The 144,179-nt window shown below is 42.1% G+C and overlaps 2 protein-coding genes and 1 long non-coding RNA gene across 6 annotated transcripts; 1 reads left to right on the top strand and 2 right to left on the bottom strand.

Annotated features, from left to right (window-relative positions):
• Nucleotides 1–37,633: 37,633 nt before the first annotated feature.
• LOC142736542 (uncharacterized) lies at nucleotides 37,634–43,257 on the bottom strand. Of its 2 annotated transcripts, none has more exons than XR_012880557.1 (2): nucleotides 43,178–43,257; nucleotides 37,634–37,911 (listed from the first exon to the last, which is right to left on the bottom strand). It is a non-coding gene; the product is annotated as an uncharacterized LOC142736542 (long non-coding RNA). The 2 variants fall into 2 exon arrangements; XR_012880558.1 differs by having other exon boundaries at nucleotides 37,634–37,999; nucleotides 43,178–43,224.
• Nucleotides 43,258–43,944: 687 nt separating this feature from the next.
• Nucleotides 43,945–97,194, top strand: NEIL3 (nei like DNA glycosylase 3). Of its 3 annotated transcripts, none has more exons than XM_075860229.1 (10): nucleotides 43,945–44,245; nucleotides 56,616–56,740; nucleotides 58,494–58,628; nucleotides 61,717–61,930; nucleotides 62,151–62,225; nucleotides 62,311–62,477; nucleotides 66,310–66,473; nucleotides 68,763–69,168; nucleotides 91,062–91,236; nucleotides 96,218–97,194. In XM_075860229.1, exons 1-10 carry the CDS (start codon nucleotides 44,141–44,143, stop codon nucleotides 96,374–96,376), a joined length of 1,725 nt encoding a protein of 574 aa, XP_075716344.1. In that variant the 5' UTR covers nucleotides 43,945–44,140; the 3' UTR covers nucleotides 96,377–97,194. The 3 variants fall into 3 exon arrangements, with proteins under 3 accessions (XP_075716344.1, XP_075716345.1, XP_075716343.1); XM_075860228.1 differs by having other exon boundaries at nucleotides 43,946–44,245; nucleotides 56,613–56,740; XM_075860230.1 differs by lacking the exons at nucleotides 91,062–91,236; nucleotides 96,218–97,194 and adding an exon at nucleotides 72,834–72,982 and having other exon boundaries at nucleotides 56,613–56,740.
• A 10,641-nt stretch (nucleotides 97,195–107,835) lies between these two features.
• On the bottom strand, nucleotides 107,836–138,466 carry AGA (aspartylglucosaminidase). Its single transcript, XM_075860227.1, has 9 exons — nucleotides 138,264–138,466; nucleotides 133,695–133,848; nucleotides 131,467–131,579; nucleotides 127,452–127,564; nucleotides 122,673–122,790; nucleotides 122,510–122,585; nucleotides 122,063–122,170; nucleotides 117,706–117,839; nucleotides 107,836–108,197 (listed from the first exon to the last, which is right to left on the bottom strand). Exons 1-9 carry the CDS (start codon nucleotides 138,382–138,384, stop codon nucleotides 108,097–108,099), a joined length of 1,038 nt encoding a protein of 345 aa, XP_075716342.1. The 5' UTR covers nucleotides 138,385–138,466; the 3' UTR covers nucleotides 107,836–108,096.
• Between the last annotated feature and the right edge of the window lie 5,713 nt (nucleotides 138,467–144,179).

Below are 144,179 nucleotides of genomic sequence, written 5' to 3'. Positions count from 1 at the left end.
ATGGACCACCCCTGCTCTAAAATGTAACCACTATGCTCTCTGGTAGGTCTGGTGTTACCACCACGCCCAAACTTGTGACACCAACACCCGTTCTGGGCCCTAAAAGGTACCATTCAATATCAGTGACAGGGCCCATTATGACCAACCCCGTGATGTCATCACCCGTTACATTATTAGCAATGTGTTGTCATCACACACATTGGTGCCAGCCCATGCCCCTGATGACATCAGTGACATGTGTCATTGACATGTCACAGCCATGGTATCTTTATCCAGAATGGAGTTTTAAGGTCGACATAGCGTGCCTCCGTCATAAGCTGCCCTCTCCCTGATACAGCAGTCTGGTTCCTGCAGCTTTCAGCGTCAATTTGTAGGGTTAGTACCCTCTGTGAAATCATTAGAACACCCTGTGGCAACATCCGTTCTGAAGTCTTGAAATCAAGCAATGTCACAGACTGCAACCATTATAACATCACAACCCATGGGCAGTCACCACATGCACTGGTGCCCTACAATTAAACTTGGCACTGAGATAAATTAAAAGTTTAGAGTAGCTGCTTAAAGGTGCCCAGGGTAACTGGAGCAGCACCACCATTGATTATCTGGCCCTGGTGGAGAGTGTATACCTTTAAGGTATTCATTGCCAAGCTGACCATAATGGCTCATGGTCTCCCCTAAATATATTTATAATGCACTTACAATTACAATTTTCAACCATTTTCCACAGTTAGGATATTTCTATACTGCATCGGAAATTTTTGAATAAAATGTTATTAGACATTTTAGTGAACTGCCCAAGTGTGCTGCCTCGGTGATTCTGTGCATCTTCTGCATTTTATGAAGTACGGGCCACTTTCATAACTACAGCCTCCAGGTAAGAATTAGAGTATAACATTTTGACATAATATTCATATAATACTCATTAACATGTCTGTTGCTAATATTTCTATTAACAAAGCTCAATGGTGTTACATAGACACTACTTATCACTTCCATGTATGACTTTTGTAGGATGTTCCTATCCTGTGCTAGTCGACTGACATATAGTGATCACTCTTTTTTTTTTTTTTTTTAAAGTGGTTCTTCAGTAGCTGCAGTGTATTTTATACAGTTCTGCATCTCAGCTGCTAAAGGACATCATAACACACAAGTAATGTGCCACAGACCTTCATTTGTAAATGGATTAGGGCATTTAGTAACAGTCAACGAATGGTGGACAAGAAGCTCCCCTTTTTGTCTTCAAAAATAGATTCTGCAGCAGTTGAAGTGTGTAATAAAGCAATAATGTACTTTACTATAAATAAAAGAACATTAGCAGTCACCCCAGAATGCAATGACCTTCATTAATACACTTTATTTTATATAGTCATAGTACTCCTCGTTGATTTCTATTATTCTTTAATTTACAGTAGACGTTAATTTAATCAAACAGATAGGACACAATGCTACTGTCAATAACGCTACAATGATATGAGTTGTAGTGCTGCAATAGTCAAGATAGAATATACAGTAGCTACTTCTTCAAAACAACGGCTTGGAGGGAAATTAAACCTTCTCTATTATCAGTGCATTACTATGTGATTAAATGTATTTTAATGTTTTAAAAATACATTACATCGTTTAGGAATATGCCAGTTTGGAATATTAATGTAAAATAAATGGAGTTTAAATATCATTTTGAAATAGAAACATTACCATGCCTACACAAAATTAACTTGACAATGAACACTTGTACATTAGTCTTCAAATATATTTCCCAAAAAGATGTTAATCCCATGTGAATCTGTATTAGTGCACTCATCTAATTTAATGATTTTCGCTGCTAAACCTCTGCATATGAGACACACACAATGTAAGTGAAAAGCAACTTATTTAACAGCGTTGTCTCTCTGGGATGCAAAAATGTCAATGTTTGAAAAGTAATTTGATGTATTACTGATTTAATATGCCAAAGGTTGTCATACAAAAACCTAACAAGCTTATTCAAACTAGCAGCTCCACAAATTGCCAAATTCAATATTGCTTTTGTCTTCTGGAAAGAGAAAAAGAGGTTGAGTGGGAGGAAGAATTTTTATTAGAAAATTAACACTGTATTTTCTCAGTTCTACTGTGCTTCTAAAAAAGTCACCTTGTAAAATATCACATATGTTGCCAAAATCATATATTTCACATTTATGTATAACCAGTACCAGACATACAACTTAGGAGCCTATAGGTACAAAATGCCCGTCACCTTACCCACTTCCTGACCAGAGGCTTTACCCTCTTCCTGACAAGGCCCATTTTCAAGTTTTAGCCATGTGCCAATTTAAAAGCAGGTTGTTGCTCTATTACTCATCCAACCTATATGTATTTGGTCTTGTTTGTCTCAGAACATATTGGGCTTTCATATTGTGTAAAAAAAAGAATAGATTTATTTAACTTTTTTAAAATATGGTAGGAAAATTAAAAAAAAGGGAAAAAAATGGGAATATGTGATTTTAATTGAGGTTCTTGACATCTGGTGCATGCCACTGGGTAAACATACCTAAATACATATTTTGCAACTTCTGCTAACTTCAGTGATACTAAATATGTGTGCATTTCTTACACGCTGGGCGCAAGGCGGAGCTTACAATGAATGGTGCGCAAACTGGAATTTATAGAGCAGATTTTCCAAAGCCGGTTTTCGGACATCATCTGGACATTACAAATGTTGTGAAGTTCCAAAACATTGTTAAATTGATGGCCTATTCTCAGGATAGGCCATTAATATCTGATCGGTTAGGGTCCGCTGTTTTGAAGGGGTCGCAGCACTCTTATGAGCGCTGCTTCCCCTTCATTTCTGTAACGAAAGGTCTGTGGACCCACTGGACCGTACCGCCTTGGCGGTAAGGCAGCTGACCAACAGGGCGCAGGTCAATGTCTATCGTTTGTATAGGTACCTGTTGCAGCTCGGAAAGCAGCAGGGCAGGTTCGGCTTGGACTAGGCAGCAGGTAGACGTCAGGCGAGGTGAAGCAGGTCAGACATGGGACACAGCACGACACGAATTTGGCCCAGCACAGTGCTCGACCAGGATAGTATGGAGCTTGGAGAAATATCCACATACCCTTGACTTGCCCTTGGGACCTCTCTGGAACAGGAGTGCACCAGCACCGACAGGGGATGCGTCCATCTCCAACGAGAACTGCAAAGAGACATCCGGATGATGGAGGATAGAGGCCGACGTGAAGGCACTCTTCAGGCTATTGAATGCGGACTCTGCCTCAGGAGTCCACACCTTGGCGTTCATACCCTTCTTAGTAAGGTTAGAGATGGGAGAAGTCAGTGAGGAGAAGTTCGGAATAAACTGTCTGTGAAAATTGGCGAATCCCCAAAAGCGCTGTATCGCCCTTGAGGGCGTGGCCATTCCAGGGCAGACTTTACCTTCTCAGGATCCATCTCGAGACCTCAATTCTAGACAATGTAGCCCAGGAAGGGTAGAGCATCTCTGTCAAACACGCACTTCTCCAAGTTGGCGTACAGACGATTCTCCCTTAACCCCTTCGCGCTCAGCGACGTAATAATCCATCGCGCTAACTGTATCGTTAGCGCTCAGCGACGGACTATTACGTCGCGGGGATAACGGCCATTTCGGCCGTCCTCCCGACACATGCAGGAGCTGTGACAGCTGCTGTCTTGTTTTCATAAGCTGCCGCAGCTCCTACAGCGGGAACCGATCGCTGTGTCCCCGCTGATTAACCCCTTAAAAGCTGTGTTCAATAGTGATCACGGCCTTCTAGGGATTAAGCTACAATCGCCAGCCTGCTACGCGATAGCGGCTGGCGATAGTGGCTATGGCAACCGGACACCAAACAATTCCGTCCGGCTCTGCCATCGACGGAAGCCTAGTGGGTCCTGACGAAGTCAGGACCCACTATGCTTGCTGTCAGTGAGTAGCTGACAGTTCTAATACACTGCACTACGCATGTAGTGCAGTGTATTAGAATTGCGATCAGGGACTCCTGCTCTCAAGTCCCCTAGTGGGACAAAGTAATAAAGTAAAAAAAAAGTAAAAATAAGATGTGTAAAAATAAGAAAATAAAAGTTTTAAAAGTAATAAAAGTAAAAATCCCCCCTTTTCCCTTATCAGTCATTTATTATTAATAAAAATATATAAACAAACAAATAAACTATATATAATTGGTATTGCCGTGTCCGTAACGGCCTGAACTACAAAACTATTTTGTTATTTATCCCGCGCGGTGAACGCCGTAAAAAAAAATAATAATAAACCGTACCACAATCACAATTGTTTGGTCACTTCACCTCCCAAAAAATGGAATAAAAAGAGATCAAAAAGTCGCATGTATCTAAAAATGGTACTGATCGAAACTACAGTTCGTTACGCAAAAAATAAGTCCTCGCACGGCTTTCTTGATGGAAAAATAAAAACGTTATGGCTCTTAGAATAAGGTAACACAAAAAGTGAATGATTGTTTACAAAACGTATTTTATTGTGCAAACGCCATAAGACATAAAAAAAACTATAAACATAGGGTATCGCCGTAATCGTATCGCCCCGCAGAATAAAGTGAATATGTCATTTATAGCGCACGGTGAACGCTGTAAAAAAAATAGATTAAAAAACAATAGTAGAATATCTGTTTTTTAGTCACCACCCCACCTAAAAATAGAATAAAAACTGATCAAAAAGTCACATGCACCCCATGAAAACTGCAATGAACTCCTCAAGGGGTCTAGTTTTCAAAATGGGGTCACTTTTGGGGGGTTTAAAATGTTTTGGCACCACAAGACCTCTTCAAACCGGACATGGTGCCTAATAAAAAGGAGGCCTCAAAATCCACTAGGTGCTCCTTTGCTTCGGAGGTCGGTGCTTCAGTCCATTACCGCACTAGGGCCACATGTGGGATATTTCTCAAAACTGCAGAATCTGGGCAATACGTATTAAGTTGTGTTTCTCTGGTAAAACCTTTTGTGTTATAAAAAAAATGGTATAAAGAGGATTTTCTGACAAAAAAAAATGTACATTTCACCTCTACTTTGCTCTAAATTCCTGTGAAACACCTAAAGGGTTCATAAACTTTCTAAATGCTGTTGTGAATACTTTGAGGGGTCTAGTTTCTAAAATGGGGTGTTTGATGGGGGTTTCTAATATATAGGCCCCTCAAAGCAACTTCAGAACTGAACTGTAACCTAAAAAAATAAATAAATCAGGCAATACTTCGCTTCTTACATTATACTGATAATGAGCAGTGCCCACCCCGAGATGACCCCAGTTTTGACCGTTTGTATAAACGGAGACCCCTATTAGACCGTTTCAGTGCCCGGTTTTGCCAAGCATTCACCCCCGAAAAGTGTATTTCTATTGATGAGTCCTTGGTGGATTTTAAAGGGAGGGTTCAATTCCACGAGTACCTGCCGGGTAAGAGGGCAAGGTATGGCGTGAAGATGTATGAGCTGTGCGAGAGTGCATCAGGGTATACCTACAGGTTTAGGATATATGAAGGGAAGGACACCAGTGCTCAGCTACCAGAATGCCCCCCCCTTACTGGGAGTTAATGCAAAAATTGTGTGGGATTTGGTGCACCCACTGCTGGACCAGGGTTACCACCTCTACCTGGATAATTTTTATACCAGCGTCCCACTCTTCAACTGCCTCGCTTCCAGTCCTGTGGCATGCGGCACTGCTAGAAGAAATCTGAGAGGCCTCCCTAAGACTCTGCAGGGCAAACAAGAAGGGGTGTGCGCAGGGCACATTCTAGCAGCAACATATTGTGTGTCAAGTACAAGGACAAGAGAGATGTCACACCAGTACCCATGTACCTGTACGAGGTGCCAGTACAGAGACCCCTAAACCAGACTGCATCCTGGACTACAATAGGTACATGGGAGGGGTGGACTTGTCAGATCAAGTCCTGAAGCCCTACAGCGCCATGCGGTGTGGTGTAAGAAGCTGGCCGAGCACATCATACAGATGGCATTGTACAATGTGTACGTGCTACGTCGATGTACAGGCCAGAGGGGAACTTTCCTCGAATTTCAAGAGGTGATTATCAAGAACCTAATCTTTAGGGACCAGGAAGGGGGGGGGGCACCCAGTACTTCTGGAAGCGGGGCCACACGCATCGTACCAGGGCGGCAACACTTTCCAGGAGAAGTTCCCCAAACTGGCAAGAAGGGAAAAAGTCAAAAGAGGTGCAAAGTCTGCTATAAGAGGGGGATAAGGGAGGACACAATATATCAATGTAACACGTGTCCCGAAAAAACCAGAGCTCTGTATGAAAAAGTGTTTTAAAATTTATCATACATCCCTTGATTTATAATTTACCCCAATTCTACTTACCCTGATGCACTCTGCACAGCTTATCCCCCCTCGTCTTTCCCCTCTGAGCCCTGCTGTGTGCCCAGGCAGCTGATAACAGCCACATGTAGGGTATTGCCATACCCGGGAGAACCCACATTACAGTTTATGGGGTTTATCTCTGCGGTAAAAATGCTCACTACACCTCTAGATGAATGCCTTAAGGGTGTAGTTTTTAAAACGGGGTCACTTCTTGCGGGTTTCAACTGTACTGGGGCTTCTGCACACATGACTTCGCACGAGAAAATCCCCAGTAGGCCAAATGGTGGTCCTTTCGTTCTGAGCCCTCCCATGGGCCCAAACGGCAGTTTATCACCACAAATGGGGTATTGCTGCACTCAGGACAAATTGCGCAACAGAATGGGGTATTTTATTTCTTGTGAAAATAAGAACTTTTCAGCCAAAACGACATATTATTGGAAAAAATTAATTTTGTTTTAATTCCCAGCCCAATTCAAATAAGTTCTGTGAAAAATCTATGGGGTCAAAATGATCACAACACCCATAAATGAATTCCTTGAGGGGTGTAGTTTCCAAAATGGGGTCACTTCTGATGGGTTTCCATTGCTTTGATACCTCTGGGGCTCCGCAAATGCGACATGGCACCCGAAAACCAATCCAGCAAAATCTGGACTCCAAAGAACAAATAGCGCTCTTTTCCTTCTGAGCCCTCCCATGAGCCCAAACGGCAGTTTATCATCACAAATGGGGTATTGCCGCACTCAGGACAAATTGGGCAATAAAATGTAGCATTTTATTTCTTGTGAAAATAAGATTTTTTTAGCTAAAACGACATATTATTGGAAAAAATATTATTATTTTTTAATTCCCAGCCCAATTCAAATAAGTTCTGTGAAGAAACTATGGTGTCTAAATGGTCACATTACCCATAAATGAATTCCTTGAGGGGTGTAGTTTCCAAAATTGGGTCAGATCTGGTGGGTTTCCATTGCTTTGATACCTCTGGGGCTCTGCAAATGTGAGATGGCACCCGAAAACCAAACCAGCAAAATCCGCACTCCAAAGAACACACAGCGCTACTTCACTTCTGAGGCCTCCCATGGGCCCAAACTGCAGGTTATCGCCACAAATGGGGTATTGCTGCACTCAGGAGAAATTGGGCAACAAAATGGGGTATTTTGTTCCCTGTGAAAATAAGAAATTTTGATAAAAAATGACATCTTATTGGAAAAAATTTAATTTTTTTCATTTCACAGCCCAATTCAAATAGGTGCTGTGAAAAAACTGTGTGGTCAAAATTGTAACAACAACCATATTTGAATTCCTTGAGGGGTTCAGTTTCCAAAATGGGGTCACTTCTGATGGGTTTCCATTGCTTTGATACCTCTGGGGCTCTGCAAATGCAACATGGCACCCGAAAACCAATCAAGCAAAATCTGGACTCCAACAAACACATAGCGCTCCTTTCATTCTGAGCCCTCCCATGGGCCCAAACGGCAGTTTATCACCACAAATAGGGTATTGCCGCACTAAGGACAAATTGGGCAACAAAATGGGGTATTTTGTTCCCTGTGAAAATAAGAAATTTTGATCACAAATGACATCTTATTGGAAAAAATGACATTTTTTTAATTTCACAGCCCAATTCAAATAGGTGCTGTGAAAAAACTGTGCGGTCAAAATGGTAACAACAACCATAAATGAATTCCTTGAGGGGTGTAGTTTCCAAAATAGGGTCACTATTCGGGGATTCCTACTGTTTTGGCACCTCAACACCTCTTCAAACCTGGTATGCTGCCTAAAATGTATTCTAATAAAAAAGAGGCCTCAAAATGCACTAGGTGCTTCTTTGCTTCTGGGGCTTGTGTTTTAGTCCATGAGTGCACTAGAGCCACATGTGGGACATTTCCAAAAACTGCAGAATCTGGACAATATATATTTAGTAGTGTTTCTCTGTTAAAACCTTCTGTGTTACAGAAAAAAATTGAATTAAATTGAAATTCAGCAAGAAAAATTAAATTTGCAAATTTCACCTCCACTTTGCTTTAATTCTTGTGAAATGCCTGAAGGGTTAAAAAACTTTCTAAATGCTGTTTTGAATACTTTGAGGGGTCTAGTTTTTAAAATGGGGTGTTTTATCAGGGTTTCTAATACATAGGCCCCTCAAAGCCTCTTCAGAACTGAAGTAGTACCTTAAAAAAAAGGCTTTTGAAATTTTCTTAAAAATATGAGAAATTGCTGTTTAGGTTCTAAACCTTGCAACGTCCAAGAAAAATAAAAGAATGTTCAAAAAACTATGCCAATCTAAAGTAGACATATGGGAAATGTGAATTAGTAACTATTTTGGGTGGTATAACCGTCTGTTTTACAAGAAGATGCATTAAAATTCTGAAAAATGCTATTTTTTCCAAATTTTCTCTACATTTTGCAATTTTTCACCAATAAACACTGAATATATCGACCAAATTTTACCACGAACATGAAGCCCATTGTGTTACGAGAAAACAGTCTCAGAATCGCTTAGATAGGTTTAAGCATTCCGACGTTATTACCACATAAAGTGAAATATGTCAGATTTGAAAAATGGGCTCTGAGCCTTAAGGCCAAAACTAGGCTGCATCCTTAAGGGGTTAACCGTAGCAGAACTTGACGGACATGTCTCTGATGCGTCATAGGATCTGGAGAAAAAATCAAGACGTCATCAAGATAGACCACAACACCAACATAGAGGAGGTCACGGAGAATGTAATTAACAAACTCCTGGAAGACAGCGGGAGCATTACACAGGCCGAAGGGCATTACTAGACACTCATAGTCTCCATCACAGGTGTTAAATGCAGTCTTCCATTCATCACCCTGGCGAATCCGGACTAGGTTGTAAGCCCCACGCAGGTCTAGTTTAGAAAAAATCTTGGCACCACGTATACAATCAAACAATTCAGAGATCAGTGGCAACAGATATTTATTCTTCACCGTAATCTGGTTGAGACCTCGGTAGTCGATACAAGGACGAAGAGAGACATCTTTCTTTTTGACAAAGAAGAACCCGGGTCCTGCCGGGGAGGAAGACTTTTGTATGAAGCCCCTCTCTGGCAAGGAGAGAGGATATACCCTACCACGAGGAAGGGATGCACCAGGAATCAGTTCAATAGGGCAGTCATACGCCCGATGTGGAGGCAATGTCTCCGCCTCCCTCTTGCTGAAGACGTCCAAAAATGCAGCATAATGACTCAGCAATCCTGCCAATGACCGAGGCAGAGAAGGCTGAACCGAACGAATCTGCACCAGGCAACGGCTTTGACACTCAGGGCCCCACTGGAGAACCTCTCCATAATTCCTGTCCAGGACTGGGGCATGCAGTTGGAGCCATGACAGGCCCAGCAACACAGGGTTAACAGCTTTGGATAGGACATAGAATGATAGAAGCTCGGAGTGGAGAGCCCCTACTTGGAGCCTCAGCGGCTTGGTCACAGCTATAACTGGGTCTGGCAGAGATAGTCCATTTACGGAAGCAACTGTCAACAGGCTCTTCAGAGGGGTGGTGGGTAATTGCAGAAGGTCCACCAGGTCTCTACGGATGAAATTAGCAGCGGATCCAGAGTCCAGATACGAACAGACCTGATGCGTTCTCTCACCGGACACTATGGTCACAGGTATGGACAATTTAGACGAAAGTCCATTCTTACCCAAGGTTGTCAATCCTAGCAACCCTAGGCTTTGGGACTTTTGGGGACACAAACGCACAAGATGGCCACCGAGGCCACAATAAAGACAGAGTCCAAAAGTGCGTCTGCGTTGTCTCGCCTGGGTGGATAACTTACACTGGTCCATTATCACAGACTCCTTGGGAGGATCGACATCTGAGCACAGCAGGGGTTGCTACAAAGTAGGAGCCAGACTGGGGAGGAGTCCCTCCCGTCAAACCTCTTGGAGGCGTTCTCGGATCCGTATATCAATCCGGACGGACAGAAGGATAAGGTCATCCAGGGTAGTTGGCAGATCCCGAGCGCCAAGTTCGTCCTTAATTTTAGGAGCCAGTCCATGCCAGAATGCAGCCACCAGGGCCTCATTGTTCAATAACAGCTCTCCCGCCAGGGTGCGGAAGTGGATGGCGTACTCACTCACAGAGGTGTCTCCTTGGCGTAGGTTAATCAAAGAAGCCGCTGCAAATGAGACCCGACCAAGCTCCTCAAACACCATATGAAAAGTCCGGAGGAAGGCTTGGAAGTCACGGGTCTCTGGTCCTTGTCTCTCCCGGATAGGGTTCGCCCATGCAAGAGCCTTGCCAGTGAGGAGAGAGATGATGAAAGCGACCCTTGCACCATCAGACGAAAATGTCCTATTATACAGGCTGAAGTGGATCTGGCACTGATTTAGAAATCCACGACAGGTACTTGCTTCTCCATCATAGCGGTCAGTAAGTGGCAAAGAAACACGCGACTCAACACTGCCAATAGGTGTAGTCTGAGGATCAACACTGCCAGGAGGTGTAGTAAGGTGGAACGGTAGCTTGTGCCTCCTGCCGACGTGCAAGATTGTTCAACGCCTGGAGGAGTCAAAACCGGAGGTCTAACATATCCGCCCGCATTTCTTGAGACGTCGTCATAGTCTTGAATCAACCAGCGGGGTCCATGGCCTGAGCGTACTGTCATGAAGGGTCTGTGGACCCACTGGGCCGTACCGCCTTGGCGGTAAGGCAGCTGGCCAACAAGGCGCAGGTCAATGTCTATAGTTCGTATAGGTACTTGTGGCAGCTCGGACAGCAGCAGGGCAGGCTCGGCTGGGACAAGGCAGCAGGTAAACGTCAGGCGAGGTGAAGCAGGTCAGACGTGGGATACAGCACGACACGACTTTGGCACAGCACAGTGCTCGACCAGGATAGTATGGAATGCTGGGAACAGGAACACACTAGGAGGCCATCATATAGACAAACTAAGGAAACATCAACAACGCTCAGGCATAGAAGCAGGGGGCTGGACCCCTCTTATAGCCCAGGGTACTCACGGGTTCAAAGTTCATCAAAGGTCTGGTGCGCACGCTGCCCCTTTAAGAGCGGGCATGAGCGTGCGCGCGCACCCAACGGGATCCGGCTGAGGTGAGTGGAAGCGAGCGCTGGCGTCTCCTAAAGAGGAGGATGGGGCCAGCGCTTGTCGACTCGTGGCTGCGGCTGACAGGAGGGGATTGGAGCTGACGGCCCGCAGCCACGGACATTACAATTTCCATTACTGCTCATACTCTGAATCACGGACACATTTGCAGCGGCGGTTCACAGTATTACAGTCTTCTTCAATTGAAGTAAACAGACTGTAAGGCCTTATTCACAGCAGCATGGAATACGTCCAAGTGATAGCCGTTAAAACAACGGCCGTCACACGGACGCATGTATTTTAATGGGCCGTTCACACAGCCGTTGCTTCAACGGACCGTGTGAAGGGTCTGTTGAAAAATAGAACCTGTCTTATTATCTTCCGTTTTCACGGATCCCTCCATAGGCTGATGTCTGTAGGGATCCATGAAAACGGGACCCGCATGAGTTTCCCTACGCTCATGTGAATCTAGCCTAATACTGCAAACCGCAAAAGTGTGTCGGCGATTCAGTGTGAGCATTGACAGAAATGAAGGAAAAGCAGCACTCGTACGAGTACTGCAGCCCTTCAATACAGTTGATCGGTGCCAGGAGTCGGACCCCGACCAATCAGGAAAGGCCATCAATTTTTGAGGCTGGAAAACCCTTTTAACACTCCCAAAATTAGACTTTTATGGAAATTAGACCACCCCAAGGTATTGATTTAACGACATATCTAAGATTTGAAAATCTGCCTTGTAAAATGTCTGCAGCAAGTAGATGAGATTTGTAAAATCTCATCTACTTGCCTTGTACTGTAATCCCCTGAAGGCTTTACCTGCACAAATCAACAGGTAAAATCTGCAGCGTATCCGACATGTGTAACATCACTGTAAGGCCGAATTCAGACGACCGTAGCATACGTCCGTGTGATGGCATGAACGCATGCATTTCAATGGGCCCATTCACACGGCTGTTGTTTCAACGGACCGTGTGAAGGGTCCCTTGAAAAAAAAGAACATGTTCTATTTTCTTCCGTTTTCACGGATCCCTCAATAGACTCAAGTCTATGGAGATCCGTGAAAACGGGACCCGCACGGGTGCAACTCGGACTTGCAATGTAGGCTACGGGCCATAGCGATCTTTGTCCCGGCGACTTGTGTCGCGGCCATAGTCGCCATGAGGCAAATAAATAGATAGACAGACAGATATACAGTTATGTCCACAATTATTTGGACAGTGACACAATCTTTACTATTTGGGCTCTGCATGCCACCACATTGGATTTGAAATGAAATAACTGAGATGCAATTGAAGTGTAGACTTTAAGGTTTAATTCAAGGGATGGAACAAAAATATCCTGTGAAACGTTTAGGAATTGCAATAATTTTTCTACACAGCCTCCTCATTTCAGGGGCTCAAAAGTGATTTGACAAATTAACATTACCAGAAATAAAATGTTTTTAATACTTTGTAGAGAATACTTTGCATGCAATGACTGCCTGAAGTCTGGAACCCATGGACATCACCAAACGCTGGGTTTCCTCCTTTGTGATGCTTTGCCCGGCCTTTACTACAGCGGTCTTCAGTTGTTGCTTGTTTGTGGGTCTTTCTGCCTTAAGTTTTGTCTTAAGCAAGTGAAATGCATGCTCGATCGGGTTAAGATCCGGTGATTGACTTGGCAATTGCAGAATATTCCACTTCTTTGCCTTAAAAAGTCCTGGGTTGCTTTCGCAGTGTGTTTTGGGTCATTGTCCATCTGTACTGTGAAGCGACGTCCAATCAACCTTGCTGCATTTGTGAATCTGAGCAGAGAGTATATCCCTGAACACTTCAGAATTCATCCGGCTGCTTCTGTCTTCAGTCACATTATCAATAAACACTAATGACGCAGTGCCTTTGGCAGCCATGCATGCCCATGCCATCACACTGCTTCCACCATGTGTTACAGAGGATGTGGTGTGCTTTGGATCATGAACCGTCTCAAGCCTTCTCCATACTTTCTTCCTCCCATCATTCTGGTACAGGTTGATCTTAGTTTCACCTATCCAAAGAATGCTGTTCCAGAACTGGGCCGCTGCTTTACATGTTGTTTGGCAAAGTCTAATCTGGCCTTTCTATTTTTGAGGCTGATTAATGGTTTCGCCTTGTGGTGAACCCTCTGTATTTGCTCTCATGAAGTCTTCTCTTTATGGTAGACTTAGATACTGATACACCTACTTCCAGGAGAGTGTTCTTCACTTGGGTAAATGTTGTGAAGGGGTTTTTCTTTACCATGAAAAGGATTGGGTGATCATCCACCACTGTTGTCTTCCATGAACATCCAGGCCTTTTGGAGTTCACGAGATCACCAGAGCGCTCTTGTAATGTCGGGGTAAGGAAACAGACAAGTGAGCCCTAATCTACCCGCCACTCAGTCCCTGCCTACTTGCAACGACCCGCCCTAGGCGATGGGGTACAACTGGGCGACGGTCCCTACACTCAATAGGTGCACGACGGACAAACAGACAAGGGTACAAAGAAGCCAGGGAAATGGGGAAGTTGCCCACGGGAACACCGTGAGCAACAAGCGAGGTGAACGAGCCGAGTCAAACCAGGAGATGAGCGAGGTACAAAAACGCAGAGCAGAAGAGTGGTCAGAAAAGCCAAGGTCAATCACAAGCAGAGGATCAGTAGTTCAAGAAGCTGCAGCAGGGCAAGGAAACAAACAGAGAAGAATCACAAGCAAAGGAGGAACAGGAAAGGCAGGAATAAATAGACAGAGGGCGGGAGCTAGCTCCGTCTGGCCAGGCTGTGATAGGCTCTCCCACTCCTAAGCCTGCCATCCTGGGTGGTGGAAGATGGAGTCAGTCTCACAGACATAGAAGCAGGTGCAGACTGATTACCTATGGGCGTCGACACAGAAGTTGTGTCTGGCAGATCCTTTACAGTACCCCCCATTTTATGAGGGGCCACCGGACCCTTTCTAGGTGGACCTGGTTTATTGGGGAAACGAAGGTGGAACCTCCTGAGCAATACCCCAGCGTGAACATCCCGGGCAGGTACCCAAGTCCTCTCCTCAGGCCCGTATCCCCTCCAATGGACCAGGTACTGGAGGGAGCCTTGGGCCATCCTGCTGTCCACAATCTTGGCCACCTCGAATTCTACCCCCTCAGGGGTGAGAACAGGGACCGGAGGTTTCCTCGAGGGAGCCAAGGACGGGGAGCAGCGTTTAAGGAGGGAGGCATGAAACACGTCGTGTACTCGAAAAGACGGGGGCAACTCCAGTCGGAAGGAGACAGGGTTAAGGACTTCAATGACCTTGTATGGCCCTATAAACCGGGGAGCAAACTTCTTGGAGGGGACTTTAAGGCGCAAATTCTTTGACGATAGCCACATCAGATCCCCGACCACAAACAAAGGGTTAGCAGAACGTCTTCTATCTGCCTGAGTTTTTTGTATGCTCTGGGACTCCTCTAGGTTCTTCTGAACCTGGGCCCAGACTGTGCACAGTTCCCGATGAACGACATCTACCTCGGGATTGTTGGAACTACCAGGTGAAACGGAGGAGAACCGTGGATTAAACCCAAAATTACAGAAAAAGGGGGAGACCCCTGACGAGTTACTGACCCGGTTATTAAGGGAAAATTCGGCGAGGGGAATGAATGAGACCCAATCATATTGACAGTCAGAGATAAAACACCTTAAATATTGTTCTAGAGACTGATTAGTCCTCTCAGTTTGGCCATTAGTTTCAGGATGGAAGGCAGAGGAGAAGGACAGATCAATCTCCAACTTTTTACAGAGATATGGGTCCAAGGTCTCTGGGGAACGGGCAAAGAACATAGTAAGCCCGCTGGTCGGGACCTGGGAGTCTTGGACCTAGCACAAACTTCACAAGCGGCGAAGTAGGCCTTATCGTCTTTGAGCAACCCAGGCCATCAATAGTTTCTGGCAATGAGGTGCTTGGTACCCAGGATGCCTGGATGGCCAGATAGTGCAGAGTCATGATTTTCCCTAAGTACCCTTAGCCGGAATTGCAGGGGAACAAACAGCTTGTTCTCAGGAAGGTTCCCGGGAGCTGAACCTTGATCAGCCGCAATTTCAGAGACTAAATCAGAATCAATAGAGGAAATGATTATACCTGGAGGCAAAACACAAGCAGGATCCTCCTCCGAAGGAGGGCTGGCCATGAAGCTACGCGACAGTGCATCAGCCTTAATATTTTTAGACCCAGCCCTATAGGTGACCAAAAAGTTGAATCTGGTAAAAAATAACGCCCATCGAGCTTGTCTCGGGTTTAGCCTCCGGGCAGATTCTAGGAAAACCAGATTCTTGTGGTCGGTAAGGACCGTAACCTGGTGCCTAGCCCCCTCCAGGAAGTGGCGCCACTCTTCAAATGCCCATTTAATGGCTAAGAGTTCGCGGTTGCCAATATCATAGTTACTCTCAGTGGGTCGAAAACTTCCTGGAGAGGTAGGCACAGGGGCGGAGATGGGTGAGGAACCTGGTACCCTGGGACAAGACAGCCCACACTCCCACCTCGGACGCGTCAACCTCCACGATAAATGGCTCCATTTGGTTGGGCTGAACCAGCACTGGGGCCGAGATAAAGCACTTCTTAAGGACCTCAAAAGCCTGGACAGCCTCAGGAGGCCAGTGGAGGAGATCAGCACCTTTGCGAGTGAGATCCGTAAGAGGCTTAGCGATGTCCGAGAAGTTAGCAATAAATCTCCTGTAATAATTAGCGAACCCCAGGAAGCACTGTACTGCCCTCAGGGAGGCAGGTTGGACCCATTCCGCCACAGCCTGGACCTTGGCGGGGTCCTTGCGGAATTCATGAGGAGTGAGGATTTGACCCAAAAACGGTATCTCCTGCACCCCAAACACACATTTTTCGGTCTTAGCAAACAGTTTGTTTTCCCGAAGGGCCTGGAGCACCTTCCTCACATGCTCAATGTGGGAGGACCAGTCCTTGGAAAGCACAAGTATGTCATCAAGGTACACTACAAGAAATACCCCCAGGTAGTCTCTTAAAACCTCATTTATGAAATTCTGGAAGACCGCGGGAGCATTACACAACCCAAAGGGCATGACGAGGTATTCGAAATGACCTTCGGGCGTGTTAAACCCAGTCTTCCACTCATCCCCCTCTTTGATGCGGATAAGGTTATAAGCCCCCCGTAGATCAAACTTAGAGAACCATTGGGCCCCCTGAACCTGATTGAAGAGATCAGGAATCAAAGGAAGGGGATACTGGTTCCTTACAGTGACCTGATTCAAGTTTCGGTAGTCAATGCATGCCTTAAGACCACCATCCTTCTTCCCTACGAAGAAGAAGCCAGCACCTACCAGAGAAGTAGAGGGGCGAATGTAACCCTTGGTCAGGCATACCTGGATATACTCTCTCATGGCTTCACGTTCGGGACAAGAGAGATTAAATATCCTACCCTTAGGGAGCTTAGCTCCTGGTACCAATTCAATTGCGCAATCATATTCTCTATGAGGTGGTAACACTTCGGAGGCCTCATTAGAGAAAACACCAGCGAAGTCCTGAACAAACTCAGGTAGAGCGTTCACCTCCTCAGGGAGATAAATAGAATTAACAGGAAAACATGACGTCATGCATTCATTACCCCATTTGGTAAGATCCCCAGTATTCCAGTCAAAAGTGGGATTATGCAACTGCAATCAGGGAAGGCCTAAAACCAAATCGGACGATAATCCCTGCATCACCAGTACAGAGCACTGCTCCAAATGCATGGAGCCCACAAGGAGTTCAAAAACAGGGGTATGCTGTGTAAAATAACCATTAGCAAGAGGAGTGGAGTCGATACCCACTACCGGGACAGGTTTAGGCAAATCAATCAATGGCATAGCTAGAGACATAGCAAATTCCACAGACATAATATTATCAGAAGACCCTGAATCCACGAAGGCACTGCCGGTAGCAGACCTACCACCAAAAGAGACCTGAAAGAGAAGCAAGATTTTATTACGTTTCATATTTACGGGAAATACCTGTGCGCCCAAGTGACCTCCCCGATGGTCACTTGGGCGCTGAAGTTCTTCCGGCTGCTTATTCTTACGCCTAGGACAGTTGTTCACTCGATGCTTGTCATCCCCACAGTAGAAGCAGAGACCATTCTTCCTGCGGAACTCTCTACGCTGTTGGGGGACTCGGAGGCCCCGAGTTGCATAGGTACCTCCGAGTCTTCCATGGAAGAACGAAGCAACGGAACCTCGGGAGGCATCATGGGGGAGTCAGAGGAGAAAACACAAACACGTTCAAGTCGTCGTTCCCGAGACGTCGGTCAAGTCGTACTGCTAAAGCCATAACCTGATCTAGGGAGTCAGAAGAGGGATAGCTAACTAGCAGGTCTTTCAGGGCGTTCGACGGACCCAATCTAAACTGGCACCTTAAGGCAGGGTCATTCCACCGAGAAGCTGTACACCAATTCCTAAAGTCAGAACAATATTCCTCAACAGGTCTCTTACCCTGACGTAAGGTCACCAGCTGACTCTCGGCAAAGGCAGTCTTGTCAGTCTCGTCATAAATGAGCCCGAGAGCAGACAAGAAAAGATAAGCGGAGGAAAGTTCAGGGGCGTCAGGAGCCAAGGAGAAGGCCCATTCTTGGGGCCTGTCCTGGAGCCGGGACATAATTATACCTACCCGCTGGCTCTCAGAACCAGAGGAGTGGGGCTTTAAGTGAAAATAGAGCCTACAACTCTCCCGAAAGGAGAAAAAAGTCTTCCGGTCCCCTGAGAACCGGTCAGGCAACTTGAGGTGGGGTTCAAGAGGTGAGGTGAGGGGCACTACCAGGGTAGCATCAGGCTGGTTGTCCCTCTGAGCCAGGGCCTGGACCTGTAGGGAGAGGCCCTGCATTTGCTGAGCTAAGGTCAGGGACCAGGGTAGACTAGGTATATGGGCTTGTGATTATGTAATGTCGGGGTAGGGAAACAGACAAGTGAGCCCTAATCTACCCGCCACTCAGTCCCTGCCTACTTGCAACGACCCGCGCTAGGCGACGGGGTACAATTGGGCGACGGTCCCTACACTCAATAGGTGCATGACAGACAAACAGACAAGGGTACAAAGAAGCCAGGGAAATGGGGAAGTTGCCCACGGGAACACCGTGAGCAAAAAGCGAGGTGAACGAGCCGAGTCAAACCAGGAGATGAGCGAGGTACAAAAACGCAGAGCAGAAGAGTGGTCAGAAAAGCCAAGGTCAATCACAAGCAGAGGATCAGTAGTTCAAGAAGCTGCAGCAGGGCCAGGAAACAAACAGAGAAGAATCACAAGCGGAACAGGAAAGGCAGGTATAAATAGACAGAGGGCGGGAGCTAGCTCCGTCTGGCCAGGCTGTGATAGGCTCTCCCACTCCTAAGCCTGCCATCCTGGGTGGTGGATGATGGAGTCAGTCTCACAGACATAGAAGCAGGTGCAGACTGATTACCTATGGGCGTCGACACAGAAGTTGTGTCTGGCAGATCCTTTACAGCTCTTTTCTTTTTTTCAAGAATGTACCAAACTGTTGATTTGGCCACTCCTAACATTTGTGCTATCTCTCTGATGGATTTCGTCATTTTTTTCAGCCTAACAATGGTCTGTTTCACTTGCATTGAGATCTCCTTTGACCTCATGTTGTGGGTTCACAGCAACAGCTTCCAAATGCAAATGCCACACCTGAATACACTCCAGACTTTTTACCTGCTTAATTGATGAGGGATTAATGAGGGAATAGCCCATGCAGCCCATTAAATAGCTTTTGAGATAATTGTCCAATTATCTTTGGTCCCTTGAAAAAGAGGCAGCTACATATTAAAGAGCTGTAATTCCTAAACCCTTCATCAAATTAGGATGCGAATACACTCCAAATTAAGCTGAGAGTCTGCACTTTAAGCTTATATTGATTATATAACTGTATATTCCATATGTTTGGGAAAACAGCTAAAATGCCAAAACTTGTGTCACTGTCCAAATAATTCTGGACCAAACTGTATATATAATGAAAAATAAATATTTATTGAAAAAGTGCGTCTGTGCGTTTTTTTTAACATTTTTCTTCTCTCCCTCTGGCAGCCTGCTATTTGCTACAAAAATTTGCTAACAAACTTTTCTGTGATCGCTGTGACAGGCTGTGGTCTCTGGATGAAGCTCCGTGATACAGCTGTCTCTAGACAGCTGTACCACAGAGCTCCTCACAGTAGTCACGTCAGCGCTGCTGGGAGGAGTAATGTGATTGTTGTGACAGGTTGTGGTCTCCGGTTGAAGCTCCATTGTACAGCAGTCTAGAGACAGCTGTATCACGGAGCAAAGTGCCGCCGGGGAGCGGCAAACTAGGTAACTGCAGGATGTTCTGGATCATCCTAGTGCAGATCGCGTGGATGTTTAGGCCCTGTTCACACGGAGGAATTTGCAGGCATTAAAAAATCTGCCTCAAAATTCTTTCAGGAATTTGAAGTCAGATTTTGACCTGCCTGCACTTTCTTTGGCAGTTTTTGCAGCGTTTTTCGCTGCGCTTTTCTCCTGCAACCATGGAGTGCCACGGACAAAAAACTCTTTCTCTGGGAGGTCAAAAGCGGAATCGCGGCAAGAAAGAACATGCTGCTTTTTTCCCCGCGAGCAGCTAAAAGCAGCCTCGGGAAAAAAACGCCCCGACTTCCCATTGAAATCAATAGGAGGCAGTTTCGGCGTTTTTTTGGTGCTGATTCCGTGTCAAAATCAACACCAAAAAACTATGTGTGGACTGGCCTTATAGTCTATGGGCAGTCCGCAACTGGTTAAACTTGTTCTGTCTATGTTTCATCTTGACAGGATTCCTTAACCCGTTAGTGACCGCCAATATGCCTTTTCACGGTGGCCACTAATGGGCTTTATTCCGATGCATCCGCTTTTTCACTGCGCTGCATCGGAATAAATAAACAGAGTAGGGAGCAAAGCAGTCAGCTCGTTTAACCCCTCAGATGCGGCGCTCAATAGCGAGCGCCGCATTGGAGTGGTTAAAGAAAAATGTGATAGAAAGTGATCAAAAAGTCGCATGTACTCCAAAATGGTACCAATAAAAACTAAAAGTCGTCCCGCAAAAAAAAAAAGCCACGTACAGCTGAATCGAAAGAAAAATCAAAAAGTTATGGCTCTTCAAATATGGAGACACAAAAACAAATAATTTTGAAAAAAAAAAAAGTTTTAAAAAAAAGGTAGTAGAACACAATGTTACAATCGTAAGGAGCCGCTGAATAAAATGATTGTGCTACTTGTACCACACAGTAAATGGCGTAAATTTAGGATGCAAAAAAGATTGGCGAAATTGCTGTTTTTTTCTATCCCCCCCAAAAAAAGTTAATAAAACTTAGCAGTAAATTATATGTACCCCAAAATGGTGCTATTAAAATATACAACTTGTCCTGCAAAAAAACAGACCTTATACAGCTATGTCGATGCAAAAATAAGAAAAAGTTATAGCTCTTTGAATGAGACGATGGAAAAAACGTAAACAATAGCTTGGTCATTAACCCCCTTCCGACATTTGTCGTAAGTATACGTCATGGAAAGCCAGTGCTTCCCGCAAAATGTTGTTTACTTACGACAAATGCATGGCACCGGCTCAGAAGCTCAGAGTCGGTGCCATCATCCCCGGATGTCAGCTGTATCTTACAGCTGACATCCTGCTGTAACGGCGGGGACCAAAGTTAGCTTTGATCTCCGCCATTAACCTCTTAAATGCAGCCGTCAAAACCGATCGCTACATTTAAGGTGTTTGCAGCTCATCGACACCCCAGCAATAAAATCACCTGGGTGTCGGTGGCTGCAATGGCAACCGGAGGCCTAATACTGGCCTCCCGGTGTGCCTAGCACGGAAAACTTCCAGCCCCCGCCAAGAGGCAGGGCCTTAAAGGCTTCCGTAACCGCCGGCAAGATGGTGCCGTCTCAGGAGATGAGCCGGCGTCATCAGCGGTGGATATCAGCTGTATGTTACAGCTGACATCCACCTGTAATGGCAGGAACCAGAGCTAGCTCCGATCCCTGTCATTAACCCCTCAGATGCAGTGATTTCGCTGCATCTTTGTGTTTGCTAGTAGATCGGCAGCTGTGGCCTGCAATCACATGACTGCCGACTGCTATTATGACACCAGGAGACCTAACAATGGCCTCCTGTTTGCCATTACGGAAGCCGATTAGGCCCCGCTCGGAGGCGAAGCCTAATCGGCTTGCTGTCAGTGAATGACTGACAGATCTAATACATTGCACTACATAGGTAGTGCAATGTATTAGAAAAAAAATCTGACAGTTGGACCTTCAAGTCCCCTAGTGGGACTAAAGTAAAGTGTAAAAAAAATGTGAAAAAAAGTTGTCAAAAATATAATAAAAGTTTTAAGTAATAAAATAAAACAAAACATAACCGCCCTTTTTCCCTTATCAAGTCCTTTATTATTGAAAAAACATAAATAAACTATACATATTTGGTATCGCCGCAACCGTAACGGCCTAAACTATAAAAATATTATGTTATTTATTCCACGCGGTGAACGGCGTAAAAAAAACCCGTAAAAAATAATGGCAGAATCTGTTTTTTTGGTCACTTTGCCCTACAAAAATTGAAATAAAAAGTGATCAAAAAGTCGCATGCATCCAAAAATGGTGCCTATAAAAACTATAGCTCGTCTCACAAAAAACAAGCCCTCATACAGCTCCGTCGATGAAAAAAATAAAAAGTTATGGTTCTCACAACATGGCGAAAAATAAATTATTTTTACAAAAGTAATTTTATTGTGTAAAAAGTTGTAAAACATAAAAATGTGCTATAAATTAGGCATCGCCGGAATCATACTGACCCGCAGAATAAAGTTAACATGTCATTTATAACGCGTGGTGAACGTTGTATAAAAAACCTGGGGAAAAATGTACATTTTTACTTTGCACCATACGCAGCGCAATTCTTTATGGAAAAGACCTGTGGGGTGAAAATGCTCACTACGCCCCTTAATAAATGCCTTGAGGGGTGTAGTTTCTAAAATGGGGTCACTTCTGGGGGGGTTTCTTTTATTATTTCCCATCTGAGTCTCTGCAATTGTGAACCAATTCTGTATAAATCGCCAAATTAGGCCTCAATTTTGCATGGTATTCTCTCACTCCTGAGCCCTGTCAAATGTCCAGGCAAAAGATTAGAGTCCCATGTAGGGTCATTCTAAAACCGGGAAACACGGCATAATAATTAGAGAGCTGTCTTGTTACGGTGGCACAAGCTGGGCACCACATATTGGCATATCTATTGAAAAATCCAATTTTTACTCTGCAATATCGAGTGCACACTAATTTATGCAAAACACCTGTGGGGTTAACATGCCCACTACACCCCTAGGTGAATACCTTGAGGGGTGTAGTTTCCAAAATGGGGGTCACTTTTGGGGGTTTTCCACTGTTTTGGTCCCACAGGGGTTTTGCAAATGCTACATAGCGACCAGAAAACAATCCAGCAAAATCTGTAGTCCGAAAGCCAAATGGCACTCCTTCCCTTCTGAGCCCTTCCGTGTGCCCAAAAATTAGTTTATAACCACATATGGGGTATTGCCATACTCAGGAGAAGTTGCTTAACAAATATTAGGGTTCTTTTTCTGCTTTATTTTTTGAGAAAATGAAAAATTTTGCACTAAAGCTACGTCTTATTGGAAAAAAAAAATTATTTTTACTTTCACTGCCCTATTCAAATAAAATCTATGAAACAGCTGTGGGGTCAAAATGCTCACTACACCCCTAGATTAATACCTCAAGGGGTATAGTATCACAAATGGAGTCCCTTTTGGGTAGTTTACAGTGTACTGATACCTTAGGGGCTTTGCAAAAGCGACATGGTGTCAAGAAACCAATCCAGCAAAATCTGTGCTCCAAAAGCCAAATGCCGCTCCTTCTATTCTGAGCCCTGCCGTGTGCCCAAACAGCAGTTTATGACCACATATGGGATATTGCCGTACTCGGGAGAAGTTTCTTTACAAATGTTGGGGTTCTTTTTTTCCTTTATTTGTTGAGAAAATGAAAAATTTTGAGCTAAAGCTACATCTTATTGAAGAAAAAGGATTGTTTTTATTTTCACTGCCCAATTCTAATAAATTCTAAATTCTTCTGTAGGGTCAAAATGATCACTACACCCGTCAATGAATTCTTCATGGGGTGTAGTATCCAAAATGGGGGTCACATTTTTGGTGTTTTCATTGTTTTGTCCCCTCAGGGGCTCTGCAAATGTTACATGGTGTAGCGCCCATGACCGCGGGCCGTCGGGTTCACTCACCTCCCGACGCCCGCAGCCATGGATCTGTGAGCGCTGGCCTCCGTCTCCCTCCTAGGCGATGCTAGCGCTCACTTCCGCTCCGTCCGGCCGGGTCCCGTAGGGTGCGCGCGCACACTCGCGCCCGCTCTTAAAAGGGCCAGCGCGCGCACATGAAAACAATGATCATTAACCCACGTGATTCCCTGCTCTATAAGAATGCCCCAGCCCTTCTGATCCTTGCCTGAGCGTTGTTAGTCTTTCCCTGTCTGTCTCGCAAATGGTCCCTTAGTGTCTCCCGTTCCAGCTGTTACCCGTGCCCTGTTACCGTTCCTGTATTCCGCATTGTTCCTGTGCCTACCCGTGTTCAAGTGTCATCTGCCACATCAAGTGTCATCTGCCACGTCAAGTGCCATCTGCCACGTCAAGTGCCATCTGCCACGTCAAGTGCCATCTGCTCATCAGATACTGCCCGCCACGTCTGGCGCCACTTTCCGCACCTGCCTCCATCCGTGCTGAAGCCACAGTCACCGTCCGGACTATTTCAGGTACCTAAGCATTACTGTCTGCTATCTTACTTTCACATAGACTGTGACCTGGTCAGCTGCCTCCCCGCTACGGCGGAGCGGCCTAGTGGGTCCACAAACCCAGTGTCCGTGACACATGGCCTCCACAAACCATTCCTGCTAAATTTGAGCTCCAAAAGCCAAATGGCACTCTTTCCCTTCTAAGCCCTGCCGTGTGTCCAAACAGCCGTTTATTACCACATATGGGGTACTATTTTACTCTCGAGAAATTGCTTTACAAATTTTTCTCATTTAGTCCTTTTGGAAATTAGAAAAAATTAGCTAAACCTACATTTTCTTTGAAAGAATGTAGATTTTCATTTTCATGGCCTACTTCCAAAAATTTCTGCAAAAAATCTGTTCGGTCAAAATGCTCACTACATCCCTTAATAAATGCCTTGAGGGGTGGGGTTTTCCAAATGGGGTCACTTTTGGGGGGTTTCCACTGTTTTGGTACCACAAGAGCTCTTCAAAGCGGACATGGTGCCTAAAATATATTCTAATAGAAAGGAGTGTCCAAAATCAAGTAGGTGCTCCTTTACTTCAGAGGCCTGTGTTTCAGTCCATAAGCACACTAGAGCCACATGTGGGATATTTCCTAAAACTGAAGAACCTGGGCAATAAATATTGATTTGCATTTCTCTGGTAAAACTTTGTGTTACAAAAAAAATGGATTAAAAATTAATTTCTGCAACAACAAAAAATTAAATTTGTAAATTTCACCTCTAGTTTGAATTCCTGTGAAACGTCTAAAGGGTTAAGAAACTTTCTAAATGCTGTTTTGAATACTTTGAGGGGTGAAGTTTTTAAAACGGGGTGACTTATCGGGAGTTTCTAATATATAAGGCCCTAAAATCCGCTTCACAACTGAACTGGCCCCCTTAAAAATAGACTTTTGAAATTTTCTTGAAAATGTGAGAAATTGCTTTTCTAAGCCTCGTAACGTCCTAGAAAAATAAAAATGATGTTCAAAAAAATGATGCCAATCTAAAGTAGACATGTGGGGGATGTTAATTAGCGACTATTTTGTGTGGTATAACTGCCTGTCTTACAAGCAGATACATTTAAATTTAGAAAAATGCTCATTTTTGCAATTTTTCGCTAAATTTTGGTGTTTTTCACATTTAAATACTGAATGTATTGAGCAAATTTTGCCAGTAACATAAAGTCCAATGTGTCACGAGAAAACAATCTCAGAATCGCTTGGATAGGTGAAAGCATTCTGAAGTTATTACCACATAAATTGAAACATGTCAGATTTGAAAAATGAGGCTCTGTCAGGAAAGTCAAAAGTGGCTAAAGAGGGAAGGGTAAACTCCTTCCCGACATATGACATACAGTTACGTCAAAGCTGGGTAGGGGAAGTATGGAGCGTCAATAGTGACCGCAGCATTTAAATCGTTAGAAAGAGGGGGCGACCCCCTCTAACAGCACATCGCGCCCCCAGGTCCGCCAACTTTGTGCAGCTATTAAGCCCTGCCTCTGGCAGGGCTTAATAGATGCCTGTCAGAAGCACAATATACTGCAATACATTAGTATTGCAGTATATTGTACAAGCGATCTAACGATCGCTGGTTGAAGTCCCCTAGGGGGACTAATAAAAAAGTAAAAATTTGTTAAATAAAGTTTTTTTTTGTGTAAAAAAATAAAATAAAAAATTAAGTTAAAAAAAAAAAACCTTTTCCCATTTTCCCCCTAGAGCATAGTAAAAAAATAAATAAATAAACATAATTGTTATCGCCGCGTCCGTAAAAGTCTGAACTATTACAATATATCATTATTTAACCCGCACGGTGAACGCCGTAAAAAATAAATTGTAAACGCCAGAATCTCTATTATTTGGTCAGCTAATCTCCCACAAAAAATTTAATAAAAAGTGATCAAACCGTCGCATGTACACCAAAATAGTATTATTAAAAACTACAGCTTATCCCGCAAAAAATAAGCCCTCATATCACTTAATCGACGGAAAAATAAAAAAGTTATGGCTCTCGGAATTGGCGATATAAAATAAATGTTCTTTTTTACACTTAGGTTTTTACTTGTAAAAGTAGTAAAATATAGAAAAAAAACTATATATATTTGTTATCGCCGTAATCGTATTGACCCACAGAATAAAGTTTACATATTGTTTTAATTGCAAAGTGAATTCCGTAAAAACGGTGAGCAAAAAAACCATGGAGGAATCACAGTTTTTTTCATTTTCTACCCCACAAATATTTTTTTTCCCGTTTCCTAGTACATTATATGGCAAAATAAATGGTGCTACAAAAAACGACTGCAAAAATCAAGCCCTCATAGGACTATATCGAAGGAAAAATAAAGAAGTTATAGTTTTTGGAAGGTGGGGAGGAAAATACGAAAATTAAAATCTGAAAGTTGTTTACAACTGGAAGGGGTTAAGGCCTAAAATAGGCTGGTCATTAAGGGGTTAAATAAAAAAAAATGACATCAAATGTTTACTTAGCCTTTACCCCCTTCCCTCCCGCTGCCATTTTAAGGATTTTAAGCTTATCAACACATCCATTACCATCCACAGTGAGGGATCTCCATCCTCATCTCTGGACTATCTCCACTGGACATGATCATATCTACCAGAGATCTGTGGCAGACTTGACCTGGTGACAGGGGTCGTGAGTAGCAACATATAAATGACCCAGACAACACTGTGACTACTGAAGTTGTTTATTTTTTTCTCTGTTCACCTGTCAAGTATATTATAACAGCTCCTCGATCCAGCTTTCCCGTCAGGTTGCACCTGTTATCCTGGTGGCAATCAGTTTTTTTGATTGTGTGCTTCCCCGATGAACCCGTCATTTTACCAGGGGAAACGCGTTGGAACTGTGTTTATTATCTGTACTTATTTTTTTTTTCTGTTTTATGTGCAGTACCTCCTTCAATTTGAGAAACATAAGACCAATGAGATCTGGAATGTAGCACATGTACATATTATTACTTCTTACAATACACCTTTCCCATCCGTGAGGAATAAAGACAAGTATGTTATTTATCTGAATACTGCACTGCTGTGTTTTCTTCTTTTTTTGACCAATTGGTATCACACCAAATCTCACTGTGTTTACATCACACCCATTCTCTAGACTATCAAATCGGATAAGCCATTAAAAGGGTGTCTAGGGTATAGGTTGGAGATCGGGGTCGTTCCTTTAGTAGGGGCGTTGCTCTGTTTAGGCAGGGTGACCTGGTAGGGTTTAACAGGGTCAGTTTGATTTTCCCTATAGCATTTTTTGACCAGCCCTCTTTTTTTAAAGGACAACCTCCTTTTTTATCAATATGATGTAAACGTTACGTTTTATTGTGTCGTTTTTTAATCAGTCGGTTTTTTTTGTTACTAAAAGGGATTAAAGAAAGCTCTAAAGAGCACCTGAAGACATTAGATTGGATCTTCTAACAAGTGGAAGCTTTAGTTGTAATTATCACCTACAGCATAAAACATGAATGAAGCTTTGAATATATCTCATTTGTCTTGGTCTCGAAGTGAACATGATTCAATGTAAACCCAGAAACATCCAGATGCAAAAAATTCATTGTCAGAGGCGTAACTAGAAAGTAACCAAAGCATTTACAGATCTGTGTGAAACTTGCTGGATGAGCCGCTGTAAAAGAAAAATAAAAAAACAAAATTTCTTCGAAAACTCCCAGCATGACCTGATAAAATTATCAGAGCATGCCAGGACAATAATGCCACACACACTATTAGCCACATAAGTAGAAAATGCATGATGGTGGCATGGGAGACATCAAACCCCAGACCAGAGCACAAAATTCATTCAGCCCCAAATTTAATTCAGCTTCAAGATCTCAAATATGATTTAGACTCCAAATGAAACCTTTAATTAATTCAGACCCCAGATTTGACATTAAAATCAGACACCAAAATCGGACTGAAGAAAAATAAACTCAAGTATTTACATACCTCCTCTCTTCAGGGCCCGGTACACAAGGTCCTAACGCCACCGCACACAATGTCCTGAAACTGTCCAGTGTTAGGACATTTTGTGCCAGGCCCTGAAAGGCCTGATGTAGCAGGGAACCTGTGGGTAACCTGGGCTATAGGGCCCATACGCAACTGCGACTGACTCAATCCTGATAGTAACGCCGCTGTTCATTGATAAGATCCTGCATATTTGGTTGAAAAACCAATGTTTTTCATATTTACCAAAGTTAATTCAAAGTAAGCGCTGCTCATTTGGGGTTGCATTTGATCCTTCATGTGATGTGTCACATGTCCTTTGTATCATATACCAAACTATAACGTAATAAGGAAAAAAAGGAAAAATAAAACATTTTGGATAACAAATACATTTATAAAGAGGTGTGATACCTGAGCAAATGTTTCAGATTAGACATAAAGTAAAGTTTTTTGTTGTTTTCTCAGATCCTTAGTTCGAAGCTACTTGTATAACTAACTAATTCCTAATTCTTGACTTGCAAGATGAGAACTGAAATGGAATCTAAGAAGAAGTAAAAACTGGAAGATATAAAGTATTGCTAAAAACCAGCTCCTTTGTCTACTTTTTTTCATCAGTTATGTAATAACAAGATGAGGATGGAGGGCGCAAATAATCACAGCACTTTGATAAAGATCCTTTCATATGAAAGAGTCAAGCCAAGGCAGCGCATTGCCCAAAGGGTTCATGGGTAAAGAACAAGAAGTAAAGTAAAATCATTATAATCCCATCTCAGACCTTCTAATGTATCAGATCTTATAAGAATTCATATGATAATATATCAATGTGGGTTTTTAAAAAAAAAATTATTACTTATCTATTTGGCTCTAGGTTTTGTTTTTGCACAGATTGCAAAGAGTTTTATCAGGTATGGATTGATCTCTTGGAGAACGGGCCCACTTTCTGTATGATGGAGATATCAAGTTCCAGCAATGGGTCCAAGCCCTCAGTGAAGCAGCGTCTTTTTCATTTTTCTGAAAACTGATCACGGGGATGTCACGATTAATTATTATATTCACTTGTTTGTGTCTACTCTATGTTTCCCATTTGGTATGTCTTTATAGCAGAGTAAGTGGTTGTTTATTGCTCATGATTTATGAGGGCTGTATCAAGTAACCATGGGGCACCATAGCAAAATTTAGAATGGGGCCTCATGAGCCTACTTGGTTGCTAGGCCCTAAAACTGCTGCTATGCTTCATGAAAGTCCCAGCTTTGTGACCCACACCTATATCGAGAACAGGGTCACCCGCACCCCTGTTTTGCCTGGTGAGGCAGTCGCTTACTGCCGATTCCAGGAGGGGATTATTGGAGTGGGGGGCTGTGCTTGCTTGGCTGTTACCATATCTTCCATAGAACAAAATGGAAAGAGAGACACACACGTGTGCGGCCCCCTTTCCAATAGTCCCTGTCTGCAAATTAAACATTTTTTATAAAATGTTCTGTGGTGTGTACATATTAATAAATCACTTATTTTTTTCTTATTATCCAATAACTTCATTCTTTGAGCTAAATATGTGATCATACAAAAAAATATGATTACTGCTGTTCAGACACATAAGACAACCATTAAATTGTTAAAATAAAAAAGCTGCAAAAATGTATTAAAGAATGTGGAACGGCAGGTTGTTGAATAGAAAATTATACAGCGAGGTTAGTAAGTAATTTAACTGCAATCAATGCTCCGTATTGGGATTGAAAAAAATCTAAGAGCTCAAGCATCAATAGGTTAGAAGTGAAAGGCCATGAAAGATTTGATACTGTATTGGATCAGCAGATAATTACAAAAGAAAGCAAAATACAGATACCAAGAAGACTGCTGTAAGATTTTTAACACAAACAAAAAAGTTGATGCCAGTTGATACTAAAATGAAGTTGACTATAGACGCCAAAAGGACTGCTTTAAATTTTGTTTTTACAAATTAAAAATATAACACTGCATATGTGACTGGACTGTAGGATGTCCTCATTGGACGGCATGGAAGAGTTTCTGTGAAAATACAAGAATCAGCAGGAAGAGTGGTCTGGCTTTGTTGGAGTTGGACAAGCAGAAATTTAGTAAGGAACATTGATGGTCTCTTTGACCAAGTCCAATGAATGTGTCAAAGTGTTTATTAAGTATTCATGAGCGGATATAGTAACTGATAAAGGGGAAAGCTAATATATAGTAAAAAACAAGGAAATCTCGCAATTGCGTCTGGGTCCCGCAGCCGTGTATTTTATGTAATAAACTACATGTGTCCATGTTACTATTGTAACATTATACTTACCCTCCTCGTTCCCAGCGCAGCGGAGGTCTCAATGTCTTTGACGTCACGACGCTCTGCGCCGGACACATCGTGACGGGACCGCCACTGTGCCTGGAGCCGAAGAGGAGCGTAAGTATAACCTTACTGTCTGCTGGGGCCCTGTATCTAAGCCTACAATGTGGTAGGCTTAGATACAGGGCCCATGTGTGGTCCTGTCTGCTGGGCCCTGTATCTAAGTCTACGACATGGTCGGCTTAGATACATGGCCCATGTGTGATCCTGTCTGATGGGCCTTGTATCTGAGCCTACCTCATAGTAGGCTTAGATACAGGGCCCCAGCAGACAGTAAGCTTATACTGTATAAAATTACTGTCTGTTGGGTCCCTGTATCTAAGCCTACCACATGGTAGGCTTAGATACATGGCCCACGTGTGATCATGTCTGATGAGCCCTGTATCTAAGCCTACCACATGATAGGCTTAGATACAGGACCCCAGCAGACAGTAATCTTATACTGTAGGAGATTACTGTCTGCTGGAAACTAAGTCTACCATGTGGTAAGCTTAGATGCAGGGCCCATCAGACAGGATCACACATGGCGTGATCCTGTCCGCTGGGCCCTGTATCTAAGCCTATCTTGTGATAGGCTTAGATAAAGGGTAAAACAGACAGAATCACTCATGGGCCCTGTATCTAAGTCTACCACATGTGTAAAGGATCTGCCAGGCACAGCTTCGGGGTTAACTCCCTTAATTAATCAGTCAGCACCTGAATCTACATCCCTGAGACTGACTCCAGCTTCCACCACTCAGGCTGGCAGGCTTAATCCACGGTGTTACCTCCTCATAGAGAATACGATTGCGCTATCGAATTGGTACCAGGAGCTAAGCTTCCTAAGGGTATGTGCACACACACTAATTACGTCCGTAATTGACGGACGTATTTCGGCCGCAAGTACCGGACCGAACACAGTGCAGGGAGCCGGGCTCCTAGCATCATAGTTATGTACGATGCTAGGAGTCCCTGCCTCTCTGCAGGACAACTGTCCCGTACTGTAATCATGTTTTCAGTACGGGACAGTAGTTCCACGGAGAGGCAGGGACTCCTAGCATCGTACATAAGTATGATACTAGGAGCCCGGCTCCCTGCACTGTGTTCGGTCCACTACTTGCGGCCGAAATACGTCCGTCAATTACGGACGTAATTAGTGTGTGTGCACATACCCTAAGGGTAGGATATTTAATCTTTCTTGTCCCGAACGTGAAGCCATGAGAGAGTATATCCAGGAATCCCTGGCCAAGGGTTACATTCGTCCCTCTTCTTCTCTGGTAGGTGCTGGCTTCTTCTTCGTGGGGAAGAAGGATGGTGGTCTTAGGCCATGCATTGACTACCGTAGCCTGAATAAGGTCACGGTAAGGAACCAGTATCCCCTTCCTTTGATTCCTGAGCTCTTTAATCAGGTTCAGGGGGCCCAATAGTTCTCTAAATTGGATCTACGGGGGGCGTATAACCTTATTCGCATCAAAGAGGGGGATGAGTGGAAGACTGCGTTTAACACGCCCGAAGGCCATTTCGAATACCTCGTCATGCCCTTTGGGTTGTGTAATGCCCCTGCGGTCTTCCAGAATTTCATAAATGAGATTTTGAGAAATTACCTGGGGATATTTCTTGTAGTGTACCTTGATGACATACTGGTGTTTTCCAAGGACTGGTCCTCCCACATTGAGCATGTCAGGAAGGTGCTCCAGGTCCTTCGGGAAAACAAACTGTTTGCCAAAACCGAAAAATGTGTGTTTGGGGTACAGGAGATACAATTTTTGGGTCAAATCCTCACTCCTCATGAATTCCGCATGGACCCCGCCAAGGTTCAGGCTGTGGCGGAATGGGTCCAACCTGCCTCCCTGAAGGCGTTACAGTGTTTTTTGGGGTTCGCTAATTATTACAGGAGATTTATTGCTAACTTCTCGGTCATCGCTAAGCCTCTTACGGACCTCACTCGCAAAGGTGCTGATCTCCTCCACTGGCCTCCTGAGGCTGTCCAGGCTTTTGAGGTCCTTAAGAAGTGCTGGTTCAGCCCAACCAAATGGAGCCATTTATCGTGGAAGTTGACGCATCTGAGGTGGGAGTGGGGGCTGTCTTGTCCCAGGGTACCAGGTCCCTCACCCATCTCCGCCCCTGTGCCTACTTCTCGAGGAAGTTTTCGCCAACTGAGAGTAACTATGATATTGGCAACTGCGAACTCTTAGCCATTAAATGGGCATTTGAAGAGTGGCGCCACTTCCTGGAGGGGGCTAGACACCAGGTAATGGTCCTTACCGACCACAAGAATCTGGTTTTCCTAGAATCTGCCCGGAGGCTAAACCCGAGACAAGCTCGATGGGCGTTATTTTTTACCAGATTAAATTTTTTGGTTACCTATAGGGCTGGGTCTAAAAATATTAAGGCTGATGCACTGTCGCGTAGCTTCATGGGCAGCCCTCCTTCGGAGGAAGATCCTGCTTGTATTTTGCCTCCAGGTATAATCATTTCCTCGATCGATTCTGATTTAGTCTCTGAAATTGCGGCTGATCAAGGTTCAGCTCCCGGGAACCTTCCTGAGAACAAGCTGTTTGTTCCCCTGCAATTCCGGCTAAGGGTACTTAGGGAAAATCATGACTCCGCACTATCTGGTCATCCAGGCATCCTGGGTACCAAACACCTCATTACCAGAAATTATTGGTGGCCTGGGTTGCCTAAAGACGTTAAGGCCTACGTCGCCGCTTGTGAGGTTTGTGCTAGGTCCAAGACTCCCAGGTCCCGACCAGCGGGCTTACTGCGTTTGTTGCCCATTCCCCAGAGACCTTGGACACATATCTCCATGGATTTTATCACCGATTTGCCTCCATCCCAAGGCAAGTCGGTGGTGTGGGTGGTGGTAGACCGCTTCAGTAAGATGTGCCACTTTGTGCCCCTCAAGAAACTACCCAACGCCAAGACGTTAGCTACCTTGTTTGTCAAACACATCCTGCGTCTCCATGGGGTCCCTGTCAATATTGTTTCGGACAGAGGGGTACAATTTGTTTAATTGTTTTGGAGAGCCTTCTGTATGAAGTTGGGGATTGATCTGTCCTTCTCCTCTGCCTTCCATCCTGAAACCAATGGTCAAACGGAGAGGACTAATCAATCTCTAGAACAATACTTAAGGTGTTTTGTCTCTGACTGTCAATATGATTGGGTCTCATTCATTCCCCTCGCCGAATTTTACCTTAATAACCGGGTCAGTAACTCGTCAGGGGTCTCTCCCTTTTTCTGTAATTTTGGGTTTAATCCACGGTTCTCCTCCGTTTCACCTGGTAGTTCCAACAATCCCGAGGTAGAGGTCGTTCATCGGGAACTGTGCACAGTCTGGGCCCAGGTTCAGAAGAACCTAGAGGCGTCCCAGAGCGTACAAAAAACTCAGGCTGATAGAAAACGTTCTGCTAACCCCCTGTTTATGGTCGGGGATCTGGTGTGGTTGTCGTCTAGGAACTTGCGTCTCAAGGTTCCGTCCAAGAAGTTTGCTCCCCGGTTTATTGGGCCGTATAAGGTCATTGAGGTCCTCAATCCTGTCTCCTTCCGGCTGGAGTTACCCCCGTCTTTTCGTATACACGACGTGTTTCATGCCTCCCTCCTTAAACGCTGCTCCCCGTCCTTGGCTCCCTCGAGGAGACCTCCTGTTCCCGTTCTCACCCCTGAGGGGGTGGAATTCGAGGTGGCCAGGATTGTGGACAGCAAGATGGTCCAAGGCTCCCTCCAGTACCTGGTCCATTGGAGAGGTTACGGGCCCGAGGAGAGGACTTGGGTACCCGCCCGGGATGTTCACGCTGGGGTATTGGTCAGGAGGTTCCACCTGCGTTTCCCCAGTAAGCCAGGTCCACTTAGAAAGGGTCCGGTGTCCCCTCATATAAGGGGGGTTACTGTAAAGGATCTGCCAGGCACAGCTTCGGGGTTAACTCCCTTAATTAATCAGTCAGCACCTGAATCTACATCCCTGAGACTGACTCCAGCTTCCACCACTCAGGCTGGCAGGCTTAGGAGTGGGAGAGCCTATCACAGCCTGGCCAGACTCAGCTAGCTCCCGCCCTCTGTCTATTTATACCTGCATTTCCTGTTCCTCCTTGCTTGTTATTCTTTTTCGTGTGGTTTCCTGGCCCAGCTACAGCTCCTTCTATTTTGTTCCTGCTCCATACAGACCCTGGCTTACTGACTACTCTTCTGCTCTTCGTTTGGTACCTCGCACACTCCTGGCTTGACTCGGCTCGTTCACCACTCTGGTTGCTCACGGTGTTGCCGTGGGCAACTGCCCCTTTCCCTTGCTTGTATTCCCTTGTATGTTTGTCGTGTTTGTCGTGCACTTACTGAGTGCAGGGACCGCCGCCCAGTTGTACCCCGTCGCCTAGGGCGGGTCGTTGCAAGTAGGCAGGGACAGAGTGGCGGGTAGATTAGGGCTCACTTGTCCGTTTCCCTACCCCCCGGTCATTACAACAGGTTTAGTTGTTGGACTACGTCTGATTCGAGGACTACTTCGATGACGGCTTGTTAAATTTTCAATAAAATGGTTAACAAGGGTTGGGTGTTTTTTTTTTATTTCAATAAAATATTTTCCCTATGTCTTTGTATTTTTTGTAAACTTTATTATTACTGCCTTAGTAATAGCCATTGGCTGATTGATAGCGTCCATTACTAAGGCGTGGGCTTAGTGTCAGCTGGTGCAGAGGCTCTCACAAAACCCCAATTATTACCCACCACCACCAGGGGTACCAGGAGAGTGCCATGCGCGATCCAGTACCCGACCATCTGCAGTCACGGTGGGGCACTGGGACGGCCGCAGGCTGGTATTATTAGGCTGGGAAAGTACAAAATGGTGGGTCTTCCCACCCTGGTAATGCTAGCCTGCTGCCGTTATGTTGTATCTGAATGGTTATGAAAAACTTTTTTTCTTTCAACGAAATAATTGTAAAAAAGGATTAGAGTCGTAGTATACAATAAAAAGTTTATTTTTGGCATGAATAAGAGAGCAAGCTATAGCTGCCAATATGACTAACCCAGTCACACACTTCTTGTACTTGCTGTTGACATTTAAGGGAAGCTTTCATTAAAATCACATTACAGTTTTCAACCCCAGACACTGTGATGTCTTGTGATGTTGCACACAGCATAGAGACTAAGGCTGGCCATACACATTAGACCGCAGCAGGCCGATGTTTAGGCGATCATTCGTCCAACTAATATTTTGGTTAAGCCGATGTCCGCATACACATTTCAGATGATGTTCTCCATTATACTAATGAAATGTACCCATACACGTCTAATGGGACAAGAAAATTATTGGCCGATGTATGGCTGGAAGTGACAAACCCTGGACAAACCCTCTGACCCTCCTCCTTTTGTGGGTTATTATTTGGAGAACCATCATTCGTCGTGGCACGTGTGCTCATGCACATTCAACTTCTTTTGATACTTAGGCATTTCCAACATGGCGGGACAGTGTTTTAGGTTACTGGTGGCCATCAGGCGGTTGTAACGATCGTTCGCTTAATTTTCTAACTGACAATCGTTCATTACGGTGGAAATCGTCAACTTTCTTCTAAGTGTATGGCCACAGTAAGATACTGATTGAATCTGTTGTGTGTACAAGGAGAACTGCACATCAGTTACTATAAAGAAGGACATCATGCAACGAGTCATTAAAACTGCAATGAATGATTGTCTGGGATGTGGCGGGTAAGATTTGTCTACTTTCTTTGCGCTTTAATTTCTTCAGTTCATCTGATCTAAAATTTGGCTGAATTGATGACAATTATCAGTGATTTTTGTCATAAACAAATAAAAATGACTACTGTTCTGCCAAAATCATTGTCAGCATTAAATGCCCTTCTGCATACAGTAAAGGCCATAACAAATTATCCTAAATATCTTAATCTTACTAATGCTCTTCTGGCTGAATGGTCGCTTGTTACATGAAAGTGATATTTGGGTGACTATATACTGTTGCCCATTTAGAGAAAGTAAACAAACAAATATTACTAATAAGATTTAACCCTTGCTGACATCGGCCATACATGTACGGCAGAAGTCGGAGTGGAAAGTATGAAGCGGGCTCAAGTAAGTCTCCCAAAATGGTACTAATGAAAACTACAGCTCATCCCAATAAAAGAAGCCCTCACACAGCTTAAATCGACACAAAAATAAAAAAAAGTTATGGCAGCACAGAATTGTCTCTTTACAAATTATTTTTATTTTGTAAAGTAAAACATAATAGAAAATTATATAAATTTGATATCGCCGTAATCATACTGACCCGCAAAATAAAGTTACCATGAGGTTTTTACTGCAAGGTTATTGCCGCAAAAACAAAACACAATGGAGGAATTGCAGTGTTTTTTTCCCATTTCACCCCACAAAATAATTTAGAAGTGTCCCAGTATATTATATGGTACAGTAAATGGTGCCATTATAAAGTACAACTTGTCTCACAATAAAAAAGCCCTCAAATGACTATGTCAACCAAAAAATAAAGTTATGGATCTTGTATTGTGGAGAAAAATAAACAAAAATGAAAGAATGAAAAATGGGAAGGGGTTAATATAAATAGCCAGTCACTATATCCATTAAAAAATAATTTTTACCTGAATATTACCTCTAGTATTCTTCCATACATAAATAGCATTGATTAATAATGCAAGAAGCTGTATAATAATATTAGGCTTGTGCCCCTCTAGTGAACAATAAATACACGCTTCAATAATGTGTATGATTCAGTGATTTCTTGCTAGCTCGACTATTTTCTTCTGGTCTTTAAAAAAATCCAATGACAAGTTGCACATCTGGCAAACCCTCGATATTTAGATTACATTTTAATCGTAGTCACATGGTACAGAGACAGGGCACCAAACTCTACAAACAGCGATTTGTGGTTCTTACAATTTTATTTAGCATAACTAAAGATCTTCAATTTGATTTGAATTGAAAGCATTCACACATTGAGATGATCATATGTTACACCAAATATATATTTGTCTTATATTGTCAATGACCTCTATTTTCTAGGGTATGTTTCATCTGATTTAATGCCATGTACTGTTATCTGTCTATTTTAGGTTAGGCGAGCTTGCATTACGTCTTTTGAGGCCCTATTTGAACCATTCCCTTCTTGGTTTGAATCATTTCCGCTCTAGAGATGAGCTTCGGAATAAAGAGAAAAATGTGAATTCCAACCTATGGATTGGATGATGAATAATTCCCTTGCGTTTATTGCAACTACACAGACTCTGGCTATAGAAAGGACTTTTTCACGCCCTTTTGATATCCTCCAACAGTCCTATTTGAACTCCCTCATTGGTCTGGTGCTCTTTTACATAGGTCACCAACGAAGGGCGCCCTCTTGGAACCTCTCCATGTTTCATCCTATTTGGACACTACCGGTTGGACGTGTCTTTTCACTTCTCACTTCTTCAGTTTTTGATCCTGGCTTTGTTGGCATTTCTCTCCAAGGGACTAAGATGGAGAAGACAAATTTGTCAAATGAACCTTTCATGCCATTGATGGGACTCTGGGCAATCTTTGCAACATTGGCCGACTTGGCCTTTGGATAAAAAAGTAGAGTTTGTACTGGATAGAGCAAGAGATGCATTAAATTTAGGCATTTATAACATATCTACAGCATGTTTACATATATATATATATATATATATATATATCCCTTTCATTGTCATCATTATTATTATTTAGTATTCTTATGTTGTATATGTTTTTATTTATTCTTTCTCATTGTTTTTATGCCTTACTTTATACACCTCTTACTGCTCTAGATTTATAATAATCTTAGGCATTTTTTGCCCTTATATTGATGGGTAGCGCTACCCCTTGATGTATCTGTATCTTGTTGATACACTACTCAAGCACTATAGGTTCTTTACAAATTACCTAATATATTTTCCTGTGGTGTGTTAAGTAAGGTTCCTTTTGTATTTATTTTTTCAGCATTTTTTCATTGTTAATTTTTTATTAGAATTTTGTGTTTCTTGCAAAATTGTTTAAATACCTGCATGTACTATTTACGAATACGATTGACATACAATACGTGGTTTTATTCAACTACGCATAGTCACATAAGCATATCTTTATTCTTTGGTTATACTATGCGGGCGGTGTCCAAACGTTTGTTCTGCGTGTACCCCGGCCTTTTGGCTCTGGGCATGCTCAGTGCTGACATCCGGACGCCGGTTGTTGTAAAGCATGGGAGGAATGTTTAATGTTTGTCTTAGACTGGATTCACACGAGCGTTGCGTTTTTGCGCGCGCAAACACCATTTGACAGCTGCGTGTGTCATCCGTGTCTGATGCGCGGCTGCGTGATTTTCGCGCAGCCGCCATCATAGAGATGAGTCTAGTCGATGCCCGTCACTGTCCAAGGTGCTGAAAGAGCTAACTCTTTCAGCACCCTCGACAGTGAATGCCGTGAAAAAAAGAAAAAGTTCGTACTTACCGAGAACTTCCCGGCCGTTGCCTTGGTGACGCGTCCTTGGTGACGCGCCTCTCGACATCGGGCCCCACCTCCCTGGATGACGCGCCAGTCCATGTGACCGCTGCAGGCTGTGCTTGGCCTGTGATTGGCTGGAGCTGTCACTTGGCCTGAATTGTCATCCCGGGAGGTCAGACTGGAGGAAGACGCCGGGAGTTATCGGTAAGTCAGAACTTCGTTTTTTTTTTTTACAGGTTCATGTTTATTGGGATCGGTAGTCACTGTCCATGGTGCTGAAACAGTTTAACTCTTTCTGCACCATGGACAGTGACTATCTCCTGACGTCGCGTACCGATAATTTTTTTGCCGGGTTCGGCCAAATCGAGTTCGGCCGAACCCGGTGAAGTTCGGTTCGCTTGTCCGGCTTCGCTAATCGCAAAGACACTCTGTTTGGATGCTCGGAAACAGAAAAGCACGTGGTGCTTTTCTGTTTTCATTCATCCTTTTGACAGCTCTTGCGCAAACACACAGTTCGCACGGAAGTGCTTCCGTGCGACATGCGTGGTTTTCACGCACCCATTGACTTCAATGGGTGCGTGATGCGTTGAAAACGCTGAATCAACGGACATGTCGTGAGTTTTTTGCAACGGAGCAACGCTGCGCAAAAAACGCTGCCATGTCTGCACGGCCCCATTGACTAATATAGCTACGGGCAACGCACATGAAAATCACGCGCGTTGCACGCGCGTATTTTACGTTCGTCTGAATAAGCCCTTAGGAGGTCTACAATTGAGGCTTGTTAACTTGTTTCTGATTTATTGTAATAATTGCCTTATGAAACACATATATATATTTGATTCTAGGGTCTTAACTTTATTGACCCCTGACGAAGCTGCACTGAGAGGCAGCGATACGCATAGGCCGGCTTGTCTTCTTACCACAGATTGCTTTGGTCATGTATTACCTTTCATATCTACCATGATTATTTTCTACTAAGTTCTGCACTTTCCATATGTACTAAGGGCTTATATGGCTATATTGTTTGGGAGGACAGGCAGCTAGTGGGATACCAGCATTATTAGATAGATATTTGCCCTTTTGTCGGTTTATATTTGCACGGTTATAGTGTCTGATATCTGGGTATATCTTTATACCCTCTGACTTTCTTGACTTGATATAATGGTCAGGTGCTTATATCCATTTACCCTGTATGTACACAAGGAGTATTCAACAATTGACCTTAGCTTCTATACAATATATCATATTAGAGATATTTTTATATGTGGTTTTCGTGTATGACATTACAGGATTGGTAATTTTTGGGTTTTTAAATGTTTTTAATATTTTTGTATCAAATATAATAAAGATTGGTTGTTCGATTTTTCACAATTCATATTGGTTGCACGCCACTTCTTCATGTGCTTCCTTTTCTCTTCTATAATTATGTATACTCTTTTTGCACATGTTTGCAGCACCCCAAGAATATTTATACTTTATTTAGTGGTGCCCATACATCGCTATCTCTCAATGGACATTAGTCACATCGTACGTATCATGCAAAGACACCATAAAGGCTATGTACACCTTGGAGGGCTTTTTTTTTTTTTTTTTTAATAAATAGATCAGTCAGTGTGATTAGTGTAACTTCTTACTTATTTTTTATATTAAAATTAGTTTTACTTTTGGATATACAGCTGTTCTGTATTCTCCAAAAGTAAAACTATTTTTTTTTAATAAAAACGAATTAAGAAGTTACACTAGTTACACAGACTGCTCTATTTATAAAAAAAAAAAAAAAAAAAAAAAAATGCCGTCAAATGTGTACATAGCCTTTAAGACCTGAATATTTGCTTTCCTATAATACTAAAAAGTTTAATATGTACAAAATAAATGTAAAAAATAAATAAATAAATAATAAAAAAAAACACCTGAATTTATTTGTTAATGCGCCTAGAATATTGTTCCAATCTATTTTACAAAGTTATGACCCATGCAAAATGAAAGCCATAAGCATGATGTTGCATAACAGCACCAATCAAGTGATATTAAAAAGCCATTGAGAGTTGTAATTGCGTCTAGCATTAGCAGATGCAATTGTTTATTATAAATAATATTAAATTGTATCCTCCATTGGCTCATAAGGGAGTGAGTAGAGAGCTATAGTAGCACTTTTATCTGCCAAATAATTTACATTATACCTGATAGAGGTTTATAATTACCCAAATGTTTATATGCAGAGTTCAAAGATTAGTGTTACATGTGGCAACCATCATACATATTATTTAGTCTACATTGGCAGCGGTAATTTCCAATAGTCTTTGCCAAATCCATTCTGATGCTTAACATAATTGCTAAAATATTCTAAAGTAATTACAGTATAGTCATTCTTATCTGTTGCACAGGCTGAATGGAACGGGAAATAGCCTTCGTGGCAATAACATTGTGGATTTCAATGATTCCAGGTGTAATCAACCATTTTATCATATCATATGTATCACATCACCAAGGAGTTTTTTCTATTTATTCATTTATGTGTCTCCGTCAATAGACCCGCCATGCAAGTGATATCGCTGTTACAGGCGTTTAGCATACCTGATCCGCAATCTCTGTATGATTTCTGTCTATACTAAACACTATATGATACAGTAAGTTATGAATGTTTTAATAATTTACAAAGGTTTTCCAGGATTATTATTAATTCTTTAACAGTTCTACAGCTTATATTAGGGTAGCACAATATGCCCCCAGCCATCAGGATGTCTGTGTGCCACTGGCACCATTATAGGGGGTACTGAGTGGCTGGCAATGTTATGGGGTAACTATGGGGTTGTAGGCGTTCTATTTCAAACAAAAAAAACTGTGGCAGTGTCATGCCTAGAGCTGGTATTCTCGCTTTGGTGAGCTTTGAATACCGGTGTCATACATCACCCCCTCAGGACTGCACTAGTCATGACACAGTGCACAAGTTTTACCCAGATTGCTCTTAATAGTTTTAACCCCTTGGCAACATCTGACTTAAGTCCCTTTTACGTGCAGCGAGTGCTGATCAACGAGACATTGTTGATCGGCGCTCGTGTACTCCTGTCACGTGGAGCTATGGATGGGAACAAGCAGTCAATACTCCGATCGCTCATCTCCCTACATTGTTATTATTATGTCGGCAGCACGTCTCCCTTTTTACACAGGGTAATCTTTTACTTTTTAAAAACTATACGATCAGCAGATGATCGATCGAGGACTACTTCGATAACGATTTTTTTTTTATTCTCAATGAAATGGATAATGTGCAGGATTTTTATTTCAATAAAATATTTTTTCCATGTCTTTGTATTTTTTTAAACTTTATTACTACCACCTTAATGGCCACTAAGGCAAGGCTTAATGTTAGATATCAAGAGGCTAATACTAACCCTCATTATTACCCTGGAACCCACCGCCACCAGGGGTACTGGGAAGAGCTGGGTACGATTCAGTACCTGACCATCTGTAGTGATGGTTGGGCACTGGCGCGGCCGCAGGCTGGTATTATTAGGCTGGAAAAGCCCCAAAACAGTGGCCCTTCCCACCCTGGTAATGCTAGCTGCTGCTGCTGTGTTGTATCTGCATGGTTATAAAAATGGGGGAACTCCACATCGTTCTTTCCAATTATTATTATTTTTATTAAAAATGACGTGGGGTCCCCTCTATTTTTCATAACCAGCCAGATACAAAAGAGCAGCAGAAGGCTAGCATTACCAGGGTGGGAAGGGCCACTGCATTTGGCCTTTCCCAGCCTAATAATGCCAGCCTGCGGCCACCCCAGTGCCCGGCCATCACTACAGGTGGTTGGCTACTGGATCGTACCCGGCTCTTCCTAGCACCCCTGGTGGCGGTGAGTACCGAGGTAATAATGGGGGTTAGTGTTAGCTTCTGCACCGGCTAACACTAAGCTCCGCCTTAGTAATGGACGCTGTCAATCAGCCAGCACCTATTAATAAGGCGGTAGTAATAAAGTTTAAAAAAATAGCCATCAATAGCTGATAGGCCATCAATAGCTGATGGGTCGGGGTCCGACTCCCAGGACCCCCGACAATCAGCTGTCTTGAAGGGGGTGCAGCGCTCGTACAAGCGCTGCTTCCCCTTTGTTTTCTTCACTTGCTCACACTGTGAATCGCTAACACGTCAGTGTCGGCGATTCACAGTGTGAGAAAGTGACCGCACTCATACAAGCGATGCACCCCCTTCAAAACAGCTAATTGGCGGGGGCCCGGGAATCTGACCCCGACCTATTAGCTTCAGCAGACAGTGTTATTAAACTTACCTTCCTCTTCGGCTGCAGCGGAGGTCCTGACTCCATCCAGGATCGGGATGTTGTGCGCAGTGCACAATGTTATGACGTCATGTGCTGCGCACAGCGCTGTGACGTCAGAAGGAGGAATGTAAGTACTGTCAGTTACTATAGTAACAGGGGCCCATGTAGTGGCCACTGCTGGTCGCCCTCCACATGCTGTGCCAGGAGTAAATATCGATTGCTCTGTGATGTGCCACGTGTCCTCATAGTTACAGACTACAAACCCTGTCCACACGCAAAAAATCAGCATGCTCCATCAGAGACTGTATTGGAAACAGTGCTGTCAGGGGAAAACTTGGCCTGAGATACGGCACCCCAGAGGGGATATTGCACATCCTATTAGGGTCTATTCAAGTGTGCTATTGTCTCTCACAAACGCACAAGTCGAGGCCAAAACCACAAAGACCATGTTGTGTGCCTGAGGCCTAAGAATTAACATCTGACAGTACAATTTGTATCTTCAAGTATTTCACCAGAACATTCAGCTACATATAACCTACCAAATTGCATCTGTAGAATCTGGAGGAAAGTGTAAAACAATAAAATAAGTACAACTGCTCAAAGAACATAAACTTAAAAACTTCTAAAAAAGTTACATAGTTACAATGTTCTTCATGTATCCAATGTTGAAGCTCACATGCGCCCTCTACTGGACACCATGGAGAAAGCGCATTACGAAACGCACGCCATCCGCATGCGCATGCGCACTTTTGGACTCTTCTTTAGCCGCATACTTTGTATGGATGCACTAATGTGATGGACATTTGTTCTGACCAATCACTTACGAACACTAGAAAGCCACCAATGGAAAGTTTGTATACACTTTCCACTTCCTTACTCTCCGCCAATGAAGAGAAGTTGGGACTGTGTTTGAGATTCCAGCTGCCGCCACATTTTGAATAGTAGCTGTTGAAGTGACAACTTTCCGTCGTCATGGTGGAGGGTCCTGGCTGCACACTGAACGGGGAGAAGATACGGGCACGAGTTCCACAGGGTCAGCGTGTGCAGGCAGTGAGGGGGAGTGCGGTCAGCGGAGCGGTAAGCCACGTGACTGACACGTTTGTGTATATATCATAATAAGAAGACACGCTGATAATGTGTTATAGTAAATACCCAGCAAAAGCATCTCTTGTAAATCTTGTTTATTTAACCCCTTACTGCATGGAGCTCCACACAGCGCCATCAGCAGTCCTGAACACTCATACTGACACCCACCCTGTACCGTGACAGGGAGCTGAAAGTTCCCTTTCCGTGTATTCCCTATGCTGAAGACACTGCGTTTGTATTTGGCCAGTTGCCAGGGAAACCTGGAATGTCATTGATGACGTCATGGGGAGCCCCTAGGGCGCTACAGAACAGGCAGAGAACATACGATCAGTCTGTTATCAGTGATCTGTATATCGGGACAGCAGGAAATACACAGATCAGGAATCCATATGGTGTAAAATCTAGAGGTTTTCCCCAAAATGAAAGCGCACACCTCTCTGAGCCCACACATGTTCATATCACACAGAACCTACCTCACCCTAAGGCTGGGTTCACACGACCTATTTTCAGGAGTAATGGAGGCGTTTTACGCCTCGAATTACGCCTGAAAACACGGCTCCAATACGTCGGCAAACATCTGCCCATTACTTTCAATGGGTTTTCCGATGTACTGTGCCGACGACCTGTCATTTTACGCGTCGCTGTCAAAAGACGACGCGTAAAATAACAGCCTCGTCAAAGAAGTGCAGGACAATTCTTGGGACGTAATTGGAGCCGTTTTTCATTGAATCCAATGAAGAACAGCTCCAAATTACGTCCGTAATGTACCCCCCGCAAAACGCGAGTACGAGCAATTATGTCTGAAATGCAGGAGCTGTTTTCTCCTGAAAACAGCTCCGTAATTTCAGCCGTAATTGACGTTATCGTGTGCACATACCCTTACAATACAAATAATAAATAATTCACAAGGCTAGGATGGGCTGTGGAAAAGTGTGCAGCGTATCCGACCTAGAATCCGCAGGGAATTCTGGCCGAAAGACCCTGCCATAGCGACGCGTCCCCGCTCCCCACCTCCGTTCTCTGTGCTGGTGGCCTCCTGTCATGGTGCTGCTGCCCATGTAACCGCTACAGCCTGTGCTCGGCTGCAGCAGTCGCATGGGATGAGTCGTCGAGAAGCCAAAAATTGTGCAGCTGCTACACCATATTACAAATCCCAGGTATTCGTCTAGGGGTATAATGAGAATCTTTCTAGTTTTGTTATGTGGAATGTTACATTTTTAAATGGTGAAATAGTTATAGTAAATGAAAAGGACGAGAATTATAATCGAAAGGGGCAGATGAAAATACATTTTAGAACTCCAGCGAGGTGTGATATGTCCTTTATACACAGTCCGGGGTGGGAGGGTCAGGTGTTGCACTGCTATGTCTTGTCTCTTCTTATGCCTCTTCTGGCACAGACACGACACCGTTTCTGGGGGCGGCTTTTTGTCCCGCAGTGGGCGGCACTTCACCAGGAAAGTGCCGCCCTGGAACTATCCTGGGGACATCAGAACTTTCCCCTACCTCTGCCACATCACCAAAGAGGTCAGGGATTTGATTACCTTCTCCTGGTATTCCAGGTATGTCCCCTCCTGACCAGTGCTCCTGTATGTTACAAACTAGTTGTACACTGCCATTTGGATGAAGTACACTGCCAGTTTTTTTTTATACCCAATTGGATTTCGGCATGGCATTGTACTATTTGAGCATCTGGTCAGAAAGGTCCACTCCCCCCATAAATTTATTGTACTTACAGGCCGTGACGTAGTGGTGGATGTTGCACCACGTACAGGGACAAGGGAGCAGATGGCGACATGGATTGATGTCCGCATTAGGACATCCTATCTGTCCCTGAATTTTAGAAAAAAGGACCCCTTCGCTATGGAGCACCCTGCTCTCCCCATGCTGCAGGGTTTGGCTGAGAAGGATTTTGGAAGCTGTCGTTTGGTTTTTGCGGACCGTCCCACACGCCACCGTTTTTTGCTTTGCCAGGCATTTGAACAGGGGTACACTTGTGTACCAGTTGTCTGTACACAAGTGGTACCACTGATTAAACAGTGGGTGCAGGAGATCCTAGACAATATTCCCAGTTGTGGTCAGGATGGGCGGACCATTTGGGGGCTCTATGTAATTGTTCTTTCCCTCGTAAATTTTAAAATTGTGCGGACTTGCACTTTTTATAAATTTTGATGCCATGCCTGGCACGCTTGTTAAGCAAATATTGTCTGCCTTTCACCCTTCCCTTGAAATGCACCAGGAAGTTGTCAATGGCAATTTCTCTTCCAGGGGTATAGGAAGATTAAATTTTTCGGGCTAAATGTGAAATAATGGGTCTAATTTTGTATAGTCGGTCGAAATTGGGGTCATCCTGGGGGGGGGGGCACTGGGAATTTATCATTGTAGTAAATTAACTTTTGTATTGTCTCAAAACGAGCCCTGGGCATTGTGGTGTGCTAGGAGAGGCAGTGGTACAGAATATCTGTGGACCGATAGGCACTCAGCGATGGCTTCTTTGTTAGGCCCAAGTTCAGACCAAACCCCAGTACTGCATAATTTCAGCTGTGTTGGTGGGATGCCATCTGTATTGCCTGGCATGAAAACTACTGGGTGTCGCATCAATAAATTGTTGAGCACAGAGATTTGTTTGCAAACAATTAGGTTCATAACCTGAACGCTAACCCTCCTGCGAGGAGGTTCCTCGTGTCACTTGAAACTTTTTTTTTTTTTTTTTTAAATAAGAGTTTTATGAACAAAAGAAAAGCTCCCTTATGCACTGGGAGAGGTGATCACAGTTCGGGAAATAATTTATTATTGAAGCAGTCCCGTGAAAATTTGTATTGCTTTGCCCGTTTGTAATGGGCATCTTGTACACGTATATATGATATTTATTTCCTCAACGAGCATCTAGCTTCCAATACATAGACTTACATAGAGAAACTGGCTTCCGGTCCACGCATACGACGCTATGTCAATTGCCGAGTCAGTTTACAAATCACGTGACCGCATGGGGCAGCGCAACGGAGCCTATGTATTGAAAGCTAGATGAACGGTGAGGAAATAAATATAATATACGTGTACAAGATGCCCATTACAAATGGGCAAAGCAATAAAAAATTTCATGGGAGTACTTCTTTAAATTATTTCTTGGTATTTGTTTCAGTTTATTTAATAGTAATAACAAAATCGAGATTCAAATCGAAAATCACTCATATGGTTGAAAAATCAATTTTATATAAATTAGTCCAAAAATTAGCAGCACTCCAAATATTCAAGTAAAAAACCATAGGTACTTTATTCCGTTAGACGTTTCAGCTCTTTCCTCTAGAATATATATATTATAAATTGGAGCCTTCTTCCGCCACAAAACTTTACTCTGCAGTCATTTTACTTTTTAATTCGTATTTAGTGATGTCGACTTCATCTTTAATTACAGGTTTGTGCTCAGCCCTGAAATGAAGTAATTGACCATGTTGTACACCGTCATATGCCAATAGTGTCTCTGTAATTACCCGGCTAGAAATGAAAGACGGCAGATAAGTGCTACAGTCCATTAGTAAGACCTGCGCCTTCTTTTACCTAATATTCAGTTCTTATCTGAGGTCCGAGGCTTTTTGTCTTCTCTTCTGGGTCTGCCTGCTATTTAGACTTTTAAATTGCACAAAAGACACGGAGCCTTTGGAGTTCTACATCAATGCTATTGTTTCCCTCCTGGATATTTAGGGAACATTCTGCACTCTTAGGACTGCAAGAAGTGATTTGTATGAGATTTCATTACATTAAATTATTAAAACAAATATTCTAGCAATTCCAGCTTAGATGTAATGGTGCTAGCTGAAAGAAATGGGTAATTTTACTGTGAAATTGCTCTCGAAAGGGATAGTGGAGGGGTTATCAATATAATTGAGCAGCAGACATTTTTTTTTTTTAGAAAAATGACAGAATAAAGCAGAAGGAATGATAACAGAACAAGTTATAAATCTTGACTATGGGGCTTATTAGAGTTCCTTTAATACACTGATGTCATGGCCATAGGGAGAGCTTAGACACCTTGTTATCCTATGCAAAGAATAAGTGTTTCTACTGCACGGTATCTTATAAATCTGCTACTAGTATTTGGAATATTAACAAGGTGACCTATTTGGGTGTATAAATCGGCGTGGCTGCTGCCTAGTTCGTCCCTAAATCACGCTGGCTGAGCCATTCCTATATGTTTTTATCAATGACCTTTGCAGATATACACTCAAGCTTCTTGTTTAATTCCTAAAAGACTTAAAGGGTCTTGTGAAATGTTACAAATAAACAAGTGCACTTAATGAGGTGTGAAGATTCACTGGCTCCTGTGTCGTAGCGTCAGGTTGTGCCCGTCTATTTATGTGTTTTCTGTTTGGTACCAAAATCTGAATGTAATATTTTCTGCAAATGGGTTAGAAAGTTTGTTACACTGGAGCGTATTCAAAATGATCCACTTACATACAAGCGTTCTATGTTGTCTTTTACTGTGCAGACGCTAAATTGTTAGAGAAGTTCTGGTTAAAAAAAAAGTTTATATTTACTTATTTAAGTTGCCTTCTGACTCCCTAATGAACAAGTCTAGGCAGTGGCAAGAGTATGGTTAGACAGCTACTTCTGTATAGCCAGGATCCATGGCTGGATTGTGGAGAACTTGGTATAGGTCTGTTTTATTGTTTTCCTTTTTATTAATTCTACTGCACCAGATACCAAAGGGGTTAAATAAAAAAAATATGAAATTTGTAAAGCATATGTATATTAAAGAGCATTTACCCCCCAAATTTATATTTACTGGTACTGAAGTCCATAAGTGACATAAACCATAGTATGCCACAACATTTTTAAAAATAATATAGAATTATGTTCAATATGCCAAAATCCATACGTTAAATAAAAAAATTGCATCAAATGTTTACTTGGCCTATAACCCCTTCCCTCTTCTGCCATTTTAAGGATTTTCTTTTTAACTTTTTTTTTTTTTTTTTCCCGTCGGTATAGCCATATGTAGGCTTTTTTGTTTGGCGGGACATGGCAGAGTTTTTCATGGTAAAGTCTATTGTACTGGAAAAAATGTCTTTGTGGGGTGGAATGAGAAAAAAAAGGGGATTCTTCCATTGTTTTTTGGGTTTTGATTTACGGCGTTCAGCAAACTGTAAAAATAACTTTAAAGAGGCTCTGTCCCCGGATTATAAGTGCCCTATCTCCTACATAATGTGATCGGCGCTGTAATGTAGATAACAGTGGTTTCTATTTTGAAAAAACGATCATTTTTGAGCACGTTATGAACAATTTTAGATTTATGCTAATTAGTTTCTTAATGCCCAACTGGGCGTTTTTTAACTTTTGACCAAGTGGGCGTTGTAAAGAGAAGTGTATGACGCTGACCAATCAGCATTATACACTTCTCTCCATTCATGTCCATCTGTATTCACAGCACAGCATGATCTCGTGAGATCACTCTGTGAATGACAGCACAGCGTGATCTCGCGAGATCACGCTGTGGTGTGAGTAAGTTCCACAGAAACTTTACCGAAGTGTCGGGAGTGTGAATAGACATCGCATCCTGGCTGGAGGCCATGTCTATTCACTCTCAAGACACTTCGGTAAAGTTACTGTGGGTGTATGTGACAGCACAGCGTGATCTCGCGAGATGACGCTGCGCTGTGAATACAGATGGACATTGGTCAGCATCATACACTTCTCTTTACAATGCCCACTTGGTCATTAAGAAACTAATTAGCATAAATCTAAAATTGTTCATAACTTGCTCAAAAATGATAGTTTTTCAAAATAAAAACCAGTTATCTACATTACAGCGCCAATCAGATTAGATAGGGGATAGAGCACTTCTAAACTGGTGACAGAGCCTCTTTAACTTTATTCTGCGGGTCAATACAATACAATAAATTCATATAGTTGTTTTTTATTTTACTACTTTTACAAGGAAAAAAAAAACTCGTCCAAAATAAAATTTGTGTTTTGTCGCCATATTCAAAATTTTTATTTTTCTGTCGATTTTGAGTGATATTGAGAGCTTATGTTTTGCGGAGCGAGCTGTAGTTTTTATTGGTACCATTTTAGTAGTATATGAGCCAGTTTTTATTTTTTATTTCTTTTTTTGTGGGAGATGACGTGCTCAAAAAAAAAAAAAAAACAGCGATTCAGCCGTTTTTTTCATTTTTTTTTTTTTACGGCATTCACCATGCGTGTTAAATAATGTTATATTGTGAGAGTTTGGACTTTTCCAGACGCAGCAATACCAGTTTTAAATGTCTCTTCTGATTTTGTAATCCATGCCTGATAAAGGGGTTATCTGGGAAGTGACATTTTTTTATTTATTTTTTTAGGGGCTGCAAATTAAATAAAAAAGCAATACTTACCTATCCTTGCCCCCGGTGATCCAGCGCTGTCGCTCTGGCAACAGGACCAGGGCTTATTTACATGCACATAGCATGTGACTGCTGCAGCCAATCAGGGGCCTCCCTGGTGACCAATTGTATTTCTGGCATAATGCCAGAAATACAACACAGGCTGCTGAGCCCTCTGGCTGCAGCGGTCACAGGCTATGTGCGCGTAAACAAGCACTGGGACTGCCCCTGGAGCAACAGGGCTGGATCGCCGGGGCAAGGATAGGTAAGTATTGCTTTTTTGTTTTATTTTTTTAATTTGCAGCCCCTAAAATCATTTTAATTCAAAACGACGGAATCCTTGCACAAAGGAGACAAACTGAAACCATTGGCACCGGATCCATCACCATTGAAATCAATGGTGACGGAAACCTTTGGTTTCAATTTGTGTCAGTCAGGGCTCCGTTAGATGTGAACATAGCCTAACCCCTTCCCGCCCAATCACGTACAGTTACGTGATTAAAGCTGATGTCTTACCTCCTTTTCACGTAACTGTACGTCATGGAGATGAAGTTGGCTCAGGAGCTGAGCCAGCGACATCACCGCCGGGTGACAGCTGTATGTTACAGCTGTCACCCTGAGGTATCGGCCAGGACCGGAACTAGCATCCGATCCGGCCGATTAACCCCTCACATGCTGCGTTCAATAGAGATCGCAGCATGTGAGGAGTTTATAGCCACCGGCACCCCAGCAACGTGATCGCTGGGTTGCCGGTGGCTGCAAAAGCGATCGGAGGGCTTATACTTACCTCCCGGTCCGCCAGTAACGGAATCCTCCTATGCCCCGTCGTCGGCGGGGCCCAGGAGGCTTCCGGTACCATCGGCAAGATGGCGCCGGCTCAGCTTCCGGCTCAGAAGCTGAGCCGGCGTCATCAGCAGTGGGTGTCCGCTGTATGTTACAGCGGACACCCCGATCTATTGCCAGGAACCGGAGCTAGCTCCGATTCCTGGCATTAACCCCTTCGATGCAGCGATACATTGTGATCGCTGCATCCTAGAAGTTTTTAGCAAATCGGCAGCCTTGCCACGCGATAGCAAGGCTGGCGACTGCTACTATGGCAACAGGAGCCGTAACAATGGACTCCTGTCTGCCATTACGTAAGCTGATTAGGCCCCGCCCAGAGGCGGAGCCTGATCGGCTTGCTGTCAGTGAACAACTGACAGTTCCAATACATTGCACTACATAGGTAGTGCAATGTATTAGAACATCAAACAAACAGTTGGACCTTCAAGTCCCCTAGTGGGACTAAAAAAAAGTGTACAAAAAGTAAAAATAAAAGTTGTAAAACATGTAATAAAATAAAACACAATCGCCCTTTTTCCCTTATCAAGGCATTTATTATTGAAAAAATAATAAAGCCATACATATTTGGTATCGCTGCGACCGTAACGACCTAAACTATAAAACTATTATGTTATTTATCCAGCGCAGTGAACGCCGTAAAAAAAACAACTCAAAAACACTGCCATAATTACTGTTTTTTTGGTCACCGTCTTCCAAAAATTGAAATAAAAAGTGATCAAAAAGTCGCATGTATCCAAAAATGGTACCTATAAAATCTATACCTCGTCTCGCAAAAAACAAACCCTCACACAGCTCCATCGACGAAAAAATTTAAAAGTTATGGCTCTCACAACATCGCGACAGAAGAAATACATTCTCTTTCCAAAAGTAATTTTATTGTGCAAAAAGTTATAAAAAAGTTCTATAAATTTGGTATCGACGGAATCGTACTGACCCGCAGAATAAAGATAACATGTAGTTTATAACGCATGGTGAACGCTGTATATATATAAAAAAAAAAACTATGGCAGAATTGCTGTTTTTTTGTCACCTTGCCTCCCAAAAAAAGGATAACAACAAATGATCAAAAAGTTGCATGTACCCCAATATGGTACCAATAAAAGCTACAGCTCGTCCCGTAAAAAAAGAGCTCTCATACCACTACGTCTATGAAAAAATAAAATAAGTTAAGGCTCCAATAAGTCAGGAAAGAAAAATATCCGGTTGTGCCGGCCCGAGGGGAACATTTCTTCTGTTTCAAAAGGCGATGTATCAAGGCTCTAAAATTAGGGAACCAGGAAGGGGAGGGCCCAACCATATCCGCTGGAAGCGAGGGCGTCCGTATTATACCAGGACAACACTTTCCCAGCAAAATTCCCCAAACTGCAAAGGTGCGGAGTGTGGACCAAAAGGGGGATAAGGAAGGACGCCAGTTATCAGTGCGACACCGGCCTGTACAGAAAGGATCGATCACAGCGTAACACATCTATGGATCATTTTATTATTTTTTTTACCTTATTATACCACCTGACTATACCCCGATGTACTCTGCCGAGCTCACATATGCCCCACATTATAAACGGAAACAACAGTGATACTCCAAACAAAACTATCACCAAGCAAATTCCACGCTCCAAAAGCCAAATGGCGCTCCCACCCATCTGAGCCCTACAGCATGCCCAAACAGCTGTTTACGTCCACATATATGGCATCGCCATACCCGGGAGAACCCTTTTAACAATTTTTGAGGTGTGTGTCCCCAGTGGCACAAGCTGGGCACGACATATTTGACAATGAATTGGCATATCTAGGGCAAAATGTTAATTTGTACCTTCGGCAGCGCAATCATTTATGGAAAAGACACGTGGGGTGAAAATGCTCACTACACCCCTTAATAAATGCCTTGAGGGGTGTAGTTTCCAAAATGGGGTCACTTCTCAGGGGTTTCTTTTATTATTTCACATCAAAGCCTCTGCAATTGTGAACCAATACTTTATATGTCGCCAAATTAGGCCTCAATTTGACATGGTACTCTTTCACTCCTGAGCCCTGTCGAATGTCCAGGCAAAAGATTAGGGCCACACGTAGGGTGCTTCTAAAACCGGGAAACACTGCATAAAAATTGAGAGCTGTCTTGTTATGGTGGCACAAGCTGGGCACCACATATTGGCGTATCTAAGGAAAAATTCCCATTTTCACTCTCCCACATCGTGTGCACACGAATTTCTGCAAAACACCTGTGGGGTTAAGATGCTCACTACACTCCTAGGTGAATACCTTGAGGGTGTTGTTTCCAAAATGGGGTCACTTCTGGGGGGGATCCACTGTTTTGGTTCCACAGGGACTTTGCAAATGCAACATAGCGACCCGAAACCAAATGCAGCAAAATCTGTACACCAAAATCAAATGGCACTCCTTCCCTTCTGAGCCCTGCCGTGTGTCTAAACAGCAGTTTATGACCACGTGTGGGGTATTGCCGTACTCCAGAGAAGTTGCTTTACAAATGTTTGGGTTCTTTTTTTCCTTTATTTGTTGAGAAAATTAAAAATTTTGAGCTAAAGCTACGTCTTATTGAAGAAAAAGGATTTTTTTAATTTTCACTGCCCAATTCTAATAAAATCTATGAAACACCTGTGGTGTCAAAATTCTCACTACACCCCTAGATGGATTCCTCAAGGGGTGTAGTTTTCTCAATGGAGTCACTTTTTTGGCGTTTTCACTGTTTTGGTCCCTTAGGGGCTTTGCAAATGCGACAGGGGCTCCGCAAACCATTCCTGCTAAATTTGAGCTCCAAAAGCCAAATGGCGCTCTTTTCCTTTTAAGCCCTGCCGTTGGTCCAAACAGCTGTTTATTACCACATGTGGGGTATTGTTTTACTCGGGAGAAATTGCTTTACAAATGTTGCGGTGCTTTTTCTCCTTTAGTCCTTGTGGAAATGAGAAAAAATTAGCTAAACTTACATTTTCTTTGAAAGAATGTAGATTTTAATTTTCACGGCCTACTTCCAATAATTTCTGCAAAAAACTTGCGGGGTCAAAATGCTCACTATACCCCTAGATAATTTCCTCAAGGGGTGTAGTTTCCCAAATGGGGTCACTTGGTGGATTTCCACTGTTTTGGCACCGAAAGAGCCCGTCAAACCTGACATGGTGCCTAAAATATTTTCTAATAAAAAGGAGGCCCAAAATCCACTGGGTGCTCCTTTGCTTCTGAGGCCTGTTCTTCAGTCCATTACCACACTAGGGCCACATGTGGGATATTTCTAAAAACTGCAGAATCTGGGCAATAGATATTGAGTTGCGTTTCTCTGGTAAAAACTTCTGTGTTACAGAAAAAATAGATTAAAAATGAATTTCTGCAAAAAAAAAATGAAATTTGAAAATTTCACCTCTACGTTGATTTAATTTCTGTGAAACATTTAAAGGGTTAAGAAACTTTCTAAATGCTGTTTTGAATACTTTGAGGGGTGAAGATTTTAAAATGGGGTGACTTTTTGGCGGTTTCTAATATATAAGGCCCTAAAAGCCGCTTCACAACTGAACTGGCCCCTGTAAAAATAGCCTTTTGAAATTTTCTTGAAAATGTGAGAAATTGCTGCTAAAGTTCTAAGCCTTGTGATGTCATAGAAAAATAAAAGGACGTTCAAAAAACGATGCCAATCTAAAGTAGACATATGGGGGATGTTAATTAGCAAAAATGTTGTGTGGTATAACTGCCTGTCTTACAAGCAGATACATTTACATTCAGAAAAATGCTAATTTTTGCAATTTTTCACAAAATTTTGGTGTTTTTCACTGATAAATATTGAATTTATCGACCAAATTTTTCCACTATCATAAAGTCCAATGTCTCACGAGAAAACAATCTCGGAATCGCTTTGATAGGTAAAAGCATTCCGGAGTTATTACCACATAAAGTGAAATATGTCAGATTTGAAAAAATGGGTCTGGTCCTGAAGGCCAAAATGAGCTTGGTCCTGAAGGGGTTAATCAAGCGTGGATTACAAAATCTGAAGAGGTGTATTTATACACAAAAGTGACCATGAAATAGTGTGATGAATGAGACCAGTGAAGCCAATCTGAACCCTTCCTAATCCAGGATTTGTGTTAAACCATGCCTGATGAGAAGGCCTGAGCAGTCTGGAAAGCTTGCTATTTATGATCTTTTTAGTTAGCCATTAAAAGGCATAAACAATTGAGGTGTCTCAATTTTTATCTTTTTCTGTCTGTTGGCTAAGGTTCTGTTCACATCTGCGTTCAGTGTTTTCATGCTAAAGAAAATACCGGAAACATCCGTTCTGTCACATGATGGACACCAACGGCGCCCGACGGAACCCATTGACTTCAATGGGTTCCGCCGGGTTTCCATCATGGTTTTTACTGACAAAATAGTGCTGCATGCTGCGCTATTTTGTGCATCAAAAATGACAAAATCTACGACACAGGCTCCTAACTGAGCCTCCGTTACAGATGTGAGCACAGCCTAACAAGGTACAAATAGATTTTTTCCTTCAGCTCAAGTTAGATAGGAGAAAATAGGTGTAAAAGACTGTGGGGTCCTCTAGTCTTTAATTATGTATGCTGGCCGCTGGAGAGAGGATGGTAGAGACCACTTTATACAACGTCTGGTTGCTTCACCAGTTGTAGCTTTACGGTAGGGGAAATCACTGTTGTTGCAAATTACAGTGGGTATATCATGACTTTTTCAAAGTTCTGTTGTCTGATGAGGCAAAAATGTTACTTTTGTTGACTCAAAACATGCCATCGTGTTTCCAAACATGACCAAAACCATAACCTCTCTGCAAATGGGTGGCAGCATCATGATGTAGGGATGGTTCTCCGAAGCAGACCTTACTAATGACGGAAATGGTCAAAGTGAAATATAGATCAGTAATAATGCTAAAGTTTCGGATCACCTGCAATATGCAGGAACTTCTCCTCTCCTGCTGTATATGATTGATTTATGTGTAGATTGTACAGCACATCAGAACTAATCCTGGATAACACTGTTTACAAGCTAAAAAATGAAATAATGACATGAATCATAGCTTGTTATAGATTTCTAGACATCCAGGGTGATGCACCAGTAAATAAGACAATATTTTACTTTGAAATTCAAAAATATTTATACTATTATTGTTGTTCTCCCTTTTTGTTTTCTTCCCTGCACGTTATTCCCAGAAGCCCGCCAGCAATGTAGCACCCAGCGCAAGTAGCAGCGTTCTTCAGGCTTTGGTTTCGTGCACCTATACTGGGGTGGAGACTTTAGGAAAAGAACTGTTTATGTACTTTGGACTGAAAGCATTACGGTAAGATGGACTTTATGGATTCATGCAAATGTACGTACATTAACTCTATTATACCTATAGCTCTCATCTTTCTGAACATTTGTTAGTATGAATTATGGGGGGGGGGGTGGAATATTGGGCTTAACTGTATTCAACTCGGAATTTCCATGTTTCGAGTGGCGTTGGGCTTTAATGTAATGGCACATGTTAGGGTCACCTCTTCTACAGGATTTGTAATGTCATCACCGCATGTAACATTTGACACTAAACTAGTGGATCCAACAGCAATTCCTAAATTCACCTCAAAATGACAATCAAGTTGTGATGGGAAACCAAATGAGTCACCAGTGCCAATGGAATTATGTGACCAGCTCCCAATGTGGTTATCTAACATGGGGGAGGTGGAGGGAGCCATACAGATAAAATAGCGAAGGTTACATTTCCAGAGATGTACAAATGTAAATCCAGATAATCGTATTTAGCAAAACAATTTCTTTGTGTTATATTTTTATGTATGCCTTTTTTTTTTTTTTTTTTTCTGAGTATATCGTAAATGCATGCAGATTGGGGCGGATTTAATATTTAAAATGCGCTACAATTCTTAAATGTTTTAGACCCTTTTTTGCACCTTGTCCAACAAGAGTCTCTGGCCTAGTGAGAAAGGGGCTTGGCTTATAGTGCAAAAAATTGCGCTAACATTTTGGCTAAAAAAAGCGTAAACTGAGCCAATCAAGAGGTGGCATAAGAAAGAGAACAGTGTCTAATTTTGTATAGCGAGATGCTCCAAATTTATCATATAGCTTGCACCATTTTGACGCATCTTCTGACTGCCTTGTCCAAGTTTACACGGTCTAAAACTTAGATGGCATTAGTAAATCTGCTCTATTGTGTGCAGAATTGTATAGTGAAATTCCGATAATCCAGAGTCTGATAAACCAACACTTGTTTCTAGCATAGAACCAAAATAATATGAATTATACCTGTCCAATAATCCAGAATATCTGGTAATTTAGAGCCATCATGTCCCTTTATTGATTGGTTAAAAGTGTTTGTTTTCTGGACACGTCTCACTCACTTCTACAGTGGATCTTATTTTACTTCATGTGAGCAGATCTATTCGGTTAGAACATTACATGTGGTAAAGGGAGAAAATCCAGTACATTTTTCTGAGTGATGATCTGTTGAGTTGTTTGGTAAGTGCATAAGTTTCAAGCAGCGGCTGTTAGAGACAAATACATTGTACAATTTGTTATTCACCTTCACTCCATGTAAGATATTGTTTCTTGCGGCAGCGCCTTCAGTTCCATCTTTATTTTGTAAAACAAACAAAGCTCCTCAAAACAGCATGTAGCCGAGCGTCTGCAAAATGACCTTGGATAAATATTTAAAGATCAACAAAACGAGATGACTTCATAGTAAATAATTCAAAGGTTTGAGCAAATACAAACATCGATACCCTGTTTGTTTTTATTACAAGTATACAAGAATAGTTGCAATGCGTTTTAATGTTTGTTTGTTTTTTAAGTGCCTTTTAACTTCACCTCTGCTGTTTACAGATGCAGCAGAACTCAGTGAACTTCTAGATTCAGGGCCACCATGACCTATAAATTCAACAAAACGATTGACTTTATTGTTATGTAGAGCAGGCATATGTACTGTGCCAAGAAAATGACCCGCTGATGAGCTGGCGACTGTTTTATCTACCGCGTTGACTTTTTCAATGTTGCTTGCAGCTATAATCACACTTAAACAATGTCCTGTTGTTACATTGTAGAGTCCATTTTGGAATGAATGGATCAATGCGCATTAATCCAACAGAGAAAAAGGATAGAAGTGGAGCTCCAGCAGCTTTGGAAGTGCAGCTCAACAAGGACTTGATTTGCTTCTTTGACTCCACAGTAGATGTCAGGTAAAGCTTTGGCCTCGCCAACTATCTCTATTAGCCCTGTGGGTAAGAGGACATGGACAAAGGTTATTTTTTCTTTTAATTTCATGAGCCGTCAGATCTGGTTACCCTCAGAAATTAGACCATCCGGAATGTTCTGAGGTGTAATAAATGTATCATAGCGTCTTTAAGGATACAAATCTAGCAGAGCTGAATTTTTCATTGACATATTTTTTCTTTTGTACATTGTAATAACTTATTCAGTTAAGATAACTCCGTGGCATTACCTGCAGTCTTATGGGGCTCTGCTACACTGAAACTCTGCTCTGCTGTGTGTGTTTGTAGTAAGCACTTGTATCAACAGAAGTTACTCGGATGTTAAAAATGATTAAAGGGAGTCTGTCATGAGATGTTCGACTCCCAAACAGCTATAACACTGCTAGTTAGCTACAGGGTAAGCCGTATATCATACCACAGTTGAACATCTTATATTCTTGCATCAGGGTTAAAAAATAAGTTTTATTGTGCCGCACACCGTGTCTTCTGAACCAGGAAGAATCAGGGATCTTGAGCTCCAACCTCTCCCCTCAGCAGTTCATAGACGGCTCTAATTGTCTTTGTTGTCGTACAAGCGGAGCTGTCAATCAACTGCAGAAGAGGTTGGAGCTCAAGATGCCTGATTCTTCCCAAGTTTGGTAGACAAGGCATGTGGTAGAACAAAACTTATTTTTTTACTCTCCTGCAAGTACTAAGGTATTCAACACTAGTATGATTTACCATATCTCTAACTAGCTGTTTGGGAGGCTAAAATCTGAGGACAACTCCCTTTTTTAAGATATGTTTTGAATTTTATAATTACATTAATTACATTTCTATGAATTCTTAAAGCATATATTATTTTTTTTATGGCTTTACTTTCAGCCAAATATGTGTTCTGTGTCACTCTCTCTCCCTCTCCCCCTCCCTCTCTCTTCCTGTGAGTGCCATGATTGGTTGTCAGGGTGATCACGTGATTGGGACCTGAACCACTCAGATCCCAATGATGTCACCAGGACCAGAGGCATTTAGTAACCTCTAGATCCGGGTGTTGGGGCTTCTGTGGGGGACACAATCACCAGCAAAAAATGGATGTAAACATACGTTGGGTCTGCAAAAATGGCCAGCTGATGTGGATGTATATTTAGTGGCTGGTCCTGAGGTGGTTAAATAGATGTTATGAACTAATTTATATATTCTAGATGGATCAGTAAAAGGACATTTTGTGATGAGTGCTGCGGTTTTCTTCGCTTTATTGGATTGACATGATCTTGACTTTGCTGCAGAGTGCCAGGATACCATGAGACCCAGGTGTTACTTCACTCCAGTGAAAAGCAGTGCCAAACCCGTGCCATTTTTTAAGTGTTCATAAAACGTAACACTTACGAGTGGGTAACATACAGCTGACACCCCAGTACAACGGGCGGAATCGAAGATCACTTTGAGTCTACCCTTTTAACTACTAAAATACTGCGGTAAAAACGTTCAAGAAACCCCCCTTTTTGCATATTTTCCCTAAAGTAATGTTAAAAAAAAAATAACGTTTACATAACCTGGTATTACCGCAACCATAGAAGTCTGAACTATTACAATATAATGTTATTTAACCCACGCAGTGAACGTCATAAAAAAAAAATATATATATATCATTTTTTTTGGTCCTTAGCACCACAAAAAAATGTAATAAAAAGTGATCAAAAAGTCGCATGTAGCTCAAAATGGTACCAATAAAAACTAGCTCGTCCAGTAAAAAATAAGCCATCAAACTGCTAAATCGACTGAAAAAAAATAAAAACCGTTATGGCTCTCTTTTGCGGCCGCAATTCCCCCGAAAATCCACGGAAGAATTGCGGCCCCATTCATTTCTATGGGGCTATGCACGCTACTGTGGTTTCCACGGTCCGTGCATGGACCGCAGAAAGAACGGGCATGTCTTATTCCAGCCGTTTTGTGCGATCCAGCCTCATAAAAAATAATGGACCATGTGCACGGCCCGCAATTTGCGGGCGGCTCGCGGGTGACACTCCGCTGCCGGCCGACTGGAAAATCACGGCCGTGCACATGGCTACGGTCGTGTGCATGAGGCCTGAGTGGAGACAGAAAACTATATATTTTTTTTTTTATTTTTTCTTTTTTTTTTCTTTGTAAAAGTGGTAAAACATGAAAAATAATATAAATTTGGTATCTCCGTAATTGTATCAACTCATAGAATAAACATAACATGTCGTTTTTACCGCACAATGTATGTCATAAATACGAAAACCCAAAAAACAAAAGTGGATGCACAATTTTTTTTCCCATTCCACCCCTCAAATAATTTTTTTTCAGTTTCCCAGTACGTTATATGGTATGTTAAATAATGCAGTGAAAAAGTGAAGTTATGGCTTTTGGAAGGCGGGGAGAAAAAAATGAAAATACAAAAAATGTCTGCGTCTGCAAGAGGTTAAAGCAGATTGGTCAGATATTTGTGTTCGTTAATGTTAAGTAGCTTCAGGAATTTAGAACTTCTGCTTACGACGCGCGGCCAGTAAGTATATTCATATATTCACCCTTCAGCCATTGATTAACACTTTTTTCCTATGCACAATAATAGGGAGAAAGTGTCAATCAGCGGGGGGAGCATGAATATACTTGGGACTCTTACTTGCCGTTCGCGTGCCGCAAGAATGAGTTCTAAATTCTCCTAAACTACTTTAAGATGAACTAAGAAGTGACCGCACGCTGAAATCCGTGTCTGTCACTTCTTTATGCTGCTCTCAGACAGGGCAGCCTACATATCTGATCTCATTAAAACGGGTGACGTTCTAAAATATTATGGTAATAGAGCGCACGAAAAGTGTTACGTTTTATCAACACTTCAAAAGATGGAACGGGATTGGCACTGCTGCACCTTTTTGTATGTTTTTATATATATATATATATATATATAATATATATATAAACAACCTACCACTATAAAATAACTTTGCTAGGAATCCTTTTGGCATAGCCATTGCATTTCCTACTTCCACCAAGATATTCCAGTCATATAATATTTTATATCTATTTTATTTATTTGTTTGTTTTTACTCCCAAGGAATGCGTCAGAATGTCAAGAAAAAGTCCGATCTTTCCAGGATTTGGATGTCTGCTCCTCCAAGTTCAGTTTCACGAGAGCAGAGGGTGAGGTTAAGAAGCAGGGCAGTCGTATGCTCTGTGATGTGCTCCTTGATCAGAAAGTCCTGCCCGGAGTTGGTAACATTATTAAAAATGAAGCTCTTTTTGACAGTGGCCTCCATCCAGCAGTCCAGGTACAGTGTTCTTCCTCTCACATTCCTTCTGCCAGTCCAGCGTTCTGCCCTGTGGTTTAATTATTTGGAGTTTTGAAATGTAACAACCAAATGAATTAGACCGTTTAAATAAAGGTTATGCTCATAATTGGGATCCATTATGTTGCAATTATTTTCATTCAGCGCATTAACGTTGGAAATGTCAAAAAGGCTTTTTGTGTGTCCTGCTTCTACATTACAGGCTGGTCTATTAACGGACAGGCTAGTGAGCCATGTGGTCAAAATGACTCGGGACTTCACTCTCCTCTTTTATAAGGTAAATGATTCTGCGGACAACTAATTCCCACCGTTTAAAGTAAAATTGCTTCTTTATACATGGAAAAAATGTCTTCTGTTTGCAGTGTCGAAAGAATGGCTCGGCTCTCTACAAACACTACAAAGTGTACAAAAAACCTGGCTGTGGCCAGTGTGGTACAAAAATCACCGTGTGTCGGCTGGGAGAACACAGCAGAATGACCTACTTTTGCTCAAATTGCCAAAAGGATAAACCTCAACAGGTTGATGTGAGGTACAGAACAGTGTTGTAACCATCAGTGAAAGTAGTAGGGTTTCAGTTAAAGGGATGTTTTTATTGGCCAAATCGGCCCAAACATTTTTGTTATATTATTTTTTCTATTTTACTAGGTATGATACAAAACAGAATCTACGATCTACCAACAATCCTGTGTTCCTTTGTTGGCAGCTCCAGTGGTTTTTAGACAGCCACTCGCTCTTCCTTCTTCCACACAAATGTCTCCATAATTGTCCATTGCTTTCAGATATTTGTAGCTGACAAAAGCACGGCTAGTATTTTCATAGGTTAATCTGGTCGATTTTAGAAAATTTCTCTTAAAGAGGCTGTTACCAGATTATAAGTGCCCTATCTCCTACATAATGTGATCGGCGCTGTAATGTAGATCACAGCAGTGTTTTTTATTTTGAAAAACGATAATTTTTGACAGTTATGAACAATTTTAGATTTATGCAAATTAGTTTCATAATGGACAACTGGGCGTGTTTTTATTTTTTACCAACTGGGCATTGTGAAGAGAAGTGTATGACGCTGACCAATCAGTGACCAATCAGCGTCATACACTTCTCATTGTTCCAGCCCAGCTTCTTTCACTGCACAATCACGCTGTCTATTAAATTGTTCATAACTTTGTCAAAAATGATAGTTTTTCAAAATAAAAACCACCGTTCTCTACATTACAGCGCTGATCAGATTATGTCGGAGATAGGGGACTTATAATCTGGTGACAGAGCCTCTTTAAATGGAATGTATTCTGAGAAAATTACATTTAAATCAGGTTTTTTTTAATTTTATATACGTGATGTTTATTTTATATGGTGATGTTGTTTACAAATATTAAAATTTTCAGACTAGCCACTATAAGGCTATGTTCACACAGAGTATTTTGACGAGTTTTTTGACGCGGAAACCGCGTCACAAAACTCGTCAAAAACGGCCCGAAAATGCCTCCCATTGATTTCAATGGGAGGCGTCTGCGTCTTTTTCCCGCGAGCAGTAAAACTGCCTCGCGGGAAAAAGAAGCGACATGCCCTATCTTCGGCCATTTCCGCCTCTGACCTCCCATTGACTTCAATGGGAGGCAGAGAAAGCGTATTTCACGGTGTTTTATGTCCGCGGCGCTCAATGGCCGCGGGCAAAAAACGCCGCGAAAAACTCCGAAAATCGGCGTGCAGGGAGAGGAAAATCTGCCTCAAAATTCTAAACGGAATTTTGAGGCAGATATTCCTCCTGCAAAATACTCTGTGTGAATATAGCCTAGGGGTATGTTCACACACACTAATTACGGACGTAATTCGGGCGTTTTTGCCCCGAATTACGTCCGAAAATAGCGCCTCAATAGCGTTGACAAACATCTGCCCATTGAAAGCAATGGGCAGACGCTTGTCTGTTTACACGAGGCGTATATTTACGCACCGCTGTCAAATGACGGCGCGTAAATGGACGCCCGCGTCAAAGAAGTGACCTGTCACTTCTTTGGCCGTAATTGGAGCCGTTATTCATGGACTCCAATGAATAGCAGCGCCAATTACGTCCGTAATGGACGCAGCGTTCAAGCGCCTGCACATGCCGTTACGGCTGAAATTACGGGGATGTTTTCACCCGGAAACATCCCCGTAATTTCAGCCGTTACGGACGCTGTCGTGTGAACATACCCTAAAGCCGTCACAAATAAGCTGATATTTCCAGTTCTCTGTGGCTCAATTGTACATACAGGCGAAGGATGAGGAGAATCATCTCATTATCATTAGAAGGTGGCGGAAGAGTAAATGACAGCTCTATTGTATTACTGGAAGCCTAGATAAGATAGGATAGTAAAACTATACTATAGTAAGGCTTCGTTCACATCATTCATTTTGGCTGCCATGAAGCGCACACACAATGCTGTACTGACCATAGAGGAAGGAATTGTTTATCTCCAATATGGCCCCCACGAGGAAAGGTTTTATAAATATATATATATTTTTTTATAGCTGCAACATTTAAAAAAAAAAAAAAAAGACCAAACACATTATCATATAATTTAATCTAATTAATGAAACAAAAATAAAATACATAAAAATCTTTGTACTCCAGATCATAGCCAGATTGCTACCTTGGATTTGATTGTGGACTGAAAACATTATCCTTAACCCCTTATCGACATTTGACGTAACTGCATGTCCTAATTGGTAGGGGTGGAGGGGAGTATTGCAGCTGACACCTCCAAAGGCAGGGCTAAATAAGAGTCAGTAAAAATCACAGTACATTGCAAACATTTTTTTGTTTTTGGTAATGTTTAAAAATAAATTTATATAACGAAGTAAAGTTTAAAAAAAAAAATCTCTCTCTAATTGGTGTCGCCACGTCTGTAAAAGTTGAAACTTTACCATATAACATCATTTATCCCACGGGGTGAATGCCGAAAAAAGCCCATCAGAATTGTGGTTTTTTTGGCCACCTTGGCTACAAAAAAAGGCAATAAAATTAGATCAAAAAGTTGTATGTATCCCAAAATGGTCCCAATAAAAACTAAAGCTTAGTGCCATTAAAGACTACAATTCACCCCCAAAAAAACAAGCCCTATATCTATGTCGACAAAGTTAAAGTTAAGGCTTTTGGAGAACTGAGATGAAAAAGCAAAAATGAAAAATTGCTGTAGCGGCAAAGGTTTAAAAATGCCTTATATTCTGATTTTTAACCCTAGAAGAAAGGAGATCTTTAACCCCTTCGCGCACCCAGATGTTCTATTACATCCGGCTGCGGGGGGTGATGTTTGGAGCACGCTCGATATGCTGCGGGTGTGTGCTGTATTTTACGGCGAGCACCCGGGACTAACAGCCAGGAGCAGCGATCGCAGTGTTCTTGGCTGTTTAACCCCTCAAATGCTGCTGTCAATCGTAAACGCAGCATCTGAGGCGTTGAGAAGAGGGGGGGGGCCATCCAACAACTCATCACCCCCCCCGCAACGAGATTGGGGGGTGACGACAGTTGTCAAGGCAACCCAGTGGCATAATGAAGGTCCCTATGGCTGCCTTCACTCTGCAATACGTTAGTCTGAACAATTACATTATTTAACGCGCACGGTGAATGTCGTAAGAAATGTAAAACGCCAAACTCGCTGTTTGGTCAACTTGGCTCTCAAATGTTGTTTTTTTTATAAAAAGTGATCTACAAGTTCTACGTAGCAAGACATGGTACCGATTTAAAAACTACAGCTCGTCGTACAAAAAATAAACCCTCACACCGCTCAATCCACAGAAAAATAAAAAAGTTGTCACCAGATTCTGAGAGCCATAAAACATTTACTTTTTTTAACAAAGTTTTTGATCAATAAAAGTAGTCAAATATAAAAAAGCAACATAAATTTGGTATCACCATAATCTTATTGAGCCACAGAATAAAGATAAGTTGTCATTTTTTACCACACGGTGAAAACCGTAAAAACGAAACCCAAAAAACAATTGAGGATTCGCAGTTTTTTCCAACTTCAGCCCGCAAAGATCTTTTATTCAGTTTCCCAGTACATTATATGGAACTATAAATAGTACCAAAAGAAACTACAACTCCTCCTGCAAAAAATAAGCCCTCGCACCACTCTATTGACGGAAAACTAAAAAAGATATGGCTCTTGGAATGCGAGGAGTGAAAAATCCAAAAATGGCTCCGTCCCGAAGGTGTTAATGTTATAAATGATGCTCTAATTGTTCCTGGTAGACTCCGAATATTTTTCTCCATATTGTTTGGGATAGAAAGACAAATTTCATTGGGAATATTTACATATCTGGTTTTGTAGAAATTGTTCTTACTTTTACACTTTGAATTTGTCCATTAATCTTTTTTCCTAAAGTAAATTGGCAAAAAGAAATAGTATTCTTGGATGGGCATATAAAGCGGATTCGCTAGACCACGTGGCCAAGAAGGAAGAAGAAGATTGGGCATGTGGAGTCTGCACTCTCGTGAATAAGCCATCAGACCAGAGATGTGATGCATGTCTCACTCCTAGACCGGAAGGTACCTGCAATCTTATGGCGTACAGAATGCATGTTTCTGCTTTGTAGCCGCTGAACGGCGGAGGAGAGTTTACAGCCGGCATCTGCTCCATTTGACATAATTCTAAATACCTCAATGTTTATAAATGAAAACGTTCCTCCAATTAATACCGACTTGGAGGTAAATTAAAATGAAAACTGGAGTATTTTATAATATCTTAATAAGCTGGCCACAGACATAATAATTATTAATACAGGTGTATGCCATACATGGCTGATGGTGTGTGGGGGAGGGGGTGGTCACCAGTAAATCCCCCCCACCTTTTAGGCTAAAGGAGGCCTTGTTGCCATCGTCCGCAAAAGGAAAAAAAACCTGAGCAGGCGTTCACAGCGCTCTCTCCATTGTAGTCTGAAAGTTATGGTCACCATTACAGAAATTGCTGGCTTGACGGCTCTGTCTTTCATCTGCTCCTCATCTTTCTTGTGGCCGCAGTGGAAAAGTTTAGGAACGCAATGTGCGTCACAGGATTCCCTTCTGCTGATAGGTGGGAGTCCCAGAGGGAAGTCCCTCACCTATCACAGATTTAGGCCCTATTCACACAGAGCTTTTTGACATGTTTGACGCGGAAACCGCGTCAAACGGCCGAAAATGCCTCCCATTGATTTCAATGGGAGGCGGACGCGGTAAAAAGAAGCGACATGCCCTATCTTCGGGCGTTTACACCTCTGATCTGGGAGGCAGAGAAAGCATATTTCGCAGCGTTTTTGCCCGTGGTACTCAATGGGCGTGAGCGAAAAGAGCCACGAAAAACGCGGCAAACGGCGTGCAGACAGATGAAAATCTGCCTCAAGATTCCAAACGGAATTTTGAGGCAGAATTTTCTGCCTGCAAAAAACTCTGTGTGAACTCAGCCTTAAGCATCTATGGCATATTAGTGATATATGCCTGTTTGTTGGAATATCTCTTTCATGATTGTTTATAGAACCAATCACATATATAATCAGTTTTTACCAATGTAAATCTGCCCCATCTATCAGAAAATGTATGCTTCAAATTTCTTCTTGGTGATAAAAAAAAAAAAAGGATAATTTTACTATTATCCAAAGGAGGGGTAATGCAGTTGCACACCATTTCCTACACAATATAAACAATTTTCTATGAGAAAAATAGTTTTGTGATGTGGATAATCTTTATGTCCTTTTGAGAAGGAAAAAAAATATCTAAATGCTCCTCATATTATCACACATCTATGGGCAGCTCCAGTGGTTACCATTACCTGTCAAACTCTGTAAACTTCTAGTTCCTTTACGTATGTAGTGTGTTTTAGATTTATGTTTATGTACAATCAATCCAGAGGTGATCATTTTGTATGGGTGAGAAATGCGAAAGTTGATGTAGATTAATGTCATAGTTGATGATGTATATCAATAAAAGAAAAATTCTTTAAATGTTACTTTTATTGGCTGACCAGAGAATATTTTTTTTCATTACACTAGTATTTTACATGTCATAATAGTACTTTTTGTGTAAAAAGTTAAAATTTGCAATCTGAGTGAAGTTTGTCAAGAGGAGATGACTGTCTTATTGTGAGTGAGGAAAGTTGGAGGTCTTTAATGGATACAGAGAACTTTCTCAGTTAGTGTATGTGCACACGTAGTGTTTTCAGCCGTTTTTTGTGCCGTAAACGTCCCGAAAAACGACAGAAAAATCTGAAGCAGAACGACTGTAAACATTCTGCCCATTGATTTCAATGGGAAAAATGGCGTTCTGTTCCGACGGGCAGTTTTTTTATGCGGCCACTTCGAAAAAACGGCTGCGAAAAAGAAGTGCATGTCACATCTCGAGCCGTTTTTCATTGACTATAGCAAAACAGCTCCAAAAACGGCCATTAAAAACGCCACAAAAAACACAACTTTAAATAAAAACGTCTGAAAATCAGGAGCTGTTTCCCCTTGCAAACTGCTCCATATTTTGAGACATTTGAGAGGATGCAAGACTAATATAGATATTAATAATTAAGAAAGTTCTGGTTCTAATATGATATTGCTAAATATGACGTCCAGTTCCAGGTTTTAATAAATTGGAGAATATATAATCGAAAAAAATAAATGCTATATAGATAGATATATAGAGAGGAGCTGGAACTTTATTGGTTGCTATGGGTAACAATGACACTGTCAGACTGGTTATATATATATATATATATATATATATATATATATATTTATATTTTATGCATGCATATTCATTGTGGTGTGTATATACTGTTTTTATGATCTATATGCATTTGTAATGCTTTCTCTTTTCAAGCGCCAACAAATTCAACCAATGAAGATGTTGGCTATGACACAGACCTGATTAAATATCCATGTAATAATTTTGGAACATCACTGTCTGAAGTGAAGATTAATAGACAGACGGCTTTTGGATTCACAACCTTGGTACTGAGTGATTTCAGTGCAGAAAAAGAAGCATATAAAAACCCGCTAGGTAAATGTATGTCTCCACCAGGTATCTCCATAGGTAATAATTACAATAGCATGCACATTGTATCCAGTAAGAGAAGAAGCAGTGAAAATGAAGAGGGGACATATTCTCCGAACACTGTGAATAGCAGTCCAAACACAGACCACAGTTCATTCACCCACCAACAGAAGAAGCTGAAGACTAAACCCACAACACCAAGCAATAGAAACGTTGCAAGCTCATCCGTCAGGTAATGTTCTTATTTTAAAAGACCATGTGAAATTATTTCTTGTTCTTTTAGTTTGCGGAGAGGCTGACTAGTGTTTCAATGCGATTACTGACAAGAAATGCAGAAAAATTTCTGCCCCAATGACATACTTCAGCATACATAAGTACAAATGTGTGAGTAAGGGCCTGCTCACATCACCGTTCAATTCCGTTCCGGGGGTTCCGTCGGAGGGTTCCATCGGTTGAACCCCGCAACGGAAAGTAAAACTGACAGCACAGCTTCCGTTTCAGTCACCATTGATCTCAATGGTGACGGAAAGCTCGCTAATTCTTTCTTTTCGTCACCGTTCCGTCTGGTTTCCGGTTTTCCGTCGGAAAACCGGAAACCAGCCAGAATGGTGACGAACGGAAAGCATTAGCGAGATCAATGGTGACTGAAACGGAAGCTGTGCTGTCAGTTTCACTTTCCGTTGCGGGGTTCAACCGATGGAACCCTCCGACGGAACCCCCGGAACGGAAATTGACGGTGATGTGAACAGGCCCTTATAAAAAAAGCTCTTATAAGCTCTTGATGTTAAAGGCTATGGACTCCTTCTGGGGCAATTTTTATTTTTTTTTAATTTTCTAGCATGTATTTTGGGCTGCAAACTTTTTTTTTTTTTTTTTTTTGTCATAGGTTGTTAAAAATTCTGAACCGTTTTCCTTCTGCAGCCTGCATGTATTTCAAAACCTAGCAGGCTGCAGAATGCCATTCACTGTGAATCCCATCAGTCAGGCTGTCTGACTGATTTGAACATAATTCTGCTTAGACCAGATCACAAGAGGCACTGGAGAGCGAGTTGTCAGACCGCATGACTGATGGATTTCACAGCCGTCGATGTATTAGAATACAACCAGGCTGCAGAACGATAACGCTTCAGAATTTTTAAGAAAAACATAATACAAAAAATATAAAAATTTCCTCATAGGTGTCCATAGCCTTTCGCTGCAAGGGGTTTTTAAATATTTTGCACCTCTGGTAGCAAGGAGAATTTTTACACTTTTGTGCAAATAAAACCTAAATTACAAAAAAAAAGAATCGTACTAAATCCACATTCCAAAATGAAACTGAGCTACGCTGTTTCCGTAACTCCCATATAACTGAATAGTCGTTACGGAAACGTGGGTCGCATGCTACGCTGCTTCCAGAACTGCCATTCACTACTACGGGAGTTACGGAAACAGCGTAGCTCAGCGAGTTAACTCCACATGTAACCAAGTGGCTGCTGGTTCAAGTCCTTTTCCCATATTTTTTTTTTTTCTCCCAAGCACAATGTAAAAAATTCTAAAAAATGTTGGTATCGCTGCGTCCGTAACAGTCCAATTTATTACAATATACCGTTATTTGACTCGCACAGTGAACGGCGTAAATTTTATTTTTTATTTTTTCTTAAAACCTCAGAATTGTTTTTTGGTCATTTTAGCGATTAAAAAAAAAAAGTGATCCAAAAAATGGCGCCAATACAACTATAGCTCATCCCATAAAAAAATAAGCCCTCACACCGCTTAATTGATGAAAAAAAATATTAAAAAATTAATGGCGCTCAGATTGTGGTGAAACAGAACAAATTTTTTTCCTATTTTCTATTGTCTAAAACCTGGGTGTGTCTTATAGTCCGACAAATACGGTACCTCCTCTCCTAATATGGATTTGTTTAGTGGAACTAGTTGGAAACCATTGTTTATGGTGAGCATCAGTGGATGAAAATGTCTTTCCTGATTGATGGAAATATTTTCCATCCATCAGAAATATATTAGAAGTTCTTCTCTAGTGATGCTTATTATTGCTATGACTGTAGAATGTAACGGGTATCACTAAAGACTGGGTAGAGACTGAAAACATTTACAAACTTCCTTGGTGTGACTTATTTGATGTCGCTGTCCAGACCCTGGTAAACATCCGGGTCATGGAGTCAATAAATGGCCTAATTGGATGCACAGGGGTGATTAGATGAGTTACTGCTCATCTTCTTTTCTGAACCCCCCCCCCCCACCATATGTAACAGCGCAAATAAGCTCTTTGATAAGAAGGGGGGGGGGTGATAAAAGTAAATAGTTGTTATTGGTGAATATTAACCCCGATTTTAAACCTTAATGACGAGCTATTTTTTGCGTTTTTCCATCTTCTCATTCCAAGAGCTATAATTTTTTTTTTCTTTTTGCGTCGGCATAGCTGTATAAGGTCTTGTATTTTGGGAAGGTGATCAGAAACTAAGCGGCACAGTGCTCAGCCAAGCACTTCTGCCACCGATCAAAACTTCTGACATGTCACTATGACTTGTCAAAAGTTTAAAAAAAAAGTTTAGTCACCCTTGAAGAATGAAATCCCAGTTGTCTTAGTAAATGGATAAATGCCGTGACAAGGGGAACAGAAAATGTATTAAAAGTAATATATATATATACATTAGTCCTTCTCAATGAATTAGAATATCATCCAAAAGTTAATTTATTTCAGTAATTCATATCAAAAAGTGAAACTCATATTATATAGATTCATAACACACAGTGATCGATTTCAAGCATTTTTTTTCTTTTAAGGTTGATGATTATGGCTAACCGTTAATGAAAACCCAAAATTTAGTGTCTCAGAAAATTAGAATATTATATAAGACCAATTAAAAAAATTATTTTTAATACTGAAATGTTGGCCTACTGAAAAGTATGTACAGTATATGCACTCAATACAAATCAACTCAATGCGGCTCCTTTTGCATGAATTACTGCATCAATGCATCGGGCGAGTTTGCTGGCCAATGAAGCACAGTGATACTGTGGTTATTAAACCAGGTATTGATACTTTTGGCAGTGAGGCCAGGTGCCAAGTCCTGCTGGAAAATGAAATCCGCATCTCCATAAAGCTTGTCAGGGGAGGGAAGCATGAAGTGCTCTAAAATTTCCTGCTAGACGGTTGCACTGACTCTGGACTTGATTTTCCAACAGGACTTGACACCTGCCAAAGTACCAATACCTGGTTTAATAACCACAGTATCACTGTGCTTGATGGGCCAGCAAACTCGCCTGACCTAAACCCCATAGAGAATCTATGGGGTATTGTCAAGAGGAAGATGAGAGACACCAGACCCAACAATGTAGACAAGCTGAAGGCCACTATCAAAGCAACCTGGGCTTCCATAACACCTCAGCAGTGCCACAGGCTGATCGCCTCCATGCCACGCGGCATTGATGCAGTAATTCATGTAAAAGGAGCCCCGACCAAGTATTGAGGGTATATACTGTACATACTTTTCAGTAGGCCAACATTTCGGTTTTAAAAATCATTTTTGAAATTGAGCTTATATGATATTCAAAGTTTCTGAGACTAAATTTTGGGTTTTCATTAACTGTTTGTTATTTTTTTTCAAATCGGACATGTTACTTTATGTGGTAATAACATTGGAATTCTTTTACCTATCCAAGCGATTCTGAGAATGTTTTCTCGTGACATGTTGTACTTTGTTAGTGAAAAAATTTGGTCGATAATTTTGGTATTTATTTCTGAAAAACACCAAAATTGAGAGAAAAATTGCATTAAACGTATCTGCTTGTAAAACAGATACTAATACCAAACAAAATAGTTACTAGCTAACATTTCCTATATGTCTACTTTATATTTGCATAGTTTTGTGAATGTCCTTTTTATTTTTCTAGGATGTTACAAGGCTTAGAACTTTAGCAAAAATTTCTCATATTTTAAAGAAAATTTCAAGTCAATTTTTTCAGGGACCAGTTCAGTTCTGAAGTGGCTTTGAGGTTCTTATATATTAGAAAATCCCCAGAAGTCACTCTATTTTGAAAACTGCACACCTCAAGGTATTTTAATCAGCATTCTCAGTGTTTTAACCCTTTAGGCATTTCACAGAAATGAAAGCAAAGTAGAGGTGAAATTTACAAATTTAGATTTTTTTTTTTGTTGAAATTAATTTCTAATAAAAATTTTTTATGTAACACAGAAGATTTTACCCGAGAAATACAACTCAATATTTATTGCCCAGATTCTTCAGTTTTTAGAAATATCCCACATGTGGCCCTAGTGTGCTAATGGACTGAAACACCGGTCTCAGAAGCAAAGGAGCACCCAGTGGATTTTGGGCCTGCTTTTTTTTTAGAACATATTTTAGGCACCTTGTCAGGTTTGAAGAGGTCCTGTGGTGCCAAAACAGTGAAAATACCCCAAAAGTGACCCCATTTTGGAAACTACACCCCTCAAGGAATTTATCTAGGGGTATAGTTAGCATTTTGACCACACAGGTTTTTCGCTAAATATATTGGAATTAGTCTGTAAAAATGAAAAATCGACTTTTTCTGAAAAAACATAGAAATTTTAAATTTTTACAAGGAATAAAGGAAAAAAAGAACCGCAACATTTGTAAAGCATTTTCTCCTGATTACGGCAATACCCCATATGTGGTAATAAACTGCTAATTGGACCCATGGCAGCGCTCCGAAGGGAAGGAGTGCCATTTGGATTTTGGACCACGGATTTTGCTGGATTGGTTTTCGGTGCCATGTCGCGTTTGCAACTCCCCCCCACCCCCCCCCCCCAAATTACACGATTTTGGAAACTCTCCTCAAGGAATTTTTCTACGGGTATAATTAGCATTTAAACCCCACGGGTCTTTTGCAGAATTTATTAAAATTAGGCCGCGAAAATGAATATCACAATTTTTTTCCACTAAAATGTTGAATTTTCACAAGGGATAAAGGAGAAAAAAAAACAACCAACCAATTTTTGTAAATCAATTTCTTCCAAGTACAGAAATACCCCACACGTGGTCATACATTTTTTTTCATTAGAAATGAATTAACCCTTTCAGGACTGATCCATTTTTTTGCTTTCTTTTCGTTTTTCACTCCCCGCCTTCCAAGAGCCATAAGTTTTTTTTTTTTTTTTTTTTTTTTTTTTTTTTTTTTATTGTTCCATCAATAGAGTGGTGTTAGGGCTTATTTCTTGTGGGAGAAATTGTAGTTTCTATTGACACCATTTAAAATGCCATAAAAAGTACTGGGAAACTGAAAAAAAATTCTTTGCGGGCTGATCTAGGAAAAAAATCTGATTCCATTTTTGTTGGGTTTTCGTTTTTACAGCTTTCGCCGTGCGGTAAAAATGAAAACTTTACTTCTGCGGCTCAATACAATTACGGTGATACCAAATTTTTTTTATTTTTTTTTATATATTCTATTACTCTTACAAAGAAAAATCTATTTGTTAAAATAAAAAGTTTTGTTTCACCACATTCTGAGAGCCGTAACTTTTTTTATTTTTCGGTTTATTGAGCGGTGGGAGGTCTTATTTTCTGCAGGACGAGCTGTAGTTTTAAATTGGTACCATTATTTGGTACGTAAAAAGTGATCAAAAAGTGGTATTAAATTTTTTTTTTTTTTGATAGCTAAGGTGACAAAAAAAACAGCAATTTTGGCGGTTTCAATAAATTTTTTTTACGGTGTTTAACGTGCGAGTTAAATAATGGTATATTTTAATAGTTTGGCCTTTTACGGATGTAGAGATACCGTTTTTTGTTTTTTTACATTACTTTAGAAGAAAAATGTGAAAAGGTTTTTTTTTTTTTAACTTTAAACTTTTTTTCTTTCTCACTACTAATAACTTTAATTCTTCTACACATTTTATTAGTCCCCCTAGGGGACTGGAACCAGCGATCATTGGATCGCTGGTACAATATACTGCAATACTACTTTATTGCAGTATATTGTTGTTTTTGCAGGCTTCTGTAACCGCACGATCGCTGTTCCTGTCCGTTAGTCCTGGGTGTCAGCTGTAATACACAGCTGACACCCACAGCGTATGGAGCGGGCTCCGCACGTGAGCCCGCTCCATACATCACCCCCCACACCATGACGTGCTATTAAGTCCTAGTGCGCAAAGGGGTTAATGCACATCGGATGGTGTGAATGTTGCAATTTTCCACTGGTATGCCGTTTTAGTGCATAATATGTTGTGCCCAGTTTGTGCCACTGAAGACAAATACCTCATAAAACAGTGTTTGGGTACGCTGCCGGGCTCAGAATGGAGGGAGCGCCATTTTGCTTTTGGAGCGCAGATTTTGCTTGATAGTAGTTCTGTTTGGGGTTTTGCTGGTATTTCAGTTTATATTGTGGGGACATATGTAAGCTGTGCGGAGTACATCAGGGCATAATAAGAGGGTAACTTAATGCGGTAAATAAATAATAATTCATAGATATGTGGCCGGTGTTGCACTGATAAATCGCGCCCGATCTTATCCGCTTTTTGTACACTCAGAATATGGCGGTGCAAAATGTGCAGAGAGCCAGAACGTTTTTATTTTTTCACCACCGGAGCTGTATGAGGGCTTATTTGTTTCGGGACAATCTGTAGTTTTCATTGGTACCATTTTGGGGTACATGCAGGTTTTTTTTCCCTAATTTAATTTTTTTGCAAGCTGGGTGACCAAAAACAAGCAATTCTGACCATGTTTTTTTTTTTTGCGGCGTTCACAGTGTGCTATAAATGAGTTTTACCCTATTTTGCAGGTCGGAATGATTACGGCGATACAATATGTATATAGTTTTTTTTAATATGTTTTGCAGCGTTTGCCCAATAAAATAACTTTTTTATAAAATGTCTTTTCTGTGTCCCCATATTCTGAGAGCCATAACTTTTTTAGTCAAAAAAGCTGTGTAAGGGCTTGTTTTTTGCGGGATGGGTTGTAGTTTTTATGCGTACTATTTTCGGGTACATGCGACTTTTTGATCACTTTTTTTATTCTCTATTTTGGGAGGGGTGCTGACCAAAAAATTGTGATTCTGGTGTTGTTTTTTTATTGATTTTATTAATTTTTTTGGGGGGGTGTTCATCGTGCGGGAAAAATAACATTATAGGTTTATAGTTGGGGTCGTTACGAACGCGGTGATACCAGATATGTGTACATTTTTTAACGTGTTCATTTTTTTCCTATAATGAAAGTCTTATTATAGGAAAAAAGCAGTGTTTGTTTATATAACGTATAACTCTTTTTTTTGTTTTTTTTTTACACTTTTTTTGAAAACATTTTTATTACTTTTTTTACTTGTCCCACTAGGGGACATTTAGACTTGCAGCTTTGATCGCTGCTAGAGTACATTACACTACCTACGTAGTGTAATGTATTCTAACTGTCATTGTGACCTGGCAGTCACACTGACAGGAAGCCTCGGAGGACCGGCCGGAGGCTGCTCCTCCGTGGCTTCCTTACATGGCAACTTGGAGGTCATTGTCTGGCCTCCGATTGCCACGACAAGCATCGGCAGCCCCCACAATCACTTTGTGGGGGCTGCCGATGTGCTTCAATCCCTGATTGCGGTCTCCGCATTTATGGGGTTAATTACCGAAATCAGCGGCGATGGTCCGCTGACCAGCAAGACTGGAGCTGACTTCCCGGACACTCCGTTAGGACAGTGTGCGCCGGGAACCGCTCCACAACTGTACGTCCTGATGCGGGAAGCAAGCCCTCTGCAGGACGTACAGTTGCGGCGCAGCGCGTGAAGAGGTTAAAAGAAAAAAATGCTAGAAAAAGATCAGTGTGTAGTGAATCTATATAATATGAGTTTCACTTTTTTAATTGAATTACTGAAGTTTACTTTTTGATCTACACTAGTCCTCAATGAATTATAGTGTATGTATGTATATATATTTATAAATTTCTGTCTAATGATTTTCTTAAAGTTGGGAAAACATGTAAAAATAATGAAAAGAAAACTGTCAAGCGTTATTTCTTTCACTACTCCTTGTTAACTACATTTCTCAGCACTGATCTCCTTCAGTGGCATTAGAAGAATGTGACTCTCTAATTGTCTTCTAGAAATGTCACTTTGTTTTTCCTGTGACAGAACCTCAGAAAATGATTTAAATATTATTCCATGAGTGCAAATACTCTTGTATAGGTATTATTTATTCATGCCACCGCTATGAACTGCAACTACATATTTAAACTATTGTGTGCCATTGCGACCAACATTAATGAAAAATAAATGAAGTATTACAGATGGCTCAAAGGCTACCCAGTATGTCAAGTCTGCAAAACAAGCTTAAGCTCTGTTCACATCTGCGTTGGGGTCCCGTTCTAACGATCGCTGGTTGAAGTCCCCTAAGGGGACTAATAAAAAAAAATGAGTTAAATAAAGTTTTCGGTTTTTTTATGTAAAAAAATATATAAAGTAAAAGTTAAAAAACAAACAAAAAAAACTTTTATTGCAGCCTCCTCCCATTCATATATGAGTGGAGGAGGGCTGTGGTATTGTGAACCGCCGATGGGGGTGTGTCGGCGATTCGCAGGGCGGGAGGTGACGGTAGTGAAGGGGGGCGGCGCCGGTGCGGGTGCCGCGGTCCCTTCGGGGCATCTGGTCGGCTGTTGTGCCGGTGGCCAGACCCGCAGCGATCGGATGTAGGTGGCCTGTCCTGAGCGTGGGCCATCGATTTTCTTGTGACTGGACGGCCCCTTTAAAGGGGTTGCCCGCTTTGGACAATCCCCTTTTGCTGAAGGGTCCTCCGACAGTAAGCCGATTGCTGGGATCCCAAATAATCAGCAGCTCAGCCCTAATCATTTGAATGGGTCTGGACAAGAGTGGCGCTGTTTGCGATAAAAAAAAAAAGCAGACTTCAGATGCATTCTCTTGAATACTAATTCAGCTTTCAGAGCCAACAAATATTTCAAGGGGGTTCCATCTGCTCACCAAATTGTTCACGTGGACTGTGCAATGTAAGGGAATCCCTGCTTGTCACTTTGCTCCTGCCAAACAAACATTTCAGTGACTTTTCCCAGAAATGTAGCGGTCTGATTCACTGAGAGCGGAGGCAGTGTGCCACCCCGTACGGTGATTAAGGGGCTTCATAGTGGGAGCGCTTTGTGGCCACCAATTTATCCCCTTAATGATATCTCAATATCCAATATTGGTTAAAGTGCTCTGAACTCCAATAAAAACATCATTGTATAAAAAAAAACAAAAAACCTTTTCCCATTTTCCTCCTAGAGCATAGTAAAAAATTAAATAAATAAACATAATTGGTATCACCCCGTCCGTAAAAGTCTGAACTATTACAATATATCATTATTTAACCCGCACAGTGAAATGCCAGAATCTCTATTTTTTTGGTCTCATCTCCTACAAAAAATTTAATATAAAGTGATCAAAACGTCGCATGTACACCAAAATGGTATAATTAAAAACTACAGCTTATCCCGCAAAAAATAAGCCCTCATATCACTTAATCGACGGAAAAATAAAAAAGTTATGGCTTTTGGAAGGTGGGGAGGAAAATACAAAAATGAAAATCTGAAAAAGGGCTGCGGCGGGAAGGGGTTAATGTGAGGCACATGGAGGTTCAAAATTCATAATACCTCGTGCCTCACATTAATAAGTGAAAGAAAGCAGTTTTTATTTTATAACTGCGTAAACCTCATAAATGACGCAAAAAATTTGTTATTACGGTTGCAACGATACCGAATGTTTGTGTATTTTATGTATTGAGACTTATTTTAATGTTCATTGTAAAAATTAAAAAATATTTTTTATTTTTGAACTTTTTAAAGTGTAGCTAAACGTTTTGACAAACCTCTGACATGTCATAGTGGCATGTCAGGTAGTTTGGATTGGTGGGGGTCCGAGCACTGAGACCCCCACCAATCGCTAGAACGAAGCAGCTGAAGCGCTCTTGTGAGCGCTCAGCCACATCCTGTCTGTTCGTCTTTTTCCGGAAATAAATGTATCGTGTACGGACTCAATAGAAAGTCTGAGAGCCCGTACTCCGATACATCGGCTTTCCAGAAAAAGCCGAACAGACCCAAGGGGGCTGAGCGCTCACACAAGCACTTCAGCTGCTTCATTCTAGCAATTGGTGGCGGTCTCTGTGCTCGAACCCTCACCAATCCAAACTTCTGACATGTCAGAAGTTTGTCAAACGTTTAGCTACGCTTTAATTTACTGCCATATATCTTTATGCCAGTACATTAGCCTGTGTACTGATAGTACACAGGCAGTTGTTATGACATACCTAAGTATGCCCCAACAGGAAACCTGGTCAGACAGTCCTATATATAGTATGTCCCTCGATTGTGTCACGGGGATTCCCTGTGATGTGATCCAGAGGGCATCCCCCCCTTCTCATTTTCCCCTGAATGCTGCGTCAGCTTTGATCGCAGCATTCAAGGAAATAGATTTCTCTGATCTCCGCTGTTAGAGCGGGGCTGTGGCTGTGTAATTGTCATTGCCCCGCTCCTGACAATAAGTGTGTGTGTATGCGCGCGTAAGGTGATGGGGCCGGTGCTGCACTAATGAGCGGCGGCGCAAGCACTGAAGACAGAACATGGGGGTGTTTTGCAGTGCGCCCGCCATGTTCTGTCTTCCGTGCCGGCAATCATTAGTGCAGCGCTGGTCGGATCAGACCGCGCTGACCGTTCGCGCAAACACTTGTCAGAACTCAGGAGCGGGGCAATGGACGTAACACACAGCCGCAGCCCCGCTCTTACTACATTCATGTGTTACTATACTTAGCTGTGCGGCCGCACAGCTTCGTATCGAAATACATGAAATAACGGTATTGAACCATTTAAGGGGGCACAGTATCGAAACGGTATTGCAATTTCGATGCATCACATACACCGTATTCCAAATTATTATGCACATTGGATTTAAGTGTCAAACATTTAATTATTCGTTTTTCAATTAAACTCATAGATGGTATTGTGTCTTAGGCTGGGTTCACACGACCATGTTACGTCCGTAATGTACGGAACGTATTTCGGCCGGAAGACCCGGACCGAACACAGTGCAGGGAGCCGGGCTCCTAGCATCATAGTGATGTACGACGCTAGGAGTCCCTGCCTCTGCGTGGAACTACTGTCCTGTACTGTAATCATGATTACAGTACAGGACAGTTGTCCTGCAGCGAGGCAGGGACTCCTAGCATCGTACATCAATATGATGCTAGGAGCCCGGCTCCCTGCACTGTGTTCGGTCCGGGTCTTCCGGCCGAAATACGTTCCGTACATTACGGACGTAACATGGTCGTGTGAACCCAGCCTTAGGGCTCTTTGGATCATTGTAATCAATCTCAGACACCTGTGATCATTAGTTTGCCAGGTGTGCCCAATCAAAGGAAAACTACTTAAGAAGGACGGTCCACATTATTAGGCAGGCCACAGGTTTCAAGCAATATGGGAAAGAAAAAGGATCTCTCTGCTGCCGAAAAGCGTGAAATAGTGCAATACCTTGGACAAGGTATGAAAACATTGGATATTTCAAGAAAACTTAAGCGTGATCATCGTACTGTGAAAAGATTTGTGGCTGATTCAGAGCACAGACTGGTTCGTTCAGATAAAGGCATAATGAGGAAGGTTTCTGTCAGACAAATTAATAGGATTAGGAGAGCAGCTGCTAAGATGCCATTGCAAAGCAGCAAACCGTTATTTGAAGCCGCTGGTGCTTCTGGAGTCCCGCGAACCTCAAGGTGTAGGATCCTCCAGAGGTTTGCAAGTGTGCATAAAGCTATTATTCGTCCATTATGAATTAGTACAACTTGATAGATTCATTTTCGTTCTGTTAAATTATAAGTTTACTGCCTGGAATGAACGATTAAAATCAAATTTAATTAATATTCATTCAAATGGGCTCTTAAAGCCAAAAATAACAGGCTCAATTATGAGGTCAGCAGCAGAGACATGGCTTATAAGGCAATAGATAGTATCAACCCCTAGACCCGTCTCTCCTCTTATTTTATATTCGCTGAGCCAAATTAATTGAATGATAGTTGTGCTATACCGCGCTAATCCACATTATCATTGCCGAGTCGCACAGTTGTGTGCTTTACAGAACCTCCCGGCCCGTGCACGACTGAGATATAATGGTATAATCCCTGATAATGCCCCACAAACATTAGTGGTGCAGAAACGCGTAGGATTAGCGCGGTATAGCACAATTTAAGATTGAGTGAGTGTGTGTCAGCAAGCATAAAACAAGGTGAATGCTACCTGAGGAGCCGGACTAGCGCGATGCAGCGCATGGTGTAGCGTGGTACAGCGCAACTATCCTTCAATTAATTTGGCTCAGCGAATATAAAATAAGAGGAGAGACGGGTCTAGGGGTTGAAACTATCTATGGCCTTATAGGCCATGTCTCTGCTGCTGACCTCATAATTGAGCCTGTTATTTTTGGCTTTAAGAGCCCATTTTAATGACTATTATTTGTCCACCCCTAAACAATGCTCACAAGCAGAAACGGTTGCAGTGGGCTCAGAAATACATGAAGACTAATTTTCAAACCGTGTTTACTGATGAGTGCCGTGCAACCCTGGATGGTCCAGATGGATGGAGTAGTGGATGGTTGGGGAATGGCCACCATGTCCCAAGAAGGCTGCGACGTCAGCAAGGAGGTGGCGGAGTCATGTTTTGGGCTGGAATCATGGGGAGAGAGCAGGTAGGCCCTTTTAGGGTCCCTGACGGTGTGAAAATGACCTCTGCAAAGTACGTAGAGTTTATGACTGACCACTTTCTTCCGTGGTACAAAAAGAACCGTGCCTTCTGTAGCAAAATTATCTTCATGCATGACAATGCACCATCTCATGCTGCAAAGAATACCTCTGTGTCATTGGTTGCTATGGGCATAAAAGGAGAGAAACTCATGGTGTGGCCCCCATGTTCCCCTGACCTCAACCCTATTGAGAACCTTTGGAGCATCCTCAAGCAAAATATCTATGAGGGTGGGAGGCAGTTCACATCAAAACAGAAGCTCTGGGAGGCTATTCTGACATCCTGCAAAGATATTCAAGCAGAAACTGTCCAAATACTCACAAATTCAATGGATGCAAGAATTGTGAAGGTGATCTCAAAGAAGGGGGTCCTATGTTAACATGTAACTTGGCCTGTTAAGTTGTTTTTTTGATTGAAAGATCTTTTGATTTCTGTAAATATGAACTCCTGATGCTGCAAATTCAACAAATTACCATTTTAGTTCTCTTTACAACCTTTAAAATGTTTTGATCTCTGTTGTGCATAATAATATGAAACAGTGCATTTTGAGTTTTTTACTTCTAATAAAAAATCTGTTATCATTAGGAGATTTGTTCAATAAAATTTGCATTATACTCGAACGATTGATGGCTTGAAGATTATACTGACTGTCATTTGTATCGACTATTTAGGAAAATCAGCGAAAAATATCATTTGCATAATAATTTGGAATGCCGTGTAGTGCCACACCCCCTTGAAGATGGCACCAATGACGTTCCCTCTAGGATGTCAGGGGCTCTCTGTAGGATTCCGCTCTTACAGGGAGCCCTGACATCACTGTCCATATCTGGACAGTGACGTCAGGGGCTCGTCCAGGAGCGGAATCCCCGGCCAGAGCGTCATCCGCGATTTAATGAGGAGTATATTTGGAAAAAAAATAAAAATAAAAAGATCAAGCTGCGCCCTTGCAGTTCCAATTCTGATTTTGTGGTAGCTAGAGTATTTAGTTAGTATTCAGTTTGCAGTATAATGTAATTGCGGTTTCAAGAAACTGAATAAAATGTCACCTTTTATATTCCCTACCTCTTGCGTACAGGATACAAATTCAACATGAACCATAGCAATGGTATTATGCAACGCACACACACACACACACACAAACGCGCACACACACTTTTGTGCAGCGGGATTTCCTTTTCATCTCCCTGCCTCAGGGGCAAACACTGTATTTTTAAAGGGGGGTTTCCAAATACATACTTTTCAAACCAAGTTATTTACGCTCCAGCTACCCTCTGTTTTTTTTGTTTTTTTTTTAACGCTATGAGTATTTGGTCTGCAATTATTCACCAGCCTAGCCCTTTATAATACGAGCTCTAATTTTTTTTTAAAAAAGTGGATGTGTGCTGACCATTACTCGTAGCATAAAAAACAGTGTATATAGTGCCACACTGCTCCCTGTGGATAGTCCCACAATGTACACATGAAGACAGTGCCCATGTAAGTAGTGCCCCAGTGTCTCCTGTAGGTCGCGCCACTCACCTGTCCCCATTCATGCGTTGCAGACTTGGTCTCCTCTGACCCGGCCTTCTCCAGCGGAATGATGCATGCGGCACAATAAATTAGTCCTCCATGAATTAGAATATCATCAAAAAGTTAATTTATTTCAGTAATTCAATTCAAAAAGTGAAACTCCTATATTATATAGATTCATTACACTTAGAGTGATCTATTTCCAGCATTTTTTTTTCTTAATGTTGAAGATTATGTCTTACTGTTAATGAGAACCCAAAGTTTAGTCTCTCAGAAAATTTGAATATTGGGTAAAAGTTGAAGATTGTAGAATCACGGTGTCCCACTCTAATCAGCTAATCAACACCAAACACCTGCAAAGGTTTCCTAAGCCTTTAACCCCTCCAAAGACCAGGCCAATTTTGAGTTTTTCATTTTCGCTTTTTCCTCCCCGCCTTCCAAGAGCCATAACTTTTCTATTTTTCCATCTATATAGCCTTATGTGGGCTTGCTTTTTGCGGGACAAGTTGTAGTTTTTCATGGCACCATTTATTGTACCGCATAATGTACTGGGAATCTGGGATTTGTGGGGTGAAGTGGGCAAAAAACAGCGATTACATCATTTTTTTTTTGGGGGGGGGGGGTTTGTTTTTACGGCGTCCATGAGGCGGTAAAAACGACATATTGACCTTGTTCTACAGGTTGATACGATTTACGGCGATACCAAATTTATGATTTGTTTTATGTTTTACCACTTTAAAAAAAATGAAACTATTTGCTAAAAGAGAGCCATAACTATTTTTATTTTTCCATCAATTTAGAGGTGTGAGGGCTTAAATTTTGCTGGTCGAGCTGTAGTTATTACCGATACCATTCGGGGTACATGCAACTTTTTGATTTTTTATTCCTTTTTTTTTTTTTTTTTTTTTTTAAGAGCGAAAGTGACCAAAAACCAGCAATTTGCAGTTTTTATGTGTTTTTTTTATGTCATTCACAGAGTGGGTTAAACAACGCTATATTGTGATAGTTCAGACTTTTACGAACGCGGCGATACCAGTTATGTTGACTTTTATTTATTTTTTTAACATTGCCTTAGGGAAAAATGGGAAAGGGTTCTTTTTTGAACTTTTAATATAATTCTTTTTTTATTTTTTTGGGACATTCTAAAAATCTTTTCAACTGTGCTTTACTTTTTTTTTATTAGTCCCCCCTAGGGGACTTGAAGCAGCGATTGTTGGATCGCTTGCATGATATACTGCAATCCTAATGTATTGCAGTATATCGAGATACTAAGGCCTTATTTACACGTCCGTGAAAATCACGCGCATCGCACGGACCTATGTTAGGCAATGGGGACGTTCAGACTGTCCGCTGCGTAAAACTCACGACATGTCCTATACTTGGCCGTTTTTCACACATCACGCACTCATTTAAGTCATTGGATGCGTGAGAATCACGCGCAGCACACGGAAGCACTTCCGTGTGTCGTGCGTGATTCGCGCTACAGTTGTAAAATAAATTAATAAAAACAAAAGCACCTCCTGCTTTTATGTTTTGTAAACCTAAAAACAGAGTGTCATAACGATGCCATATGCGCGAAATTCACGCAGGCACACCAAATACCGATACCACACGGAACTGCTACACACACGCTCGTGTGAATCCGGCCTCAGGAGTACAAAGATGGCAGACCTGGGGGCCTTTATTAGGCCCCCAGGCTGCCATAACAACCACTGTAAATGGCCAATCTTGCCGCAAGGGGGGCGCAATGGCGTGTTTGACGGGGGGGGCCCCCCCTGATTCTAACAATTTAAATGCTGATTGACCACTGCATTTAAGGTGTTCAACGGGCGGACTCAAAGTGATCTTTGATTCCGCCTGTTGCAGTGAGGTGTCAGCTGTGTAACACAGCCGTCACCCGCTGTGTATGGAGCGACCTCAGCCCGTGAGCTCACTCCATACTTCCCCTTATTGGCTGCGCGTACAAGTACGTGACATGTCGTTAAGGGGTTAAAAGGACTGGTCTGTTGCTCAGTGGTCCAAAGTCCTGTTTTCAGATGAAAGTAAATTTTGCATTTCATTGGGAAATCTCAGTCCCAGAGTCTGGAGGAAGAGTGGAGAGGCATCAATCCAAGTTGCTTGCGGTCCAGTGTGAAGTTTCCACAATCAGTGATGGTTTGGGGGCCATGTCATCTGCTGGTGTTGGTCCATTGTGTTATATTAAGTCCAGAGTCAGAGCAGCGTCTACAAGGAAATGTGAGAGCACTTCATGCTTCCCTCTGCTGACAAGCTTTATGGAGATGCTGATTTATTTTTCCAGCAGGACTTGGCACCTGCCCACACTGCCAAAAGTACCAATACCTGGTTTATTAACCACAGTATCACTGTGCTTGATTGTCAATCAAACTCGCCTGACCTAAACCCCATAGAGAATCTATGGGGTATTGTCAAGTGGCAGAGGAGAGACACCAGACTCAACAATGCAGACGAGCTGAAGGCCACTATCAAAGCAACCTGGGCTTCCATAACACCTCAGCAGTGCCACAGGCTGATCGCCTCCCTGCGAAACCGCATTGATGCAGTAATTCATGTAAAAGGAGCCTGACCAAGTATTGAGTGCATGTACTGTACATACTTTTCAGTAGGCCTAAATTTCGTTATTAAAAATAATTTTTGAAATTTTGGGTTTTCATTAACTGTTAGCCATAATCATCAACATTAGCCCCTTCCCGACATTTGACATATGGGTACGTCATAGCCGGGTAGGAGAAGTATCCCTGCTCGTTTAACACGTTAAATGCCGCAGTCAATAGCGACCGTAGCATTTAAATCGTTAGAAAGAGGGGGGCGACCCCCTCTAGCAGCTCATCACGTCCTCCGCAATGCAATCGCGGGCTGGCGATGGTTGCTATGGCAGCCTGGGGGCCTAATGAAGGCCCCCATGACTGCCATCTTTGTGCTCCTATTAATCCCTGCCTCTGGCACGGCTTAATAGAAGCCTGTCAGATGATATACTTCAATACATTAGTATTGCAGTATATAGTGCAAGCGATCCAATGATCGCTGGTTGAAGTCCAGTAGGGGAACTAATAAAAAAAGTAAAAATTAGTAAAATAAGGTTTTTTGTTTTTTTTATGTAAAAAAAATACATATTAAAAGTTAAAACAAAAACCTTTTCCCATTTTTCCCCCTAGAGCATTGTAATAAAAATAAATAAATAAACATAATTGGTATCGCCGCATCCGTAATTGTCTGAACTATTACAATATATCATTATTTAACCCGCACAGTGTACAAAAACAAAACATTTAAACGTCAGAATCGCTATGTTTGCGGGACGAGTTGTAGTTTTTCGTAGCACCATTTATTTTTCCATATAATGTACTAAGAAACGGGGAAAAAATTATTTGTGGGGTAGAAAATAAAAAAAAACAGTGTTTCCTCCATGGTTCTTTGCGCGCCGTTTTTACGGAATTCACTGTGCAATTAAAACAACATGTTAACTTTATTCTGTGGGTCAATATGATTACGCCGATACCAAATATATATAGTTTTTTCTATACTTTACTACTTTTACAAGTAAAAACCTAAGTGTAAAAAAGAAAATTATTTTGTGTCGCCAAATTCCGAAACCCATAACTTTTTTTATTTTTCTGTCGACTAAGTGGTATGAGGGCTTATTTTTTTGCGGGATAAGCTGTAGTTTTTAATAATACCATTTTGGGGTACTTCCGACGGTTTGATCACTTTTTTATTTCATTTTTTGTGGGAGATTAGGTGACCAAAAAATAGAGATTCTGGCGTTTACAATTGTTTTTTTTATGGATACGTCAAATGTCGGGAAGGGGTTAATAATCCATAGATGTGTAGTAAGCCTTGAAGCAATCCTTTACGCACAGCCCAGGTTTTTCGGGGAAAGGTGTCGTACTGATAAGTGCTGTCCCTTATGCCCCTTTTGCTGCACCTTTTTTGGGATCTGCACTTCTTTGCAGTTTGAGGAACGATGCCGGGGAAATGCTGCCCTGGTACAATACGGGCGCCCTCGCTTCCAGTGCTTTTATAACCACCTCTTGAAAATACAGGAATGATGCAGTCTGGTCTGCACATTGGAATAGCACGTAAGCGCTATGCTATCTGTACCATGTGCATGGCCACCTTTTTGTACCAAAGCCTTGTTTTTCGCATGGCACTATATGACTTCAGTACTTGATCTGAGAGATCAACCCCTCACGTGTACTTATTATAGCCCAAGATGCAATCTGGCTTGGGGGTCATTGTATTGCTACCCGTATAGGAACAGGGGTGCTGCTGTTCCCATGTATTGTGCTCAAGAGAAGGACATCCCTCTTGTCCTTATACTTGACGAACAACACATTCTCGCTGCATAGTGCCCTGCTCTCACCCCTTCTGACACATTGGCCAAGCTGTCTTTTAGGGAGGCCTCTCTGTTTTTTTCAGCATGCTGCAGTATTTCTGTCAGAGAGGCACTTAAAGGGAACCTGTCACCAGCATTTCACCTATTAAACCAGCAATACCTGGTCGTGGGTGAAAAATCATTGCTATATAACCTATAATTGTCTTCTTAGTTGGCTCTGTAGCTTTAGTATTCAGTTTTTTAGTGTTCCCACACCGTATGCTAATGAGCAGAAAAGAGTCATATCTTCATTTGAAAAGAGTCAAATCTTCATTCCTCAAGTCTCCCCGAGCTTTTCACGCCTCCTTACTTTTGATTGACAGCTCCTCGCCTTCCCCCAGCACACAGTATCCCGCGCTTGTGCATTGATGTCCTCTTCTGGTGTGTGCGCACAAAGGGACACCAGATTATTACGATAAAAGGCACTGTTTGCTGACCGTTATTAACAGTCGGAGAAGGAGTTTAGGCGAGAGGATAACGGCAATGAACTTTTGATAGCAGCGGCCAGTGAGGGATAAGTAAAGTTCAATAGGTGAAATGCTGGTGACAGGTTCCCTTTAAATAGTGGGATTCTGGTTTAGAAGTTATCAATGTCAAGGTAGTAACCCTTGTCCAGCAGTGGGTACTTCAAATCCCACACTATTTTCCCACTAACTCTCAGTATGGGGGTACATTCTGGGGGTTCAACCCTGGAGTCCTTCCCTTCATAAACCAAAAACGTGTAGGTGTACCCTGAGCTACTCTCGCACAGTTTGTACATGTTTATCCCATACATGTACCTCTTACTGGGCCGGTATTGGTGGAACTTTAGCCTCCCCTTAAAATGTACAAGGTACTCGTCTATTGCAATGTACTTTTAGGGGGTATACGCTTCTTGAAATTTGGTGCAGAAATGATTAATGACTGGCCTGATTTTGAATAGGTGGTCATAACTGGGTGGGCGCTGTGCATTATCCTTATAATGCAAAAATTTAAGAATAGCTTCAAAGCGTGTCCGGGGAATTGCCATGCGGTAAACTGGGGTGTCGTACAAAATATCTGTACTCCAGTATTGCCTGATCTGTGGCTTCTTTACTAGCCCCATATGCCGCACAAGGCCCCAAAATTTGAGCAAATCCGGTGCATCTACAGGGGTCCACTTGAAGGGTCTAGCATATAATGACGTGGGGTTCTAGGCTATAAATTGCTGGGCATATAAATTGGTCTGGGCCACCATTAAATGCATGAAATCGTCACTGAAGAAACCCTTAAAAAAAAATCTAAGCCTGAATTCACACTGAGTTTTTTTGATGCGGAAACGCGCCGAAAATGGCTCATATTGATTTCAATGGGAGGCGGAGGCTTTTTTTTTACCGCAAGCGGAAAAACAAGCTCGCGGGAAGAAGGGACATGTCCTATCTTCGGGCGTTTACGCCTCTGACCTCCCATTGACGTCAATTGGAGGCAGAGAAAGCGTATTTCGTGGCGTTTTTTGCCCGCGGCACTCAATGGCCGCGGGCAAAAAACGCTGCAAAAATCGGCGTGCAGGCAGAGGAAAATCTGCCTCAAAATTCCAAACTGAATTTTGAGGCAGATTTTCCTCCTGCAAAAAAAACTGTGTGAACCCGGCCTAATTGTGTGAGGCCTTCAGTCTCAAAAAGAGTTCTTTAGCTGCCTGTGAATGAGGCTTATAATTATTGGGGGGTGGGTTCCACACGGGATCACTTATCAGGGAGGTTGCCTCAGCTAATGTCGCTTTTGCGGGGGTTCTCATCTGATCATCATGATGATGAATTCCTCTTCTCTCTCTGTGACCGAATCCGTGTCAGAGGCCAGGATGGTGTATTCTTCCTCTGCTGAATAGACGCTTTGGGATGATTGGTACATTTTTATTAGGGGGTGTGTAGTGCTTGAACACGTGTAACACAGACTTTATTTTTACACAGGGGGTTGTGTGTGTTGTGCATTTACACGTGTGTTTTAAAATTGCTAAATAAAAAAAGGAAAATGTAAAAAAAATTACTGATCGTACTTCAGTAAAAAAAAAAAAAAATACTCCAATATGAAACGAAAGAATTTCCCAAGTAAAATTTAGTGACTAATACTTTAGTATTTTTTGAGTAAGTAAATACTTAACCCCTTCCCGACATTTGATGAATATCCATATGCCAAAGTCGGGTAGGGGAAGTATGGAACGGGCTCACGGAGTAAACCCGCTCCATACGAAGCCGGTGTCGGCTGTATGTTACAGCCAACACTTCAGAGTAACGAGCGGGATCGCGCTCGAGCGCGATTCCGCTCGTTTAACTCGTTAAATGCCGTGGCCAAAAGCGACCGCAGCATTTAAATTGTTAGAAAGAGGGGGCGACCCCCTCTAACAGCTCATCGCGCCCCCCGCAATAAAATAGTGTGTGGGGGGGGGGGGTTTGGCAATGGTTGCTATGGCTGCCTGGGGGCCTAATGAAGGCTCCCAGGTCCGCCATCTTTGTGCTCTTAAGGGCTTAATAGAAGCCTGTCAGAATCACGATATACTGCAATACATTAGTGCAAGCGATCTAACAATCGCTGGTTGAAGTCCCCTAGGGGGACAAAGTAAAAATGAGGGGTTTTTTTCATGTAAAAAAAAAAAAAAGTTAAAATTCAAAGTTAAAAAAAACAAAACTTCGTAAAGTAAAAAAAATAATAATAAAATAATTGGTATCGCCACGTCCGTAAAAGTCTGAACTATTACAATATATCATTATTTAACCCGCACGGTGAACGCTGTAAAAAAAAAATAAAAATTGTAAACGCCAGAATCTCTATTTTTTTTGGTCACCTAATCTCCCACAAAAAATGAAATAAAAAGTGATCAAAACGTTGCATGTACACCAAAATGGTTTTATTAAAAATTACAGCTTATTCCGCAAAAAAATAATCCCTCCTACCACTTAATCGACGGAAAAATAAAGTTATGGCTCTCGGAATTTGGCGACACAAAATTCATTTTATTTTTTACACTTAGGTTTTTACTTAGAAAAAACTATATATATTTGGTATCACCGTAGTCGTATTGACCCAGGGAATAAAGTTAACATGTTTTAATTGCACAGTGAATTCCGTAAAAACTGCGCGCAAAGAACCATGGAGGAAACACAGTTTTTTTCATTTTCTACCCCACAAATAAAAAAATGTCCCATTTTCCTAGTACATTATATGGCACAATAAATTGTGCTATGAAAAACTACAACTCGTCTCGCAAAAATCAAGCCCTCATAGGACTATATCGACGGAAAAATAAAAAAGTTATGGCTTTTGGAAGGTGGGTAGAAAGAAACGAAAATGAAAATCTGAAAAAGGGCTGCGGTGGGAAGGGGTTAAAACACAGGAATGCATTGTAAAGCTTGTTAAAATTGAACCATGAGTCTAATACTAGCCACCATACTCTACCCTCATTTCAATATGTTAGACATCTTTTCTTCAAGTATGTACTAGATTTATTCATTCTACAACTGTTATAATTCTGTCTTTTTCTGGCAGTTCACCTGGTGTTAACATGACAGGGGGCAATTCTCCGCAGAATGCAAGCAGCCCCCACTGCAGTAAACATAACCGGCCCTCAGTTCTTCACGTTGTAAGGAAAGACGGAGAGAACAAAGGAAGACAGTTTTATAGTTGTTCTCTACCTAGGGAAAAGCGATGTGAATTTTTTGAAGTGAGTAAACGTTTGTGTCTTCAGATTCAGTTGTGCTTTGCATTGAGTTAAACATATTCAGTCGGTGAATGATACAAGATCTGGTTTGGGTCTGTAAAAATGCTAGTGTATATATTTTTATAATATTTTTCACATTTATATAGAATTGTGTTTGGGATCCTAGAGGGGAGAATACTCTCTTTTGGGATCTTATTTTCTGGAACACCAGAATTAGGCCTTTATGCACACTGCTGTATTAGTCTGTGTTCACATTTGAGTCAGAATTATTGACAGGGAAAAATAGGGGTGCAGATAGTGCTTTTTTTTTTCCCCCCATCAAAACAACCTTGGTGGAACCTGACAGAACCTATTATGAGTCATTGCGGTCTGTTGGGCGCCCCTGGTGTCTGTCGTGTAGTGGATTAGTCACAGCACTGTGGCTTCCGTTAATGATGGAAACCACATCGCAGATGTAAACAGCCTTAGGGGGGATTCAGACGAGCGCGATTTGCGCGCGTGCAGGCCGCGTATTTTCTGCGCATCACGCACAGCACTATAGAAGTCAATGAGGCAGTTCAAATAGTGCGTGATTCTTGCGCAGCGTTTGTTCGCTGCGTACTATACGCGACCGGTTCAAAAACTCTGCGTATTTCACGCATCACGCACCCATTGAAGTCAATGGGTGCGTGAAAATCACGCGCACCACACGGAAGCACTTCCATGGGACGAGCGTGATTCGCGCAACAGCAGTGAAAAGGATGAATGAAAACCGAAAAGCACCACGTGCTTTTCTGTTTCCGAACATCCAAACGGAGTGTCTTTGCGATGAGCGAAGCCGGACAAGCGTACCGAACTTCACCGGGTTCGGGCAAACTCGTTTTGGCCGATCCCGGCAAAAAAATTATCGGTACGCGACGTCAGGAGATAGTCACTGTCCATGGTGCTGAAAGAGTTAAACTGTTTCAGCACCATGGACAGTGACTTGCGATCCCAAAATACATTAACCTGTAAAAAAAAACCGAAGTTCTAACTTACCGATTACTCCTGTCTCCTTCCTGCAGTCCGACCTCCCGGGATGACACTTCAGTTCAAGTGACAGCTCCAGCCAATCACAGGCCAAGCACAGGCTGCAGCCAATCACAGGCTGCAGCGGTCACTTGGACTGCTGCGTCATCCAGGGAGGTGGGGCCCGATGTCAAGAGAGGCGCGTCACCAAGGACGCGTCACCAAGGACGCGTCACCAAGGCAACGGCCGGGAAGTTCTCGGTAAGTAGGAACTTTATCTTTTTTTTTTACAGGTTTTTCGCTGTTGTGTTCGGCATTCACTGTCGAGGGTGCTGAAAGATTTAGCTCTTTCAGCACCTTGGACAGTGACGGGCGTCGACAAGCCTCATCTCTATGATGCCGGCTGCGCGAAAATCACGCAGCCGCGCATCAGACACGCATGACACACGCAGCTGTCAAATGGTTTTTGCGCTCGCAAAACGCTGCGTTGTTTGCGCGCGCAAAAACGCAACGTTCGTGTGAATCTCCCCTTATGGATCGGTGTTGTATGGATTCATATTACAGCGCCCATAATGACTGCCGTCACATTTTGAAAGTTTATTGTACCTCTGGGTGTCTCCGATTTTATATGGAGGAACACGTTAAATACTGTGGTTGAGGGAGTCATCCCTAGAAGCATTGCTTTAAGGGGACTGTGACGATGAATGGTGCCACTAAGAGGCAGAGAGCCTAGGAGTCCGTAATACATTGCATCCATTCCCATGTTTATGATGGTTATCCTGCACAAAATGTAGAATAGTCTTAATGTCTTTAAAAAGTATGTTCACCTTTTAAACACTATTGTACAGTTTAATATAGTGAATTTTTATGTAGATTATATCTAACTTTGTAAATCCATTACTTTACTTCTCTTATCTAAATCTTAGTCACAGCCCGTACTTTAGTCAAGAGCAGAATTCTTGCATTATTCCATTTTGGTTGTGTCTGTGCAGAGCTTGTTTTAGTCGTTTTCTTTCTGGGAAATGTAGTCTTTGCACCAGGCACTGTACAGTAATGTAATTATGCCCACTATAGGGGAAATGTAACATTACATGGAGGCCAGGCTGGGTCTGCCAGTACACCATCTACTCTTACAGAGCCGCTTTCTGCTCTGGTCCATATAGGGGAGTCTCGTGCAGGGAACCCCTCTATGATGTCTCCATGCCCTAATAGGGCATATGGACGGGGGTTGTCTTTGAGACAACCCCTTTTAACCAGCAGAATAGTGAATGCAACTCTTGGAAAAATACAGACTAAGGCCTCATTTACACGAGCGTAATATACGCGCGTGCTTTTCACGCGTGTCGTACGCACCTATATTAGTCTATGGGGCAGTGTAGACGATGCGTGAATTTTGCGCAGCGCGAGTGCGTTGCGTAAAACTCACGACATGTTCTATAATCGTGCGTTTTTCGCGCATCACGCACCCATTGAAGTCAATGGGTGCGTGAAAACCACGCATGCCGCACGGAAGCACTTCCGTGCGAACTGCGTGATTCGCGCAAGAGCTGTCAAAAGGATGAATGTAAACAGAAAAGCACCACGTGCTTTTCTGTTTACAAACATCCAAACTGAGTGTCAAATTAGAGATGAGCGCACCGAACTTCACCGGGTTCGGCCGAACTCGTTTTGACCGAACCCGGCAAAAAATGTTCGGGTACGCGACGGCAGGAGACAGTCACTGTCCACGGTGCTGAAAGAGTTAAACTGGTTCAGCACCATGGACAGTGACTTCCGATCACAATATACATATACGTGTAAAAAAAACAAGAGGTTCTGACTTACCGAGAACTCCTGGCTTCTTCCTCCAGTCTGACCTCCCGGGATGACAATTCAGTCCAAGTGACAGCTGCAGCCAATCACAGGCCAAGCACAGCCTGCAGCCAATCACAGGCTGCAGCGGTCTCATGGACTGCCGCGTCATCCTGGGAGGTGGGGCCGGATGACAAGAGAGGGACGCGTCACCAAGGCAACAGCCGGGAGACCGGACTGGAGGAAGCAGGAAGTTCATGGTAAGTATGAACGTCTTTTTTTGATTCACAGGTTGGTGTATATTGTGATCGGAACTCACTGTCGAGGGTGCTGAAAGAGTTACTGCCGATCAGTTAGCTCTTCCAGCACCTTGGACAGTGACGGGCGTCGACTAGCCTCATCTCTATGAAGGCGGCTGCGCGAAAATCACGCAGCCGCGCATCATACACGGATGACACACGGAGCTGTCAAATGCCTTTTGCGCTCCAGATTTTCAGACATTTCAGACATTTCTTTAATCAGTCGCGTTTTTCGCTGCGTTTTTGGAGCTGTTTTTCTATAGCCTAAAAAAAACAGCTCAAGAAGTGACATGCACTTTTTCATGGCTGTTTTTTTACGCGGCCGTTTTGAAAAATGCCCCGTCGGAATAGAGCGCCATTTTTCCCATTGAAATCAATGAGCAGATGTTTGTAGGCGTTCTGCTTCCGATTTTTCAGCCGATTTTCGGATCGAAAAACGTCTGAAAACACTCCGTGTGAACATACCCTAACTTGTGGTTCTGTTTCTTTTCCAGATACTACTATATACATATGGGATTTACATTCTCTTCTGGGCTTGTATGATGATTCACTTTTGTTTTATATAATCTGAAACTTTTTTTCAACATTAATGAATTTAGGGGCTTATTCACATGGTGCAGTTAAATTACATCAATATTCCTCAATTTCACTGCACCGTGTGAATATACCCTTAAAAGAAAAAAAAAGTTTCATGCAGTCTAGAAAATGAATTTGGTGTACTCATATTGAGAAAAGGTAGAGAAAGTTTAAGTAACTTATTTTTCCTGTGCTTTAGTGACAAGATAAAGGAAGAAAACCGGTTGTATAAAAACCCCTTAGTAATCCACAGAACTGGAGTGCCCGATTCCCTTTGGAGAACTGGGTGTGCATGGGCATTCAACCTCCATCTCTGAGATATAGAAACCGTGTTTTGGCCTCTTAGGATATTCCAGACATTTTAAAAAACAAACAAACGTCACTGCAGTGTATTTTGAGTCCAAACCAGAAGTGGATCCAGGTAGAAGGAGATTTAAGTCCTTTCTTTGTTTTCAATTCCTTTTGAATCTACTTATGGCTCTGGTTAAAAAAAACTGCCACAAAAACGGAGCGTTTAAAAAATAAATAAATAAATAAATAATGCTGTGTAGCTACCCTTTAAAGGGGTTATCCTATAATGAAACTTTTTTTTAAATAGCCCAGCACCTTTCTATAGGATAAAAATAGATTACCACATGCCAAAATATACTTACTTGGCGATTTTTTTTTTCTTTCATTTTCGGAATTTGGACTGCTTTTGTCCAGCATTCTTCCCACAGCAAACTGGGCGGTCTTGCTGCCTAGACCACATGACTTCTGGGAAACTACAGATCCCAGAAGCTGCGGTGCCTTTTATCTCCTCCCTGCTGCAGGCACCTCCCTGTCTTGTCCTGGATGCAGTAGCACAGCCGAGCAGCATGTAGTGCCTTGAATAAGAGAAACCAGGAAGACATCGCTCTTCACCGCGCATGCTAAACCTGTGCAAAGCGCACGGGGGAAACCGCGCACGCGTGATCTTTCTGCACAGTCAGAGCTAGTGACAGAATACACAGCCAGTGGCGATAAACTGAGCATGCTCGTCCATTAGAGTAAAGAACTACTGGAGGACTTCACCTGTAGCAACCCGATGACAACACTGGTATTGCATGGGTTATGCATGGTATTTGCAAATCTCTGTTTTACATATATGACCCAATGCGCCACAGTTGAGATCTAGGAACTGGCCCTTTAAATTATGAGTTCTGTTTTTTAGAGTATGATCTTATAGACCAAGTCAGATACATAAGGATACGATACCTTTCTGTGTAAGGAATATTGTGATGGAAACATTTAATTGTGCAGCGACTAGTTTAAATATATTGTCTAAATAATTCCGCTTCTTTTTGTTTCAGTGGGCTGATCTGCATTTTCCATTCTGCAACCATGGGAAGCGATGTATTATGAGGACCGTATTGAAGATTGGCCCGAACAATGGCAAACATTTTTATGTGTGCCCTTTTGGCAAAGACAAGCAATGTGGCTTCTTTGAATGGGCAAAACCCACTGAGTAACAGTCTGAGGTGCTTCAGTGTCTTAGCTCAAAATTTACATTTGACGTATTACTTAAAAAAGGCTATGTACGCCTTTTTAGATATTTTTATTTAAAAAAAAAAAATAAACTATTTCAATCAATTTGTGTTTGGTACAACTTTCTAAATACTTTTTATTAAAAATTATTTTTACTTTTTGAGATACAGCTGCTTTTTATCCTGTATACAGAGCAGATGTATCGTGCTGTGTGACCTGTATCAGTCAGGTCAGCGGGACTAACCGGTTCAGTGTTAGCGAGTCCTGCATGTCTCTGACACGCAGGATCGAGTAGTTACCGATCATATCTAAGATCATAACTTAGATGTGATGGATAACAGGTGGCTCCTGCGTGTCAGACACGCAGGACCGGCTGCCAATGAACTTAACGTATTCAGGTCTCAGAGCACGATACATCTCCTCTGTGTATATGTGTATATATGTATGTGTGTGTATATATATATATATATATATATGTAAACCTGAATCAAAAGCACTTCAGGAACACTTGAATTTTTTATTTTCATGAAAATATTTTTCATTCCAAAATGAGTGACATAGAATTAAATTTTTTGAAGCAAGCGATATACAATTTTTCAACGTTTCGGCCCAACCAAGGCCTTTCTCACAATCGCTGCATATAATGTGGACGAGCGTAATGCTGGCGTCTTCCAGACGCTCCTGGTGAGTAGTACTCTAACCCGAACCTGAACAGCACGAAAAACTAGGAGTGCATCCTTACAATATTGATATAGACCTCTCCTCTGTATACAGGACAAAAAACAGCTGTATCTCAAAGTAAAAATAATTTTTAATAAAAGGTATTTAGAAAGTTGCACAAAATTCACTGATACACATATTTAAAAAAAAAAAATAATAAATAGTCAAAGGTGTACATAGCCTTTTAATGTCTTCCTTTGCTCTTAAGTGTATTCAGTACTTTTATTCTCTATTTAATACTGTACAATAAAAGCTATATTTCTTTTGCTAGCACATGTGTATACTACTGGCATGGAGGGGCTCAGTGGAGCCTGGGGATACATGAGTAAGACTAGGGGGGGGGGGGATTCTAGTGTTAAATTAAGTATATATGGAGAGATACTCCAGAACAGCAGTGATGGTTACAAATCAGGAGTGCAACTGAAATTCTATACGTAAAGAGGATCTGTCACCAGTTTATTAATTCCATATCTCCTAACTAATCGGTGCTTTGCTGCTGATTACAGAGTGATTTGTGTTTTTTTTTTTTTTTTTTTTTTAAATCATTAGAGTTTTTATTACGTTTTTTTCAAACACATTACAGAAAGTAAATACAACCAACAGACACCACCCCAGGGCTCTCAACATGAGATGTCGCAAAGAGTGGCCGAAACATCATAACAGAAAACAATCCTGTACATACTGTGACACTATTCATATATATTCTTGACTTTACTTAAAATATTTTGACTCCTTCCATAAATCCCACGCTACCACCTTATTATGGGGTGCATTAAAGTAGTAGAAGAAGGAAGTTTCATGACTACAGTCCATGTTTACTCTTCTAATGACCTCTAACATGGAAGGTGAGACAGAAGACTTCCACAGTTTAGCTATTGACATTCTTGCGGCTATTCGAATGTGGTGAGAGATTAAGCGGACCGAATGTGGAACATCTTCCAGGCCTATATCCAATACAGCCAATTCTGGGGACTACGAGATGAGTATACCTGAGATCTCAGAGAACCATTGGAACACCTCTTTCCAAAAAGACCTAATAGTTGGATAGGTCCACCACATGTGTAATGTGGAGCCCTTACTCCCGCATCCTCTCCAGCAAATATTAGAACTACCGCCCCCCCAAAATGGGAAAATCTAGAAGGCGTTAAGTACCACCTTAAATTTATTTTCTTAACTAGCTCAATATGATTTATGCATCTGGAATGTTTGGAAATCCAATTAGCAGCTTTAATCCATTGCTCTGATGAAAATGACGTACCCAACTAACCTTCCCATTTTAACATATAAGGGTCTTTTGTATTTCGCCCTATGTAACAGTAAATCATAACTAAATGTGAGGCCTTTCGGAAAGCCCTGCCAATGAAACAAAAACGTATGAAACGCGGATAGTTGGAGCGGCTGAGTAGGAAGTTTTAAGCCCTGTAAGAAATGCCGAATTTGGAGGTATTGAAAGAATTTTTTATAGGAGATGTTAAATGAGTCGGCAAAGTCTGCAAACGTCCTAAAAACCCCTTTATCATAAAAGTCAGAAAGAACCTTCACCCCAGCTGATTCCCATTCTATCATTGGAGTGGCAGGAATAAAATCCTGAATATAAAATCACCGGTATTTGCTGTAAGGAGACCTGCACCCATTGTTGTTTACACACAAATTGCGACCATACATGAATGGAGTCTTTCAGAGATTGTATGGGGAGAGGAGGAACTGATCTTCCCATATATGACATTATCATCAATGTTTTGAGAGAATGATGTGGGACAATCACGTCTTCAATTTGAGCCCATAAGTGCTTAGGAGAAGCATGCCACATCTCCCTTAATTGGTCCATTATTGCTGCCATGTTATATGAAGCAATGTCAGGCACTCCCAACCCTCTGTCTTTAATCCTACGATACAACAATGACTTTGCTACTCGTGCTCGTTTGTGGTTCCAAATAAATCTCAGCATAACGTTTTGGAATTGTGTAGTGATAGAGACAGGCATAAGAAATGGAATGGTTCTACATAAGTATAAGATCTTAGGCAGTAAGAGCATCTTAACCAAGTTTATCCTGGCTATCCACGATAATTGGAACTTATTTAACCTGTCGCATTCTTCCTCTATAGACAGCAATAGAGCCGAATAATTTTCAGAAATTATTTGAGAAGGACATGAAAATAACTTTATACCTAAATAAGGAATGCCTTCCACTGCCCATGCGAACTGAAGTTTTGATAAGTCTGCCCTCAGGGGGATTAGAAATGTTAATTGGTAACATTACCGACTTAGCTATATTTAGTTTATAGTATGATACTCTGGAATATTGGGATATAACCTGTAATACTGCTTTCAGAGATGTCAGGGGGAAAGTACAATTCATAATCACTTCGTCGGCATAGAGAGTCCAATTTTGTGCTCCATGGCGCCTACTTTAATACCTGAGATCTCCTGGGTAGTGCGAATCAGTTCTGCAAAAGGTTCCATGCAAAGAGTAAAAATTAAAGGAGATAACGGACATCCTTGACGAGTGCCGTTAGTTATCTCAATTTTATTAGACACAAACCCGGAGGACAGAACCCGTGCTGAAGGGGAGGTGTACAAAGAAAGAATGGCTGTTTTTATAAAAGAGCCAAACCCAAATTTTTCCAGGACAGCTTCCATGAAACCCCAATGTACCCTATCAAATGCTCTTTTAGCATCTAGGGAAAGAAAAATCGTCGCATTCCCTGATTGAGAGGCTACTTGAATCAAATCCAAAAATCGACCGGTTCCATCTCTAGCTTGCCTGCCTTTAACTAACCCAACTTGATCTAAAGCTATCAAGGAAGGCAAGCATTCATTTAGTCTGGAAGCTAGCAATTTAGAAAATAATTTAATGTTACTATTTAGTAAAGAAATGGGTCTGAAATTGGCTTGGGAATCCGGAGTCTTTCCCGGCTTGGGAAGCGTAACAATAATGGCCTGTAACATTTCTGAGGGAGGTCCATTAGGAGACATTATTCCATTGAAGGTATCTATCATGTGTGGAATTTCGTGTCTACAAAAGTTTTAAAATATTCGTTAGGGAGACCATCTGGCCCGGGGGATTTATTTTGCCTGGATCCTAAAATTATTTTCTGCAATTCCGCTCACAGTATGGGAGCATTCAACTCTTTTTTTTGTGAGATTCCGGCAAGTGAAACCAAATCTCGTTTAGCTCCGTAATCTCGCGAGATTTGGTTTCACTTGCCGGAATCTCACAAAAAAAAAAAGAGTCAGAAGTGTCAGGATTCTGAGTACACGTGACGTCCAGGCTGGATGGTCATGTGTATTCATTATCAGGACACTGTAGTAATGTTAGGGTTTGTGTATGTAGCTGCACATAGTGATATAACTATATCGCTAGTGCAGTGTAAATGAATGGAGTGGAGTGCATGATGCCGATTGGTCAGCGTCATGCACTCCTCTGTACAACGCCCACTTGGTCGAAAGTAAAAGTACGCCCACTTGGGCATTAAGACAGCTCATTAGCATAAACCAAAATCGCTCCTAACGTTGTGAAAAAAAAAGATAGTTTTTTTTAATAAAAAGCATTACTGTCACCTACATTACAGCGCCCATCTCCTTATGTAGGAGATAGGGCACTTATAATGTGGTGACAGAGTCTCTTTAAGTCTGTAAGATATTGGTTTAACTGATCAGGCGTGATGGATTCCGGGATGCCTTTAATCCGTACGTTATTCCTCCTTGACCTATCCTCCAAGTCCAGAACTTTATTGGATAGACGTCCCACCTCTTCCTCCAAGTGGGAGTTGGCGTCTATAAGCGAGTTGTGAGATTTTGCAAAGACCTCCATTTTATGCTCAATATGTTCCGTGCGTGATGCAATAGATAGGATATCTGCTTTTAAATCTCCAATAACTTGTCTCATATCCGATTGTAAAGAGTCTCGTAGTGAGTTTAGTAATTTTTTTATCACATCCTCTGTAACAGGCAACGCATCTAGTCGATCACTCATGTCATTATCTATCGATTCAGCTCTGGACGAGGGGGAGGGGGAGGAGGGAGGGAGAGAAATTTGTCTATTGACTTCCATTTGCTGCGAAGAAGAATTAGTAAAAAATTCTGTCAGCTTTGCCGGTTTTGTTTTCGGATTTCTCTTTGACGTGCCACCCATCTTGTTGCCAGATGTGCAGAGAAAATGTGTGTATCCCTTTAAGACTGAACCCTGAGCCCCTTAGAACAAGTCTGAGGATTTTTTTCTGTCTGTGCCTTTCCCCTTAATCTATTTTTCCTTTATGTTTAGAGTCTGCAGTAGTCGTGCAGAAGAGTTCCAGGGTGAATATATCAGGGGTGAGTACTCAGCTGAGTCCAGTGTGACTAATTGCTGCGTGGAGATATCTAAAATGGCGGCGGGTCCCGCCTTTACAAATCTCCGAACGGGCTTTGAGGGGACACTGGCGTCTATGTGAGGGATTATCTCCGTTCTATCCGATATCTGTGGCAGTGATTCCAACTTGCCATCCTCTCACCTCCACATCTGCTGTCACTCAGCTCCGTCCGACAAAACCGGCACCCCCGCTAAGCTCCAACCGCCACACAGGAGGCAGATTACACTCAGAGGCAGTGACACTCAGGACTGCTCGACCCTCCGCAGATCTTCCTCCAAATTTGGACCTGGTATCCTCTGGATGTTCCGGAGAGTCAGGGGACCGACTTCGACCGGATCAGGTATGTTTTTGGCTTATTTATGCCAATTTAAGCTTCAAACGGTCAGGAGCTCTACAGTCACGTGTCCTCTGCCATCCACGTCTAGGCCACGCCACCCATAGTGATTTGTTTAAAATCGTTTATTATTTTAAAAGTTCTGTTCATTTTTATACATATGCTAACTTGGCTCTAATAGCCAAAATAGGAGGTTACGTTTTATCTACACTCTGGGCGGTGTAATGTTTTCTGTATGACACTATCCATACAGGTCTCCTCTTCACAGCCCAGCAAGATCTAAGCCTCAATTGCGGGTTCACACTGTGTTGTCGCTTCACCACAGCGGTAGTCTAAGGCTAGGTTCACACACCCTATTTACGGACGTAATTCAGGAGTTTTAGCCGTAACGGAGGCTGCCGTGTGAACATACCCTAAGGCCCTATGCACACGACCGTGTTCGGTCCGTGATATACGGTCAGCATGTCCCGGTCCGAACAGTGCAGGGAGCCGGGCTCCTAGCAGCATACTTATCCAGGACGCTAGATGTCACTGCCTGTCCACGGAATTACTGACCCGTACTGAAAACGTGATTACAGTACGAGACAGTTGTCCTGCAGCGAGGCAGTGATACCTAGAGTCATAGATTAGTATAATACTAGGAGCCCGGCTCCCTGCAGTGTGTTCGGTCCGGGAGATGCGGCCATATCACGGACGTGTATACAGCTGCATACATTACAGCAGACTGCCCCAAAAAAATTAAATATAAATACCATGCAATATGTTTTTTTATTTTTATACAGTTGATTTAAGGTTTTTGATACACTTGGGGATGCAGGATCCTGACAAAACATATTCCAAAAATAACAGCCTTTTAGCATACGTTTGCCTCTTAAAATCTGTAAGTATATAGAGAGATTTTCCTGCCGTATACTCCTCCAGTGCACCACAAACGTAATGTAAGTTTAACCGCAGAAAGTTACATACCTTTCCAAAATACAAATTAAGATAGTTACATAAAACTAAAACAACTTCCTATAATGTATATAAATACATTGAATAAATGTTGGCCAGTTTTTCTATAAGGATGTATTCACACAGTGCGGTTTTTCCGATGCGTTTTTCGGTCGCACCACCAAAAATGCGGCAAAACTTCACCGCGTAAATACACCCTTAGGCGTCGCACGGACCTATATTAGTCTATGGGGCCGTGCAGACAGTTGCGTGATTTTTATGCACCGTGAGTCCGCTGCGGAAAAACTCACGACATGTCCGTTCTTTGCACGTATTTCGCGCATCACGCACCCATTGAAGTCAATGGATGCGTGAAAATCTCGCGCACCACACGAGAGCACTTCCGAGAGCAACACGAGAGCAACAGCTGTAAAACTATGAATGAAAACAGAAAAGCACCACGTGCTTTTCTGTTTACAAACATCCAAATGGAGTGTCATAATGATGGCGGCTGCGCGAAAATCACGCAGCCGCGCATCATACGGGGCTGACACACGGAGCGGTTAAGTGCCTTTTGCGCACGCAAAACGCCGCGTTTTTTGCGTGCGCAAAACGCACACGCTCCTGTGAATCCAGCCTTAGGATCTATTCACATATTGGTGTAATAGCTGTTTATGGCTGTGATATAATATACACTGATGAGCCAAAACATGAAAACCACTGACCGGTGAAGTGAATACCATTTATTATCTCGTTACAATTCTGCCTGTCAAAGGGTGGGAGATATTAGGCAGCAATTAAACAGTCCGTTCTTGAAGTTGATGTGTTGGAAGCAGGAAAAATGTGATGACTAGACCACTGGGTCAGAGTATCTACAAACGACAGGTCTTGTAACACCCCCAGTATGCAGTGGTTAGTACCTACCAAAAGTGGTCCAAGCAAGGACAACTGGTGAACCAGACGACAGGGATGCCCAAGACTCATTGATGCCCGTGTGGAGTATGAAGGCTAACCTGTCTGGTCCAATCTCACAGAAGAGCTACTGTAGCATAAATTGATTAAAAAATTAATGCTAGCTGATAGAAAGGTGTCAGAACACACAGCGCATCACAGCCTGCCTAGAATGCCCATCCAATGGGTATAGGAGCATCAAAGGTTTTAAAAAAAAAAATTAAAGTCACCCTCCTTTCCCTAGATCAAATACAAAAATAAACAAACATTAGGTATGCCCGCGTCTCAAAATGCCTGAACTATTAAAAAATGTATCCAATACGGTGAACGCCGTAGCGGGGAAAAAAAGGTCAAAATGACAGTTTTTTTTGCCACTTCAACTCTCGCCAAAATTTTTTTATAAAAAGTGATCTAAATGCCCGACATTTCTCCAAATGGTATTAAGAAAAATGACATCTTTCCACGTACAAAAAGACGCCTTACACAGCTCTGTACACGGAAATCTAAAAAAGTTATGGGAGGGTCACCATAAGGCGATGAAAAAAAATGTTAGTTTCTTTCAAACATTTAAAAAAAAATTCATGGTACTAAAACAAACTGTATAAGCTTGGTATCACCGTGATCGTACTGACCCGCAGAATAAAGATTTGTAATTTTCACCGTATAGTGAACACTGTAAAAATGAAACCAATAAGAAAAAATGGAGGAACCACTGTTTTTTTTCCAATGCCACCCCATTCTGAATTCTTTTTTCCAGCTTTCTAGCATATCACACATATTAAATAGTACCATTAGAAAGTACAACTTGTCCCCTAAAAATGAAGCTCCGTATGACTGTGTCAACAAAAAAATTTAAAAAAGTTATGACCTTTTGAAGGCGGGGAGGAACAAAAGCAGAAAAATAAAAATTAGTCTGGTCGTGAAGGGGTTAAACAGGATAATGTGCTTTGCCATACTGCAAAAGTTGTTTAGAAACAGTTTAAGCAATGCAACAGAGTTCAAGGTGTTGATGGCCTCCAATTTCCCCAGATCTTAATCCCAATAGACATCTATGGGATGTTTTTTTCGGCACAAGTCCAATCCTGAAGGCTCCACATTGCAATTTACAGGACTCAACAGGATCTGCTGCTAATCTCTTGGTGTCCGATACTACAGGACACCTTCAGAGGTCTTGTGGAATCAATTACTTGAGTGCTTTGGCAGCATGAGGGGGACCAACACAATATTGGGCAGGTAGTCAGTGTAGATCTATGCGGTAAGGTCTGATAGAACAATACTTTGTAAGGATAAAGCCACACGTACTGTAAGTACTGTGGAAATTCCAGAGAATTTACAGTAGCAGCAAACTGAATAAGATTTAAATAAATCTCATCCACAAGCTGCAGAAAAAAACAGCAAAGACGTGTAGAAATTGATCTCTACAAAATTCTGCAGCATGTCAATTCGTGTTGTGAAACCAGAATGATGACCCCCTGAAGAAGCAGAGTTGATTGCCTGCAAAAAGGGTGCCGTCCTGGATGGGGACTGTGGAACAGTGGACTGAAAGAAACACTCTGAAGGCAGGCTGGCAAATTCGATCTTGTATTCTAAAGATACTACCTCTTAAACCCAGGCGTCTGAAATGTGAGAGACAGACGTATTTGAAGTGCAGAAGCAAACTCACACCTGAGGCAAGTGAAGTGGGGGCACATCTTCAGCCAGAAATGGCCTTGCCGGTTCCAACCTTTGTAGGTGAATGTCGGGGATGCCAGGAGGGTCGGAACTTGAAGGAAGGTTTGGCCTTCTGATCCTGCAGCCTGGAGAAAGTGGTGTTGGGGAAACCACAAAAGAAACAAACGCAGACCTGCATTTTTGGCTAGGGTAGTGTGCTTAGGTCTATTCTGAGGAAGGTTGGTGCTTTTGCCACCTGTGGCTTCCGAGATCATCTTATCCAATTTAGGCCCAAAGAGACAAGACCCTGAAAAAGGTAGAGCAGTCAGGGAGCATTTGGAGGCTGAATCAGCAGATTAAGCTTTGAGCCAGGTGGTCCTGCGCATAGCGAGTTTGTGAGCCTATTCAGTGACAGCTCTGCTAACCCAGACAGATGCAAAAATGGGGCAAAGGGCATAGCCGGAAGGCCTCAAAAGTGGGTTTAGCAAAGGTGTCTACGAGGCGATCCAGGGGATCCTTGAAGGAAGTGGAACGTGCTATCGGCAAGGTAGTGGCCTTGGCTAGGCGAGAAACCGGACGATGTACTGCCGGATTCTGCACACAAGCCGAAGAATTGCCCTCTTGAAAGGGGTAGAAAACATCTGTATGGCTAAAATGGGAAAACTTCTTGTCCTGGGTGCTTCCACTCCTTAAAGACAATACCCTCTCGTTCTAAATGGGCTGGAAAAAAACACCTGAGAACGTTGGGGCTGAAGAAAAGAAATTGAGTCAGTGAAAGGTGCAGAATCAGTGACCTGAATTGCGTCACGGACAGATTTAATTAGCAACTCCACTGAGGTGGGAAGAGGAGGTAGAACCCTTACCAACTGAATTAAAATCTGAATCATATAATTCACCATCAGACAAAACATCTATAGGAGGTGAGGATGCACCATACTTGGCCTCAGGACCAGAAACACCTTGCCCACATGGGGGAGACTAAACAGAAGAGGACAGTGAAAATGAAGGCAAGTAAGAAGTTCTGATCCACTCGCGGGGCCTGCCACGAGGAAAAGACATGGATGGGGAGTCCATAAGAGGATGGGCATAAGAGTCCGGCGGATGGGCAGATATGCCACCCAGAATGGACTGAGTCATTTTCCCCAGGTTATCAACCATCTGAAAAAGGGAGTTAGCCCATTCCGGATCCACACCCATCATATTAGGGGTGAGCAACACTTAACACTTGGGTTGGCAGAGGCTGCAACATTTGGCTAAGAGGCCGACATGCATCACATAAGGAAGTAGACTGACCAAATGGAAATTTAGTATTGCACATAGAGCAGGCATAATAAATGGCAAAGTTTGTCTGGTGTGAGGGTTCCTCTTTAGGGTCAGCCATGGCAGTAGAGAGGGTTACATAACTTCACACTGAAGCAGTGAGAAGGAAGAAACAGGAGACAATTACTCAAACTGCGTAGCAAGGAGTGCTCTTATTCAGGAAGTAATGGCTGCTTCACTGCTAGAAAAGCGTACTAACTGAAAACTAGCACAGTAAGAAAAGAGTATTTTCCCTTAGTAAACTCCGTGCCTGTAGACTAGGGCACCTTTAGGGGAATAGAAGAAGCAAAGGCTTATCCTACCCACTTCCAAGATGTCAGAAATCCTCCTGAGACAAGCAGCAGCTCCGTCCAGAATGTCCTGTGTCCCCAGCAGGTCCGTCCAAATGGAGGAGAGAAGAGGGGAACGCTGAAGCCCTGCCCACGGAGCACCACTATTGGCAGCTGGCGGTCATGTGAGTAGACTGGCCAATCCAGAGAGACATGATTCCCCGTGAGAGATAGGGGGCAAAAAAAAAAAAAAAGCATGCTAGAACGCAATTGGTGCATACTATAAAGAAGGTCCCAGTGCCCGCCTGTGCAGTGGAGCGCAAAATGGCTTCGGCCAAAAGTGTCAGCGGGCGCAGAGAGGGCTAAAGGAAAAACCCCAGGGAATAGGCTGGTCCAGCGGACCTCCAGTGTGGCCCGGTTTGGGGGGTTAATAACACTCATCCAACTCTCCATCTCCCAGATGTACTGACCAGCAGGAGCACCCGCTCAGCGTTACCGCCTCTACCAAAAGGACGGTGGTGGGAGAGGTGCTCCTTAGGCTGGTGGGTGACAGAGAAGCTGACGCTCTTGTCCCGCTTGTCTTCAAAGGCAGATTGGACAACAGTGCATTTGCATATGACACTGTGCGCCCCCTAAATAGGAACACAGTGTGACCCTAGTTCTTCATGATGAAAAGAATAAAGTAAAATTCTCGATAGAGACTCTGCTGTTATCAGCAGAAGTATCTGCCTCCTACGGACACAAAGCTAAGACTAAATAGCTCAGTGTCTGTGGGAATGGTATATCCTGTAGGAGTCATCAGTTGTATTTCATAGTGTCAAGCCTCCTAGTAGCAACAGCATATACCTACGGTCTGTGTCCCCCAAGGTAACGAACAAGAATTATTATTTTTTTTAATATGTATATACTGCAAGTCTTGTATACTGGATAAGCACTTGTTTATTTTTGGACTGCAATAAAGCCAAGCGTAGACTTTTTAAACCTGAACGGGATCAACATTTTCATTACCAACCACAATCCCCCATATATACAGATCCTGACAAAATATATATCTTTGTTTCTTTTTCTTGTAATGCGCACAGAACACAGGAAACCGCTATAGAACGTCATATTGCTGCAACAGTGACCTGTATTAAAGGGATAGCATGTGCGTCGCAGTAACCAGTCCCAAGTTCAGCTATAGACAGTCCACCATCTCTTCCAGAGGCTGAGACTGACCAGGTTTAAATACGGTGTAGTGAAACTGAGTGAAGCCTGGTGCTTTACTGCAGGCAGCACCTATAAAGATAGAGAAATGTAAGTGTTAATCTATTACATTTTAGAACCCAAATCTTTTTAAATATAAGGCATAAATGAAATCTCCAGAACATTGAAAAATTATAGAAAACGGTCACCAAAATTTGCTTCACGTGTAAAACAAATTACTTGTTGTTCTATGAAATGACCTACTGAACATACTGAATGACATTAAAATATAACTCAAAAACTATTCCCTTAACTAAAAAAAAAAAAAAAAAAAAAAGTGCAGTATCTTAATGATTAAAGAGTAACGAGCTTCTCCGAGTCTAATCTCGCATACACAAATCTGTGGGAAGTAAAAGATCAAAGTATGAAATAAGCAGTCTGAGCTAATAAATCTTATTGATCGGTAAATTGTACTCTCTGCAAAACTAAACCGCACTAATGAGACATCCTGCACAATGACTGATCTCTGATTGCTTTGAAGTTCCAGGCCTTTCTATATATATTGATGCAAAACAAAGCTAGATTTAAACGCCACGTTCCATCATTACACTGGGCAATTTGTAGTAGGGATTGCTAAAGATTTGAAGGGAACTTGTTAAACAGAGCTCTTCAGTGAACGGGACTTGTATTCTCAAAAAGAACAGTTGAATTCATCTTTTGGTCACGGCAATCAGTTAAAGCAGACGTCAGCACCTTTATACTGCCGGAGCTGCAGGTGCCATTAGGACACTGGAGAAGGCAACGAGTACATGGATTTATAGCTTTGTAGTAACCAATGCTGAATAATTGTCATTCATGTTTCAATTACTCAGTGGTACTGGCCTTCTCGTATACATTAAACGGATGTGGATATTAAATGGAGGCTGTGACGTATGCCTAACAGTGGCATCGTCTACACCTACTACATGAGCATTGCATGACTTATACGTTAAACGGATGCGATTATAGCCTATGGGTACAACTGTACAGTGCTGTAAAAAAGTAGTTGCCCCTTACCAATTTCTTCTATTTTTGTATATTTATCACACGTGAATGTTTCAGATTAAACTATGCCAGGTGTGGTTACATGTAAAAAAATAATAATAATTTAAAAACTGTCTCGAATAAATGGTTTCTGGTGCAATAAAAGGATTATGTGTATTTCCCAATTGGTAGCTAGGCATTCCTGGATAACATTTGAACAGATGCAAAATGTCTTTTATACAGTTTTTACAGCTTTCTCCAGCTTAAGCACGCCATGCGGGGTGAATTTTCAGGATTTCCCAAGACTGATTTTGCAGGTTGTCCTCTGCTTTTATACTCAAGGCGGAGGGTGAAGTAATATCTACTGTATAATTTCATAAAACTGCGCTTTCCAGCAGCACGTGTGAATTGGACACAACGTATTCCCTCCTTTACGGATGACGAATGGCGTTATACGCTTGCTTCTCCTTAATCGGTCTCCCCTGTGGCCACCAATAAACTGACACAGCTTTATATAACTCGCCTTGCGTATCTTACCCCCCCCCCATCCTCCTGATGCCATAGATGTGTCTGAGAGAGCTTAGTTCTGGCATCCTATTTGGACCCTCCCATGAGCAGTCTTTTAGAGGGACATTGTAGGTGTCCTCGCCAGTGCGATAGGTGCTCCCCTTTCCCTGGACCCCAAGCTATGTCTGTTTAGCCACCTAGAAGACTAATGATGCCATCATTGACAAATATTTAACAAACAGTGCTTATTCATGGCTCGTAAAGCCGTTGCCCTTGGATGGATGGCCCACTCCACCCCGACTATTTGCTTCTGGGACAAGTTGGTAGACGACATGCCATTTGTAAAGATTGTGTACCTGCTTTGTAGGCGCCCCTAAAAGTTCGATAAAGTCTGGACGCTTTATGGCGCTTCACATAAGACTCTGCCATTGAATGAGCAGGTTTGGACCTGCTGAGTTTTACCAGGTTCGCTCCTTTTGACATTCATCCACGCACGTTTATATTTTTAGATGATAGATGTGAAATTAAACTGTGCTGCATATCGCTGCTGTGTGTATACCGGTTTTCTTGACCCTTTCCTAATGCTCTGTGAGACTTGCATTAATCTGTTTTTCGTATGACACCATTTTTCTTTTTTTCAATTATCGTGGCTTAGTGCTTGTTCCTGCACTTACATGTAAATATGACCATTTTGAAATCAGAAAAAAAAAAGGTGGGCATGATGAAGTCTTAGTGGATCGGAAGAAAACTGAACTGTACAGGGGTTGTGCTTCAAGAGGAAAAATTGGTTACATTTAACTTCACACTGCTCTTAGATCCTGGTGTACAGTACCCGTGTGAAACCTTTCCCTTTAAAGCTCAGCAATTTGTGCTACAGACCTCTCCTTCTGGCTAGCTCACATTACACTTGCCACCCTTCCATACTGCAAAGGTTGCCTGCTTGAATCATTGCCCGTGCTGCTGTGATCACAGGATTTTATTTGCCAGCTCATTGTTTTCTTTCGTGGGGTCATTAAGAATTTAATTTTCCATTATTTATATTTATTAACAGGGTTGTACGAAATCAGAAAAAAAGGCTTTCCTTGAATACAACTGAGCTGCAATTTCAGGGATGGCCCATGGACAAAAGAGCCATTTGTTTTTGGAGAAAAAAAAGGGAGACATTTTCTTCTAATCTGATACAACTCTTTAATTATATCAGTTCCTGGAAAAAAAAAGGATGAATGACAGCCAATATCATCACCATTACAGCTTCCTCAGCATGTCATTTAGCTTTAATAGTTTTCTTGTATGACAAACATGCCTAGCTATGCAGCAATACAGGACTTGGGGATGTCTGTAGATGTGCCATTCAGTAGTTTACAGCAGCTGGGTGACAACGTAATGGGAACTATAATAGAATTGACTGAATAGAATTGTAAGAATTTGCTAGTCAAAACAAAGTGATATTTACATGAGGCTTTTTTTTTTTTTAAATCTTTATAGAAAATGTAGGCATTTCAAGCATGATGACAAAAGTGAATTGGACAAAGAAATACATGGCAAAGGCTTCTTTAAAACGTATTTCATTTACACCTTGCAGGCACGATCTGTGTGATTGTCAGTATCTTGCTGAAGACAGTTGAGGAGTTCTATGGTCCTCACCAAACCATTAATACACAAGTGTAAGTGAAGCGCAACGGTGTTTTGGCAGATATATCATTTTACCACATCACCCAGATGTCAACGTTGTGAACGGGACCGACTATTTCCCAATGAACACAATGGGTACAGCATGTTTGTTTCACCCTAGAACTGTGACAATAATGATTGATAAAAATTATTGTGGTAATAACCTCATGTCCTAAAGCCACAGTCCTGACCCCAGACTAAACATCTATTTTATCCCCCTCCCCCATATGATGACAAATATGATTTAGCCACAGACCAGGTCTCAGATCAATCATGGCTTCTCCCACATTACCAATGCAGAGAAGAAGTAAGCTCAAAGTCATCTGTCGCCATGACTATTGATAGGATCGCACTGGCAGCTTATAGCGATATATGGATGAAAGAATATCAGGGCTGAATATATCCATTAAGCATTGACATATCTAAAGTGACTGTCCAACAAGATAGTCGCTTTAACATGCACTTTTACAGGTGCTGCCCCACTACGCCTAGGAATGATTTTTTTTATTTTTATAGATCTAACCTTCTGTTTGTATTACTAACAACATGTCAGGATAATGCTAATGTCTGGACTTAACCCCTTAATGACCGGGCCATTTTGCACGTTAATGACAAAGGATTATTTCTTGTTTTTTCACGCTCGCATTCCAAGAGTCGTAACTTTTTTTTTATTCCGTCGACATAGCCGTATGAGGGCTTGTTTTTTGCGGGACGAGTTGTATTTTGTAATTGTACCATTTTTAGATGCTTATAATATATTGATTAAGTTTTATTAACTTTATTTTAGGAGAGAATTGAAAATAAGCAGCTATTCCAGCATTAATTTTCACGTTATAAATTTACGCCGTTTACTATGCAGCGTAAATAACATGTTAACTTTATTCTATGGGTCGGCACGATTACGGGGATACCAAATATGTAAAGGTTTTATATGTTTTTTCTACGTTTGCACAATAAAAAGCCTTTTAGAAAAAAATTACTTGTTTTTGCATCGCCGCGTTCCAAGAGCCGTAACGTTTTTATTTTTCCGTCGACGTGGCCGTATGTGGGCTTGATTTTTGCGGGACAATGTGTAGTTTTCATTAGTACTATTTTGGGGTAGATAGGACTTATAGATTAACTTTTATTTTATTTTTTATGATGGGAATGGGAGAAAAGAGAGAATTTTGCCGTTGTTTTTTTCGTTTTCTTTGGACGCCGTTCATCCGGCAGTTTAATTAAATGTGTTTATTTTATTGGTCAAGTTGTTACGATCGCGGGGATACCATATATGTGTATGTGTGATTTGTTTTGACACTTTTACTAAATAAAACCACTTTTTGGGCCAAAAAAGTAGTTTTATTTGACTTTGACTGTAATTTTATTTTTTCCACAAACTTTATTTAACTGATTGTCATTTTTTTTTTTAAGTCCCATCAGGACACTTCACTATGCGATCTGTTGATCGCATATATAATGCTTTGGTATACTTAGTATACCGAAGCATTATTGCCTGTCAGTGTAAAACTGACAGGCAACCTATTAGGTCATGCCTCCGGCATCGCCTAACATGCAGATGCTGAAGGCACACCTAGGGGTCTGTGTTAGACCCCCGGCTGTCATGGAAACCCGACGGCGACCCCCGATTTGTTTGCGGGGGCGCCGATCGGGTAACAGAGGGAGCTCCCTCCCTCTGTCAAACACATTAGATGCCGCTGTCACTATTGACAGCGGCATTTAATGGGTTAAACTGCCGGAATCGGAGCGTGCTTCGATTCCGGCAGTTGCAGCAGCAGCCGGGCTGTGTATAACAGCCGTGCTCCTGCCGCTGATCGCATGGGTACGCTGTCAGTACCCGCGCGATCACAGGACGGATATATCCGTCCTCCTGCGCGAACTAGCAGCTGCTGAGGACGGATATATCCGTCCTTCGGCGTTAAGGAGTTAAACAATTTACAAAAAATGCAAAATAACATAATGTATAAGCCATGAGGTTGTAAGGCATTAAGTCTCATAATCCAGGACACCTCACATTGAAATGACTTATGCTTCAGTGAGGATCTGCAGCGATTACCTTTAATATTTTCCAGAATCCAAATATTCGTAATCTTATTTTAATAAAGGAAATGTGTACTTGTAACACATGACCTACAAATACCTAGAAAATCATGCTGAATCTCGGAATTTACATAATTCATTCTTCTCATAACACAAGAAATATACTTAATACACAGTAGCAGCTAGTAATAAAACAATACTTAAAGAAGAACTCCAGCAAAGTTTTTTTCTGCTAAATCACCAGCAATATTCTAGCAGTGTCATTTGTTTCTTCCCAGCTCAGTTGCTTCCATACATTTTGAACCCTTTTATTATGGGCAGTTGTGTCATGTGATCTCAGTCTGACCACCATAATGGACCATGCTCTCATGCGTAGAGAGGAGGTCAGTATCTCTTATGTGTCTGACTTCCTGTGAACTACTGGATTACATCATCACCTATCAAATCCCTCCTGGCTGCACTGAGACCCCTCCCCACCCAGCTCCACCCTCTTTATGTCTCGCCATGCATATAGTGCTGCTGAAGAGCTTATTTCTACCCTATCTAAGGGTCCAGGAGTGCAGTGATATAAATCGGTAAGTCCATACAATGATTAGCTGCAGAGATATAAAACTCCCCTGGCTTACACGGTCTATAATATCTGTGAGTGATGTGTGCAGAGAGTCTAGTGTATTTCTATGAGATGCAGCTTCACCCTTCTTTCATCTGCTTCCAAGAGCTGACAGAGAAAACTATCGCTAGCAGGAGGCAGGGGGGACAGGCTTAAGCTGTGTTACATAGTAAGGCACTGGGATCCTGCAGTGTAAAGACAAAAGTTCTGTGTCACTGATATATCATTTGCTAGATAGTAAGTGCAGTGTGATGAGACTTCACCCCTTCTTCCTCCTCAGTAAAGCCAGAGGTATGATGGAAGATGTAGGCTGCATTGGGGGAACCATATCAGAGGGGAAGAAGAAACCAAGATGGCAGACAACCCATAAATGAAATATCAACTAAAGCAGTTATACACAAGGCATACACAAGAGCCTCTAAGTTATTCTTTAATAATAGCCTATGCTGCACTATATAGGCAAAAAAAAATATTGCTGGAGTGCTTCTTTAAGACTTGTTATTCCGAAGTGTAAGAAAGATGGGTAAAATCCCCAATGGGAGTTTTTTTGTTTTTTTCTGTTTTCTCGCATTGCATTTTAATTAGTCTATGAAAATGAAAATCTACTTTTTCTGAAAAAACTTAGAAATGTTTAATTTTTACAAGGAATAAAGGAGAAAAAAAAACACCCCAACATTTGTAAAGCAATTTCTCCCGAGTATGGCATATGTGGTCATAAATTGTTTATTAGAAATTAATTAACCCTTTCTGGACTGATACATATTTTGCTTTTTTAATTTTGTTATTCATTCCCCGCCTTCCAAGAGCCATAAGTTTATTTTTCCGTCAATAAAGTGGTGTGAGGGCTTATTTCTTGCTGGATGAGTTGTATTTTCTATTGGCACAATTTAATGTACTGGGAAACTGAAAATAAAATTCCTTGCAGACTAAAATTGGAAAAAACTGCGATTCCTCCATTGTTTTTTGGGGTTTGTTTTTACTGCTTTCACCGTGCAGTAAAAACGCCAACTTAATTTTTTTCTGCGAGTCAATACAATTACGGTGATACCAAATCGATATAGTTTTTTTCATATGCTACTTACTTTTACAAAGTAAAAACGATTTGTTGAAGAAAAAAAATAGTTTTGCCTCACCACATTCCGAGAGGCATCACTTTTTATTATTTGGTCGATTGAGTGGTGTGAGGGCTTATTTTTTGCGGGATGAGCCGTAGTTTTTATTGATACATACAACTTTTTGAGCACTTTTTAGTAATTTTTTTTTTTCTTTACAGCTAAGGTGACCAAAAAACTGGGATTTTGGCGTATTAAATTCTTATTTATGGCGTTCACCGTGCAAGTTAAATAATGGTATATTGTAATGGTGCGGACTTTTACGGATGCAGCGATACCAATTTTGTGTTTTTTGTTTTTTTTTTTATTTTTTACATTACTTTAGCGAAAAAATTTGAAAAAGGTTTTCTTTTGGACTTTAAATATTTAATTTGTTTCACTAATAACTTTATGAACTTTTTTTTTTTTTTACATATTTAATTAGTCCCCCTAGGTATATTGTCATTTTTATATGCTCCTGTAACAGCACAATCGCTGTTCCTGTCCATTCGTCCCAGATGTCAGCTGTAATACACAGCTGACACCCGCAGCGTATGACACGGGCTCATCGTGTGAGCCCGCTCCATATGTCACCCCCTGCACCCCGACATGCTATTAAGTCGTAGTGCGCGAAGGGGTTAATGCACAGCGGATGGTGCCGAGTGAAAATTAAAATTTTCCATTGATATTCCATTTTAGTGCACTATATGTTGTGCCCAGTTTGTGGCACTGAAGACAAATGCCTCATAAAATATTAATCCGGTTCTCCTGGGTATGGCGATGCCAGATCTGTGGACGTAAACTGCTGTTTGGGCACGCTGTACGGCTCAGAAGGGAGGGAGCGGCATTTGGCTTTAGGAGCGCAGATTTTGCTTGGTAGTAGTTCTGTTTGGAGTTTTACTGGTATTTCAGTTTATAATGTGGGGGCATATGTAATCTGTGCGGAGAACATCAGGGCATAATAGGAGGGTATAACAAATGGTGCCAGATGTTATCCGCTTTTGGAACACTGCACATTTTGCATCGCCATAGTCCGAGAGCCAGAATTTTTTTATTTTTTTCTCCACCGGAGCGGTGTGGGTGCTTATTTCTTGCGGGACAACCTGTAGTTTTCATTGGTACCATTTTGGGGTACATGCGATTTTTTTTTATCACTTTTTATTCCATTTTTGGGCAAGCAAGGTGACCAAAAACCAGCAATTCTGACAATGTTTTTTTTATGGCGTCTATCCTCTGCTATAAGTGACAATTTTACTTTATTCTGCGGGTGGATAAGGTTATGGCGATACCATACGTATTTAGTTTTTTTATGTTTTGCAGCGTTTGCACAATAAAATCACTTTTTGTTAATAAAATCGATTTTTTTTTTGTGTCATCATATTCTGAGAGCCATAACGGTTTTATTTTTCAGTCAAAAAAGCTGTGTAAGGGCTTGTTTTTTGCGGGATGGGTTGTAGTTTGTATTGGTACTATTTTGGGGCACATGCAACTTTTTGATCAGTTTTTATTGTATATTTTGGGGGGGGGTGACCAAAAATAGTGATTCTGGCATTGTTTTTTACTTATTTTCTTGCGGTGTTCACCATGCAGGAAAGATAACATTATAGTTTGAGTTGTTACGAACACGGTGATACCAAATGTGTGTACTTTTTTTTAACGTGTTCATTTTTTTCCTATAATAAAAGACTTCTAGGAAAAAAAAGCATTTTTTGTTTATATAACTTATATCTTTTAGAAAACATTTTTATTAACTTATTTATACTTTTTTTTTTTTTTACTTGTCCCACAAGGGGACTTGAAGACTTGCAGCTCTGATCGATGCTATAATACATTACACTACCTAGGTAGTGTAATGAATTCTAACTGTCATTGTGACGTGACAGTCACACTGACCGGAAGCCTATGAGGAAGAGCCTCCGGCTGGTCCTCATAGGCTTCTGTACATGGCTGCCCAGATGCCATTGTCTGCCCCCGTGATTTCATGTGGGGGCTGCCGATCTGCTCTAAACTCCTTAAATGCAGCGATCACAATTGACTGCCGCATCTAAGGGGTTGACTGACGAAATCAGCAGCAATGGGCCCCTGATCGGCAACGGGGAGAGGAGGGCACTACACCGCAGCGGCGGTTAACTGTCAAAGTACAGACGTAACTGCACGTCAATGTGAGCAAACTTACTGCTCACCTGAACGTGCAGCTCGTCAAGGTGCGGGAAGGGGTTAAAACGTTTCACACCTACCTGTCGTTAGCCTTGGTCTTTAAAAATATGTAGTCTGAAACTTAATTTGGGGGAGTTTTCATTAAAATGATATTTATCACCTACCTACAGGATAGATGATAAATGTATGAGAATAGGGGCACAAATGAGGTGAGGAGAGGCCCCCAGCTATCATACCTGCATCACCTATCCTGTGGATAGGTAATAAATGTTTGTGGTGGAGAAACCCCTTTATTATCACTAGGTTCCTCTAAATTAAATTATATATGAGCAGGGAATAGTAACTGTATTACTCTGCTGCAATGTTCTGATAATCAACGAAATGATCAGTTAGACATTCTGTACTAAAGTACAGTAATATAATCTGAAAATGAATCCCTGTTCAATAGCATGTATGTTTCTCAGAATGTATCGGTTTGATTCAACACGTGTAAACCTAAACTTACCATAACTTCCTGTCCTGTTGGCACAGATGATAGCCCCAAAAAAGACTGGATGGTGTTTCTGAATCCTAGCAATAGCCTTCTGGCATGCTGTGGTAGGGTCGGATCCCATCCTCATATTCTCTACAGCTTGATAACTGAAATAAATCAGTAAATAGCATCATTGCACTAACAACGTTTATAACGGTTACATGGTCAAAAGCAAAAAAAAGAAACATAGAACTCTGCATGTCGTATACTATGGAAAAACATTACCTTACAACAGAAGGAGTGCATAAACAGGGGGAGGGCAACTACAGATAGAGAACAAGATCGTGTAGATAGAGAACTGGGACTTCTTAATTAAACTGGGTGTGGAACGGAGGAAGGGGTTAGAATAGGTAATAAGGATACGTTTAAAATAATAAATTCCCTTAAAACCTCTAAATTATTTGCAATGTTAGAGGCCTGACAAACAAAATAAATGAACTAGAATCTATAATGTCAGAGGAAAAGTATGACATAGTGGGGTTAACAGAAATGGCTGGATGATCGCTATGACTGGTGGGGTTAACTAACAGGGTTACAGTTTATTCAGAAAACATCGTAAAAAACAGAAAGGGGGAGGGATTTGCTTTTATGTCCTTTTGAAAGCCCTTATTACCGGAAAATGTACATGATGTATATGAGGGAAATTAACATGTGGAGTCTCTATGGGTAGAAATACATGGAGGGAAAAATTATAATAAAATACTGATAGTGATTTGCTATAAGCCACCAAATATAATAGATTCCACAGAAAATCTTAGATGAGGCAGCAAATCCCAATGAGGAAGTTATTATGTGTGACTTCAACTACCCAGATATACCTGTGGATCTCACAAGGGAAACATGTTTCTGTCAATAACTAAAGTTAATTCCCTTTCCCAACTGGTGTAGGAACTAGAGAGAGGGCCCGTTTGGACCGAATACTAACCTATAGACCTGACAGTATAACAAAGGTGCAGGTTGGGGGGCACCTAGGAAATGGCGACCATAATATAATAAAACTTCCACTTGACTTTCAATATGATATAATGTCGAGGAGTTACAAAAACACTGAACTTCATGAAACAAAAGTTTGATCAGCTTAGCGATGTCCTTGACTTTGTCAACTGTCCTCAAAAATAAGAGTACAGAAACTAAATGGGATATTTTTTAAATCATCTTAAATTTGCAGTTACATACCCCCTGGAAATAAAAAAAAGTATTAGGAACAGGAGAAAACCAATGAGGATAAATGAAAATGTAAAGGGGGCAATAAACAAAAATAAAGCATTTAAACTACTGAAACTGGAAGTCAGTGAAGAAGCACTAAAAAGGTATAAGAAAAAAAATGATTTATGTAAAAAAACTGAATTAAGCCGTAAAACTGGAGAAAGAGGAACTGCCAGAGAGTAAAACTAACCCTAAAATATTCTTCAATTACATAAACAGAAAAAGAGTAAAACGAAAAGCGTTGGCACTTTAAAAACAAAAAAAAACAAAAAAAAAACATGACGGAGAAATTGTGGAGGATGATGTGGAGAATGTGAATTTATTGAAAAAAAAATTCTAAACTCTATTCACAGAGAAAAATTAAATGTCAGGTGAAATAGAGAGGAATAAAGTAAATTCTCCATATAATGTCACCTGTCTAACCCAGGAAGAAGTGCAGCGTGGCCTTAAAAAGATTAAAATAGAAAAATCACCGGCTCCACATGGTTTTCACCCTGTGTATTAAGGGAATACAGACAGACCATTGTTTCTGACGCACAGGATCCAGCTACAAATTATCACATCTAACTTCATGAACTTAGATGTGGCCGTTATTAGCTGGGTCAAAAGGTGGCCGCATGCGGGCCGCATGCTTGAGGCCTCTGACATCGCTGTCCATACATTAACAATGATGTCAGGGGCTTCCCCAGAACAGGAGTTCCCAGTGATGTCAGGAGCACAGCTGGAGTCCCAGGAAATGCCTACCAGCGATCTGCCCGGGACTCCAGCTCTGGGGTTGCCCCTGACATCTCTGTCCATATATGGACAGTGATGTCAGGATCAGAGCTGGAATCCCAGGCAGATTTCTAGAAGCGGCTCTGCTCCAGGACTTCAGCTCTGGGCAAGCCCCTGACATCACTGTGGCAGCATCCGCGGAAGGCACCGCGGCAGCATCCGCGGAGGGCACCGCGGCAGCATCCGTGGAGGGCACTACGTCAGCATCCACAGAGGGCACTGCGTCAGCATCCACAGAGGGCACTGCGGCAGCATCCACAGAGGGCACTGTGGCACTATCTAAAAAGGGGCTGCCCAATCTTGACATGTGTGTCTGCCAAACGCTGCTAACTGAGCCGCTGGACTGCATTTAGCGACACGTAAACTTTAAAACTGGATTGTTGAAATAAGCACGTGGAGAAATAGCTCAAATTTAGCGGTATTATTATAGTAATATAGTGTTCTAGTAGTTCAAATAACATTGATTAACAATAATTTTGTATTGTATCAAATTTGAAAGTAATGCGGCCCGTCAACTTCCCATTTTTTCTATATGAGACCCCTGGCTTAGATGCTCCAGTTAATCCCATCCAAATTGCCATCCCATCGACCTCCCCGCGACATCATAGCATGGTGCCAATGTGTTGTCATAGCAGCTGGGGTGCTACTGGGGGGCCCCCAGGTCTGCCATGTTAGACTGCTTACTAAATCCTGCCAGAGGCAGGGTTTAATAGGAGACCGTAGAAAGCACTATACACTGTAGTACATAAGAATTTCAGAGTATCGCACCAGCGATCTAATTATCACATGTTCAAATTAACTAGTAGGTAAATAAAGTTTAATAAAGTTTTTAACACAATACAAAAGAAAAAAAAAAGTATTAAATAACCTCCCTTTCCCCATTTTTTTCTGTAACACAACTTAAAAAAACTAGTAAAAAACATACAATTGGTGTTGCCGCACCCATCAAAGTCTGAACTTTTACAATATAATGATATTTGTCCTACACTTCAGAATTGCTGTCTTTTCGTCTCTTCAGCTCACAAAAATAATGGAAAATATAGTGTTTAAAAAGTTGTATGTGACCCAATGTAGTACCAATAAAACTACAGCAATTTTTTTTTAAACAAATAGTTTTTACTCTGTAAAATTAATAAAAAAACAAAAAACCTATATCAATCTGGTATCAGCGTAATCATACTAACCCACAGAATAAAGTAACATGTAATTGATCGCAGTAAAGTCAAAACACAAAAAACAATGAAATTGCTGTTTTTTCCCCCATTCTACCTCACAAAATATTTGTAAAAAAGTTTTGAGTACATTATATGGTATATTACATGGTGCCAGTAAAAAATACAACTCTTCCCACAAAAAACAAGCACTCATACGCGTATTTCAACAAGAAAATAAATAAAAGTTATGGTTCTTAAAGGGCAGGGAGGAAAAAAGCAAATGAAAAAACAAAAAAAAAAAAATGGCCTGGACCTTAAACGGAATGTGTTAGCAAAAAATGTATTTTTTTTTTTAGTTAAAGAATTAGTGTGTAGGTGATTAAACATTGTTCTAATTTTTTTTAGTCAGGAAATATTATAAATTAGATTCTAATTTATAATATTTCCCAGCACTGGTCACTAGATGGAGCAATTCCCAAAATTGCAGCATTGCATGTGGTAAAGCAACCACATTGCTTTATGCTGCAAAATTGGGAAAAAATCCCTCGCTCTAGTGAGCGCTTAGAATCCCCCCCCTCCTTTATCCTGGCTAGTGCCGGGAGAAACGAGGGGATTTAACGGTCTAACCTCCTACACTGTGTGTCGCCATTTTTTGAGCTAACACACAGTGTAGAAGGTTAACATACAGTAGTAAACACGCTGAAACACGAACATACATAGAAATCACTTACCTGCCTCTGTCGCCGCCGCTCCCTCCGGTCCGTCCGCTGCCGCTGCTCCAAGTGCACAAGTCCGGAAGCCGCGACCGGAAGTAGTAATCTTACTGTCCGGCCGCGACTTCCGGTCCACAGGAAAATGGCGCCGGACGGCGCGCAGTTCAACTTGGACTGTGTGGGAGCGGCGCATGCGCCGTTCCCACACAGACGGCGTACACCATAGTGGATGGAACGGGCCCCGTTCGCATTCACTATGAGACTGGGGCTGCCGTATTCCATGTCTGTATGTGTCGTTAATCGACACATACAGAAATGGAGTAAAAAATGGCAGCCCCCATAGGGAAGAAAAAGTGTAAAAATAAAAAAAAGTAAAACACAAACACACAAATAAATATAAAAGTTTTTAATAAAAGACTAAAATCAAACTGATGTTAAAAAAAAATATTTTGTGACACTATTCCTTTAAGAGGTGAACATTACCTTGGTAAGAATCGCATCATGGTGTCCCCATCTCCAGTGGCGGCTGCTCCTCCCACTGAACTGTCTGCATAGGATCCGGCTCCAATCAATGGCGAGTCTCCTACCCGTCTAGACAAAAGATAAAATTAACCTTTTCTTACATTTATTTTTAAATGAAACATTTCACAGGTATGACTTTGGCGATATTCATTCATGAACAAGATATTATAAAACTTTAAACTTCATAATAATATACATTTCCATTGTGCACCATGTATCTAAAAAGACTATTCGCGGTCTGCTTTCAGAAACGGCGGAACAGTCTTCCTCCTATTTGACAATATGAATGAACAATATCTTATTCTATAAAGAAATAATTCGTGTATTTCATGGGGGAAAAAAAGAACATGTACAGATATGTCCAACACAGAAAGAACAGGTGACTTTATACAAGAAATATTCACTTACCCAGGGATTTTGTGAGATGCTCCATTTGTGGAGGTACCAGTAGCAACATTTCCATTTTTATCAACTGCAATCATTCCTAGTCAACCAATATATAAAAAGATACATAAAAGTAACAAATCTCAAAATGTATATTATAATTATGATATTCATATCAGACACTTACCAATGGTATCATGGCTGTGCAAATTCACTTTTTTCTGTAAGGAGGATGTTTTTCCTTCTGGTAAACGTCTTACAGGTTTATAAGGGCCACAGGTCTTCGCAGGATCTGGAATCACATTCTGAGAGCCACATGTAATATTGTGCAGTCTTGTGTTAATACCACTTATATCATATTTTGTCAAATATTCTAAATCCACTTTTACAGTCTTACATTTAGGAGTTCTATATTACGCTAACCACAGACATTAAATATTTGTAGATCGAACGTGTAGAGGGTAGCCTGACTGTTTCCCAAAGTCGTCTATTAAGCTGTCCAAGTCTTTGCTCCCCTGGGGAAAAGGGGTGCCCAAATCTTTTACAGTCGCTTATCCCCTATTGAAATAACATACAGGTCTGTCAGTGTTAAGAAGAAATCTGTCATTTAATAGGTATGCCATCTTCAGGATTATTTGATTTATAAAGTGCTACTGACTTATTATTTAAGAACACGGGCTAACTAGCTGTAATACTGCAAATACTAAATTTGGTATCTATAGCTGAACACACAGGAGCTGCTCAGTCAAAAATCGACTTTAGAAGTACCTGGAATGTGTATGGACCACAAGAGTACCTGTTTTTTTTTTGTCATTTTCTGTACAGAACTATTTCCATGCCATAATTATTCCTAAAACTCTTCTTCTGATAGACTGGTCATGCTTCACAGTCAAACAGTATATGGAATATTTTTTTTTTACTTTCCATCACTCTTGTTGCATCAGACAATTCAGCATGGGCGAAATTCTTCACCAAGCAGAGCTTCATTCACCCATTAGAAAGATTAAAATGTTTCTGTCTTCTCAAACCTTGTATCAAAGAGGGACCACAGTGCCAGTCTATAAGTGAGGAGATCCTATGTATGGTACTTTAGAGGGCAATAGGGTTAGAAACAGGCAGGGACGTTAGCTGACCCTCCCACTGGATGAGAAAAGCAGCTGCATCTTCCAGCCTTTGAAAAAGTCTAAAAGGGGAATAAAATGCAGTAATGTACACCTTAGTGCTGATGACATGCCTAACTGAGCTTATAGCACTGTTCCTAAGTACTGCTTTTACCAGTGTGCCTGGAGTTCATGTCTAAACGTTGTAGCTATTTATCCGTTATATGACAATAATCATTAAAATGTGTTAGAAAAAAAAATGGAGGTTAAAGCAAGTTAAATCTACATTTAGTATTACAGAATTAACTATTTTACAATTCTTTAGACAATTATGTTCTTCAACTGTGAATGACAAAAATTCTCCGTATACATGTGGTTTGCATACAATGCATACATTATTCACATTATACAAGTTGCATCTCCAAGTACAATCCTGGCAAAATGTTTTGAGATGGACACAAATGTTGGTTTTCAAAGTTTACTGCTTCAGTTTTTATAGTAGTAATTTGCATTAACTATAGATTGTCATGAGGAGTGATCAGATGAATTCAAATTAATTGCAAAGTCATTCCTTGCCATGAAAATTAACTTAATCACAAAAAAAATCATTTCCACTGCATTTCAGCCCCGTCACAAAATGACCTGCTAGCATCATTTCAGTGATGTTCTCGTTAGCTCAGGAGAAAGAGATAGGCCCCATGCACACGACCGTAAAAAATCTCCGTAATTGCGGACTGTAATACCGTCTGCAATTACGGACTCATTCAGTTCTATTGGCCGCGGACACTTTTCCTTATTGCTAAGGATAGGTGTCCGTGCCGTAGAACTGTACCACAAAATATAGAACATGTTCTATCTTTTGCGTTTTACGGGCCGTGCTCCCATACTTTGTATGGGAGAACGGGCCTAAAATGCAGGCTGCGGCCATGCCCGCGATCGGGGCCGTGATTACGGGCATGGCCGTGTGCATGAGGCCTTAACTAGTACAACGCAGCTGATATCACTCGGTCATGCTGATTGAATAAGAGCAGACTGGTTGCTTGAAAGGGGAATGGTGCTTGAAATCATTGTCTTCTTCTGTTAACCATGGTTACCTCCAAGGAAACACGTGCAGTCATCGTTGTTTTGCATCAAAAGGGCTTTACATTGCTGCTTGTAAGATTTTCCCCTAAATCAAACCATTTATCGGATCATCAAGAACTTCAAGGGGAGAGGTTCAATGGCTGTGAAGGCTTCATGGCACCCAAGAAAGTCCAGTAAGTGCCAGTACCGTTTCCTAAAGAGGATTCAGCTACCGGATCGGTTCAACATCAGTGCAGAGCTTTCTCAGGAATGGCAGCAGGCAGGTTTCAGTGCATCTGCATGCACAATGAGATGAAGGCTTTTGGTGGCTGGCCTGGTGTCAAGAAGGGCAGCAACAAAGCCACTTATTTCCAAGAGAAACATCAAGGACAGAGTGACATTCTGCAGGAAGTATAAGGATTGCCCTGCAGAGAACTGGGGTAAAGTTTTTTTTCTCTGATAAAGCCCCCTTCAGACTGTTTGGGATATCTGGAAGGATTGTCCGGAGAAGAAGAGGTAAGCACTACCATGAGTTCTATGTCATGCCAACAGTAAACCATCCTGAGACCATTCATGTGTGGGGTTGCTTTTCATCTCACTCACAATTTTTCCCAAGAAAACTTCCATGAATAAAGAATGGTATCTAAACATCCTCCAAGAGAAACTTCTCCCAACCATCCAGAAGCAATTTGGTGATGAATAATGTTTTTTTCCCAGCATGATAGATCACCTTGTAACAAGGCAAAAGTGATAACTAAGTGGCTCTGTGAACAAAACATTTAAATTTTGGGTCCATGGCCATACAACTCCACAGATCTCAATCCCATTGAAAACACGTGGTCAATCCTCAAAAAGCAAATTGACAAACAAAAACACAGAAATTGTGATAAGCTCCAAACACGGATTAGGCAAGAATGGGTTACCATCAGTCAGGATTTGGCCCAGAAGCCGATATCCAGCATGCCAGGGCGAATAGTCTTCAAAAAGAAGGGTCAACACTGTAAATATTGAGTCTTGCATAAACTTGATGTATTTGTTAATAAAAATTTAAAAACGTATGAAATGCTTAGGCCCTGTTCACACAGAGTTTTTTGCAGGCAGATATTCTGCTTGGAAAAATCAGCTCCGGTTTTTTTAAGTGGTATTGTACCACACGTGTTTTTTGCCACGATTTTTGACGCATTTTTTTTTAGCTATCTCTTCAGCAGAAAGTTGTAATAACCACTAGCGTTTTTTGCCGAAAAACGCATAAAAAACGCGTTTATTTCCGTCTCCCATTGATTTCAATGGGGGTTTTGAGGCGGAAAACGCCTCAAGATAGGGCAAATAGGCTCGAGGTAAAAAAAACGTCTCCACCTCCCATTGAAATCAATGGGAGTCAATTTCGGGCGTTTTTTGCTGCGGTTTCCGAGGCAAAAAAAACTCAGTGTGAACAGGGCCTTATAATTGTACTTCAGTAACCATAAAAACATCTGACTAAAAGATCTAAAAACACTGAAGCAGCACATTTTGTGAAAAGCAAAATGTGCGTCAGCCTCAAGTCTTTTGGCCAGGACTGTAGAGGGAAAGAAAGTGGTACTCAACCAATGACACAAACAGTACCAACACTGGTACAAACAGTTTTTACCCGCTTTTTCTACTAAGAAATGAAGACTAAAAGAAAACGTCATTGGTTGAGTGCCACTCTCTTTCCCTCTGCTTGGAGATACGGTTTACTTTGTTTCCGGAGTTTAGCACCCCTTGCGTTTTGCATTACTTGACCTGCTGGAATTCCTAGGCAGTTTCTGCCCTCTGCCTGACTGTTAACTCATGCAGTGCCGACCCACTCTCACGTTTTGCTAGTATTATACAAGTGGCAATGATGACCAGTGCCACATCCAAGAATATGCATCTTATCTCTATATGCTGTGTTATCTCGAAGTATTTTTTTCTCCATAAGCTTGAAATAAAAAACAACAACTTTTTAACACTTGATGAAATGCAATTTCCTCGCATCTGTATTACGATACCATATATCACTCTGCATGACATGCTGTAATCTATCCAGTGGTACTTGTGTCACCTAAGTTGTCATGCAGTTTTGTTGCCCATTGAGCTCTACCCCTGTGAATTTGATTTCAAAGCTCAATGTATACAGATGTGCGTCATTTACAGTCTAAAATACGGCAACCATGTCTGAACTAGAATTGTAAAACAAGCTTTAGTAATACACAATACTGGAATTTTACAAAAAATTTTATTACATTTCACAGCTGTGATATCACAATCCTAGAAGTGAAGACTGAGCGGAGGTAACCAATCACAAAGCTGAAAACGTGATATTAGCATGTTTGACGCGTCCCTACAGTTGTACTCCTGCTCAAACTGACATCCGATGTGGAGTGGCGCTACTGCAGGATGGGCGTCACAGTTGTCGTGGCAACTGTATGATGCCCATAAAGTATCTATTTTATTAATTAGAAATGGACCCGCACACGATACTCTTTGGGCGTCGGAAGGTTGCCACACAAACTGTACAGCCCAACACACAGGAGCATCTATCTCTCCGCGCCGGGTGTCAGTTTGGGTGGGAGAGTACAACTGGAGGAACACTTTAATGTTAGCATTTTATGTTGGGCCGTCTTCCGGGAGGTTCTCTACCCATGGCTGCCTGATAATTCGGACTGTTTGATAATCATGTCCTCTTAATGCTGGATTAAAGGCATTTTACTATATATATATATATATACACACACACACACTATACATTTCTAAGGTAAATACTGAATGTCTAATGTATTTGTCAAATCACTAATATTACTTACCTTCCGAAAGTTTGGTTGGCACTCCTGATCGAGCCATTTCGAGTACATGGATAACGATCTGTTGGTGGTTAAGTCTTCACACACAAAACCCATACTCTCAGCAAACAAGGATGCTAAAATTGATGTATTTTATAAGTTATAGTCTGGTTTTAATTGTTATTATTCAGCTTTTTCTTGCTGCCCCATAAACTGGCCTTTTCACATTACAATTTGCAAAGTAAAATTCAAATCAATTTTAGAAACACAAGACAGCACTTTATGAGCCACAGAAATGAGTCTTCTTATATAAGTTCAGACCTCTGTCAATTTTATAACGGCAACTCAGGAGAAAAGCGGAGACTCTAATAACTCCACTATTTTTGTTCAGAATGCAGTAGGAGTGAACTTACAAGAGCAGTCTTAATGTGCACAGATCAGATTGTCTTCATTGCATTGCTATTAAATAAAGCCGGACCTACTAGTGCTGCACCATGGGAACATAAAACACACAATGTACTGCTAGCAACTACCGACTCCTGGGAAGGAGAATGAACGCCTTGGGTCACAGTTGATTCTGATAACCACTAAGTTTCAATAAAGAATAATTTCTAGTTTAACCCTTTCACTATAGGGGCTAGGGCTATTACAGCCCAGAATTTAAGCTTTTAAGTGATGCCGAGCAAACTTTTCTAGGAACAATATTCAGGGTGCAGTACTCATTTGCATCAATCCTGCTGTACAGCCTCCAGTGACTCCATACATCTAATCACCTCCTGTCCATAATCAGTTCACTTGTCAACGTGACTCAAATATTTACCGCCATCTGGATCACAAGATTTGTGGTCTCTTCAGTTCTGATGATCGTGTGCAGCTATGTGCATGTAGATATAGGCATTAGTGGCACGCAAATGTAACAAGGGCCTGCTATAAATACAGATATGGACACACGCGATTGCTTCAACCGTTTCTTTACTTGGCAACCTATGCACTCTTCCGGGCAATTGACCTGAGGAAGCGGTATACTACTGAGGTCAGGAATATCAACCTCACCGGAGTCCCATCCTGATCTATGTCTGGTGTGTGAGCATGTCACTCTTGCTCTCCTTCCGCTTGGGCCCTTGTGGGTCACTGTGGGGCCACCCACTACCTTGGCAGAATATGGCGCAATGGGTCTTTGCAATGGCTAGCAACTACCTTCTTATCAGATCCGCTCAGCGGTCACTGGTTTTAAGACAGGTGACCTATTTGTAGGCCACACAGAAAATCTGACTGACTTTACAGTATAGAATCTCTTAAAACCAACAGCAAGGACACTTCTTCTATGCAGTCACAGCACAATCTGTCGCCATATCTTGTCAAGGACTCATTTAGAATTGATGTATGGCATATCCACCTTAGACATCACGACAGAGAGCGGGCACGCAAGTGGTCGTTTATAATAGACGTATGGCATATCTCCCTTACACCAAGCACTGCACATCCTGAACTTTTTCATCTTAGGCACTATTTTTTATTTTATAATTTAGGATATATTTTTGTTTGACAAAGGGTTAAAGGGGTATTTGGTTTGAGTAAAGGAGGGTATGGTCCGAAATAGCAGCGGCCGCATGCAGCCGAAAGCCCACTCACGTGTGGTGGCCAGTGATACACGATTTTGCCTGGTATTACCAGCAAAAATCATGCGGTCAAGAGTTTCGGCCGCCGCTACGCGGGATTATACCCTAAAGCTTTTTCAATGTATAATGGAAAGTTATACAATTTGCCACTATATTTTGTGTATCAATTCCACACAGTTTTCTTCCATTGTATAAAAATTTGTCCTGGGCATGTTATGGACACACAACTGCACAGCTCGTTACAGTGAAGTTATCATAGCTTTGTCTTGCAACAAGCTGAGCACCTATGTGATCATCACATGACCAGGACAGATTTTTTTTCTTATCCACTATTTACACTACATGTAGAAGAAAAAAAATCAGCGCAAATTTGAGGGTATGCTGAAGATTTTGTAATCTGCACCATGTCAATTCTGCTGTGGATTTGTCAAGGATTTTCACCTCAGATTTCACATTTCGCAATGCATAGGGTGAAATCTGCGCCAAAATCCACATGTAAGACAGGCAGATTTTGCAAAACACATGCAGACTATTTCCGCCGCGAATGTCGCAGCAAATCCGCAGTATGTGGACTCAGCCTTAGGCCGGATTCACACGAGCATGTGCGCGCGCAAAAAACGCGGCGTTTTGCGCGCACAAAAGGCACTTGACAGCTACGTGATTTTCGCGCAGCCGCCATCATTATGACACTCCGTTTGGATGTTTGTAAACAGAAAAGCACGTGGTGCTTTTCTGTTTTCATTCATCCTTTTCACAGATGTTGCGCGAATCACGCTGGTCGCACGGAAGTGCTTCCGTGTGGCATGCGTGGTTTTCCCGCACCCATTGACTTCAATGGGTGCGTGATGCGCGAAAAACGCTCAAAGAACGAACATGTCGTGACTTTGACGCAGCTGACCAACGCTGCGTAAAAATCACGCACATGTCTGCACGGCCCCATAGACTAATATAGGTTAGTGCGACGCGCGTGAAAATCACGTGCGTTGCACGGACGTATATCCCGTTCGTCTGAATAAGCCCTTAGGGTATGTTCACACGTCTTAACAAAATACGTCTGAAATTACGGAGCTGTAAAACGCCCGAATTACGTCTGGAAATAGGCCGTGTGAACATACCCTTAGTCCTTACCCTTAGGCCTTATTCACACGGAACTATATAAATCAATGTGGCCTTTCACACGGCCGTTGTTTCAACATACTGTGTGAAGGGTCCATGAGAAAATAGGACATGTCCTATTTTTTCACGCTTCACGCATCCCTCCATAGACTCTAGTCTATGGGGGATGCGTGATATCGCCCTCCACAGCGCAGGGCACAGATGCACCTCGGACGTGAAAAATTGCAGTTTTTCACATCCGAGATGCGCAACGCCGGTGAATCTAGCCTCACTGTTGAAGTACAGCTGTCATTTTGTTCATGCTGCCCTATGTAAAGTAATGAAGTGACACTTCTGCTTGGCTTAGTCATGTTTTATCTGAAAACCCCCCCCAGCGTTTGTTAGTAATTACCGGGATCTGCTATAGGGAAGGAAAAAAAGAGACAAATGCTCAAGAGGCCTCCACCTCACACTTCCTTCCAGAGCTCCCCAGACAAAACATGGGGAACTTGAAAGTGTTAAGAGTAGCTTTAACAATATAAGGCCCTGTTTACACAGAGTTATTTGCCGTGGAAACTGTGGCAAAAAACTTCCAAAATTGCCTCCCACGGAAAAAAACGCTTGCGGGAAAAAGAGCAGTCCCTCCATCTAATTTTCCATTTGAATGCCGCGATCAGCTTTGATCGAGGCATTCAAGGAGGTTAACAGCGGAGAGAAGCTTATGTCCACCGTTAGAGCGGGGCTGCGGCTGCGTATTACAGCCGTTGCCCCGCTCCTGATCACGCTCGCACACTTGTTGTCCCCGCGCGATCAGCATGACGTCTATGCCCGTCACGATGTGGCAATGTCCAGCCACTCATGACGAGCATAGATCTCATGCGTCCTCAACCGGCTAAAAGATACAAGGAAAAAAAAATAAAAATGAAGAAAATTAACAAAACGCCCTATATTGTAAATTCTTTTTATCTTACTTTTTTCTGAAGATTTAATGGCCTGAAGCCCCAGGCTATACTACCGACAGATTCTGATAACAAAATGTTCCTTTCTATTTCTTTTGGGTGCTGTGTTTTTATGAGACCATTTGGGAATTCAAACAGAGGACTAGAAAGTTCTTTTAATTCTACAAAAAAAACAAAAACCCTTTGGGTTCTATTCACATGTCACAGTCATATCGCGTTTTTTGTACTGATATTTGCAAAGCCATTGTGTTTTTTCTCTATTTTGCGAAAAGCATGGCAAAAACCATGATATGACCACGTGAATAGACTTAATTAGATAAGGATGAGAGGTACAAGCAAACATTACAGTAGTTAAGATCTACATACCGGACTCCCCAACTAGAAATGTGTGCTGTGTGTGCTCCATGACAGCTCTGGCAACACCGATGGCGTTTTTAATTCTTCTTAAATTGGCTACTGCGCCAACTTCCATTGTGTTGCTGAAATACAGAAAAAGTAATAAGGTAGATGACATTTATTCCCTTCCTAAGCCCCCTTGTTGACCTACACTGGGGGTGTGTGGGTGTGTGTGTGGGGTGCGTGTGCGTGTGTGTGTGTGTGTGTGTGTGTGTGTGTGTGTGTAAATGTTGTCAAACACTGTTTATGTATCCTCCAATTTATCTTCATGAATAACGGTCAGGTTCAACGATTTTGTTTAATGTCCCATACAGATGGTTTATATATCCTACGGTCCCAGTAATTTTGAAATAAGCCTACAGTACAGAAGTTTTGAGTAGTTGGAGCAGGAGACTTTAAAGGCTATGTACATCTTGTAAATCGTTTTTTTGTTTTTTTAAGAAAAATGCCAGTGTGATTGGTGCAACTTTCGAAATACTATTTATTAAAAAATATTTTTACTTTTTGAGATACAGCTGCTATCTATTCTGTATACAGAGCAGATGTATCTTCCGCTGAGACCTGAATCCGTCAGGTCAGCAGGACTGACAAGTTCAGTGTCAGCGGGTCCTGCGTGTCTCTGACACGCATTATCCACCTGCAATCTATCACATCTAAGTTAAGAACTTAGATGTGATCGGTAACAGCTCGATCCTGCGGTTCAGAGACACGCAGGACCCGCTGACAATGAACCCACTCTAGGATAATCTCCCCCTTGGGACCAGCAGGCTGAGGGATATAAGAGGTGTGATGTGAGTGGAAGAGATTAGGAGGGGAGCTTGTACTCTGTTGAGGCAGTTTAGGATCATATAAGCCTCAGCATTTCTTGGTCATGTAGTGTTCAAAATGTGTGTGGATCTGATCCCGTAGGCGCCTTGTGGGCTTCGCTTATGGCAGAAAGACAAAATGAGGGTGTGTTCACATTAGTGGCGGGCTTCCGTTCATGGGTTCCGTTCGACCTTTCCGTCTGTGGAACCGATGAGCGGAAAGCCAATCGCAAACCAAAGCTTCGGTTTGCATTACCATTGACTTCAACGGTAATGCTTCTGTTGCAATTGGTTTCCGTTTGATTCAGTTCCGTAAGGACTACGCTATTGTTTCCGCAAAAAAACCTTATGGCCCTAAATCCTATTTACTTTTTTTTGGGGAGTTACAGACACAGCGTAGCTCAGTGAGCTCGGCTGTTTCCAGAATTCCGACATTTCTTGTTCTTGACATAGGTGCGGGTCCCAGAAGTGGATATGCCATAAATGTCTGTGGTAAGAACAACCCTTTAAGAGATGTAGAATTTATGTAACTGGTACATTTCGGTGATTTTGTTTTGTATACTACACCTAAAGAGACTGTGGATAAAGTGTTGATCTATCCAATGTGTTTGGCCTGACTTCCTTTTCCTCCTCTTTTTGTTTTTCTTGTCATTGTTATAGCGGTTATCTTGATTTTGGTTATCCATTTTTTTGTAACGGCTGCAAGTGCGAAAAGAAGGCAAAAAAAACCCCCAAAAACGCAGTATTTACTTATCTTTTCCCCCAACGATCCAGCGCTGATGTTCTGGCTACACTCCCTGTGATTGTTTACATGCACGTAGCATGTGACCGCTGCAGCTAATCAGAGAGCTCGGCGGTGACGAATCTGATTTCTGGCATTATGTCAGCAATACAACACATGAACGCTGAGCCCTCTAAATAGCTGCAGCGGTCACATGCTACGTCCATGTAAACAATCACAGGGAGTGTTGCCGGAGCATCAGCGGTTGATTGTCGTGGAAACGATTAGGTAAGTTCTGTTTTTTTCGTTTATTTCTCTCATTTGCGACACTATTTGAAACATCACTGAAGTCTTTCCTATTGGCGCTTCTAAAAATGCTCCAAAAAGAGGCTGGCAAAATTGAAAAATGCTTTGAAAATCAGCTAGTAAAATGTCCAGATTTGAGAGGCTATTTTCTTGTATTTTTCGGCTTGAAGGTATGCCATGTGAACAGTGCCCTAAACCGTGTGATATTTTGGTGCGCAGTTCTAAGTCGTGCTCCACACTACCGCCACACGTCTGGTACATGTACAGGCACCCTAAGGTAAACGTATCCCGAGCGGCAGTAAGGGAAAAACAGGAAAATCTGTGCAACATCCATTATTGTAAAATATACATGAATACATTGTTACCCATTCATAATCATGGCATCAAGGGTTGTTTCTCCAGATTCATCAGGGCTTCCTCCATATCCCACTGTGCCATCACACTGGTCAATTTCGCACTGAGCACAGCCCTTCTCAACCGCATCCAAGGGAGACCCACCAACCGCCAGCACTTTCCAAGCTAACAAACAATAATAGCACAAACGGAAACATAGGTGGGCATCATGATTCTTGTAGAATCCTTGTTTGATCCTTTTCTCCCCTGAATATATCTGGCTCCTGCCTGACCGACATTTTTTACCACTCACCCTAGGGCTGGGCGATTTTGACAAAAAATAAAGTCTAGATTTTTTTTCATACTTTGGGCGATTTTCGATTTGAATTTCAATTATTTCTGTTTATTTAACAGTAATACCAAGAGATCATTTAATGCATTTTTGTTATATAAATAACTTATTTTGCTATAATTATTGTACTTAACTTCACAACTTTTAACCTCTGCAAATACTTTTTATTTATCATAAATACAATTGGAAAAATGTCTATTTAATTGATTATAACTTCTGTGTTCCCTGGCATGGAACAGGTTAACAGAATCTATATTCAATTATATACCACATGCACTAACATCGAACCGCTACTCGTCACCCCGTCAGCCGGTCTCCAACATTGCAGGCGAGAGCAATCTAAATTGCAGCAGGGCCAGGCAGACAGCGCAGAGCGGGCACTCTGGGGCGAGATTACACCGTAGTGTGAGCAGGACCCTGTGCTGTACCAGCCCCACGATGGTGTTTTAAATAAATTACATTAAGACCGGATTCACACGACCGTGATTGGACTGTGAAAAACTATCCATGTGTCCGCTGGATTTCCCAGCCCGACCACGAAACAGATGAACAGGACTCCTGGAATCATAGTCATTTAGGCTACAGCCACACGAGAGTGAAAAAAGATGGCAATTAAAAACTGATCATTTGTCAGTTTTTCATGTGCATTTTACATCAGTGTCTCCAAATTCTCATCCATTTCCAGTCTGTCTGTCCTTATTTTTTTTTTTTTAAATCGACCATGAAAAACGATATATTACACTTGTCAGAGTTTTTTTGTCCCAATCCCCTGAAAACACCACAGTGCCCATGTAGATAGTGCCGCAATGTCCATGTAGATAGTGGCCACATAGTGCCAAACTGCCCACATATAGTGCCACTGTGCCCACATATAGTGCCACTGTGCCCATGTAGATAGTGCCACAATGTCCATGTAGATAGTGGCCACATAGTGCCAAACTGCCCACATATAGTGCCACTATGCCCATGTAGATAGTGCCACAATGTCCATGTAGATAGTGGCCACATAGTGCCAAACTGCCCACATATAGTGCCACTGTGCCCACATATAGTGCCACTGTGCCCATGTAGATAGTGCCACAATGTCCCGGTAGATAATGCCCACATACAGTGCCACATACAGTGCCCACATGTAATGACAGTGCCAGTGGCCACATGTAATACCAGTGTCCACATAGTGCCACACCCCCTAGCAGATAGCACCCCCTTCCTTGTAGATTGCGCCGCTGTAGCTGCCACTAGGAGCTGAATCCCCGGCCAGAGGTTGCCGACACTTTGACCGGGTATTCAGCTCCTAGTGGCAGCTACAGCGGCGCGATCTACAAGGGGGGGGGGGGGGTGCAGTGGTTGTGGTGGGATATGCAAGGGGGGTGCTATCTACAGCGGGGCTATGTGGCTATACACTAGGAGTCGGCTTCCCCATGGACCTGCTTTTCCGCACTGTATCATTTTGGTCACTAAAGAACAGCATTTCTATGGGGAAGCAGGGACAGAACGGGGCGGACCAGGCAGTGACGAGGCGGCGGGCCAGAGCTTCCCCCTTCATCACTGCGTGACGGCGCCACTACAGAATTGATTCGATTCTGTTAAAAAAAAAGAATCGCGAGAGCCCTTGAGGGCGAATTAATCAAATTAATTTGATTAATCGCCCAGCCCTAACTCCCCCTAAGGCAGTAAACATAATGAATCCAATCCAATACACATACTGTCAGGGGGACAGCATGGATAATAATGTAGCAACATATCTAAGTGCATTATAGTAATTCCATGCTCCTAACGCTCTGTGCAAACGAGGTTTTGAGCCCAAGTTCAACGTATTCGCCGGGGAAAAGCTCAAAAATTCTTTAAACATAGTTTGTGACGGAAGACCAAACGGTGGAATCCGCCACCATAGAGTTTAATTGTGTATGTTAAACGTATAAGTCAAGAACTTTCATGATTGCGTTCATGACGTATACGTTAAACGGATAACATTATAGTTTATCGGTGACGAATGCCACATACAGATGCCACATTGGTGGCGGTGCCGTTTAACACATACGTCACCCATAGACTATAATGGTATTCGTTTAACGTATATGTCATGTAGAGCTATTGAAAGGCTCATGACATACCTGTGACGTATGCCATAGAGTGACATATGTCACCTATAGACTCCAATGTTAAAAAAACAAAAAACCATACTGCGCGTATACCTTTTTTGCTGGATCCCTCGGGATGGAAAAGCGTATTCTACATGATATTTAAAAAGATATACTGTCGTATATCAGCTCGACTGAGACCAAAAGGAAACTCATGGAGCCCTATGGAAATGTTTAGCATATACGTCGGGAGCTTTCCAAACGTACATGCGAAGGTCTCTTGCACACGACCGTTGTGCCACTTGGACCGTTTTTGACGGCATCCGAGTGGCACCCGATACGCTTTACCAACCCATTCACTTTAGCGGACGGCACATACGTTCGTGTGCATGAGGCGTAAATGTAGGGCCAACCTTAAAGGAGTTGTCTCACTACATAAATATAGGACATATATACTAATGTCTGAAGTGAGACACCACCTTGAGGGCTCGTGCATGGACCCTGAATAACGGCATATGGAGTCCCATATTACGGACTGTGTGCGGCCGTATGATGCCCACTTGGGAATACCTGCTTAAAACGACATATGTTGGAGCATACAATAATTTTTTTTTTTTTTTAGAAAACGTGTCTTGTAAAAAAAAAACAAAATCAGTGGCACACAGAGCTACATTATTACGAGATATAGCCGCAGTATTACGGATTAGTACAACAGAGATCCTTGATGCAGCACGTCTATGGCCGTTTTCTGAACGACTTGTCATTCGGTTGGTCTGTGAAGGTTGTTGTTCAGAAGTTAAATTGACGAATAACTGATGGATCTCTGCCTTGATCTGCGGCCCGGTCAGACATCTATTATTTGTCACAAATGACTTTCCAAGTATTGCCAATGATAGCAACCGACAAGACTGAAAAACTCCAACAGATCGAGGGAGATTTATTAGAACTGGCATTTCATATAAGTACACTCACCGCTTCTCTCCCTCAGCACGTCGCGACTAATACAAGGTCCTGACAACAAGCAGCGTCAGGGTCTCATATGCAATAGTCAGGGCTGCGTCACCTCTGACAGGCGCCAGCACATCGTATCAGCCGCAGCATGCGGAGGGAAACCAAGGGAAGAAGCAAAGCAGCGAACAATGTGGGAGGGAGCAAGGTACGTCGCAGAGCGAAATCTAGCTCGATTTCCAGTATAATATACGTCCGTTTTCTGGCGTAAACTATAAATACATCTTTGGAAGGCAAGCTCCCTTTTTTCAAAAGTGCAGAGGGCAATGTAAAATGCCTAAAAGTCGCAATTTCCAATGCAAATAGCGACTTTACGGCCAATTTGGTGGCTTTTCTACGCCAGAAAAACGGCGTAAAAACATTGATAAGTTCCCCTATTTCGTTTAGATGTCTGTACGGATTCTTTTACGTCAAAACCGGTTATGGACGACAAAAAAAATACTAGCGTTTGGTCAGGCCCTGTTCACAAGTAGTTTTATGCAAAAACCACGGCAAAAAAACGGCCAAAATTGACTCCCATTGATTTCAATGGGAGGTGGAGGCGTTTTTTTTTTTACCGGGAGCAAAAAAAACGCTTGCGGTAAAAAGAAGCAACATGCCATATCTTGAGGCGGTTTCCACCTCAAAAACCCCATTGAAATCAATGGGAGACGGAAATAAACAAGTTTTTTTTTACGCGTTTTACGGCAAAAAAAACGCTCGTAGTTACTCCATCTTTCTGTTGAAGAGATAGCTAAAAAAAAAAAAAGGCTCAAAAGTCGCGTCAAAAACGCATGTGTGCAAAAATCACTTAAAAAGATCGGAGCCGATTTTTCCAGGTAGATATTTCTGCCTGCAAAAAAACTCCGTGTGAACAGGGACCCCACCAGAGACCCTCTCTGGAACATCAAGTCATTATGCCTGCGTGCTTCCTAAGTGAAGAGGCCTCAGGAGCACAAAGCTCTGCGATACACCACAGCCCCCTTGTTGTGGCCGTGACATGTCAGGATATAGCACTGTAGCTATAATGCATAGTGGACGTCCTGGTGCAGTCACACAGAGTGGCAGGATTGGAAGCACGCTGGTATCGCATCCTATACTACAACACTGCTGACACTTCCCGCCAGGACATGCGCGCCCCCGCTAGACCGACACATGGGCCGCTCTCCCACCCTCTTCACCTGCTTGTGTCGCGCTGTGGAAGGGCCATGTGTTAACGACCAGGGGCAGGTTGGGCTGCGAGTATACGGCACACAGCTGAGCCGCCAGCACGTACAGCACCGGGGAACCACCGCCCTCCATGTCTATGCCGGAAATACAGCAGTGTGCACGGCAGCCCCACAGGGAAGTGACTTCTGTACCCGTGACCGCTGTGCACGGCGATGTACGGCAGTGTGCGCATTCTCCGCAAACCGGAAATATTCCCGCATTTACTGTAGTCTGATTTTCAGAACTTTCTGGACAAGCAATAATGGAAATATACAGAGCGCTTCTTTATGAGGAAGATATGTCAGGTCTCCAGTGCCCTCATAACAGAGCCAACCGCAGTGCCTTATAACAGCCAGACATGGTGCCCTCATAACAGAGCCAAACGCAGTGCCTTATAACAGCCAGACATGGTGCCCTCATAACAAAGCCTGGCATAGTGCCCTCGTAACAGCCAGCCACAGTGCCTTATAACAGCCAGCCACAGTGCCCTCATAGCAGAGCCAAACGCAGTGCCTTATAACAGCCACGGTGCCCTCATAACAGAGCCAAACACAGTGCCTTATAACAGCCAGACACGGTGCCCTCATAACAGAGCCAGCCACAGTGCCCTCATAACAGAGCCAGCCACAGTGCCCTCATAACAGAGCCAACCACAGTACCTTATAACAGAGCCAGCCACAGTGCCCTCATAACAGAGCCAGCCACAGTGCCCTCATAACAGAGCCAGCCACAGTGCTTTATAGCAGAGACAGACACGGTGCCCTCATAACAGAGCCACTATAAGGCTGGGTTCCCACAGTGCTGATTTCCTGCAGATCTTGCCAGTGTTTTTTAAGCCAAAACCAGGAACGGAACCTAAACAGAAGAAATATATAAAGAAAAGCCTTATAGGTCTGATCTGGATCCATTTCTGGTCTTAACATAAAAAATGCACCAAAAATCTGCAGCAAATCTGCACTGTGTGAGCAAGTTCTTAATAGTGTGTAATTAGTAGTATTTCTGCAAAAAGTCATTGTGAACTAGAGGATATTTAAAGAGGCTCTGTCACCAGATTCTCAAACCCCTATCTCCTATTGCATGTGATCGGCGCTGCAATGTAGAGAACAGTAACGTGTTTTTTTTTAAAACGTTCATTTTTGGCCAAGTTATGAGGTATTTTATATTTATGCAAATGAGCTTTGAAATTGACAACTGGGCGTTTTTTTTTTCGTTATGTCAAACTGGGCGTGTATTGTGTTTTTAACTGGGTGTGTTTACGTGTATGACGCTGACCAATCAGTGACCAGTCAGCATCATACACTCATCTCCATTGATTTACACAGCAGCGATGTGCAGCCACATACACAGAGATTAACGTTAATCAAGTGTCCTGATAATGAATACACATGAAATCCAGCCTTGACGTCATGTGTATTCAGAATCCTGACACTTCTGAATCTTTTCTTTGAGATTTACAGCAAGGGAAACAAAATCTCGTTTACTTCCGTAATCTCGCGAGATTTAGCTTCCCTTGCCGGAGTCTCACAGAAAAGATTCAGAAGTGTCAGGATTCTGAATACACATGACGTCCAGGCTGGATTTCATGTGTATTCATTATCAGGACACTTGATTAACGTTAATCTCTGTGTATGTGGCTGCACATCGCTGCTGTGTAAATGAATGGAGATGAGTGTATGATGCTGACTGGTCACTGATTGGTCAGCGTCATACACGTAAACACGCCCAGTTAAAAACACAATACACGCCCAGTTTGACATAACGAAAAAAAAAACGCCCAATTGTCCATTTCAAAGCTCATTTGCATATATATAAAATACCTCATAACTTGGCCAAAAATGAACGTTTTTTATAAAAAAAAAAACGTTACTGTTCTCTACATTGCAGCGCCGATCACATGCAATAGGAGATAGGGATTTGAGAATCTGGTGACAGAGCCTCTTTAAGCACTAGTTTTTACCATGGCTCTGCCAACCAGTTTATAACTGCCGTATCATCTAACGCAGCTGATTTTCATTTTCGTTTTTTCCTCCCCACCTTCCAAAAGCCATAACTTTTTTATTTTTCCGTCGATATAGTCCTATAAGGGCTTGATTTTTGCGGGACGAGTTGTAGTTTTTCGTAGCACCATTTATTGTGCCATATAATGTACTAGGAAACGGGAAAAAATTATTTGTGGGGTATTAAATGAAAAAAGCTGTCATTCCTCCATGGCTTTTTGCGCTTCGTTTTTACGCAATTCATTGTGCAATTAAAACAACATGTTAACTGTATTCTGTGGGTCAATACGATTACGGCGATACCAAATATATATAGTTTTTTCTATATTTTACTACTTTTACAAGTAAAAACCTAAGTCCAAAAAAATAATATTTAGCCATAACTTTTTTATTTTTCTGTCGATTAAGTAGTATGAGGGCTTATTTTTTGCGGGATAAGCTGTAGTTTTTAATGATATCATTTTAGGGTACATGCGAAATTTTGATCACTTTTTATTTCATTTTTTGTGGGTGATGAGGTGACCAAAAAAATAGAGATTCTGGCGTTTACAATGTTTTTTTTTTTACGGCGTTCACCGTGCGGGTTAAATAATGATATATTGTAATAATTCAGAAATTTACGGATGCGACGATACCAATTATATTTATTTGTTTCTTTTTTTTACTATGCTCTAGGGGGAAAATGGGAAAAGTTTTTTTTTAACTTTTAATATTTTTTTTGTTTTTACATAAAAAAAACAACTTTATTTTACTAATTTGTCTTTTTTTATTAGTCCCCCTAGGGGACTTTAACCAGCGTGATTCTGACACGCTTAATAGGAGCACAAAGATTGCGGACCTTGGGGCCTTCATTAGGCCCCTAGGCAGCCATACCGACCATCGCCACCCCGCAATTGCATTGCGGGGGGCACGATGAGCTTTTAGAGGGGGTCGCCCCCCTCTTTCTAACGATTTAAATGCAGCGGTCGCTATTGACTGCGCATTTAACGAGTTAAACGAGTGGGATCGCGCTCCAGTGCGATTTCTGAAGTGTCGTATGGAGCGGGTTCACTCCGTGAGCCCGTTCCATACTTCCCCTACCCGACGTATGGATACGTCAAATGTCGGGAAGGGGTTAATGTAGTTAACAACATTTTTGTTTTTTTCTTGAAAAACTTTTATTTTTGACCAAGTTATGATAATTTTTAGTTTTATGCTAATTTGTTCTAAATGCCAAACTGGGGGATTTTTTTACTTTTCACCAAGTGGCCGTTGTAAAGAAAAGTGTATAACGCTGACCAATCAGCGTCATACACTTCTCTTCATTCCAGCCAGGGTCGGCGTCAGCACCCGGCAAACCCAGGCAAGTGCCGGGGCCCAGTCCTCTTGGGGTGTGCTGACGCTGCCGTCGTTAAGGCATCACTGTCCATATATGGATAGTGATGTAAGAAGGAGAGGAGTCCCAGGCAGAGCGCTAGCGGCTCTGCTCCAGGACTCCGTCTCTGGGAAAGCCCCTGACATTTCTGTCCATATATGGACAGTGATGTCAGGACAAGAGCAGTGCCCCAGCCTGGCGAAGCTAGCTGTAATGACAGGGATAGGGAAACAGACAAGTGAGCCCTAATCTACCCGCCACTCAGTCACTGCCTACTTGCAACGACCCGCCCTAGGCGACGGGGTACAACTGGGCGACGATCCCTACACTCAGTAAGTGCATGACAGACAACCAGACAAGGTTATTTTACTAATTTTTCTTTTTTTATTAGTCCCCCTAGGGGACTTTAACCAGCGTGATTCTGACACGCTTAATAGGAGCACAAAGATTGCGGACCTTGGGGCATTCATTAGGCCCCTAGGCAGCCATACCGACCATCGCCACCCCGCAATTGCATTGCGGGGGGCACGATGAGCTTTTAGAGGGGGTCGCCCCCCTCTTTCTAACGATTTAAATGCAGCGGTCGCTATTGACTGCGCATTTAACGAGTTAAACGAGTGGGATCGCGCTCCAGTGCGATTTCTGAAGTGTCGGCTGTAACATTCAGCCAACACCGGCATCGTATGGAGCGGGTTCACTCCGTGAGCCCGTTCCATACTTCCCCTGCCCGACGTATGGATACGTCAAATGTCAGGAAGGGGTTAATGTAGTTAACAACATTTTAGTTTTTTTCTTGAAAAACTTTTATTTTTGACCAAGTTATGATCATTTTTAGTTTTATGCTAATTTGTTCTAAATGCCAAACTGGGAGATTTTTTTACTTTTCACCAAGTGGCCGTTGTAAAGAAAAGTGTATAACGCTGACCAATCAGCGTCATACACTTCTCTTCATTCCAGCCAGGGTCGGCGTCAGCACCCGGCAAACCCGGGCAAGTGCCGGGGCCCAGTCCTCTTGGGGTGTGCTGACGCTGCCGTCGTTAATGCATCACTGTCCATATATGGATAGTGATGTAAGAAGGAGAGGAGTCCCAGGCAGAGCGCTAGCGGCTCTGCTCCAGGACTCCTTGTCTGGGAAAGCCCCTGACATTTCTGTCCATATATGGACAATGATGTCAGGACAAGAGCAGTGCCCCAGCCTGGCGAAGCTAGCTGTAATGACAGGGATAGGGAAACAGACAAGTGAGCCCTAATCTACCCGCCACTCAGTCACTGCCTACTTGCAACGACCCGCCCTAGGCGACGGGGTACAACTGGGCGACGGTCCCTACACTCAGTAAGTGCACGACAGACAACCGGACAAGGAAACACAGAACAAAGGGAAACGGGGAAGTTGCCCACGGCAACACCGTGAGCAACAAGAGTAGTAAACGAGCCGAGTCAAACCAGGAGAGTACGAGGTGCCAAACGCAGAGCAGGAGAGTAGTGAACAAGCCGAGTCAAACCAGGAGTGTACGAGGTACCAAACGCAGAGCAGAAGAGTAGTAGTAAGCCAGGGTCAATATGAAGCAGGGACAAGTGGTTCAAGAAGCTGCAGCAGGGCCAGGAAACCAACAGAAAAGAATCACAAGCAAGGAGGAACAGGAAAGGCAGGTATAAATAGACAGAGGGCGGGAGCTAGCTCCGTCTGGCCAGGCTGTGATAGGCTCTCCCACTCCTAAGCCTGCCATCCTGAGTGGTGGAAAATGGAGTCAGTCTCACAGACATAGAAGCAGGTGCAGACTGATTACCTATGGGCGTGGATACAGAAGCTGTGCCTGTCAGATCCTTAACAGTACCCCCCCTTTTATGAGGGGCCACCGGACCCTTTCTAGATAGACCTGGTTTATTGGGGAAACTAAGGTGGAACCTCTTGACCAATACCGAAGCGTGAACATCCCGGGCGGGTACCCAAGTCCTCTCCTCAGGCCCGTATCCTCTCCAATGGACCAGGTACTGGAGGGAGCCTTGGACCATCTTGCTGTCCACAATCTTGGCCACCTTTAATTCTACCACCTCAGGGGTGAGAACGGGGACAGGAGGTTTCCTCGAGGGAGCCAAGGACGGGGAGCAGCGTTTAAGGAGGGAGGCATGAAACACGTCGTGTACCCGAAAAGATGGGGGCAACTCCAGTCGGAAGGAGACAGGATTGAGGACTTCAATGACCTTGTACGGCCCTATAAACCGGGGAGCAAACTTCTTGGACGGGACTTTAAGGCGCAAGTTCTTTGACGATAGCCACACCACATCCCCGACCATAAACAAGGGGTTAGCAGAACGTCTTCTATCTGCCTGAGTTTTTTGTATGCTCTGGGACGCCTCTAGGTTCTTCTGAACCTGGGCCCAGACTGTGCACAGTTCCCGATGAACGACCTCTACCTCGGGATTGTTGGAACTACCAGGTGAAACGGAGGAGAACCGTGGATTAAACCCAAAATTACAGAAAAAGGGGGAGACCCCTGATGAGTTACTGACTCGGTTATTAAGGGAAAATTCGGCGA

The sequence above is a fragment of the Rhinoderma darwinii genome, chromosome 1 (assembly GCF_050947455.1).
Source record: "Rhinoderma darwinii isolate aRhiDar2 chromosome 1, aRhiDar2.hap1, whole genome shotgun sequence".
In the NCBI taxonomy this organism is placed as follows: Eukaryota; Metazoa; Chordata; class Amphibia; order Anura; family Rhinodermatidae; genus Rhinoderma; species Rhinoderma darwinii.
The sequence above is the reverse complement of the archived record's forward strand: the minus strand, read 5'-3'. Positions and strand labels throughout refer to the sequence as shown.

Coding starts and splice junctions, on each gene's coding strand:
- AGA (XM_075860227.1), bottom strand. CDS start 138,384: ATGGAGGGCGGTGGTTCCCCGGTGCTGTACGTGCTGGCGGCTCAGCTG. Junction 127,565..131,466: donor ATTTCTAGTTGGGGAGTCCG/GTATGTAGATCT, acceptor CATCAATTTTAG/CATCCTTGTTTGCTGAGAGT. Junction 117,840..122,062: donor ATGATGCGATTCTTACCAAG/GTAATGTTCACC, acceptor GATTTATTTCAG/TTATCAAGCTGTAGAGAATA.
- NEIL3 (XM_075860228.1), top strand. CDS start 44,141: ATGGTGGAGGGTCCTGGCTGCACACTGAACGGGGAGAAGATACGGGCA. Junction 62,478..66,309: donor CCTCAACAGGTTGATGTGAG/GTACAGAACAGT, acceptor TTTTTCCTAAAG/TAAATTGGCAAAAAGAAATA. Junction 66,474..68,762: donor TCTCACTCCTAGACCGGAAG/GTACCTGCAATC, acceptor TCTCTTTTCAAG/CGCCAACAAATTCAACCAAT.